This window comes from Mustela erminea, chromosome 10, assembly GCF_009829155.1.
Source record: "Mustela erminea isolate mMusErm1 chromosome 10, mMusErm1.Pri, whole genome shotgun sequence".
Lineage (NCBI taxonomy): Eukaryota > Metazoa > Chordata > Mammalia > Carnivora > Mustelidae > Mustela > Mustela erminea.
In genome coordinates this window covers 35,671,761-35,815,939 of record NC_045623.1, presented here as the reverse complement: position 1 = coordinate 35,815,939, position 144,179 = coordinate 35,671,761, and the positions used below count along the sequence as shown (strand labels likewise).

The window sequence follows — 144,179 nt, the reverse complement described above, 5'->3', positions numbered from 1 at the left end:
TGCAAAATAGTCTGCTTATTTCCTAGAAGTACAATAACAAAAGAGGTATGCAACAGGAGAAAATGTAAGCAAGTTTATGGGCTGCAAAGAAGACGTTCCCCTTCCCCTCAAAAGTAGAATGTACTTAAGGCCAAGGTGACGAGAAATGGATTAAGGTCTCTGAGGGAAAGTGAGGAATCAAGAGTCAAGGATAAATGGGAAAGACTGGCTTAGAACAGAATAGACACCCATCCTATACAAGTGGAGAAAGGGAGATAAATCAGTTGTGGCTAGAGAAAAACCTGCTGAGAAGGCGTAAGATACAACCTCATTGCTTTTAAGACTAAAAAAGGCATGGTCCATTCTGGGTGGTTTCGAGTTTAGAGAGTGGCCATTGTAAAGGGAGGGGGAAATAAAAGGTAGACAAAGTCTTTAGAGGTGAACAAGACAAAAGCATAAGTTTAGAATTTTTGCATGGAGATCACACATGGGCTCATGATGTCACCAAACTTGGGATGGAAATGAGGACTACAAAGACTGTTTCAGTCTCCAGGGACCCAAAACTAGGGAGAAATGAGTTGGTAAAAGGACAGCAATGGTCTAACATCAAGAATTCCAAAAGACTAGTGAGTTTTTTTTTTTTTTTTTTTTTTTTTTTTTTTTAAATGTACCATATTTATTATAGTTTCAATATTTTTCCTGTTACTCCTCAAAAAATGGTGTAAGAATCATTTACGACAGACTTGGTCTACCATACAATTGAAATATTTCATCAAGAAATCAGAAAATTAAAAAAAAAGAAATCAGAAAATACTTTAATTATACTTAGTGTACAGGTTGCTCTTCTGATTTCTTACATTACAGTTTATTTGGGGGTTTTTTTGTTGTTGTTGTTTTTTTTTTTTTTTTTTGGTTTTCATATTTAATTTATTTTTTATTTTTTTATTTCCAGCATAACAGTATTCATTATTTTTGCACCACACCCCGTGCTCCATGCAATCTGTGCCCTCTATAATACCCACCACCTGGTACCCCAACCTCCCACCCCCCGTCCCTTCAAAACCCTCAGATTGTTTTTCAGAGTCCATAGGAACAACGCAAAAGGCAAGGGAAGCAAGGGCAAAAAGACTAGTGAGTTTTAATGGAGAGTAAAGGAATGATGATTTGGAAGTCACATAAAGAATGAGAAAAATGCTGAGGCCACTCCCAGTTTAAACCAGAAGCATCCAGCCTGGATGAAAAAGCATGGCCACATAGTAAAGAGGAAATGGATCTTTAAGGAACACCCAAGTTTCCGCTAACAAAAGAGATGGGGGGAAAAATCTTGCATCTAGGAAGAGGACTTAGCAAAGAAGGTTAATGGGGAGAATGTTTTGGAGATGTTTCTACAAGTGGTTCCTTGAGTCCTTCCATAACTGACCACTTCCTTTCTTTCTGCTCTGGAAGTCTCAGTAACTAATCCAGGTCACTTCCTTCTCACTGTCCCGAACTCAAAGGCCTTCACTAATCTATCTACCTACCTGTCATTCTTTCAGAGCCCAGTTTGAATCCTGCTGCCTTTATGAAACGTTCTCTGATTAGAACAGATTTTCTGGACTTCTCAACACTGTGAACCACTACGCACTTTTTGGATATGTCAATGTGGGGTAAGTCCTTATATGCTGCTTAGGAATCACTGTGTTGGCTTTGTTCCTCTAAGTAGCTTGCAGGTTTTTTGAGTGCATGGTCTGTATGGTGGCTATTTATTGTGTTGTCTGCACTTGAGTATTCCATTTCTATTTGTTTTGAGGAACTGCTTCTTGCCAATTTTAATAATATAGTATGGCCTACTGGGGATCCAAATTGCTACTCTATATGCAAAATATTCCATCCTATCTTCCAATCACAGAAATAGCCATGTGACCAAGGTTGGATCACTTATAATACTACATCCTGGTAGTCATAGTGATTTGTCTATAGAGTAACTAATAGGAATTCTTCTCAAGGATTTTCCCAAAGGAAAGTAAAGGAAAAAATTCTCTTGTCTGTTTGCTATGTAAACCATTAGAGTCAGCCCTCCTAGCTAATGGCAGGTATATTAGGTATATTCTGTGATGGTTAAGTTTACGTGCCAACTTGACTAGGCCACAAGGCACCCAGACACTTAGTCAAACATTATTCTATGTGTTTCTGTAAGGGTGTTTTTTGATGTGATTAATATTTAAATTGATAGACTTGAGTAAAGCAGATTGCCTTCCCTAATGTGGATGGGTCTTGTCCAATCAGTTAAAGATCTGCATAAAGCAGAAAGGTTGACCTTTCTTCAAATAAAGAGAATTCTTCCTTTCTGGCTGCCTTCAAACTGGTACTCTGGCCTTTTTTCCTGCCTTCAGACTCCATCTGAATTCTTGGCTTTTCCTGGGTCTTGAACCTATAGTCCTTTGGATTAGAAATATATGAGCAGCAGTTCTCTTGGTTCTCAGGACATTGGACTCCGACCAGAACGAACATCAGCTCTCCTGAATCTCCACTTTGCCAATTCACTCAGCAGATCTTGGGTTTTGCCAGCTTCCATAATCCTGTGAGCCAATTCCTTGTAATAAATCTGTACATATATATGTATATCCATACATATCTATACATATATCCACATATATTTGCATATCCATCTTATTGGTTCTGTTTCTCTAGAGAACTCCGACTAATACACATTCCCTGGTATGTATAAAAGGAGAAAACTGACATCCAAAAACAAGAGGCAGAAAAAAAGAGAGACATGATTTCAAAGCATCAAGACCCAGGTTTTTATTTCATTTCTGGTGTTCCTGGTTCGTGGCTAGAACACTGTTTCCTTTCATTCTATGAGCCAAGCCAGAATCTTCCAGTAAGTTTCCTTCAGTGCTTTAACTAGCTTGAGTCATGCTTCTCTGACTTGCAACCAGAAGAACCCTGACTAAAACAATCTACATTTTATAGTCTATATCCCTTTTAGCACTCAGGACTGTGCACATGGTTATTTCAATAAAAGCTTGTTGATTGATCAATTGATATTAGAATTACATCACTCTTTGCTTAGTTGGTAACTGCTAAGCTGCTGGTCTTCTCAATATTTCAAGCCCTATAATGAAGAAAATTTATCCAGACTGCTCTTAAGAGATAATCCAACTCTGAGAGAACAGGGCTTCTGGCAATAAATAGCCTAGATTCACAAAGAATAAAACAGATTAGACTAACTAGAAACTTTTTGGCTGAAATCACAAAGATTATATTAGCTAAAGGGAATGTGGTAGATGATTATTTGATCTTGTAGTTTGATAGTGCACATAGCAAAGTGCTGGGTACAGCATCTCATGAAATCTTGATAGCTAAATTAATTTAAATTGGCTGAATATGTAGATCTTAAATATCTGAATACGGCAAACATGGGATGAATATAATATAGGAAGGTGTCAGGTTAGAATGTGCAGACTGGCTAATCAGATAATGGGGGAATCAGTTTAACTCTGTTTTATTGGACCATCATCACTAATAGCATCTGAAGGGGTAAACAGCATGTTAATGAAATCTTCAAAGCAATAGTGAGAACATTAATAAATTAAACAAAGAACTTAAAGAGATATGAGAGATATACTGACAGAATAAAAGTTAGAACATTAGAGAGGAAAATATTCCTCAGATCACTTAGATCCCAAATGCTTAATTAGAAATAAAAAGGAAAGTGACTAAGTAAGATAAAGTTGTCTGATTTTAAAAAGAAGCTAGAGATCAGTGCTAAATACTTTGGAATGCAAGGTGACATGATAGCCCAGAAAGCAAGTGTGGGTAGTGTAGTGTGCATTCAGCCTCATGATGTTATTAATAGGGAAAATACATATCTAATCTTAGGGTTAGAAATGAGTTTTAAAACATGGGATCAAAAGAAGAATCCATAAAGAAGAGATTGGTCAACTTAATGAGTATGTATCGTGAAGCATTTATTGTTAAAAACAACAAACATAACAAGGGGATAATAATGATTACATCTAAAGGTTTTCAAATCCCAAAAGAATAAGATAAATAACCCAATAGGAAATGAAAAAATTCTATGACAAAGAATACTCAAAAGACATAAATAAAATGATCAATGAAATTTTTTATCCTTATTACTGAAAGAAAAGACATGACATTTTTCACCTTGAGAATCAACAGATCTAGAAATAAAAGACTTTTATTTGCTGCTAATAGAAATACTATTAAGCGGTGACACGACTCAGTGCTTAATATCACAGAGCAACTTCTAGGTATGAGAATTTGGAGGGTAGGATAGGAGGTGTATATTAAAATAGAGTAACATAGTCTGTAATAACAAAGAGATCCTAGACTTCTGGTGGTTGATGAAAAGGAAGTTTATTATTATTATTATTATTTTTTTCATATAAGACTCTTGGACAGATGGTTGGGTTGGTAAAGCAGCTTTTATCTGGTCATCCAAGAAACTACTCTTCCCTGTCATCTCTTTTGCTCCACCATCCCGATGTGTCCGGTCATCATCTTCATCCAGTGGAAAGGAAACTGCATGAAGAATGAGTGAAGGGTCTTTGCAGGAATTTCTGAAAGTAGCATGCAGCATTTCTGTTCACATTCCAGTGGAGATATTGCAGTCATCTGACATTGCTGCGCGTAAGGGAGCTTAAGGAAATATGGTTTAACTGTGTGTTCCAAGAAGGAGAGCCGAACTGGGCAGCTGGCTGGTAGTCTCTGCCACAAGAACTGAAGAGTCAAGGTAATGAGCTGAAATGGAATCCATTCGTGTAGCTCAAGGAGTGATCAGCTCCAGAAATAAATGAACAAAGTCACATTTACTAACTCATTGGGAAATCCCTCGTAACACCCCCATTTGGTCCTCATAACGCCTCCTTGAGATAAGCATTAATGTTTCTGTAAGGAAAATACAGGTGTGAAAGTCTTTAAAAATATCTCCAAGTCAGCCAGCCAGTGAATGGCAGAGTTGAACTCCTGTCTGTCTGGTCCACTCACTTTCAAGTCAACATGTAGTAAGAACTTACTATTTCCTGGGCTCCGAACTAGTCAAATTAGTGTGTATTATTCCTCAAGCAATTCAACCACCCATGAGGAAGACACTTCTCTTCCCCACTATGTGTCAACTTGGCACAAGTCACACAGCGAGTGGGCAGCAGATCCAGACTGCAGAAAGTGTAGACTCCTCACTAGTAACACCATGCGGCATCCACTCTCACATACACCCACTTCCCCAGTGAGACTTCACGGAGGCCAACTGTGTACACAGCACTGGGAGACTCTTCGAGAGACAGCCCAATGTACAAAAACCTACTCTCTGCTCCCAAGAACCTTCCAAATTAGTTGGGGGAGACAACTCATATACACTCACCTGCACACACTAACTACACACCAATAAAAAGCAGCATATAAGGTGAAGTGGTGGAAAGGGTACCCACAGTTTGTATTTCACAGAAGAGCAAATTTGAAAGTGTGCTGGAGATAGGTGTGAAAGCTTCTTGGATTGAGAAGGAGATGGAATGGGTGGATTGAAAGAGACAGGGAGGCCCAGGAGGAGGACAGAGATTTCCACCACAGGAGAACAGAGGAGCCTAGGCAGGGAGGCTAGTAACAGAATTGCTTTCAAGTTCCCTGGTATGTGGAAAAAGCCAGAAATGTTGGTTAAACAGGCAAATCAACAAAACACTTTACAAATATGGGTTAACAATGTCTTGGCTCTGTTATTTTTCCCTTCCAGGGTGAATGATCTGAATCCTAACTCAAAGTCTTCTCTGAAGGGCTCCAATTCTTGGTTTGAAATACCTTCCCCTCCCCCTTTTTTATGAATGTGCAAATGTTATAATGCAAAGGTGAACTGAAAGCTCTTTGTCTTCAGAGACTAAAATATATTGCCCTAATATTAGTTGGTGATATTGCTCTTGCAACAGCTCAACAGCTGTTTTCCTATTAATATATGTGCAGTTTACTTTGTTTAGCCAGGCTTAGACCAAGAGATCCAACTGGAAGGGAGAGTAGAGACCTCAGGGAGAAGGGAAGAAGAGAGTTCCCCGGCTCCAAAAGTCTTATTTTAATGTGTGGTCAAACTGTCTCCTGTCCCAGAAATGGCATGAATACATTTTAAAGAAAACTTTGTCAGTCTTTCAGGGGTAGTATATAGGGATATTTTTTCTTTACAAAAGTGATTCTTAAAAACTACTCTTGACTGAAAATAGCATGGCTCTAGGAGGAAATGTCTCATAAAGTATTGGCATTTTAAAATCATAAGACAGCTTAGTTTAAATCAGATGTTTATTAGAGCCTCACTAAGCATAGGAACTATCTTAAGTACTTACTGTCCAACTCAGCTTTGGTTTCAATGATCCCTGTCAAGAATTGGAAGAGACCCCTTCCCCCTGGTAGGATAGAACTGCCCTCTTCTATTCTAACCCCAGACATTCACTCATCTAATAAATATTTATTTCTCTCTAACCATGGGGTAGGCACTTTTCTAGGTATCAGTACTATCATAATAAACCCAAAAGAGCAAAGTAATAAGCAATCTAAAATATGTTACATTCTGAGAAACAGAATAACTCAAGAACAGGAGATAAAAGCATGGAGGGAGTGCTACTTAGAATGGACTGGAGAGGGGAATCCTCCAGGATAAGGTGAAATTTGAGCAGAAGTAACTTGAATGAAGTTAACAGGAAAGTCCTCTGCCTCTCTGGGGTAATGCCATTTTAGGCAGAGCTATGAATAAGTTCAAAGGGCCTGAGAAAGGAAGATGCTTGGAGTGTTTGAAGAACAAGAAGGGAGGCAATGTGGCTAGCAAACAGTATCCAAACAGAAAGACAAAATTGAGTCAGCTAGCAAATGGAGAACCAAATATGTCAATTTTACTCCAGATAATGTTGAACATCTTAGAGTGCTTTGAACAGAGAAGTGATATTATATAACTTGTTTTCCAAATTTTATTTATCTTTTTATTATGTTAGGTTACTGTATGGCAACCAAATAACTTATTTTTCAAAGGTAGTTCTAGTTGCTATTTCGAGAATAGACGGTAAATGTACAAGGGTTGTAGGAGGTAAACTACTCAGGAGGCTCTGCAGTAAGGGAGAGAAAGGGAAAGAAAAGATGATGGCCCGGACCTGAAGGAGGGCGATTAAAGTGGAGAGAAGTGGAGAAAAATTTCATGTTGTAGATATATTTGAACACAGAACTGATAGAGAATGTTTTGGTAGATTGGATTTAGAGTATTAGGGAAAAAATACAAATCAAGGATGAACTCAAGTTTTAGGACCTGAGTAATTAAGAAACGTAGTTGAAATTTGGTGAGCTGAAGAAGGCAGGAAGCTGGAACTCTTTTCTTGTGTTAGGATTGAGAGGTTGACTAGATATACAACTGGAAATGCAGAATAGATGAAATACAGGAAATAAGAGTTCCAGGGATAAGTCAAGTTTGGGATGACAGTTTATTTTGGAATACCTGCCTGTAGAAGCTCACCTAGGGAGTGTCTGCAGAAAAAAGAAAGGGAGAATTCCAAGTAAGGCATGCCATCACTTAGAGGCTGGGAATATAAAATAATAATAATAATAATAATAATAATAATAATAATAATAATGGCAAAAGAGATTGAGAAATGGCATTCAGTGAGATAGGAGGAAAACCAAGAGAGAAAAGTATCCTGGAGACAAGTGGACATATTATTTCTGGGAGAAGGAAGATTCAGAAGCAAGCAAACACTAGTGGTGACTCCAAGAGCAGATATGAAGAGGAAACGTCCCAGATTTGACTGCCCATAATGCAGTTACTTGCTCTGGAGTCTGACTGCCTAACAGGGCTATAACCAAAAACCACTTAATGTTGGAGGCTCATCCTAGCTTCACCCTTGCTCTTACTAAGTGTGGCAATCATCTTGCTGCCATCTTAAGGTTGACACCTTCTAGCTTCTAATTATTTCCCACTCAAGAAGAATATCAAGCACCTATTTAAAAAGAAGGGTGATTATACAAATCCACTTGATCGAGGTTTCCTCCCTACATCATCAGTGCTATTACAGAGTGATAGCTGGTATCTCCACTATCTAATCATTTTTGTAGGGTCCACCTGTACCACTGAGCAAAGACATCTTTACATACACTCTGTATCCACCCTGACCCATCAAATCTGAGCGTTAAATACTTTTGTTTCTATCTTAACACCTGAGAAAACTGAGACACATGGGGGAAATTGCTTGCTTGTAAATGATAGAGCTAGGACCTCAGGCTGTCTAAATTCAGAGTCCATGCTCTTAACTACCACCTCTGCTCCTGTTTTAGTGCACACCAGGTGCCCAGTTTACTCTCAGGAAAAAAAATATTTCAAATACAGAAAAATAAGTACCAGGATCTTACCAAAATTCTGAGGAAATGTATTTGCAAATCTTCCACAAACCTTTATCCCATCCATCTCTCAGAACAATATTCTAATTCTAAAATTTGTAAATGCTCTCTTTAGATGTCAACATACTTTACATGGCATCACCCCCACTCCAAGAATTTCCTTAAGGTATGAGGTTTTTGTTGCTATATTTTTGTTCTGTTTTGTTTTTTGGTGGAGGGTGGGTATATGAGAGGGTGTATCTCTGCTTTTCATTACATAAGTAACATACAGTACTTTATTTATGCTACTTTCCTGCAGTCAGGCCTTCAACTGCTTATGTGTATGGACTTGCTTTTATGCTGAAGTATATTTATTTTGAAAATATATGAAAGGGATAAGTTGATAATTTTCTCATGTTGAATCCCTAAGATGTTAGGGTCCGTCATTTCTATACTGATTAAACTATTGTATTTATAGAATATTTATGCATATTGTGTTCTATTTGGATTTTATCAATCATGTTTCCTTTTTTAAAATCACATTTATAAGGCAAAAACTCTTTATTAGAGTTTTCTACTCATAGGTTTTCTTATAGAGTTTTCATCTCATAGGTTTGAAATTCAAAAGGTTTACCATTTTTGATCGTAGAAAGTAAAAAAGTGAGATTTGTGCTTCTTCTCAACCAATGTGTCTGGGCTAAACTCAATTTACTTCCTTTTAAGATCTCCATTTTACTTCTCAGCTTAATGAAAACCAAAACTGTATTTTAGTAGCCCTAGAAATTGTATCCTACCATTTTTTTTGACTAATGCATGGTTTTTGTTTTAGCTGTTGAATTTTTAACTCATCATAAAACTTTCAGAAATATTCCAATGGTTTCTTCAGAGGCCATCCCTCAAAAACTAACAGGAACATGTTAATAACTCAATAGGGGCTTGAGCTCCACTGAGCTTCCCTTCATTTCCAACAGCTCAACAAACATAAATCCAGAGTTGCCTTCTTAACATTTCCTTTTCAACAACAGCATATACTTTAAAAAGGTAAATTTTTATTTTAAATTTCACAATAACATGACAGCAAATTTCCAGTGCTCTCTACGCCTGCTTTCAACATCACATGCTAAGACACATGGACAGACACAAAATGACACAAACCAGAAAAAGCTCTGTAAACTAAAAATGGAAATTCTGTGAGCTAAAGGCAAAAGTTCAGAACAGAGGCAAGTTCTATTAAGTAATCTAGGGAGATCTCTTTGGCCTTATTTCTCAACCCTCCTTCTTTTTAAATCTGTCATTTTCATTTTTCCCCATCAGAAATGATACTCTGATTCTCCAGCCATATTCACCTCCTTTCAGTTTCTTATTCCTCCTTGCCTTTCAGATCAGCTCCCTCACCAAATCTCCAGACTGTCGTGCCTTCTCATATGCCCAGAGAACATGCAGTCTTGTCAGGAGATTTTCTAGCACACTATAATTCTCCTACCATAATATTTATTGCACTTTAGCATCGTGGCTTCTTTGAATCTCTCCAACATTAGATTTTGGGCAATAAGGGCAAGGATTCACCATTCTATCAAAAACATGCCTAGCAGATGTTATGTACTTCATGAGTTGAAAAAAATGAAGTAATACATTAGAGCAGGTAGATAGATAAGTTATTCTCATGGTGGTATTGTGTGGTTTTTAGGAGCTAGGCTTCCTTGGGCCAAGAGTGTCACATTCAAATCTCAGCTCGGGAACCACCAGCTTAATTTGTTGACCTTGGTTAAACTGCCTGGTCTATTTGAATTTCAGGTCCTTCTCTATTGAAAATGGAGATAAAAATAGATACTTCCTCAGAGTTATAGCAAATATACAATGAAATAGGTAATATAGCACTAGGTACATAAAAGTATTCAAATATATATATATATATGTATATATATATATATATTTCTTGTTGTTACTAAACAATATTATTACTAAATGATAAAAGGTGCTTACAGATCTGGCTACAAATTGTATTTGTAGTAGTGATTATGAATTTCAGTGGCAAATCCAAAAACAATAAATGAAAAAAGTTTACAGGGTAAAAATAGTGATTGGAAAATGATGTGTTGAATCTACAACCACAGATAATTAATGAAGACTAGGATATAGCATGATACTGGCCAACCTGTTAAATTCCCTAGTAGGCATCAAGGACAATGAGTGTCATCCCTTTGTGATTATCTCTGAAAATTAAAGAAATATAAATTGAATTTTATATGTCATAAACTAAAAAGAAACCTTAATAGAATTAAAAATGAAATTTCTGTCTTCTAGATAAGTATAAAAAATAAGTATAGAATCTTAAAAAAATCAAAGTATAGTCTATACACTAAAACATAAAACTAAGGAAACTTAGCAGAGTAAGAAAAATAAAACCAGATAAAAAAAGGAAAATTCTTAAGACACAGCAAAAGCAAGACCAAATCTATCAGTTATGAAAATATACAAAATAAATACATTATGCATCTTCTTAAAAAAAACAAGGCCTCTCAGATTGATATCATTTAAAAAAAAAAAAACTTGACATAATCCTCCAAGGACAAAATAACTTTATAAGTATAAAATGAAAGATTCATTAAGGATAACCAGAAATTCGGTTCTTTTTAATTTCAGGTTTTTTATAGTAAGTAGATGTTACCTCTTTAATTAGGGAAAAATGATTAGTTAATATAGTAATAAGACCTCAGAAGAGTGCCTGGCACAGACTAAGCTCTACTTAAGGGTTTGCTCAGAGCATAAAAGTTACTAGGGCTATGCCAATGCTATCAAAGTGATATATCAAAACCAAAACACAGCGTTAGTATCAGAATCCCACAGAATCCTTAGTTTTAATGTGTAGTTGGTCACATTTATGGAAGGTTCCAAGGTGACATGTCTTGTGGGTTTTAGTTCTTTGTGGTACAGCTTATTCATCATCATCATACCCCTTATTTGTAGACTAATGAGTGTCATATACTGACACTTTCATTATTTGCACAAAAACAGTAATAATGATATTAAATTGGTCTGTAGTGTACAAAGTGGCTTCGTCTCTATTTTCTGAGATAATAGAATTAGCAAAATTTCTTTTAAAAGTCTTTGCTCTCCCTTACAGTGTAAACTCGGCTATTGTATTCACTTATTTCATTCATTTGTCAGTTACTTAGCAGGCATTGTACATTTATAAAGGTGAATTAAAACCCATGGTCACTGACCTTGTAAAGTTTATTGTCTACTAAGAAACAATTATTATCCAACCTGGGTTTTAAAAAAAAAGCAGTTCCATAAGAGCATGTAAGCATATAACCAAGAAGTCTACCTCCTGTTGACAAGGGCAGGTAGGCCAGGGTTTTCAGAGAAGAACCATTACAGCGAAGGGTTTTTCTAACATGTATTCTCTGCCATGTCCATGATTCTTGAATCAAAGGATCCATCTTTTTAACATGCAGAATGCTGATTCACTAGAATAAGGACATTTATATTCAATGATCCTTTGTTCCAATCTCCCAAATTAGCTTTCTAATGTATCAATTTATACCTTGTTTTATTAAACCCTATATGTCTTCTGAAAAATATATGTTTTGCCTTCATTAGTCAGAAAGAAAGACATGTAACTGCTGGGCAGGAAAAAAGAAGAGATACTCCCATATCCAGAGGGATACTATTACATATCCAGAGGGAAACACTTTTACATATCCAGAGGGCTGTTACATATCTAGAGGGAAACACTTTTAGACAGGTTTATATTTGGGAAAGAAGCATATTGTTCCTTGCCCAACATACTGTGATCCAGTTGTAAGTGGCTGGTTTGGCATTAGGTCTGTTGCCTTGTCACGTTCCCAGACACTGGGCCATTTCTGAAGGTTATTAACCTGGGCATGAAGGAGAAAAGCCAAATAGCACAATGGCATATGTCTCTCCCTGCCTGATTCTTTTCAATACCGCTAACAGGTTTATAAAACATTTTTTAAGTTAATCAAACAATAGCATGCATACCTCTTATAAAAATGAAGACACTGCATATAAGATTAAAATCACTTGGGACAACCGGTCCTATATCCCTGCAGCAGATACCATCAACAGAGATAATCACCATCATCAATTTAATATGCTTTCTCCAGGTTTTTTTTTTTTCCTCTGAATTTACAGATATACATGAGGGTACCAATTTTTCTGGTTTTGTTTTGTTTTTTTTTTAACACAAAAATATTTTTCTATAGATATTTTTTGTAACTTGTTTTCCAATGAAGACTATATCTTATAGATTTTACATGAGAATACCAGTAGATCTACCTCATCTACTTTTGTTGTTGTATATTATACCAAAGTGAGGATATAGCAGAATTTACTAATTCCTCTACTGGTGAGCATTAAGGTTGTTCCCATTTTTTTCCCTATTACAAAGAATGCTGCAATGAATGTTCTTGTGATTGTGCTAGTAGGTTTCTGCTAGCTCTCAAAAATCCAAGTAAGCTTGTGAAAACATCTGAAGTGTTGTCTGTCACTTTGTAATTGTACATATTATCATGAATTACATCAAAATGTCAAAAATCAGAATAACACAGACATTGACCAATCAAAAAGAATGCACAAAGGATCCAGGGAGATGCCAACAAGAAGCACTCATTATGCTGTATTTGTTCCTTCTGCCCAAATGCCTACACTAGAATTTGGGTTTTCAGTGTTGCCGTTCAAGAAACATTTTTACCCTCTTATATATTTTCTTGTGATCATATGTGGCTATCCATGCTAGCAGTGGTGCTCACCCATGGCCAAAAAGTATAAGCCAAAGACTGTGTGTGTGTGTGTGCTTGTGTGTGTGTACATGTGTATGTTTGTGTACATGTACTTGCTATGGTTCATTATAGTTGATATGAAAATAAATACTAATTATTCATTTAAAAAGATGTTACATATCCATTGAGTATCTAAGTAAATACAGTAAAGAACATAACTTTAAAGGATGGTTTTTTAAAGGATGTAATACCCAAAAATGGATTGGTATCTTTCTCAGTAAATATTAACTATTTTTTACTCATTCCTGTCCTAATGTTACATAAAAAAGTTTGATCAGGTATTTCTTTCTTAATAATTCACATTTTTAGTTTTGACCTTTTCTAGAATTTTATATGCTTCTAGTGCTTCAGGTCAGTTCCCCACAAAAGCTCCTTTAGCTTTTTAAATTGTAACTATACATTCTTAAGGAACTAATCTTGTGACTGCTCAGCTTTCATATTTGCTTAAAAAATGTCAAAAGTTTCAGTAGTCTTCTTCTAAAGGTGTTTCTTTCATCCTTTCCATGACATAGAATCAAAAAAGAAGGGAAAGAAACACATGGGGTATTCCCTTTGCTGAGATTTCAAAAACTCCTTGTGATTACTTCAAAAGAATCTGAAAGATGTTCTTTTCTGTTTAATTATTAAAGAAGAATGAAGCATAGCTATTCCATAGTTTTTCTTTTAGAATAACAGAAAATGGGAATAGCATGGCATGTTGCAGTCTGTAAAGCATATTCTCATCCCCAAATGGAAGCACCTAGCAAAGTAATACAATACATCTCAGAGTATCATTTCCTTCCCAGTGATGATGCCGACCATTACACATGATCACTTGCCAACGCTTACAGGCTATTAGAAAAAAAAAAAAATTTAAAGTAAGTTATATGAGGATTTTGAAAACTGGTTAACTGATGGCAACCAAGAGAGAGGACTATGGGTCAATCCTATTTTCCATTTCCCTTTCCCCAATCACTCAGAAATATAATTGTTTTGTCCCTTTGTGATCCAAAAGCAAATCAAAGCCATATTTCATTCAAAGTGCTCATGGCAGAGGGATCTTGGGAAGCAATTTCCAACCCTATGATTTTAGAATCTATTAAACCTCTTGTTCTTATAATTATCTTCACATTTTCTCCATTACTTTACATAGATACCAGAATAAAGAAGCTGCAATTTTGATTACAGGATTGTTTTAATCTCATTACTTCTACATATCCACTTTTTCTCTATAATTTCTAATTTGAAACATATTAAAATAATAAAAAAATTTCAATGATTCTAACACTAATTATTTGACAGGTCTAAGATCCTACTCTCAAAACATCTTACTTATTTCAATGAAGCACATACAATTTAAAGCATTAAGGAAAAAAACCTTAATTTTAATTTATTCCATAAATGAAGAACATTACATTTAATTTGATAACATATCTGTCTATTCAAAGTGAATTTGAAGGGGAGAAACAGTATACTGTTGAAAACTTAAATTCAAGATTGTCTTCTTTATGCTGTATGGATCATCCTGATGTTTTCACTCAAAATACCTTTATTATACAAATTGAGAGAGATATGTTCACTGCTCACATACAGCTCTAATCGAGGCACTGTATTAAATTCTTGGACATAATGATAAAGAGGACTCTGGCTTAGGAAGCTCACAATTTGATAAAATATAGCATGTATAGCACTCACAGATATAGGAATTACATGCTGATGGAACATTATTGGTAGCAGTGATTCCTTCCCTTCAAAGAAATCACTGGGAAGGGCTTCACAGGGGTGATGGTTTATTAGAATGAGGAGAAATCAGATTGCACAGATATTGAAATATATTTTAAGTGAACTCAATATCCAGGTGTTTAAAACCGCTCTGAGGATTGTTTTTCCTGGAGAGGTATATCTACTATTCCCTCTACTTAAGTAAATGGCAAGCTGAATTTACAAGAGGTTGCCACAATAGGGAAATGTAAGCCAAGACAGTTTCTACTTTTCTCCTCAATCTTCTCATCAACACCTGCTCCCTTTTCAGCAAGAAAAGCTCTCCTTTTAGATATATAAATGTTTACATGATTGTGATACAAAAAGAAATTGCTTTGTCAATTTATGTTTTATAAATTTAGACTTTTGTGTATATACATATATTTTAAATATCAAGCCCACTGTATAATAGATATTCAGATATACATAGAAAAAAAGTTTAGGTCTCTAAAATAAGAATAGAAGAATCTCTGACAAACACTTTTGTATTATTAACCCAACTTCAGTAAGAGAATTTGCACAGAGTGAAAACAGTAAGGTCAAGTATAAGTAGAGTGCACATCACCCTTCACGCTTACTAAGAGAAAGACTTGCTAAGATGGCAGCATTTCACAGTGGGGAGTTATTCTGTAAAATTTCAGTCTTAGATCAAGCTACTTTTTATTTTTTCATGAATTCTTCAGCATAGCACATTATTTTAAAAACAAATTCCTAGACCTAAGCTAGCCTTTAGAATACATTTTTAAACTTTGAAAACTTCCAGTGCTCAATCATTATTACTTGCCATGAAAATCTTGTTTTTAGCATAAGACAAAAAGAGTAACACAGTTCCTTTGGATCTACCACATACAAATTCTCTTTGGGGCAATGAGGTGCAAGGATAAAGAAGGAGGCAAGATTCCTTTATCCTTTGACTGCAAGATCTTCACATCAAAATATAGAGTGCTCAATGGATTATGTATAATCAAAATTTGATAAAATTGTTTACATAGATTGACATACCAGTTCTTCCCTACTTAATGTCGGATTGACCCTTCCAAATTGAATATTTTCACTATTGCACAGAAACACACACACACACAAACACACACACCTTTATAGCCATGCTCCTAATTTGTCTTGACAAATGAGAGGGACAACAAAGAAATGGTGATAAGGAATTTTCTATACTGAGGAGAAGGAAATAAGTTTAAGAACTGGCTAAAGAAACTCACAGAGGGGAGAACTCTACTTGGTAAAATATTCCCATGCCTTTGGTTTTGTATAGTGAGTTAATTCATTTTATGTGTCAATTTGATTGGACCACAGAGCCCAGATATTTGGTCAGACATTATTCTGACTGTCCTATAAAGGTGGACCTCATCCAGTAAGCTGAAAGCTAAGTAAAACAAAAATCTGACCTCCCCCAAACAAGAGGGAATTTTCCAGCAGACTTCTTCAGATTTCATTTCAAATATTGGCTTTTCCTTATTCTCCTGCAGACTGCCTTTGGACTTGAACTGTAATTCCTTCCCAAGTCTCCAAATGCTGGCCTTCCCATTAGCTTTTGGAATCACCAAATCTCCACAATCACATGACCCAATTCCTTAAAAACAATCTCATTCTATTGGTATACACATCCCATTGATCCTGTTTCTCTGAAGAATCTTGTCTTGGGATAGTTCGTAGAATTTGTCCTGTTTAGATTAAGAATAAGTCAAGTAGATAGATAAACTACTCAGCTTTTGGAAGAAAGGATAAGAAACTTTGGGGGAAGGGTGTGAAAGCAGAAAGAAGGTTATCTTCAATGTAGTGAAGGGATGAAACTGGACGAGAAAACAAATGGAAATTTTCCAGAGTTGCTAATGACCAAGGCTTTTAAGAAGAAAGTCATCTAATTTTCTTTCATAGCTTGGCTGTACCACATTGTGGTTTATCCACCTTCCAATAACTCCCTTATCCCATTTCTCATCCATTAATTCCAAATCCTCTATAAAATCTACCATATACTTAGCCTTCAGTAAGTGGTATTTTTCAAAGTAAAGAGATTACATCAGTGTCCAGCAGTGTGATAGATATGGCATGAAAACTAAACAGTGTATACAGGTGATTACATTGAAAATTAAGAAGCAGCAGCAATATCTAGGGAAATGATAAGCCAAAGATTCTTCAGGGGTATTGAAAGAGGGAGAAACTAAGTGTCCCATTACCAGTGGGACAAGGATAGGGTGCCTTAAAAACTAGGAACTTGCAGACATTCAAAAGTTTGACTAATGCATTCTATTTCTATTATACCATATGGTTCACTAAAGCCACACTTAGAAGGTAACAGAAAGGAAGAAAGAGAAAGAGGACGAGGTGGAAGTTTAAGTAAAGAAAAAAGGAAAATAATGTAAAAAAGAGCTATGTTTCAATCCCTATCATTGACTTATCCCTATCATTGTCTCTGATATTTTGGTAATTTCTCTAAAATCAAAGGCTCAATATATTGTGAAAATTTTCAATTTAAAATGGAACTGGACAATATAAAACAGAAAATTTCACACAAAATTCACAAACTTTTTCCTCAGGAAAATAAAACCTAAGGATTGAGACCGATTTTCCATAAATGCATAATTTACACAAAACTCAGCACCAGCCAAGGTCTGCCCTAACCCTACTGCTTCACCTCCTCTAGATCCAACTCATTCCTTTTCTAACTCTTTGATTTATCTGAACTGTCCTTTTCTAATGCTGAGTCTGTTACCAACTGAGTCTGTTAAAACTCTCCCTTTAAAATTAGGTCTTCTGGGGGTACCTGGATAACATAGTTGTTCAGAATCTGACTCTTGATTTCAGCTCCAGTCCTGATCTCAGGGTCATGAGATTGAGCCCCAAGCTAGGCTCCACACTCAGCTGAAAGTCTGCTTAAGACTCTCTCTCCCTCCCCTCTTCCCCCTTCCCACACATGCCCATGCTCTCTCCAATAAATAAATCTTTTTAAAAACATTAAAAAATAAAATAAAATAAAATCAGGCCTTCTGAAGATCCTGATAAATCATTAATTTCCTATATCCCATTGGTCAAAGCTGAACTTAGTGCTATAGTAAAAGATTTTCCCAAAGTAAATCTTCATAGATTTGCTAAAGAATTCAATATTTTAATTCAAACTTATCAACCTGGCTTCTCTGATCTTTATCAATTAATTTGCTTGCTTGCTGGAGCAGGTCAAGCACAGCATTGGATGAAAACTGTTAATTGGGAAAGCCTTGAGAAAAATCTTTAGAATTCCAAGTAACTCAACCACCAGCTCTTTTTTATGACCAGCTTGTGCTATAGCCAAAAGGCTGCATCTTGCCATCCCAAGGGCTTTCCCTAAATCAGTAGACTAGAACAAAATTCAGGCATGCACCCAAAAGTCTGCCAAATCTGTTCATGATTACTATAGCAGACTCCATGCTGTTTTTAGGGAAAATTCTGGGCTCTCTATAAATGTTGAATTCACCAGAGTGGGCTCTAATTCAGTGTTTATAAATGGTTTAAACAGAGATTGGTCTCTGTTAGTCAAGAGAATCTGCATAGAATGGAGAAGACTATCCACTCCTGGTCTTGGCCATGTAACTATTCAGTTAGCCTGCACTCTATAAGATGAATCCAAAATAAAGGCAACTAAAACTTTAAATCTTCAATTTTAACAGATAGAATCTTTTAAGCAAACTCTCCCCATTGGTCTCTGTCATAATTGTAAAAAAACCTGGCCTTTGGAGAAAGTGTCGCTGCAAATAAAAAGGTCTAGACCATTATAGCTTTCCAAGAGCCAAGTGTCAGACTCATCCCAATTGCAGGGCTCTGAGGAAACACAAGGTCTGTTTCCAATTCTACCATTAAAAAGGCTGAGGGAAACTACTCTCCAGATTAGGAACCAATCCCTTAAAATATTGACACAGGAACCACTCTATCACTCATCAATTCCACTATAATTAAATAATCCCTTCTCAAAGTAATGTATTTATTCAAATATTGAGGGTCACAAATAAACCACAGTGTGGTCATATTTCTAAACCTATATTTGCTTGGGACCTTTGCAAAAAAACAAACAAAACATACAAGCAAAAAAAATATATCCATTTCTCTTTAGTGAATCAGCTCCTATTCACTTACTAGGATAAGAGTTCCTAAAAAAATAAGCTACCATTTTTTTTTTCTCAAAAGAGAATAACTTTTGAGTTTTAATACCGTGAACTTAAATCCCTTGGAATCTAACCACCAGGAAAATCCAAACTCTTTTTCATTCACACGTACTTTACAAACCAGGGAAGATTAAACTTCAGATTCTTTCTCATTATTAGATTTAATGTTACCTACTTTATGGTTAAAATCCTCCCATGACATAGGCAAATTCATTGTGCACCCCACCCCCATTAAGATTCAAATAGATCCCTCAAAACATCTCCCCAGAATTAAATACCCTATAAATTAAAAAGCTTAATAGGACATACAACCTATCATAGAAGACCATACAGTACAGTTATTATCCCTTGCCCCAATCCTTGTAATACTCCTATTTTACCCATAAGAAAAACCTAATGGTTACAGATGGAGACTGTCCAAGATCTTCAAGCAATAAAAAACATTGTTTTTCCTTACTCTCCTATTGTTTCTAGTCCCCATACAGTATGAGCATCTATCCCTACCACACATAAATTTTTCACAGTGATCAATTTAGGTAGTGCATTCAGGTGATACGACTGAACTTGTTAATGTTGATAAATCTTTTTGCTTTTACCTGGGAGGGGGAACAATACACATGGACAGTAATGCCCCAGGGTTTTGCTAAAAGTTCTCACAAATTTCAAAACCTGATCTAGTTGATGTTGGAGACTCCATCTTACTACAATATGTAGATGATTTTCTTCTCTGCTCACCTTCCAAAACCTCCTCATGAGAAGACACTATTTACCTGTTAAAACCCTTAGCCACTAAGGAATACAAGATCTGAAAAGAAAAGTTGCAATTTGTTCAAAGTGAAGCTGCATATTTAGTACAGTTAATCTCAGAACAAGAGTTATACCTAGATCCTGACAAGCCAGATGGCATCTTGAATCTAAATCTTACCTAAATCTAAAACTAAATGTCAATTATGGACTTCTCTTGAGCTATCTGAGTTACTGACACAATTGAATTCCAAACTTCTCAGCAGCACAACCCTTATATGACTTTTTAAAAACCACTGGGTGATGGGCATTAAGGAGGACACTTGATATAATGAGCACTGGGTATTATAGGCAACATATGAATTATTAAATTCTATTTCTGAAACTAATAATACACTATAGGTTAATTTAAGTAAACAAAACAAAACAACACAACAACAACAGCAACAACAACAAAACCAGTAAACCTAGTCCTATTATCTGGGTAAAACCAAGATAACTTGACATTAAAACCTTGAAGGAAGCTTAATAAATTCACATACCCTTGGACATCCAACGTATCAGCTACCTCTTTCCTTTTTGTGTATGAAAAAGGGAAATTACCTCAACCTCTAGGTTATGACAGAGAACAATTAGATCCCATGGACTGAGGATATCCTCCATGCCTTAAGGTTATCCCTGCTATTGCTCTTCTGGTAAAGGCCACTGAAGAAACAGTTATGAGATAATCCTTGACCATCTTTGTACCTCATGCTGTCATACCTCTCTTGAACTCATACCACACCTAATACCTTTCAGGAAGCCATCTTATTTCTTATGAAATTCTCTGTGTGCAGCCCCTCAGATCACTCTCTTTATTGTAAGAATCTCAGCCCTGCTCCTCTTTCATGGATGAAATCCCCATAATTGTTGATTTTGATGAATCACCTATTAACCTCTCATGATGACTTTTGGCCATTTCAGCCCAACAAGCCAATTATATGCTCTTATTCAAGCATAAATTCTCCCTAAGGATAAATCCAAAAACATCTATTTTAATAGTTAATAACTAATAGTTAATCTGTCTTTGAAATAACTCATGATTTTGGGATGTTATGGAAGCAATGAAGTTTCCCTCCTTGCAGTGGAAACAAAATTTAAAATGGTCCATATGTCCAAAGTTTATTAGATGCTATACTCCTCCCATCAACAGTTCTTAAAACTTGTTAAAGTACCTGGACATTCTAAGTCTGACTCTCTGGGAGCCAAAGGAAACCACTCACTGATGTCTCCACAAAAATAAACAAACAAAAAAACAAATAAATAAATAAAATCCTGCTTCTATTGGATCCATAGACAAACCTCTGTTATGGTCCAGAAAACTACTTCCCCTGGTGATGACCTAAGAGAATTATCCAGGAAAATGCAACAATTGGTCCCTGAAAAAAATAAAAAAAGAAAATTGGTAGTCTAAACACTGTTGGTGTCATGTAGATACAAAGCTTTGGTTCTGGCCCAAAAACAAACTGGTCCTACCAGAAAATATAAAATTTCCACTATTAATTACCATTTATAAATTAAATCATTGGTCAACTGATAAAATGATAATGTTTATGAATCAATATTGGTGGAAAACATCCGCAAGGCCGTGAAAGGCACATACCTTAACTAGTTTCACCATCCTAAATTTAACACAAGGAAGATTATACATACTGGCTCTGGGCATTTTAGTTTACCCAAGGGACCATTTGAGGTTTGGCAAATGGATTTCATACAATTTTCTCCATCTCATGGATATAAATACGTTCTAAATAATGGTCTGCCTGTTTTCACATTGGACTGAATTTCCTGTGTAAACAGGGAACTGACTCGTCTGTAGCTAAAATCCTATTAGGAAAGATTATTCTGCCTTAAACTTCACAGTGAATAGGAACTCACTTTACTAGCCAAATACATAGACAAGTCTGTCTTGTCTGACTAGTTTTACAGCACCTGCATGGTGCTTATTATCCTAAGAACTGACCTAATATACAAATGGAATTATTAAGACTCAGTTAGCTAAATTAGTCAAAATATTTCAGATACCTAGACAAAATAATTACTATTGGTTCTTCTAAATCTTAGATCTACTTTCTTTAGAATCTATAAACTTTCACCTTTGGAAATAATTATACAATGGCTGATAACACTTAGTTTCCACTTCTTTTGAACCACAACTAATAAAGGGGGGATAATACTCCAATTTTGCAAAGGCCTATTCAAGTCCACAGAAAATAATTACCATCTCGTAGAACAATATTTATATAGAGCATTCCCTGGAGATAGAGGCATCAAACATCATAACTTACAGCCCAGAGAGTTCTTCTTTTGGAAAAGACATCACCAAAATGACTATTTTTAACATTGGTGGAAAGGCCTTTAATAGGTGTTGTTAATTAACCCCTGTGCAGCTAAACTTCAAGACATAAACTCCTGGATTCATGTGTCACATCTAAAGAAGTCCCCTAAATCTGAATGCACCTATACACCAACTGGTCACCTGAAATTAAAAATTTCTAGGAACTGAAGCAAACAGCATGTGGAGTAAACAGCTTATCCAAGAGATCAGAACCAGGCCTACATAACTTTTTTTTTTTAAATTAATTTATCTTTAGTTAAATTAGGTAATTTAGGCCTTCTTTCTATTTCTAGTTTTCTAGTCTTCCTACTGTTTTTTACTCAATTTTAATACATCCTTTTATTCTCACCTTACAAAACCTCTCATTGTGCTAAACATACTGATTGCCAGATTTGTGTCAGAGCAGATATTACTCACAATGAACCTGAATCGGTGGTCTGGCCATTATCTTTAGAAGGATGACAAAATCTATCTGGTAAAGATATAAGATTTTCCTCTGGTAACTTTGAACATGTCCTTCCTTCTGGAAGATTGGTACCAAATATTATGGCTTTCCTTTGGGAGGAAAGTGGATTCCTTTCCCAGAGGAAAGGAATGGATATCCCTCACTCAGATTTGGAATATTATCCCAAAATCGATATCCCTCACTCAGATTTGGAATATTATCCCAAATTTTTCTTTATGTTTCAAAATCAATGATGGGAATGTCAAAACTCTAGGCTATCTCCCACTCAATATTTGTAACCATACTATCTTATATGACCGAGATGAACACGAATTTACTTCCCATTGAAATCCAGAAGACTATTTCACCTCATCCATTAATACATCTCCACACGGGAGCAATGAAAACCATAATACCGGGAAATGAAAAGCTTGTGTGTTCACACTCCATGGTACCAAAAATATGGTGAATGATGGAAAACTTAATTTTCTTTTTCTCCAGAGATTTTCTAAGCCTCCACCAAAACCTTGCTTATACTAGATCAGCTCACTTGTATGAAAGATCTATAAGTATTTCTTCTCAGAAATTTAAGTGCTCACAAAACCATCTCCACAAGCTAGCAAACTGGGTTATCATGTGCTCTTTATGAAAGATTATATTTCCAATTATGAGATCCCCTCTTTCATTCCAGGAAAAAGAATGTTGTGGGATCATTGTCCTCCCCACTGACAACAAAATTAGAAAAACTCTTCCTTCCATTGTGTATATACCTAATATGTGGCCTTCTTCCTATCAACTTAAAAGGATGTGTTAGAACTGGGAATGTTATAATTTGGGTGGTTGCCTATACATAACCCTATAGTAGATAGAAAGGGTTTGGGGCATGCTTTTGTCAGAGTGTTTTTCCCTTGTTTGGAGTAGTAGACCTTGAAAAAGCAATTCACAATCTTTCTATAGTCATGTCTACCACTTTCAATACTTCTGTCAGAGTTTTTGGATATCAACAAACCCAAAGAGACAGCCTCACAGAAGTAATCCTAGAAAAGCACAGAGCCCTAAACCTCCTCACTATTCTGCAGGGGGAAACCTGCACCTTACTTGGAGAAGAATGTTGTCTTTATGTCAGTAAGTCAGGGAAAATAACAGAAGAACTAAAAATAATGAAGGACAATATCAAGCTGCTAGCAGAAATTGGCCAAGCTCCCGGAACTTGGGACATTTTCTACCCATTTAACATAAGCAATTGGAGAAACTGGTTGAGAGGCGTACTTCAATCAATAGTTATCATTGGGCTTTCATTCTTTATTTTAATCATTTTAATTAAATTTATACTGTTTTGTATTAGTAAACAAATGTCTTCTTCCCAAATGTATGTGCAAATAAAATTATCTTCCTTTCAAAGGCATTTCCTGAAACTCAACTGACCATGGAAACTAAATGGTCCACCTTAAAGGGACATAACAAATTTTTCATTTTCAGTCCTCCTGTGGCCCAAATAAGGTCAATGAAATTCTATTTCCCTCCCTCCCCTCAGACACAAGACTCCTGAGGATGACCTTCTTCTGCTTCATGGAAAAAGACACATGATGATCCTCCTCAACCTCATAGAACACACAACACATTCCACCTATACAGAACTGTATCTTTGACAAAAATTAATGAACAACAACTGAATACCATACTGATCAGCAATGCATTCTGTGGAGGATCTTGATCAATAGGAGGAAATGTGAAAGAATCTCAATCTAAAATGGAACCAGAGGATATAAAATGTAAAATATCACAAACATGATCTCAGGAAAACAAAATTTAAAGACTGAGAAAGTGATTTCCAATAAATGCCTGATATGGAAAACATCACAGTATTAAAATTTTCTTTAATAATAGGAAGATGGTGAAGAAGTTGCCTCATATCAACCCTGAGAAATTTTTGCTTTTGGTTGTTAGAGACATGAATAAGAAATGATCCAGATTGGGCGGGTCTCACAAAATAAACTGAATTGAACTTTGTATGACTGGAATGGTTTTGTCTGCTTGGGGAATTTTCAAAACTAGTCATAATTTTTTCTTAATAGATTCTAACTAAACTCTCTTCTCTTTACATTCCCTGACCATAAATATAGCCTGCCCCAAACCCTTAACAGACTTGTCTGTAGCTTACTACAGTTTATATGCCCTGAATTTCAACTCCTCTGTTCATATCTTCTGCCCATTTTTTGATATGATTGTCTGTTTTGTGTGTGTTGAGTTTGAGTTCTTTATAGATCCTGGATATCAACCTTTTGTCTATACTGTCATTTGCAAATATCTTCTCCCATTCTGTGGGTTGCCTCTTTGTTTTCTTGACTGTTTCCTTTGCTGTGCGGAAGCTTTTGATTTTGATGAAGTCCCAAAAGTTCATTTTCGCTTTTGTTTCCTTTGCCTTTGGAGACATATCTTGAAAGAAGCTGCTGTGGCTCATATCGAAGAGGTTATTGCCTATGTTCTCCTCTAGGATTCTGATGGATTCCTGTCTCACATTGAGATCTTTTATCCATTTTGAGTTTATCTTTGTGTACGGTGTAAGAGAATGGTCAAGTTTCATTCTTCTACATATAGCTGACCAGTTTTCCCAGCACCATTTATTGAAGCAACTGTCTTTTTACCACTGTATATCTTTTCCTGTTTTGTCGAAGATTATTTGACCATAGAGTTGAGGGTCCATATCTAGCTCTCTACTCTGTTCCACTGGTCTATGTGTCTGTTTTTATGCCAGTACCATGCTGTCTTGGTGATCACAGCTTTGTAGTAAAGCTTGAAATCAGGTAACGTGATGCCCCCAGTTTTATTTTTGTTTTTCAACATTTCCTTAGCGATTTGAGATCTCTTCTGATTCCATACAAATTTTTGGATTATTTGCTCCAGCTCTTTGAAGAATACCGGTGGAAGTTTGATTGGAATAGCATTAAAAGTATAGATTGCTCTAGGCAGTATGGACATTTTAACAATGTTTATTCTTCCGATCCAAGAGCATGGAATGGTCTTCCATCTTTTTGTGTCTTCTTCAATTTCTTTCATGAGTGTTCTGTAGTTCCTCGAGTACAGATCCTTTACCTCTTTGGTTAGGTTTATTCCCAGGTATCTTATGGTTCTTGGTGCTATAGTAAATGGAAGCAATTCTCTAATTTCCCTTTCTATATTTTCATTATTAGTGTATAAGAAAGCCACTGATTTCTGTACATTGTATGAGTTCTAGTAGTTTGGGGGTGGAGTCTTTTGGGTTTTCCATATAAAGAATCATGTCATCTGCAAAGAGAGAGAGTTTGACTTCTTCATTACCAATTTGGATACCTTTTATTTCTCTTTGTTGTCTGATTGCTGTTGCTAGGACTTCTAATACTATGTTGAACAAGAGTGGTGAGAGTGGGCATCCTTGTCGTGTTCTTGATCTCAACAGAAAGGCTGCAAGCTTTTTCCCATTGAAGATGATATTTGCTGTGGGTCTTTCATAGATAGATTTGATGAAGTTGAGGAATGTTCCCTCTATCCCTATACTTTGAAGCGTTTTAATCAGGAACGGATGCTGGATTTTGTCAAATGCTTTTTCTGCATCAATTGAGAGGACCATGTGGTTCTTCTCTCTTCTCTTATTAATTTGTTTTATCACATTGATTGATTTGCAAATGTTGAACCATCCTTGTAGCCCAGGGATGAATCCCACCTGGTCATAGTAGATAATCTTTTTAATGTGCTGTTGGATCTTGTTTGCTAGGATCTTGTTGAGAATCTTAGCATCCATATTCATCAGTGATATTGGTCTGAAATTCTCCTTTTTGGTAGGGTCTTTGCTTGGTTTGGGGAACTCCTCTGCTATTTCTGAATAAGCTCATATTTTTGGCAATTTTGAACTTGCCTTAGTTTACCTCTTTATTTAGGTTGACAACATCATCCAACATTATTTTCAAGGTCCATCCCTATCTGACTCACCACATCTCTCTCTAAGTATGTGTTAAAATTCAGGCTATTAGCTGGAGACCACTGGACTAGCAGCGATGGGATCCAATGTGAACCGGGAAGACTCTCACTTCCTGGTGAAGGAGTAAAGCATGGAGAATAGTTTTGGCAGAGTGCCTACAGCTCCAAAGATGGTAGCTGTCAGGTCAGGCATCTATCTCCTCTTTCATGGATTTTTGTCTGGGTTGGAAAAGGGCAAATAGATTGCATAAATCTTCATCTATCCAACTAAGAGGATCTTAATATAATCCTGAGAATAAAATCTATGAATGTGCTTTATTACATATTATTTTAATTATGGTCTGCTTTTCACTGAGTTGAAAAACCAAGGTTCTCTGAGGTTTCTCTTTATTGGTACATTGAAGACTTACATCTACGGGCCTGAATAGGGAATGGTTATAGGTTTAAAAGTAAATGTGTACAGAGGGGAGATATATTGGTCACAACTGAACAAACTCATCCTGCTCCTACCAGTAATGGAAAATTGCAATGATCTAGTCACTAGGATGAAATAATAATTAGGAAAAGTTCAATAAGCAAAAGAAAGAAACAATGTGATTCGGTCTCTGGCCAGACTTAGCCCTTTTCTCCTACCACTCTTTTGTTTTTCACTAGGCTATAAACACATGAGATTTTAACACACAGAGCTTGTTCCCACCTCAGGGCTCTTACACATTGCTTATCCACCTCCCCGAAATGCTCAGATTCTAAAAGTGATTCCTTCTCAATATTTGGTCTCTGCTCTACTGTCACCTTCCCCACAGGCTTTTCCTCACCTCTCCAAAAATAGCATCCAACATACCCCAAAACATACCCAATCACTTTCTATTTTCTGCCTACCACTTGTCATTATGTGACATCCATTCATTTTTATCTATCTAATCATCTAACAATCATCTTTCTCTATATTTATAAAATATCCCAACACTAGAATCTAAATTGCATGAAAGTAAGGATTTTTTGTATCAGTTGTCTGTTCTATTGCTTGAATGTAGAACAGTGTATCCTACACATAGTAGGTGGTCATGAATGAATAATAGTATTTAAAGCGATTTCAGGGAGAGTGTTCATTTATTATTCTTTGTTTCAATATATGTATTAGTAACAAATGATTCTTATCTATTTCTCAAAATTAGGACCTCTAGCTAAGATATTTTTGTTCAGTGTCTAATAAGATTCTGCCTAGAATGTAATAAATTTATACATAATTTAAAAAAATTGCAACCATTTAGGCTTTTTCACTAAATGTGTTCAGCCCTTCCCCAAATTAATATGAGTTATTAAGATTTTAGTAACGTAACATGTGATTTACCAAATATCTCAAGATCCTTTTTCCTTTGTTAAATAAAATCTAAGGGAAATGACTAATTAGTCAATTTGAATGATTTCCAAATAACACCACCAGCCTGTGTTTGTCTATACTACCAAGGTGAATTATTCATTAGCATTTATGAGAAGTGCCTGAAGAACACTAGCAGTGGGAGTAAAACAACCTGGAATGGTTTTTAAATGACCTTCCAAGCAACTTGGATTAACACTGGCATTATTCTCTCTGTACAAATCGAGTTAAAATTTTCCATGTGTCAGGTCTCAGAAGAAGGCAGTGAAGGAGTGCTGTCTTAAAGAGGAAATGACCTTTTGTACCTCCTACAATTAGATTCTGCTGCTTTCTCTGTGTGTAATGTCTGTGTATATCTCTGTGTGTCTGTGGGAGGAGAGAGAAGGAGAGACAACAAGCAGGGAAAGAAGCAGAGAAGAGAAAGGAGAGTCAGAGAGAGAGAGATGAAAGGGAAGGGGAAGAAGACAGGGATGAAGAGAGGAAGAAATAGGAACAAACAAAAGGAGAGATGGGGCATGATGGAAAAAACAGAAAAGGAGAACATGAAATAGAAGAAATAAAATGGAGACAGCAGGAAAGGGGAGGGAGGGAGGAAACTGGTGATGGAAATGACAGATTCTGAGGCAGGCTTTCCCTCGAGTTGGCACACCAGGTTTCCAGGCTCCCAGGAGCTCTCCCAGGTGTGCAAGGTCACCTGACTTAATACTGATTAAAAGTGTAAATTGCAACACAAAAAGAGAAAAAGTAATTGTCATGTTTCTTCTCTCCTGTGAGGTCACACTCCCTGGTTGTAGCTGAGCCTGCTGCTAGGCACACCCCTCTTGTTTAATAAAATTGTATTAACTTTATCCCTGCCCTTGATTTGTGGCTTTCTCACGTTGTGAGGAATAAATAATAAATGATTGTAAAGCACTTGTACATATGAAATGCCACATAAATGCTTAATAATAATCAGCTTAGGCCAGGAAGCCAGGGGGGTTGAATAGAAATCATTGCACACGGCCATTCTTGTTTATGTGGCTAAAATCGTCTTGTGTGCTGTCTCCACGTCAAATCATCCCGCAGATTTAATTTTCACCCATTCAAGAATCCACTTCTCTGCAAACTAAACAACCTTTGTTCCCCCATGCCTACAGTAATGTCATTTACAATCAAAGAAAGTAACTGCAACAACCCATCTTTGCCTTTTCACTTTAGCTTGGTTTCTGCAGCACCCCTTCTCTCCTTGCTAGCCCTTCCCAGTCCCCACAGGCACCATCTTGAGTCCTTCTTTCTCATCCCTTGGAGACACCTGCCCATTCTACTCTGGTTATCTTTGGAGAAATATCTGTTTCCCACCCTTGGATTTCATTGCATTTGGTTTTTGGGAATCTAGCATAGCAAAGTTGGTAGTTCCTTGCTGCCCTTCATTCATCCATTCCTTTTATAGTGTATTCACTCAGCACTCACTGATGTTGTGAGTGTTGTGCTAGGCACTGGGGGTAGAGTGGAACCTAAGACACAGAGAGTGTGCATTCTGCAAGGAGGACAGACAGGGCAATTCCAGCCTAGTCTGGAAGATGCTATGATTAGAGTAAGCACAGGCAGCTGAGGGAAGTCAGCATGTAAGCAGCACGAAGTAGGAAATTCTGGTAGGGTCAAGATGTTTTGTTTTGTTTTGTTTTTTTCCTTTTATTTCCAAATGTCTTTAAAAGCCTTCTATGCACCATTTAACATAGCTGAAACTCCCTTGGTGTGACCTGGCTGTGAATAGAAAGGAGTTGTTCAGTCCCAGGAAAAAAGCCCAGGCTGGCCTCTCCTGGTCATCTGGAAGGAGGAAGGGCATTCTCCATCACCTCTGTCTGTCTCAGTTTCTGATACGTGGGACCCAACCTTTGGGAGTTGGCGAGAGTTGGTCCTCTGCTAATACAACTGTTTTTGACCTGGAGTCTATATTTTCAAAAGAAGATATTGTCTAAATTTGTATCTGTACATTTAATGACAAAAAAGTATATGCTTATTGCAGAAAATGAAATGAAAATAAAGATAAGCAAAAATAAATTAACTGCAATCACAGTAGCCACTGGAGACCATTGTTATCATTTAGTGCATATCCTACCAGACTTTTTCCATGTTTATATTACATCAAAATGTGCCTTAAGGCACATATTCCTCAGTTCCATAGTATTACATTTCTCATCAATGTGTATTATACTATACTCTGTATACATACATACTGGTTTATTGCTTTTTTTACACAAAACATCAAAACCATAGTTTCATATCAAAATGTATTTCATCATGATTTCTAATGACTCTTCCATATTCTATTATGCATATGAATTATTTTAAAGTTTTAGATATATGCATTGCTGCAATTGGAATTACTGGGTAGAAGTATGCTTGCGTTAAAGTTTTTGTTACTCTGCCAAAATGCCCTCGAGAGAGACTGAACTGGTTTACGCTCTCATCTCCCATATATCAGACCCCTGCCCATACCACTTATCCTCCCTTATCCCCCCATACACCCCTTAGCCAAAATGAAGTAGTCTCAAGGAGGATATGTTTGAAGCTCCACAATTTTAATTTTTCCTCTACTTTCCCATCCATTCCCTTGTGGCATGAGAATTAGTGGGCCTTGGGTTTTCAAACAGGTGGAGAAGGCTGTAGGGTGTATAATTGCTTTTGGTGAAACCATCAACGTCCACGTTTAGTTCTTCCTGCTCCACTTCCTCCAATTCAATTAGGCTGTTCTTACCAGGGGGAGAGTTTTCAAAGCATCAGATGAAGTGTTACCTCATGATTAATAATTCATGACAAGAAATGAAGATTGGGAAAGGTAATAATGCCCTCCAAGCTGTTTTTCTCCACCACTCCCTTGTTCTCATTCACATAAAATGCTGTGTCTCAATCGTTAAAGAAAACATACAAAGTTTCACTGCCCCATAAACCAAAGATCCAAAGCAGGAATTCATAAGCTTTTGAAGTCCTACACCCCTTTGAGAATCTTGTGAAAGCCACAGACTCTCTCCTAACGGAAAAAAAAAAAATGTACAGGATAGCATGCACAGAAACTGCGCTTCTAATTCCCCTGGGTCAGGCACCACTAGAAGATCACCCAAGGACTCTCTAGGTAATAATCTCTGGACAAATAAACGGACCAAAAAACCAGGACAAAGCCAAAGGGAATCAAAGTAGAATGGACAAAAAGTTTCATATGCATTGCCTCAACTTTCTGTGTCTACATTTGCAATGAAACAAAGAAATGTCTTCCAGCATGATTTATTCATTTATTTTAGGTATTTTGTGAGGGGACTAGGGAGTTAGCTGACAATTAGAAGACTGGATTTTGGCAAATGCATATGTTACAGGGCAAATCAAATATAGGTGAGGGCATGGTTAATGTTGAGATCTATTTGCAAGACTACTATAGAGGCTGCAGGATTTTTCTTGCCAAATGCTATCAGCCATAAAATGTCCAAGGCAGTGGGTCACACCCACTGCTTCATGCTCTGCTACTTGGCATTCCTCTAAGTTCTTCCTCAATTGTCATATCTCCACAGGCCATAACAAGGGACAACAGTCAGCAGCAATTCAATTTCGACCTCCATCTGCTGGCAATAACAACATAAGGGGGAAATTAATGTACACTCACACACTTGTCATTATAATAGCCCAAATTTGTTTTTATAGAATGACTTTCTTCCAAGGAAGTCAAAAAACAATTTGTATTCGAATTCCCAAATAGCAACTCACCTGGTAGGTAGATAGCTAAAATCGTCTCCATTTTTGAAGGTACAGAGATGCTAAAAATTTCATCAAAACCACCTAGCATTTCCACTGTGAAGTATGGTTATCAGAAAAGCTCTCTGGAAACAATTTTGGTGTTCCTTAAAAGTCTGATATCTAATATGCAAGCCAGAGAGCAGGTTATATTAACAGCTAATTGGATTATATGAACATACAGCAAAATATTTGTGTTTTGCCAGCTAACATACTATTTCTTCACCAATTTTTCTCCCTTTAATTTTTTCTCCTTCCCTTAACCCAAGACCCATAATTTTCCATTTACCAGTTCTGTGATTTTGGACAAGTTACTTAATCTCCCTCTACCTCCACTTCTTCCACTGTAAAATGTAAGTAATAATAGAAGCCAACCATAGATTTGTTATGAGGATTACATGAAAAAAAAGAAGATTCCTCAACATACGCAGGGTATCCATAAAAACTGGAAACACAATTACCACAAAATGTCCAATAAGGTGAAGGAAATAGTCATAGCCATAGTTGAAACCAGTCCAAACTGGCCAACTTGCCAAGTGTCCAAGGTATTGGCGATGCCTTAAATTGTTCAAAGATTTCCAAAGCACATGTCTTTTAACTGTACAAAATGTAAGTTCTACAAAGCTTATCTAAGGATGATGACCATGTGATGAGAGACAATACACTGAATATATCAGAAAGCCCATTGAACAAATCATACATTGTAATATTAGTAACTGTTTATTGTGCATTTTTGTCTATATTTCCAAGCTTTTGGTCACCTATAGTAAGTGCTTATTAAATGTTTGTTTTATTATTATTACTACTGCTACTATTACTTATGACCTAAGGAAAAATTTTAAAAAGATGTTTCATAATCCACTATGTTATCATTTTTTATATGATCGCCTTTTGGCACCAGCAAGTAAGGGCAGAGGAAACACCGGCTAGAATTAATGAATTTCTTCTATTCAGATATGGTCCCTTATTGCTCTCTTTTTGTTATTAGCTTACCAACATGCCTCAAATCTTTAAGAAAATATAAGCAGTGAAATGAGACTGCATGTGGTTCCTGGTCCTTCTTCCAAAGAATCTACATATTTTTTCTCTACACCCTGCTGTCAAGAGTCCTCACATAGAGATGTTAGTCTTCTTCTTCTTCTTTTTTTTTTTTTAAGACAAGCTTCCCCCCCAAACCAGATTTTATTTATTTGTCAGAGACAGAGAGAGAGAGCACAAGCAGGGGGAATGGCAGCCAGAGCAGGCAGAAGGATAAGGCTCCCTGCTGAGCAACGAGCGGGATGCAGGACTCAATCCCAGGACCCTGGGATCATGACCTGTGCAGAAGGCAGCTGCTTAACCAACTGGACACCCAGGCATTCCAAAGGGACACTAGTCTTAAAGCTGATTTTGATTCATGAGAATATTTTATTCAGAAACTGAAATAATTATACAAATAAGAAAAATAACTTTGTACACACACAAAATTCATTTCTGATCACTTGTGTTGCACTTTCTGGAGAAGATTTAATTACAGATTTCTGATAAGAAATTCTATAAGAGAAATTATGAGCAAATTATATATGGAGAAATTTTGAAAAACCTGTCTTTGCTTATACTCATCACCAGTAAAGATTAGAGAACTTCCCAAATAGAAGATACTCATGTATTATATAATTCAAATACCATATAGCATACTGTCATGTCAAATGGACCTGTTTCATCAGGCACCTCAAACCGATCTAAATTCTCTAGCTTAGGGTACTCAGTGTGATATAGTCTGGCCAAATGGTAAAATTCAAGAAACATCTGTTGTTAAAATGCTGAAGAACCTCCATGTCAGTAGGTGTGATTCAAGTATAAAGAGGCAAATGTCACAAGAACATCAACAGTGTCATAGAGCAAAAGCCTCCTATAGGATTCCTCAAAGGAAAGCCAAGTTTGAAAAAACGAAATACTTCATTAGACTGCCATTTGTCAAGTATATCTGAATTTCTGTCTGTACCTGTCTGAAACTGAAGATCAGAGACTGGATAGAGAATAGATATGCATAATCACTGAATTAGTGTGCTTCTTATGCATATGAGATTTTGGAGGAATAACAAGGCATGGAAATCAAAGAGTGGTCAAAATGAAGGCATGAGGACAAGAGGCTTTTTTTTTTTTAAGATTTTTATTTATTTATTTGATAGACAGATCACAATTAGGCAGAGAGAGGAGGAAGCAGGCTCCCCACTGAGCAGAGAGCCCGATGCAAGGTTCGATCCCAGGACCCTGGGATCATGACCTGAGCTGAAGGCAGAGACTTAACCCAATGAGCAGGACCCCAGACCAGAGGCTTTTAAAATAGATTAGTGACTGGTTGAATAACAACAAAGAATGTTATAAATGGATTGAACCAATCAGGAAGGATCATTCTAGTAACTGTCCTCAGATACTATTCTTTGCCCTAAATGCTTTATAACTTTATTAACAACTTGATTAAAGAAATAGAAGGTATCATTTTTTAAATTTAAAACAGCACAAAACCAACAGAGAAAGACAGTATTTTGAAGACAGAAGTTCAATATAAAGAAATGACAGGCTGAAGTTTTGATCTAAAAAAAGAAGAGTAGGGGCGCCTGGGTGGCTCAGTGGGTTAAGGCCTCTGCCTTCGGCTCAGGTCATGATTCCGGGGTCCTGAGATCAAGCCTCACATCAGGCTCTCTGCTCAGCAGGGAGCCTGCTTCCCCCTCTCTCTCTGCCTGACTCTCTGCCCACTTGTGATCTCTGTCTGTCAAACAAATAAATAAAATCTTTTAAAAAATTAATAATAAATAAAAAAATTAAAAAAGAAGAGTAGAAAGATTTTCAGTATGAGACTTCCAGCCTGAAAGGGAAGGCAAATGAAAATGAATATAATTTATGGGAGTTTAAAAAGGAGAATTATTTACAAAAGTATGGATACAGATTAAGGAAACTACAAAGGATTTTTAATAACCCCCCCCCCAATAGTAAGTTTTCAAATACTCTCCCTACAACCTGAAGATGTGAAGAGAGGGCTGATTATGAAGCCACTGAAGCACAGAAGGATAGATGAAGAGAGCCATCTAACTGAGAGGAACCTGGAGGAAAGAAACAAGCACAAGAAACACTTTGACCTCACTTTTCTCCCTCTCTCCTAAGAGTCTCCCAGCAGCGTTCCCCATCTACCAAACTCAACTGAAAATCAGAGAAAAAGTAACTGGTTGATGTTATGATACCTAAGGTAGAGCCCAGAAATCTGTACTTATTCATAATGATTTGACTACATCCCAAGAACATCCAATGAAAACAACTTCAAAAATCAGAAAACTTTTTATGTGAAGGGATACTAAGCATTTTAGGCTTTCAGGGACATACAGTCTATACAACTACTCAATTTTGCCTTTGTAGTATTAAAGCAGCTTAAGCAAATGGGTTTGGCTAAACTTGGCCTTCAGCAGGCTGGATTTGGCCAACACACTGTAGTTTGTTCATTCTTGATCTACTCTGTGAGAGCCAAATAACCCATGGGGTATTATGCTCTTTAAAGCCCTTGCTTAAAAGAAGAGAATTCCTGAATACCCTCTGATGTTTGAAGGTTTAAATATATACTTCTTCTAAAACTTAAATTAAAAATTTTAAATTATACTGGTAATTATATTTATTATCAGTATTCATGACCAATAGAACTTATAAGCCTTGATAAATTGTTTTACACCCTTAATCACACTAGAAATAAAATTTTTATAAAAGTCTCCAAAAATAGCTCAAATCCCAGGAAGATAAATTATTGAGGTAAAATAGGGTATATCAGAAATTTTATTTATATTTATTTTTCATTACATTTGTTTTAAATTTCTACTTTCAAGTAATTTATGATGTACTTAAAAAATCAGTACTGTAGTACATGTAAATATTTATAATTTAAATAAATTATTCAGTTTTTAGAAAGCAGCATTGGCAAAGTAAAGACCTCCAAAAATCCACTTTTCCATAAAAGCAATGAAAACACTGGTAAATAATAGTCAAGTCACCATTTTAAGAGCTCCTGAAATTAACCAAAGGATTGGTTATTCAAGAGAGTTTATTCAAATAGTTGAATTGGTTGAGAATATTAACCTTTGTGGCATTTTAAGTTGCCCTACTCCCATCTCATTCCTTCCATCTCTATAGTAGCCTTAAAAAGCAGCCACTTTGGAATGACAGTAACTGAAACAGAAGTTCAACAGCCACAGGAATGGATAGAGTGGGTTTGGAGCTCCTCTAAAAATATTGTCATTATCTGATCCATCTTGGAACTCCATGGAAAAATCCCACGCTCATGGTTTATCATGATTTCAACTGACTCAGAGCTCATTGGTCAAGGAAAGCAGAATCTATAGGGCATTTGCCAAAAAAAAAGTCAGAGGCAGTGGCTTAACATCATAGCTATTGAAGGCATCAGTGCCAGTTGGGGTAATTAAGTGGCAAACAAAGAAAAAATAAAGACAGATAAGGGTAATTAGCTCTCCATAGGTGGTTTTGAAAAGATCTAATACATTTCTGAGAATCTAGAAGTCCAACTGCATGTGTAGTGCTGTGCTTATACTACAAAAAGACTTGAAAAGGCTCTAATCTTTATCCATAGCTGACCATGAGTCTCTGTGCAAGCAAGAAATAAAGACTAAAGCATAATTGTAAACTAGTAAAGCATTGAAAGCCTACTCCAACCCACATATTACATCCTTCAGCACAGAATGAGAGACTTACTAGTTCAAGGCCTTTAAGGAAATCTTTGTCCCATCATTATCTGACCACTAAGATAATTAAGCAGAGAGAAGACTTTAGTGGCTGCACAAAATGTAGAATACAACTATTATGGAATTTTTCCAGGAAAATAACTAAACACATAAACAGCAACAACAATAACAAAGTCTGGGGAAAGAAGCAGAGATATATTCTCAGAGTTACCATGCTATGTTATTTAAAACGTCCAAGTTTCAACAAAAAAATTATAAGACACAAGAAGGAGGGGTGCCTGGGTGGCTCAGACAGTTGGGTGTCTGCCTTTGGCTCAGGTCATGATCTCCAGGTCCTGGGATCAAGACCCATGACAGGTTCCAAGCTCACTGGGGAGTCTGCTTCTCCCTCTCCCCCTATTTGTGCTCTCTCTATCTCAAATGAATGAATAAAGTCTTAAAAAAAAAAACAAGAAGAAACAGAAATGTACTGAATACATAAGAAAGTAAACAGCCAATAGAAACCATTCCTGAGGAGCCCAGATATTGTACTTATAAGACAAAAATTTTAAATTCACTATCATACATAAGTTCAAATAATGAAATAAAATTACATTCGAAAAACTAAAAAGGAAGTATGATGATGTCACACCAAATAGAAAATATGAACATAAAGGATTAAAATATAAAATGAAACCAAAAACTGGAGATGGAAAATATGATAATTAAAATGAAACATTCACTAAAGGTGAATAACAGGGCACCTGGGTGGGTCAGTCAATTAAGCATCTGCCTTCAGTTCAGCACATGATTTCAGGGTCCTGGGGTTGAGCCCTGCATTGGGCTCCCTGCTCAGAGGGGAGTCTGCTTCTCCCTCTCCTTCTACCTCTTCCCACTCTTGTGCTCATTCTCTCTCACAAATATATAAATCCTTAAAGGGGAATAACATAATTACTGACCAAAGAAAAATAAGTGACTTGAAGAAAGATAGGTTGAAATTATCCAGTCTGAGGAACAAAGGAAAAAAATTAAGAAAAATTACCAGAGATTCCGAGACACTGGGATACCAATGAGTATATCAACATATGTATAATTGGAGTCCCAGAAGAGGAAAAAGAGAAAAAGGCAGAATCATATTTGAAGAATGGCTGAAAATTCCCAAATTTGAAGAAAAACATTAATCTACATGTCCAAGAATCTCAAAATAGGATAAACTAAAAGAGATCCACACCTGGACACATCACAGTCAAACTGTCAAAAGACTAAGGAGACTATTGGAAGCAGTAAAAGAAAGAGAAACAAATAAACAAACCATCATGTATGAAAAGTCTTTAATAAGAAGTACAACTGGCTTATCAGAAAGCAAGAGGGCAGAAGGCTGTGGGAAAATATACTCAAAGTGCTGAAAGAAAAAGACTATAAATCAAGAATTCTATATCCAGCAAAAAGATCATTCAAAAAGGGCAATTCTAGAGTTGAAAATATCTGATTTATAAATATGATATAAATATATACAATGTATTGTACGAGTTTAACAGGAGAATGAAGAAGACGGAAAATATTCAGTAAATGAAGAGAGATTGAAAGTAATTATCCAACTTATGGAAAAGAATATTTAAAAGTAAAACAATAGAGCTTTATTGGTTTATGGAATGATATCAAAAGATCTATTTATTTGTGTAATTGGGAGTCTCTGAAGAAAAGAAAAAGAATACAACAAAATGTATTTAGAATAAATAATGGCTGGATTTCTTTTTTTGAAATTTTGTGAAAGACATAAATTTAAATATTTAAGAACCTTAGCAATTTCCAAGCAGGAAACAAATAAGAAGAGAACCATACCTAGATAGGGCACAAAACCAAAGGGAAAAAGAAAAATTTCAAAAGAAATCAAAGAAAAAGGAGATATTACATAAAGAGAGAAAAATCACTATATCATTTATTTTTCAGAAAATATGAATTCCAGAAGACAAGGGAAAAAAATACTAAGGGTTCAAAAGAAAAGTATCAAATAAAAACTGTTGACTGAGAATTTTATATCCAGCGATAATATCCTTCTAGAATTTAGGGAACATACATTTTCAGACAGATAGAGTATTAGAGAATTTGTTGTCAGCTGGCATAAATTAAAAGAAATGCCAAAGGAAGTTCTGAGGCTGAAGAAAATTATTCCAATTGGAAATTCAAGAAATACAAAGTAAAGATAAATGACTATTCTCTTTTCCTTTAAATGTATTTAAATTTCATATGACCATTGATGGTAAAATTTATAGAGGCACCTGGATGGCTCAGTTGGATAAGTGTCTGACTCTTGGTTTTTTCTTAGGTCATGGTTTCATGGGTCATAAGGCTGAGCCCCGTGTTGGGCTCTGTGCATAGAGGAAAGTCTGACTGAAGATTCTCTCCCTCTGCCCCTCCTTCCACTTTCAGGCATTCCCTCCCTCTGTCTCTCTCTGAAATAAACAAATACATCTTGAAAAAAATTAAAGTAAAAATTATATGGGGTTTATAAGGACTATAGAAATAAAACATGTCCATGACAGCATAAAATAATGGACATTTTATAGATTAACACAGTTGCAAGATTCTGCATTTTATGGAAAATGGCACAACGTTAACTCTAAGTTCACTATGAAAAGTTAAACATATATGTTTTAATCCCTAGAGCAACTACTTAAAAAATACAAAGAGGTATACTTTTAAAAAAAGTAGATAAATTAAAGTAGAATTTGGAAAATATTCAAGAACCAAAAAGAGGACAGAAATGTAGAAACAGTAGAACAAAACACAGAGGAGATAAATTGAAAACACATTAAAATAGGAAAACTAAAACCAACCCTACCAATAATTATTTTAAATACAATAAAGAGACCAAACTCTTTTAAAAGTCAGAGATTATCAAAATGAATACAAAAATCAAGACCCAGCTATTTGTTATCTTCAAGAAATTCACTTTAAATATAAAGATACAGATAGGTTGAAAGTAAATAAATGGAAAAGATACAGCATATAAACGGTAAGCATAATAGGACTGGAGTAGTTAAACTAACATTAGATGAAATAATTTCAAGATAAAAAGTACTACCAAAAATAAATAAACTTGCATAATGATAAAAAGATCAAGCTATCCTGAAGAAATAACAATCATTAATATGTGCAATCCCAGTAATAGGACTTTAAAGTACATGACCCAGAAATAAACACATTTAAGGGGAGAAATAAGCAATTCCAAAAACAATGTGGGAGATCTCTTAGTAATTGATAGAATAATCAGAAAAAAGTTCAGCAAAGTTAGAGATAATCTAAACAATGTGTTCAACCTCTTGGTCTAGTGAATAGGCATAGAACATCAAATCTAACAAGAGAATAAACATTTTTTTCAAGCACAAATTAAACATTCAATACGGTAGATTGTATAATGCATCATGAAACAGGCCACAAAATATACATAACATGATAGAAATTGTACAAAGGATGTTCTTAGATCACAATAAAATTCAATTAGAAAGCCATAAAAATAAAATACTAAGGGAAAAAAACACAAATAGTTGAAATTTAAACAATAAACTTTTAAACAATCCATGAATCAAAGAAGAAAGAAGAGGGGAAATAAGGCAATATGTCAAGTGAATAATGATGAAAATTCAACACATGAACATGTGTGATATAGCTAAAGCAACACTTAAGGGAAAACATATAGCTTTAAATGCTTGTATTAGAAAAGAAAGAGGTCTCCTGGGCACCTGAATTGAGTGGCTGCGTGTCTGCCTTCAGCTCAGGTCACGATCCCAGGGTCCTGGGATCCAGCCCCGCATGAGGCTCCCTGCTCAGCAGGAAGTCTGCTTCTCCCTTTCCCTCTGCTGCTCCCCTTGCTTGTGCTCTCTCTCTCTGTCAAATAAATGAATAAATAAAATCTTAAAAAAGTAAAAATAAAACGGTCTAAAGTCTAGCATAAAAGTCCTACTTAAGAAGCTAGGGGAAAAAGGGGGAAAAAAGCAAAGTAAGTAAAATGAAGGAAATAATCAAGATAACAGAGATATGAAATTAAAAAATAGAGAAGTTAATAAAGCCAAAAGTTGTTTTTTGAGAAGCTCAACAAAATAATAAGCTTCTAACTAGACTGATCAAGAAAAAATATAAAGAACACAAATTACTAATAAGAAGAATGAAAGCATTATTATCACTACAGATCATAGAGACATTAAAAAGGATTATAAAACAATATTATGATCAACTCTATGCCAATATAATTATTGATGACATAAATGAAATAGATAAGTCCTGGTGGGGAGAGAAGGACAGTTTAACAAAACTGGTATTAAATGAAGTTGAAAATATGTAATAGCCTGTGTTTAATTAATAATTAAATCAACCATCAAAAGCTTTTCCAAAAAAAACCCCAAAACAAATAAACAAACAAACAAACAAACAAACAAAAAACATAAAACAAAATAAAACTGCAGGCCTAGGGGAGAAACTGACTGAGAAGTCCATGAAAGAACTTTGTGGTGATAGTGCTGCATATCCTGACAGAGGCTTGAGTTATACAACATTTTTCAAAATCCACTGAATATACACCTAAATTTGTACATTTCATGTAAGTTTCACACTAATAACTGCAAAAATATCAAATCCTAGTTAACGTTATGAATGCTAAAGTATTTAGGGAAAAAGGGAAATATGTCATTTTTAAAAAGTAAGAGGAGTTGATGAGTAGTTCAAGGGATGACAAATGACTAAATATGTGATAAAGCAATAGTAAAATGTTAATTTCAAGCACAGGAAAGTTCATTGTTTACTATAAAAGTCTTTCAATCTTACTTTATATTTGTCATTTTTTCATAATAAAGTGATGGAAAATATTTTGGAGTTCCAAACTAATAGACTATGGGATATTTCTCATGTAAAGATTTGAAGAACAATAAGCAATAAAATCTTAATATAATTATGAAACTACTAGAAAAATTATATTCATAATTCCACTATGAAATGAGAAACCAGTAATCTGGTTCTGGAAGAAATGTTTTAAAACTTCCTTTCTAATGGGTTAGGACTAAGAACTGATTCCTAGTCAGAGCCTTCTCTATTTTTCTCACTTAACCAGCTTCCTCCCTTAGACCATTTTCTCACTTAGACTGAGCCACAAATCCAGGGTGTGCCTTCTGTGCCAGCATCATAAAATTCCTCAAGCAAATGTCCATTTTTAGTGTTTTGTTTTATTTTAGAGAAAGAGAGTGTCAGCAGGGGAGGGACAGAGGGAGAGGGAGAGACTCTCAAGCAGATTCCACACTCAGGGGGTGTCCAAAACAGGGCTCTCTTTCAGACTCTGAGATCATGACCTAAGGTGAAATCAAGTCAGATGTTTAACCAACTGAGCCATTCAGGCACCCAACAAATGTCCATTTTTAAAGATAAACACACAAACAAAATGTTCTGCCTCAGTTTCTCCCAGTTCCCAATGTTCCAGAAGCTTCAAAGTTCCACAAGCAACTTAATAACTGTTTAGCAACTCTTTCTCTTGTACTTCAAATTGGATCCCACTACCAAAATTGGTTGGATGAACAAATACACAACCAAAAGAAATGGACAAATGAATAAATAGATACAATTTAGCCCAAACCAGCAACTCATCCCTTTACAAACTCAGCTGCCCTCCAGTGTCAATGAGCAGTCAGTTGGCTTGCCTGGATCTCAGTCTATTATGAACTGAGTCTAATCCTTATAACCTGGCTATCCTCAAACCCATAGACTAAACAGAAATCTTTTTGTTCAAAGTAATGTAAATATACAATGTCAATAGGTAACCCAAGGAAAAGGAAATATGCAGTATAGAAGTGTAAATTCTTCCCATGACTAGATTTAGACCATCACAGAAAAGGAAAATTGCTTTATTTATTTATTTGTTTGTTTGTTTATTTATTTATTTATTTTTGCTTTCTATTGTCACTGTAAGAGCATACTGCTCTGAGTATTTTCATTTTAGCGTTCTCTTGCAGCTGGCACAAAATAAATTTAAATATCTTTTGAATGTATAAATGGATGGATGGATGGATGGATGAATAAATGAAATTCTCTTATTTATAAAGATGAATTTAAGATTATATAAGAATGAATATTAACAAATTAAATCACCATTTGAATCTGGAAGTCACTAATTGATACTGCAGAAAATAAAATAAATAACTCAAAGGACATCCTTAAAAACTATTTGTAACATAAAGAAAAAGTGAACTGAAATTTAAAATTAGAGAGAAAATATAATGGATTATAATTTCTAGAGTTTATAAAAGACATTAGAGTTAAAATGAAAAGTGGAATTAAAGGTAGATCAATGAGAAGATACGTATGTTTAGGAATATCCTGGTAAGATATTTAATAAGTGAATCCTCAGCATTTATATTACATTATGTTATATATATTTATATATATATATATATATTTTTTTCCCTTTTTAGAAGGTAAACTCCAAGAAACTGGAGTTTTTAAATGTTTTATCCACTGCTATATCCCCCACCACCCAAAATTTTGTTTGATAGATAGTAATATACAATATTTGTTTGTGGAATGAATTATCTAATTTTTAGTTAATATTTGGAAAAACATCCAACCTAGGATTGAGAGATAATAGTGGTAGTGTGTAGATCAGGAGAGAGTGAAGTATATACTCAACAAAGCAATTAAAACCAAGTTGATCTCAGTTTCTCCTCTGCAACAATACTATCATTTTTCTTTAAAAAGCAATATAGCTAATGATGATGAACATTTTTTCATGTGTCTGATAGCCATTTGTATGTCTTGATTAAAACCTCATTGAGATATCACCTTACACCAGTTAGAATGGCCACAATTAACAAAACAGAAAACAACATGTGTTGGAGAGGATGTGGAGAAAGGGGAACCCTCTTCCACTGTTGGTGGGAATGCAAGTTGGTGCAGCCTCTTTGGAGAACAGTGTGGAGATTCCTCAAGAAATTAAAAATAGAGCTTCCCTATGACCCTGCAATTGCACTCCTGGGTATTTACCCCAAGGATACAGATGTTGTGAAAAGAAGGGCCATCTGTACCCCAATGTTTATAGCAGCAATGGCCACAGTAGCCAAACTATGGAAAGAACCAAGATGCCCTTCAACGGACGAATGGATAAGAAAGATGTGGTCCATATACACTATGGAGTATTATGCCTCCATCAGAAAGGATGAATACCCAACTTTTGTAGCAACATGGACCGGACTGGAAGAGATTATGCTGAGTGAAATAAGTCAAGCAGAGAGAGTCAATTATCATATGGTTTCACTTATTTGTGGAGCATAACAAATATCATGGAGGACAAGGGGTGTTAGAGAGAAGGGAGTTGGGGTAAATTGGAAGGGGATCATGAGAGACTATGGACTCTGAAAAACAATCTGAGGGGTTTGAAGTGGCGGGGGGGTGGGAGGTTGGGGTACAAGGTGGTGGGTATTATAGAGGGCACGGATTGCATGGAGCACTGGGTGTGGTGAAAAAATAATGAATACTGTTTTTCTGAAAATAAATAAATTGAAAAAAATAAATAAATAAATAAATAAATAAAAGCAATATAGCTTAAAAAATGTTTAATGATCCTAAGATTGCACTAATAAGATACCTTTTATACACAAAAGTAACAAATAAATCTCAAGTTTTTGCAAAGTCTAAGAAATTACAGCTCATAAAAATTGTTTAAAGGAGTGCTTTTGATAACTTAAACATTTTCTCAAATTTAAAGTTCAGGAAAGAAAACAAGGCAGTTTAAAAAAAAGAAACAGTAATTTAAAAATCAACTAAACTCACAGAATTACATGAATCAAAGGACAACTACCATGGAGAAAAAGAAGTAAGACTAAAGCAAAATAGCCCTTACTACTAGGTGAAATATTAAATGTGAAAGTAGCCTAGAATAAGGAATATACATACATATATGCATGTATACACTATAATAGGTGCTATATATAGTTACATATATATGTTTATAGATATAGTTATTGCTTTTAGTTACAGAACACTAAGGACTTTTATAGGTGGAGAAGGAGTAGTAAGGAAGCAGAAGGAAGAAAATAAGTTTTCTGAAGCCTATTAGCAGCTGTCTTGCTTGTAATATGAAAGGTGTCAGGCAACCTGGAAAGGTTCTGTCAGGTCCCATTTTTCTATCCTATTCCAAATCTACCAGTGCTTTTTGTTTTATATTTAATGTCTAATTAGGCATTTCTTTGTTGCCAAGATTCCTCAAAACGGTGCTTACCTAGCTATTGATTACAAATTACGCAGTAACTTATCTTGGGTTGCCTTGGAAAGCCAAATCTGAAATAATGAGTTCTGTGTACATAGTTTATTTATGAGGTAATCTCAGAGAGTAGGAATGAGAGATGAGGGAGGAAAAAAAAAAAAGAATAAAAGAGTGCATGTTTGTTCCTGCCCACCTTCCCACCCCACCACTACCCTCCAGCCCATGAAGGACAGATGGAGCTCAGTTCTGAACAGAACTTTCAGAGGAACACAGAAAATAACTCACAATAGTATTATGGAGGATAGACCAAAATTATCTATTTATCAGCCCTGTTTCCCACTAATCAGGAGATGCCCTTAGCATTAACTCTTTGACATCTCTTGGTTTCATAGGCTGGTTGCTCCTACGAGCTTCTGTAAAATGAGAGAAGCCCAAGCAGAAAGTGAAAGACATGGAGATGCCACATCTTTATCTGAGCAAGTCACTGTCAGCATGAAGTGGGTGGACGGCTCAAGGAACTGTCTGTCACAACCATGGCTGCAATCAGAGGTAGGTAAGACCGAGGGGATGTTACTCAGGACATGGAAGAACCTGCTATTCCTTTGATAGATCTTCTAAGATCTACAAGCTTTGCAGCCCATGATTAATGCCCTTCCATCCTCCTACCTAGCCCCAGTGACTAGGACCTCCTTTGGAAATAGTGATTTATGTTTCTGCTTATGTGGAAGGACAGTTTAGACAAAGCAAAGCAATTATTGATGAGGGCAATAAGGGTATTAAGGATAAATAAATTTGTGTGTGTGTGTGTGTGTGTGTGTGTGTGTGTGATTTGCATCTTTTGTACACCACAGGCAAAATTCTTTTAAAAGATACCAATTCTTTTTAAAAATATATAGGAATTCACATGCTAAAGCTCAAAACAATCCCATTATTTAAAAAAAAAAGAAATTATAGGAAGAAACCTTATTATAATACAAGAAAAGTAGAAATTTTCATATAGTTCAAAGTGTCACTTCTCTTTTATATTTGAATTTCCATATTATTGAGTTCATTATTGATTCAATATATGCTGGTATATACTACAATGCCAATCCTTTGCCTATCTGCCCACAGCCCCTCTTCCCACCCTTCTGAGCTTTTCTGTGTATTAAAGAAGGCTAGAAGTCCACAAGCTATATTTCTCAGTCTAATGCCAGCTGTCTTCCTGATGAGTTCTACTAATAAGAGATACTAGTAGGAGATAAGACAGCAGGAAAGCCAAGTTTACTTCTTTGGCTCCAAACTGGCAGTTGTTGCCAACTGCAGTCAGTAGCTACAGTAACAGCAGGGATGGGTCATTCTAGACTCAAGCAGACTGAGCACAGGTAGCCTCTTTTCCTTGGTTTCAGCCTTGGTTCAGGTAGCACTCTTCTGGCAGCCCTTTTTAGGCCAAGTGCAACAGCAGCTCCAACAGGCAGCGGGAGGGACAGGCTTGTTGATTCCAGCTACCAATCTCTCATTCTCATCCCTTTTATATCTTTGTTCCTCTAACCCTCTTTCCTTCTCCTGTTTGCTATTCCAGACCTTCTAATACTCATCAACAGCTTTTTTTAAATATAATATTCTCTTTGTTTTATGTATCTATAGTGAATTTTTGTTTTCCTAAGTGGATCCTGAATAATACATAGATCTTTGACTAACGCTTAGTTCAAATGTGGTTGTTTGTTTGTTTGTTTTTGCTGTAGAACACTGTAGATATTATTCTAGAATATTTTGCAATTTTGTTTTATGGAAACAGAAACCCAAGAATGGCATGACTTTCACTACAGTGCATATATGCTGCTTGTTTTGTTTGCTTTTCTGCAGCATGCAGCCTAAGACTTCTCCTGTTTACTCCCCTTGTGTTCCTCCTCTCCTTTCACTGGTGTCAGGCCTGCTTCTCAGTCTGAAGGCTCTCACTGCCTTCTCCAGCACCCTCCACTTCATCTTTACTGGCACACAGGAAACACCCCGAATAATTCTCTTGCACTTGTAATTCTATTTTCCGTTGCTTATCTAAGGACCTTAACACATGCAGCAGGAAATGCAGTTCAGTCAATCCAGTGGCTGATAGAAAACTGAATTTTCCAATTCAGTTGGAAGTCAGTGACTCCAGTCACATTGGAGTTAGGGAGACCAACAAAAAGCCTTTTCTTAAAAATGTGTTCTAAATAGTCATTTATCAAATTTAGAAATTGTTGGTGAGGCTTTTATTTTCAGAATTCTAAAAGTAAATTTCTTAAAAAAAAATAGGGATATGGACAAAACAAGTGCATGTTCAGAATAGAGCAATCAGGATAATGAAGACAGGAAAGCACATTATGAGCAAGTGAATCGAATGAAGAAAATATATTGAGAAGGACCCGAGTAAAGAACGGGTGCACAAAATGGGGACTTGGCTTCATTGTAGTAAGATCGATCAATATTAAGCTACAAGGAGATAATTTTCAACTTGTTAAAAGATAAGCTTTTACAATATATTTACAGAACAAATTGCCCTTTTGTGACATATTTGAACAAGGACTTGACCACCTGGCAAGGATGTGGTAGAAGCCCTTGGTGGATGGCTAGAGTCTAAAACTTTTGAGATTGCTCTAATGAATCTATGCCAACTTCAGTTAAACAGAATAATGCACTCTTACATCTCCAACGTTTTAATTTTCTTTTCCAAAGATCATTCTAACATGCATGGTGCTGTCAACAGGACATGCCTGCAAGAAAGCACACTCAATGAATATGCCTGTTTACTGTGTCTCTGTTGAGGGTATAAATCCACACCTCAGTGGAGAAGAACATATGGAGCCCAAAGAAAGGAAGAAAATATATTGTTTTAAAAACAACTAATTAAAACTGGTGACTGGACCAGAAATATCTTCCAACTTTTACACTAAAACATTTCAAATTAGTTTCTAATTGATATAAAGTAGAAAACTTTAAAATAGTTTTATTTCTCTAGGAGCTGCTTTTGGTGTTGTCACTATGAAAGTGATGGGGTAGGCAAAAGTGGCACAGAACATATTGGCATAAATTTTATCAACGCATCTTTAAAGTTCAGTGCACATGTCCCGTGCCTGATTTATAGGTCTCCTCTTCTATTTCTCAAAACTATTTGAAGCTACAAGTAAAGACCTATTAATTCATACTCAGATTCCTTTAAAGAAGACATAAATGCAACCTAATTAGTCAATGAGTTATTTATTAAAAGCCCAGTGTGTGATGACATTGTGGATAAGCATTTGATTGCTTATCTCTAGCTATGGCATCACCTTCTTAGTTACCTAACCTAGAAAACTCAGTTATATTTAACTCTTTTCTCTTCTTTTCACCATAATTAATCTGACTCTAGCATGTTAATTCTATTCCTAAATAGATTCCAAAATTCATCTGCTCTCCAGCCCCACATTCACTTCCCCAATTCAGGGTTTATTATTTCCTCCCTGCATTATTAAAGTACCCTTCTATCTGTATATCCTGTCCCTCAACTATTACCTTGCCAGTCAACTATCCACATTATTACCAAAATTATCTAATTATCTCAGTATTACATTTGAAAGCCTTCAATGGCTTCCCAGTATCTCACAATGAAAGTAAATTTGCACAAAGCCCACTTGCAAAATGAGGGTTTAGACTATATTATTTCTCAGTCCCTTCCAGCTCTGATAAGCTATGAATTTATGCTTTTCAGTAAATGCTGACTAAATGATGAGCAATTCCTAGACATTATACTTAAATAAACATGTCTATAGCCATGTGGTAATTTTCCTAAATTACTGAACTGCTTTTGATATCTGTGCCTGTTATCTATTTATGTATATACTACCTATACAAAGAAAAAATAGCAGATGACTTAAAAAGAATGTTCAACATCACTGAAATTATATTAGAAATGATTATTTTTAATAATTGCTTCTAATTTTAAAATCCTCATGCTTCATTTTAGAAGCTTCAAAAAGAATAGTGATATTAAAATTACCAATAATACCATGATTCAGAGATAATCAATGCTGATATTTTTTCCATCTCCATTTTTTAATACACAAATAAATTCTTTAAAAATAAAAATTCTATGGCATATAAAGTTTGTCACTTACATAGTATGAGTATTCTCCTATGTCATGAAACATTTTTTTTTGAAAATGTACTCTTAGGAGATACACAATTTATTTAGCCATTACCTTATTGTTGTTCATTTTAAATATTAATTAATTTTAACTACATCCCTAATTCTTTCAAGTAGTGGTGAATTCCTCCACATATTGTACTAACCATGTAAGGAAATGTTTATCACACCAACATCTTGCCACCACTGTGCATTATTTTTTAAAGAGATTTTTTCTAAGAGATTATCTTTGCCATTTTGTACTTAGGTTTAATTTTCATTACTTGGGTAATTGGACACATTTTTTCTTATGGATACTTGTCATTTGCTTTGCTTCTATTATAAATTGTCTATTCACGTACTTGGCCCATTTTTCCATAGGGGTATGAAATATTTGCCAGCAGGTTTCAACACACATGGGGAAAAAGATATATTCATGGAATGTGCCTTTGAACCTGCATTCAAAAGAACTCAGACAGAGGTTAGTGGTGAATAAAGCAATTGCTTTTGCTTAATGACACAGGTGGAGAAAGAGTTTGTAGAACATGTTTTTCTTGAAAATAAGATATCTGTGGCTCACAATATACGTGTACATAAAAATCAGCTTCAAAAGTGCTTTCATAGAGGAGCTGCTGGAAACGTAGTATAAATATCTGCCTTTTGTATCACAACATTTCTTTAGAAGGGCATACATAATAGTTCTTTCAGACCTAAATTTAGGAGCTGATAAGTAAAATATCAGAGAAGGTAGAAACTTCAGAGTCATCCTTGACATGTCCCCTATCTAATTGCTAACCAATTCCTGTTCATTTTTCCTGAGTGTCAATCCAGTAGAGTCTGCTGAATCCATCCTCTTTGCCACTGTCTTACTTTACTCAAGTCTTGTCATATCTTACCAGGACTGTTGCAGCACCTTCTAAGTGTCTAAAGTCTGTCTAAACTTGCTCTCAATTAATACCTAGTCTTAGAATTCTATCAAAGTTAAATAAATAGTTAAGTACCATTTTTTTCCTCTTAAAGTAGTAAAAACATCAGAAAAATATATATATGATAAAAGAATGAAAAAAGGAAATAATACTATCTTTTGTCCTATCTAACCCTCAGAGATAAAAACTAAAATTTCTGACTTCCAGGGGAGATGGTAGAGTAAGAGGACCCTAAGCTCACTATCTCCCACAGATACAACTAGATAACACCTACACTAGTGTAAATAACCCAGAAAATGACTGATGACTGGCAGGACAGATTCTTCATAGCTAAATGTAGAGAAGTGGCCACATCGAAGAGGGTAGGAAAAGCAGAGACACAGTCAGGAACTAAATGGACCCTTGTGACTGTCCATGGGAGGGAGGGATTTTGCAGGCTTAAAGAGATGAAAAAACAGACCCTCATATCAAGCACTCCAGGAACAGAGTAATGGAAAGCAATAAAGCTGAACACCAGAAAAAAATAATAATAAAAAATGATTATAAACACAGGGAACTCAATGATATCATCAAACATAATAACATTTGCATTATAAGGATTCCAGATGGAAAAGAGACAGAAAAGTGGGCAGAAAAACTTATTTGAATAAATAATCGCTGAAAACTTCATGAATCTAGGGGAAAGAAAAAGAGATAACAAATATAAAGGAAGCAAATGATAGTAATGCAATAATAGTTGTAAAACCCCACTTGTATCCAAACAGAAAATCAACAAGGAAACAGTGGCTTTGAAGGACACATTGGACAAGCTGAATCTAACAGATATAGTTAGAACATTCCATCCTAAAACAGGAGAATACACATTCTTTTAAAGTGCACATGGAACATTCTCCAGGAAAGAGATCACATGTCAGGCCACAAAACAAGTCTCAACAAATTAAAAGAACTGAAGTCATACCATGCATCTTTACTGACCACAACATTCTGAAGCTAGAAATCAACCACAGAGAAATCTGGAAAGAACACAAATACACAGAAGTTAAGTAACGTGCTACTAAATAAAGAATGGTTCAAACAGGCAATAAAAAAATATATATGGGTACAAATGAAAATGAAAATGCAAAAGTCTAAAACCTTTGGGATGCAACAAAAGCTGTTCTAAAGGGACATTTATAGTAATACAGGCCTCCCTCAAGAAGCAAGAAAAATCTCAATCTAACCCTACAACTAAAGGAGTTAGAAAAAGAATAAAAAACAAAACCTAAAACCAGTACAAGGAAGGAAATAGTAAATATTACAACAGAAATAAACAAAATAGAAACTAAGAAAACAATAGAACAGATCAAGGAAACCAGGAGCTGATTCTTTGAAAAGATCAACAAAATTGATAAACATTAGGCAGACTCTGGCTAAAGAGAGAGCCAGAGAGTGTGCAAACAAACAAAAAGAGAAATGAAAGAGTAAAAGTAACAACCAACAACATAGAAATTCAAAATATTATAAGAGAATATTATGAAAAATTACATGCCAACAAATTGAATGACCTAGAAGAAATGGATAAATTCCTAGAAACACAACCTACTAAAACTGAAGCAGAGAGAAATAGAAGATTTGAACAGACTGATTATTAGTAATGAAATTGAAACAGTAATAAAAAAACCTCCTGAGAAACAGAAGTACGGGACCAGATGGCTTCACAGGTAAATTCTATCAAACATTCAAAGAAGAGTTAATACCTACCCTTCTCAAATCATTCCAAAAAACAAAAGAGGAAGAAAAAGTATTCAAATTCATTCTGAGGCCAGCAATATCCTAACAACAGATAAAGATACCACCAAAAGAAAAGTACAGGCCAATATCTCTGATGAACATAGAGGATAAAATCTTCAACAAAATATTAGCAAACTGCACACAACAACACATTAAAAAAATCATTCACTACAATCAAGTGAGATTTATTCCTGGGATGCAATGGTGGTTCAATATTCACAAATCGATCATCATGATACGTCACATCAATAAGAGAAAGGATAAAAACCATGATCATTTTGGTAGATGCAGAAAAAGTATTTGACAAAATACAATATCCATTCACAATAAAAAACCCTAAACAAAGTAGGTTTAGAGGGAACATACCTCAACATAATAATGATCATATATAAAAAACCCATAGCTAACATATTAAATGGGGGGAACCAAGAGTTTTTCCCCTAAGGTCAGGAGCAAGATAAGGAGGTTCACTTTCAGCATTTTTATTCAATGTAGTACTGGAAGTCCTAGCCACAACAATCAGACAAGAAAAAGAAATAAAAGACATCCAAATTGTAAAGAAGCAAAACTCTCACTATTTGCAGATGACACGACACTATATATAGAAAATCCTAAAGACTCTACCAAAAAACTACCAATACTGATAAATGAATTAAGTAAGGTCGCATGATACAAAATATGTATACAGAAATCCACTGCATTTCTATACACTAATAATAAAATAGCAGAAAGAGAAATTGCAAAAATAATCCCATTTGCAATCACACCAAAAATAATAAAATACCTAGTAATAAACTTAACCAAAGAGGTGAAGGATGTATACTCTGCAAAGTATAAAACACTAATGAAAGAAACTGAACATGACACAAATGGAAAGACAGTCCATGCAATCTACACACTGAATGCAATCTCTATCAAAATACCAACAGTGTTTTTTTTCACAGAGCTAGAACAAATAATCCTGAAAATTGTATGGAACCACAAAAGACCCAACTAGCCAAGGCAATCTTAGAAAAGAAGAACAAAACTGGAGGTATCACAGTCTCAGGTTTTTAAATACCCTATAAAGCTGCAGTAATCAAAACAGTATGATACTGGCAGAAAAACAGACCTGCAGGTCAATGGAACAGAATGGACTGCCCAGTAGTAAATCCACAATTATACAGTCAGTTAATCTACAACAAAGGAGGCAAGAAAATACAATGGGAAAAAGACAGTCTCTTCAGCAAATGGCATTGGGGAAAATGGAAAACAACATGCAAAAGAATGAAACTGGATCACTTTCTTACACCATACACAAATATAAACTCAAACTTGATTAAGGCCCTCTCTGTGAAACCTAAAGCACAGGCAGTAATTTCTCTGACATTGGCCATAGCAACCTTTTTCTAGATAAAGCTCTTGAAGCAATGGAAATAAAAGTACAGGTAAACCATTGAGACTATGCTAAAACAATAAGCTTCTGCACTGCAAAGGAAACAATCAATAAAACCAAAAAAGACAGCCTACTGAATGGGAGGAGATATTTGCAAATACATATTCAATAGAGGGTTAATATCTAATATATATAAAGAACTTATACAAATCAACCCAAAAATACCCCTCAAGTAATCCAGTTTAAAATGGGAAGAGGACCTGTACGTCTTATTTCTTCAAATAAGACATACAGATGGCCAACAGACACATATAAAGATGCTCATGATCACTAATCATCAGGGAAATGAAATGAAAATCAAAACCACAATGAGCTATCACCCCATACTTGTCCGAATGGGTAAAATCAAAAATACAAGAAAACAACAAGTGCTGGTGCAGATGTAGAGAGGAAAGAACCCTCACGACTGTAGGTAGGAATGCATACTGGTGCAGCCACAGTGGAAAACAGTATGAAGGTTCTCAACAATTTAAAAATAGAATTATTGTATGATCCAGCAATTGCATTAGTGGGTATTTACCCAAAGAATATGAGAACACTAATTCAAAAAGCATATACACCCCTATGTTTACTGTGACATTATTTTATAATAACTAAATTATGGAAGCAGCCCAAGTGTCCACTGATAGATGAATGAACAAAGAATTTGTGGGAAACACACACACACACACATACACACACACACACACAGGATTATTACTTAGCCATTAAAAAGAATGAAATCTTGCCGTTTGGAACAACGTGGATGGATCTAGAGAGTATAATGTTAAATAAAATAATTCAGTCAGAGAAAGACAAATACCATATGACTTCACACATAGTTTGGAATTTAACAAAACAAATGAACAAAGAAAAAAAAAGTCAAATCAAAAATACCAGACTCTTTTTTTTTTTTTTTTTAAAGATTTTATTTATTTATTTGACAGAGAGAAATCACAAGTAGATGGAGAGGCAGACAGAGAGAGAGAGAGAGAAGCAGGCTCCCTGCTGAGCAGAGAGCCCGATGCGGGCTTCGATCCCAGGACCCTGAGATCATGACCTGAGCCGAAGGCAGCGGCTTAACCCACTGAGCCACCCAGGCGCCCAAAAATACCAGACTCTTAACTCTACAGAACAAACTGATGGTTACCAGGAGGGGGGCGGGGTGAAGGAATGGATTCAATAATGGGGATTAAGGAGTGACTTTGTCATGATGAGCACCGAGTGATGTATGGAATTGTTGAATCATTATATTGTACACCTGAAACTAATATAACACTATATATCACTTATGTCAGAATTTTAAAAACCTAAAATTTTTGCATATATTCTTTCAGTCTTTCCACTTAAACAAAAATAGAATCACTGTGTACATGTGTATGGTCTATTTTATTCATGGAGCCATTTTTTTTATTGTAAATACCTCTTTATGTTCTTAAACATTTTTCTGCAAAATAATTTTTAAGTGGCTGCATGGTGTGCCATTATATGGACATTCAGGTCACTTTCAATATTTTATTATTATAAGCAACACCACAGTAAACATCGTTGTAATTTATTCTTTTCTTTTAATACTTAAAAACATCACTTTACTGTTTTCTTCAATGCAATGTTGCTGTGGAGAAATTTGATATAGATTTCATTCTTCTTTCCTTTTAGGTGAACTGCTGTTACTTTCTGGAAGGTAACAGAAATTTCCTTTTTGTTTTTGGTATTCCCTGTATGGGGTTTTCCTTATTCCTCTTGGTTTTTTCTCTATAAGCCCTTCCCATTCTAAAGTCTTTCATTTTTCAAAAATCCCGAGACATTTTCTCCATTATTTCTTCAAATATTTCATCCTCGTTTTCTTTTTCTCTTCTAAGATATTTTGTACCCAGACAATGGCACTTCTAGCTCTACCCCATATAATTCTTAGTTTTCTATGTGCTAACCCTTCATTCTTTTCTGTGGCCTTCCAGAAGAGTTTCTTAATCTTATCTTTTAACTCATTCTTGATTCTATTTCTCAATTACATAATCATTTTTAATCATACTTATTTCAAATTATTAATCCATATATTCTAAAAATTTACTTTCAGAAGATATATGTTGGTCTTTGTCCTAAGAAGCTGAACAATACAGTAGCCTATATCGTTGTCATTTAGTCATTTGTATCATTTAAAGGTTCATATAAAAATATTTATTCATATTCATACCAACTCCCTTCAGATAAGTCCCTAGAAATAGGAATGAACGCTGTGGTATAGCATACCTAAAAATTTAAGACCTTGATATGCTTGCCAAACTGCCCAGAGTTACAAACAGAGAAACATACAGTTTTGTTAATTTACATCCAGGCTTGTTTGAACAACCTTTTTTTTCTCACAAATAGGCTGTTATGAACATGTGTCTATCATATCCAGCCACATGGGATAGCTTGTCACATGATGAACCCAACTCTTCCCTGTATCTGCATCTGTTTCTTAGAATGAAGTTGCTTTTATTCTTTGCTAACTCCAACTCAAATATCACCTCTTGTGCAGATCCCTCCCCAAAATCCCAAGGCTTAGTCCCCCCTTTTTTTTAATTTATAGTTCTATTATAGCAGAGTGCATTTTAATTATTGACTTTTGTGCCTGTATGTACCTCTAAATTGTAAAATTCTTTCGGATAGACATTCTACTTTAATTATATCTTTACCGCCAGAGGCTTCTGAATGGCACCATGTTAGGTAATCAGTCAATATTTGCAGGACCAATGAATGAGTCTTCAAATTACCAGAACCTGAACTAGTTGTGCAAAATACTTTAAGTACATTCTTCCAGTATTCAAAACTATTTGTATTATCATCTCCAATTTATAGATAAGAAAACTACAGCTATAAGAGTGTGAGTAGCTGGTCCAAGAGAGAGCAGGGATCTGAATCCCTTCCTAATTCCAGAGTTGAGGATCAAAGTACCATAGCAAGGGCAAACAGGTCCCTACTCATTAGGTTAGGCTGAGACTTAATCACTAGGATATTATGGTTCCTGTGAATTCTGTTTTGATGAACGTGCATGGAGAAAATCAGAAAGATTATTCAATAAAGAGGCTCATTTGTTTCTTTAAAAAGTCACTATTTCTAACCTAATGTAATCTCATATTTGAGAGGCATCACATTCACCATTCGGTTATTTCAAAATAAACCTGAAACTAGAAGGATTAAATTATGTCAACTGTGAGAAATAACCCAAATAGCTTCCTTTTCTAATAGCCTTGCTGAGACACTGCTAAAAGAACAGCCACGGGAGTGCCTAGGTGACTCAAGTCAGTTAAGCTGCTGACTTCAGCTTAGGTCATGATCTCAGGGTCCTGGGATTGAGACCAGCTTTAGGCTCCACACTCAGTGGGAACTCTGCTTGAGATTCTCTCTCTCCTTTTGCTTTTGTTCATGTTCTTGGTCTCTCTCTCAAAATAAATAAACAGAATCTTTAAAAGAAGTAAAAAATCAAAGAACAGCCATGAAACATGGCATAACCCATACCTTTGTAAAATACTTCCATCTCAGAAGTTCCTAAACTTGTATTAGCTTTTAACAGTACTTCCTGATAATGGAATGGTATAGGGAGAGAGCAGGAAGGTAGTGCCAAAAGAGGTAAGCAAACACACAAATGTGACTTGAAATAATGGGCTAAGGTATGAATACATGCCATTTAATTGCTAAACTTATCTTAAGAAATTTAAAGCATATAATTAATGACATATACAATGAAAAGCTTACTGATTCTCCTATCTTTATGAAAAACTCGACAGGTGCAGCCTAGGAACCCATGTTGAATTATATAATTTTATGCCTCTGGGAGATACACATAGTTGAAGAATGACTATATGATGCCAAGTAGTCCTGAGAGGTCAAGTTTTCAACTGTCTTCATCATTGACTACCTGGCAGTCAACCAGGCTTATGAAGTAGAATGGATCACCCATGCCCCAGTCTGCTTTGACATGCTCTGGTTATTTGGGCACAGAGACATGGTCCAAGGTAAATGTCACTGATATGTATTCCCCTAAAGCTGAATAAAAACAAAGGCAGAGCTTATTGATTTTTAAAAATTAATTTCTTTCTGCCAGACTTCATTTAGGCCCATTGCCTACTTTCTTTGAGAACACCTGGGCAAGCAGAAATTTCCACTGCTGATTTAGAACATGAGAAAACTAAACTATAAAGAGCCAATTTTTTCTTGTCATTCAAGACAGGGGGGAAAGGATCTTTAAGAGGGGAATAGTGAGGACACAAATTGCTAAGAGGAGTAAGGAACATATCCAGAAAAATACCCCAGAGGTGCAAGAACTTTGACCACATTCTGATGCCATCCCTTCTGAAATTAGAGATTCTTAATGTTTGCAGATGATTTGCTAATAAATTTCCATATCCACTGCTACACTGTATTGGCCATTTTATTAAATATGTTTTTCATGGCACTTTAGCAAAGGTACGTTTCAGGATTCCTAAATATGAAAGGTGAGAATCCCATGTCAAAATGGGATGGGTGGAAATTCCTTGCCAAAAAGAGAGTAATTTTAAGATGAAGCCCCGAAGGAATTTGCCCCAACATACTCTCTTACCATCGAAAGACTTCTGTAAGAATAAAATACTTAGGATTTTATGAAAATATTTAGTCAGAGGTGTTCAAACTAGGAAACAAAATGTTTGACAGATCTTGCATGATCTAGATACCAAGTATGTCTCAACATGAAAGGCACATGTGAAGGGTCACTTAACAAAGTAGTTGCAATTGAGGAAACACGGTCACGTTTCTTTCTTCAGTAAGCACTGTAAAATCAACCTTCTGAGCCCTCTCTCTTCCTGACACTGAAAGGAGCATCTCCTTATTAGAAGCAATGAAAATGAAATGTAACAAGTGCATATCATGTCACTTTTGAATATGGGAAGATGTGATTTAGGTTTGCTCGTGAACAAATGACCTTGGAGATAGTAGAGTCTTCTAACTCTTGGGTCATGACCTCGAGAGTGGAAAATAAACTGAATTATATGCAACTGGATAGACTAAGCCTGATGACTTATGCCGCACATATTATAAGACTGAGCACGTAACTTAAGTCAGAGCATTTTATTTTACTAAATTGCTGGACTCTTCCTTCTCTCTCTCACATTCACACATACATGCACCACGTGCACACACACACACACACACACCAACACACCCTGCTTTCAACAACTGATGGGCAAATTCAAAATTCAAGCCTATTTCACAATCCCCTAAAAATGACCCAGGGCTGGTTGCTATGCAGACATCCCTATTGCCATACAAACGTATGGTAGACGGGTATTGTTTTGTGCTGGGGAACAGATAAATGACATGGATTGAAATTATGGTAAATTTAAATTGATGGCCTAATTAGTATTATCTCTTTTTGTATTCATTGTAAGAAAAATTATCCAGGAGGAACTCATTTTGCATTAATGTTGATATAAAGTGTAATTCTCCAGGATTTTCATTGTAATTTGGCATTAATTAATGCATCATTATTTTAAAGTGTTAATTAAATTGTTACAGAAAGGGACATCTGCAGTGGCACAGAAAGGAAATCACATGAACAATTAGTTTTGTATAGGTCTGTGGTGCAGAATCCGAGATCATATGCATGGCAGCAGCAAGAAGGCCAACGTAGAGATGGCAGACAGAATTCCTCTCTGCCCTGCTTGCTGCATTGTTGACAGTATGTGACCACCTCTCTTACCTTTTCCATTGTGTTCTGGTGAAGAATAAGCAGTCTTTGGAACACTGGGCATTCGTTCTGTATCCATAGGACAGAAGGCATGTCAGCAGGGCTATGGCTCTTTCTTTTTCTGGGAGCTTGGCAGATGTCACTGGCCATTCCTATATTAGTAAAAAAATAACAGACCCTTTTTGGGTAATATTGTCTAAAGATCTCAGAAATAGGCTGCTGTAGAAGGCGAGGTTAATATTTCTACTGGTAATAAACTCCATACAAAACTGTGTCAAATCAAAGGGGAGATAATCTGTGGTAATTCCTTACGCAGTGGACCATCATTGTTAATGCATCTGGAAATCATTGAGTGCTATCATGGCTTAAGATATATAATTCCAAGGAAATTCCACCATGATTTCATATATCAGGGAATCGTGGCAATCAGATAGCAATGTGGGTTGGCAAGTCAAAGGAGCTTGAGATTTGGAGGAAATATATAAAGTGGGCTTTAACCCCTCTGTCGTCATGGTCTCAGAAGACACAGATATTTGGAGAATCTTGTTCTCTCAGCAACATTATCTTATATTTAGCCCTGAGGGGGCTCTACTGAGCATTCTTTGTCAAGAGTTGTAAACCAAGATCCCCATAAGAAGAGTATAAAAGGATACTACAGCATCATAACATATAAAACTATTAAGTCGTTTAACTGGTTATATATATATATATATATATACACATATATATATATATATTTTTTTTTCTGGATACCAGCTTAATATTAAGGTTACAAACTTTCCTTTAGCAGCCACAGTGGGAGTCCTAATTTCCAAGGTTCTGCGAACTTTTCCTGTTTTACGGACATAGAAGTCAAAGCCCAAATTCCTCTAATCAAATTGGAGTCAAATCTTCCCTCCTTGCATCAAATGATACATTAGACAAAAAAGACCAGAATCACTTCATAGTGTTTTGACAGGTCTCCTTAGACAAACAGTCATTTGCTTGTATCTCCTCATGAAGATGCAAACTCCCTACTGAGGAAAGTATCTCTCTGGCCATTTGTCCAGCTGGTAGACAGGTGCCAGGATCACTCAGTGAATAGTTAATTAATTGATTGATTCACGTAATTGCTTTCCTAAAAAGAGGTGACCACAACGCTTTTTAAGTTCAATAGGTTCTATCTGAGGGCAACCAATTTTACAAGACCAGTATTCTCAAACCCATGGTCTCAAACATTTTCATTACCTATACCACTCATCGCTAGAAAAGGCTATGAGATGAAGCAGACTGAAAATCAAATCCAATGACAACTAAAAAGGAAGATTTAGTCATTGAAAAAAAAAAAAAATCTCTCCTGGCAGAGAAATAAATGTTTTTTGGGGAAAAAAAGTAATAATAATAGAAGGTGGTGGAGGAAAGAATAAAGCCAGACAGACTACCACTGAAGTGCTAGAATTTACTCATCCGGCTGGAAAGTGCTACATGAACTTAGGCTGGGGTTCACCCTGTCGCAGGGATGAAATTATCCTAATGTAATCCCTCATCTCTCGGTGAGGATTCCTCCCAGTCTCTCCAGAGATTCCTGAAGATAGGGTGTCAGTAAAATACTTTTACTTCCCTCTGCCTCTGCACTCCTGCTTTGACCACATTATTTCAGTTTACTGATTATCACCATGTGCTTTTATGAAACAGCTTTCTTCAGTTTGGACACACCACTTCTTCAAACACTGACTCAGGAACAGGTACTTGGCTGATATTATAACACAGCAACATTTTCTAACCTGAATACGACACATGCCTGCACTCAGAGATTATTTCCCAGCCTCACCAGCATACTGAATTTCTTCAAATTCCTTTCTCCCCCTTGTGTTCACCCCCTTTCTCTTCCTGCTGCCCAAACTTTTTCCCTCTCCCTTCTACAGTGAACTTCAGCCTGAAATTACTGCTCACTTCTTTTGCAGAACAGTTTAGCTACCTCTTTGTTTTACTGTCTACTTTCATACTATGCCCTGAGGCCCTACTCTCTGAACCAAAGGGTCTGTCATTTTGCCAAACAAAGGATTTTTTCGTTTTTCTTAGGAAACAGAAGTTGCGTTCAGTTGTGGTTTGAAACAACTTTTGTTTTGCTTTGGTTTGTTTTGTTGTTTGTCATCTTATAGTTTCAATAGTTACCTTGGGCTCTTTAGAAAATTCTGGTTTTTTTGTTAACACTGCCTCGGCCCCTCACATCAGACGCCAATTCCTTCCAGGCAAGTAACATGTGTCTAGTTTCCTTTGTAGGTGTTTACAAATGCCAAGTAGACTCTTCTGCCCACTCTAAATAAATGCTGCTGAGGAGCAAGAGCTGACAGAAATTCAAAATGATGAGAAGGAAAGCGTCTCTAGGCCCAACATCTGGATGTGGGAAAGAAAATGTGCAAAGGAGCTTTGCTACCTTCCCAGTAATAAGGAAACTTCAGGAAGGACACAGAACTAGCTTTAATTTTTAAGCCTAAGATGCTCCACATTTCTTACTCTAAATTTAGTGCTGTGGCATTCAGTTAAAACCACCTTGTGTCCAATAATATACTTCCTGGTCTGCCCTGAGGTCTTCAGGAAGCATTTTATCTTTCATATAATTGCCAGGGTGAATCCCTAGTTATAACATACTCTACAGCACATAAAATAATTGTTGCAACTGAACCCATCACATAAATATTAGTGATTGAAGAGATTGGTTGGGATAAATCAATGTGGGTGACATATTTAATAAACTTTGTATAAACATTGTTTGCAACAGCTATAAATAAGATTGTCTTTAGGAATTTTACATACTGCACATCCCTCTATTCATGGAGAGGCCCAGGCAATGATTTCTAGCTGCACTCAATGACAAGCAGTGCCTTTTCAGACGTGCCCAGATCAGACCAGGCCAGCAGAGTCAGGGAGCGTGTGCCCATACCAGGCCTGGCGTGGGCCACAGCTTGCTCCATGGTCCAAGCTCGCCACACCACTCACTCATCAGCAGCCACAAGGTACAGTCTGAGGAGAACGTCAAGCCAACGTGCTTCTTCTTTCTTTTTTTCCCCCAAAGAAAAAGCCACACCATAAATAAAGCATGATCGAGATGGCATTTTACATTCACACAGATTTGGGCATAAATAAATAAAAGGGATTTTGTTCAAATTCTATCATCCTTACATGCCATTTTCAAATTCTCTTTCCCTCCCAGTTCGGCATATTGAACTAACCGGTGAGAGTCATATTGGCTCCCTCCAGTGGCTGGCTTAGCTCTGAGGAAACCACAGGGGTACATCTCAAGGCCCTGCAGCCTGGTGGTTCAATGAGGAATCAACTCCTTCTGACAAAAAAAGAGCTCAAATCCCTTTGGGAATTCTGCCTCACTCTCAACATGTATTATCCTGCCCAGAAAGGTTTAAAGTAGATGTTGGTTTTAATTAATCTACCTCATAATCTTCCATCCAAATTGGTCTGTTCTACTGTTCCCATTTTATGGATGAAAAATAACCCACTGGAAGGCAGTGGAGTGATTAAGGAATACTGGGAGGGCAGGGCAATGCCTCACATCTGAGCACAGGAGCAAGAAGGGCTTTCTCTTGGCTTAGAAGAGACCCTTCCACATTCTCTGCCTTATTATTGTTAGATTCCAAAGGATGACAAATTGTGGAAATATTTAGGTTCCTTTTTTTTTTTTTTTTTTAAAGAGGTCAGACATAATACAGTGAGTCTTCAGCTTTAAGCTTAATGAAATGTCACTTACACATTTGGAAATTCAGGTATGAACTATGAGTCTTACATTGTTTGAAATTTACAACTTTCACATTTATTTTTATTAGTAATATTTTAGTTGCTCAATATATTTCCCTGGCATTAATGGAAAAAACATGGTGTCTTCAAGCAGCCAAAATAATCCCTCTAAATTCCCACTGAGTTTAAACAAAGGCCACACAATTTAATGGCTAAAGTTACTGCTATATATTTCCAGTGTGCTGGGTTCAAATCCCATCAAATAAGGCTCTAATTAAAATTCACCTGAACTATTTTTTTCACTGTATAATTATTTTTTAATTTTTAATGACCCGTATTGACCTCCTTTTACTTAAGGGGAACAAAAAAGGGAGAAACTTAAAAAAAAAAAAAAAAAGGAAAGCAAGGCAGGAAAAAGAGCAGATGAACTAGACGATGTTATGATGCCTTTTTAAAACACAGCCTGAGAATTGGGTGTGCAGTACAGAGATCAAGAGGAGACTTAATTAGGGCTCAACTGCTCAGTTCATAGTTCTTCGGTCTTTATAAAAGCTAAGAGCAAAGCTAAATCATGTGTAATTTGCCATTATTTTCCCAGATAGCTCTTCCAGAAATGTTATTTTTCACCTGCCTTTTCTTTTTTTTTTTTTTTTTTTTATCTTGAAAGCATGGTATCAGACCTTGTATATACAGCACGCCACTTGCCTGCCGTCAGACAGAGAAGTGACAACACTTGTCACTACCAATCTCTTCATGTCTGGTCTCATCTGAGCAATACATACAGCCTGATTTCCAGGTGTTTGTTGAAACTCCAAGTTATGTAACATGTCTTTGCTGTGTTCAGAAGTGAAAAAGCAGAATCACAGGGGGAATAAATCCTTAACTTTCTAAGAACTCTGAGGGAGCACAATACTGATTTTAGCCCAATTCCACATTATTGAAGGGATCACTTTGCGACAGAGAGGGGGAAGCATCACAAGCTCAAGAGGAAACTAATGGATTGAGTAGTGGTCAAGGAGCAATGATGGGAAACTTTTACAAACTTTTTAAAAATCAAAGCAATATGACTATAACATTCATAGGGAATTTAACCACTACTAAAAACACTATGTATTAAAAATATATATGTAAGTCTCTCTGTTCACTTCCCCACTTACATACCATCCAAGGACAACTACTTTGTCAATGCTTTGAACTATGTCTACTGCTATGCAGCTATGTTGTGATTTATCAATTTAAAACATAATCTTTTGGCCACTTATAATAGTAGGTGAAGATTTCAGCTCTTTTACACACACACACACACACACACACACACACACACACACACACCCTCTTTCTCCCTTCGCCTGATCCTTGTAATAGAGTTTTACCAATTTGGAGTTAAAGCTCTATCTATAATTTTTACTGTTGTTATTATGTATTTGTATTTCTTCTGTGGGCCAAGTGGTGGATTCTGCTTAATTTATTTTGTTGTATGACTTCTCATTTTCTAAAATTAATAATTTCATCATTTCTTCTTTTGCTCAGCTTTTTTTATTTAATTATGTTATGTTAGTCACCATACAGTACATCATTAGTTTTTGATGTAGTCTTCCATGATTCATTGTTTGCTTACAATGCTTGGCTTCTTTTTAATCTAATTATGCACCGGCCCCCAAAGTGCACCTCCTAATACAGTTTCTCACCCAGTCAAATATAAAAATAATATATCTGTTTTCTCATCAAACCTCCTAAAGTTCTATATCTTCTGGTTTCAGTCTGGACTGGCAACTTGCCAGCCTGCTACAAAGTGGTCACTTCCTGTACTTCCTATCAAGTCATTCTAAGAATTACTTTATCCTTTCTCTGCAGTTAGGTCTGGGTTTTTACAACAATGTCTTAGGACACCACATCCTCTAGTAGCTACCAGAGAAAAGGTGAATTTACACTCTTTCTCCCCTCAGAACTCTAAAGCTATTGCTCTATTCTTCTGTCTTGAAATATTGCAGTCCAGAAGTTCAATGCCATCTTTTTGTGGCTCGAATTCCAAAATTTCATTACAGTTCACTTTGGCACAGTCTTTTGTTTAATCAGTTTGCTACTTACGCAGAGGGCCTTTTCATTTTGAAATAATCTTCAATTTTTTGACATTTTCTTGCATTCTTTAAAAAAATAACTTTTTTGCCATTATATTCTCTGTTCTCTCCTTCTAGAATGCCTATTAATTATATGTGAGACCCCATTTCTGGTCCATGAAGTGTTCCAAAACATCTATCTGTTCATCTCTTACTATTTTTGTTCTTTCTGGGGTATTTTTTTGCCTGCATCTTCTAATACTTCGATTAAATTTTTGGCTGTCATATATTAATTTTAAAAACACTTTATTTTTTTCAGATTGTTTCATTTTTTCATAGCATTCTGTTGTTGATTTATTGGTGAAATATCTTCTCTATCTCTCTAAAGATATTCATTCTTTCCACAGTTCAGATTTCCTGTCAGGTCTGTCCTTTGTTTCTCTATATTAAAGCGCCTAATAATTCTTAGCTCACTGTTCATAGTTAGGCGTTAAAGAGCTCATAGATAACCATATATTAGTGCATCTGTGAACTAATGAACACCTTCATAGCACAGAAGAAGCTTTTTCACTGGGCCATCCAACTATTGTTATCCATAGGTCTGCACTGGTTTGATTTTGCTCAAGAAGGATCCCCCAACCTCCTTCCCCCTCTATTGCCAACATTTTGGAGTTGGGCATGGGCGGAGAGCAGGTATAGGGATGATCTCAATATTCATTATGAGATTTCCCTTAATCCCCAAATTGGCAGTTCCTACCACATCCCAATTTATTTTGTGCCTAGCATCCCCAAATCTTCTCAATGGGTATTTTTTGTTTGGGTGGTTTTGATTAAAACAGAGAGAGAGAGAGAGAGAGAGAATTCTGTTATCATTGTAGCTGTGTTTCATGTCAGAAATAGCTGCCAGCAGCAGAGCTAGTATAAAGGAAATTCTCATTCCTTTATTCTTCATTTAACACATAGTGCATGCCACATCACTTTCTCTAGGCAGCTACAGATTTATCTGTTTGCTCTCTATTCCTTTCCTAACCAACTTGAGTTAGCATGTGATATTGAATACAGGAAGCTTTTGAATTTTGTTTTTATATTCTAGGCAATATGATATAATTACAAACAGGGGATTTGGGACCAGAAAGACCTGTGCTTGAACTATATTTGCTACCCACATGATGCTAGACAACCTTTCTGGATTCCCAAGTCCTCATCATTAAAGTAAGCCAACTTCTTTGAGACTCTTTTTATTGTAACTGTGACATGGGTGTATAATACCTTCTCCAGGTCTAAGAATTACAGGAATTATTATATGTCATTTGCCTAGCACATAAACTTGCCTTAATTCTCTCTTTCCTTAGAATCCTAATAGGTCAGTATATCAGATAGGATTAAGCTTAGCTGTATATTAAGAAAAACCTATCACCACTTTGGCTTAAGGGAGATGTAGGTGGCCAGTCCTATGTATGGTAGGAACTTAAGCTCTTATTATTTTTCTGTTTCAACACTTAAAAAATAGGAATGGTAATAACACTGCCATCATATGGATATTAGAAGAATGAAATATGTATGAAGTGCTTAGCACAGTACTTGTATAAAAATGCACAATAACTTTAAAAAGAGAGAAAATTCAATCAGGTTAGTTGCAACAAATTACGTGACAAAGAATCTAGACATATACGGTGTATCACAAAACATGAACAGTGCGGCCACCAGAAATCTGACAGTAAATTCTGACTCACCTACAACTGTTTAGAGTGAAAACCAACAAATAGGCAATTCAAATCATACCTCTAGTAACAAATCTGCTGCTATTCCATTTTAGGGCATGCAATACCACTCTCCTAGGTTAATCTTCCCCCTCATGGCACATATTCTCTATTAGTAGGACAATGATTGTGACTGTAACCACCACCACCATCACCATCGTCATCATCATCTTTCCACATAATCTACCTAGGGTCATCTGTTCAGACAATCCCATTCATCTTGTCACATTAATATCAGTTACATTAGCTTTGCTCCATTCTTAAAAGACAGTTTCTGTTAAGTTGGTAATAACCTCAGTAAATTCTAGATCTAACTTTTATTAGCATTCCATTGTTCTTTCAGTATCCTCCCTCTAGGGCCTGGCAGAAATATTAAATTCCTTCTAAGACAAAATTATTATAGCTTGATGAATAAAAATGTTTTACCTTCCCCACTAAGTCTTCTCTAATAATGATCTGGAATGCTATAATTATTGTCTTCTAAATAGTAAGAGAAAGAATTTTCTTAAAAAAAAAAAACAAAAAAAAACAAAACTCAGACTATTTTTTACTTTCGCTTATTGTTCTGGAAATTTTTATTTTTATGAATATTTCCAGAACCAGTGGAAGGCAAATAATTTATTAATTGTGCACCAATTCTTCTTTGTACTTCATGTAAATTGCAAAAAGCAAGAATTTCTACCCAAATCATTAATTGTGTTGATAAACAAAAACAGCATATCTCTTTCTCGTGAGAGAAAGGGCTTGTTCCTTCCCAGCCTCAACCAAAGACAGCAGATCCAAACAACCTGAGAAGTCCAAGTGGATTTCCACCATGGAGCAGTCTCAGTTGCTGATGGTTCTGTACTCTCTTTACTGAATGATGGACAGGTAGTGAAAAGTGTTACACAGAAGATGGTGGCTACTTCAGGGTTGGGCTTCCTCTGAAATTATGCCAAAATGAATCATGGGGTAAGTCCATTTTGTTATCCTAAAATTTCCTTTGTGCACTAGTGGTCATGAAAATGTTTTATTGCCAAATCTAGATCACTTCACCCCCAATGAAACTGTGATTCTTAAAACACAAAATCTAAGAAAGATGCACACTGGGCAGCACCAGCAAGGTCAGCTAATTCATCAAGAGCATAAAAGTCCACATGTTTCACTTTGCCAGGAAGCTTGTCTGCTTCATCCAGTGCCAACAACTCAATCCTCCGAACAGATGATGTATGGAATAAAGGAATCTTTTCAAATTCATGGAGTACTTCAGGTCTCATCTTTCCAATGTATCATTTGCTACAAGGATTCATTCTATCATTGGAGCGTCAGCACATGGATTATGGTGCCAAGTCAATATTCTTGGAGGTGCTGAAGTAAAAAATGCATTCTCCTCTTATATATCCCATGAGGACAATGGTAATTTTTTGGAACCAATTCACTGTGTATCCTGGGGTTTCTAGGAGTTCTCTTACAAGACACTGAGTACCATATTCTCCAATGAGGTTTTAACTTTCCATTCTTTGTCAACAATTGCTAATAAGATTGACACTAGATTTGTAATTGGGCAGAAGGAAAATAACTCAATTTAAGCAGTTCATCTGGGAAATTCAATTCTGTATTCACCAGAAATTTGGCTAGGAAGCCCCACAACAGAATCCACTCCTCTTGGTTTATTACTCAATAGGAATCTATGGGACTACAATAACAATCACATTCCATATTGGGAGTTTGTTTTTCCATAGGCCTAAATTCGCCAGTGAGCTATTTGTGGAGGCCACTCAACCTTTACCAAATGTTTTGAGTTTATTATTCTCTCCTCTGCTCTGGATTGAGATGATCACAAGTTCCTAAAGGTCATCACAGTCTGGGGGACACTTGTTCTTTGGCCTTTGCACAAGCAGAGAGTAACTGAAAAGTGGTCCATAAGGAAGGTGTGGTGACCAGGCCATAGTCAAAGGTGACAGATATGTGAAATATACAATTTGCATATACCATTTGCATGAGTTGCATGGTTGTTGTTGTTTTTCTGATATATAGATGTGACCCAACATGGTGAGCACCTGAGGAACAGGCCAAAAACAAATTGAAGAGGAGAGACCAAGCTCTACATGAGTAAGAGCATGTAGGTGGGCAGTGTGAGGTCCCTACGTGAAAGGTATTGAAGACTGAAGGGATCAGGAAAGGGACTGATATGCTGATGCTGTTTGATATGTCACTATTAAGTGCAAGGCCCTTCTCATGTGTTCAGAGAACGATGATGCCACTTCTCTGAAAGGTCTTTTCACAGGAGAATGCACCAGATGATCTCTGCAGCCTGCCTTCCCCATTAAGTGTATATTCTGTATGCTCAGTAATGGTTTGCTGCTCTAAGACCTTATGTGTGAAAACGGCAAAGCTGTGTGATGGGTTCTCAGCTCACAGGGAGCTTATGACCTGATAGGATAAGAGTTTAGACAGGAAATACCTCACGAACAATATATGTCACTATGACTAAGGACCCAAATATATGGCACAGAGATGTGCGTCTGTTTGGTTCAGCATTGTACCAGACAAGTCCCGGTATGCTGTAGGCGGCCTACAAAGATTTCTGTATAAACAAATCAGTGAATCATTTCACACAAAGTGGACTCCAGTCCAGACTGGACGTTTCAAAACCAAACAGGTTTACTCTCAAAATGTTAACACACCATATGCTTTAATTTGTAGAACATTCTTGAAGTGACAGAATCAGAGCAGAAAACACATTAGCGATGGCCAGGGGTTGGTAAGAATAGGCAGGGAGGTGGCTGTGACCCTGTAAGGGTAGTACAAGGGATCCTGACAGAGCTATCCCATATCTCAATTGTGCTGATAATCCCACAAATCTGCGCATGGGATACAACTGCATAGAATTCAGCACACATATACAAAGGGGTGCACAGAAAACCGTTAAGATCTCAATGAGGTTGGTGGAGTGCATCAAGATCAATATCCTGTTTGTGATATTATGCTGTGGTGATGTAAAATGTTACAACTGAGGAAAACTGGGTCTGTCTGCATTTTATTTCTTAAAGTGATATGTGAAACTATCATTATCACAAAATGAAACGTTTAGAAAAAATATCCAAAAACCCGAATAGGCTCATTGGAGAAGGGTTCAAAGAGAAGGAGGGCCAGGGTAGGTTCTGGATAGGAAAAGAGGAGAGTGAGTGCATGGATGACAGGGCGAATGGGCTGAAAAGTAGGCTTGTGAGAATCTCCAAGAGAACGGGGGTCATGGTCAAACAGAAGAAACTTAGCAGCATGGGTTGGCAACTTGGTGGCATGGCTTTCAGTAGAGCAAGTATGAATTCTGGAGTCGGCCCTCCCTCATTCTGCAGGCCAGTTTCCACCCTCGTTTGTATAAGGGCAGCAAGCCCCCTAATCTCTGAATGCAAAGCTCCTCATCTGCATCACAGAAGGCATGATACCTTCTTTGTAGTGATAATGAGCCAAATGAGCCCACATATGTGGAGGGCCTAGCTCAGATTTGGGCACACTGTAGATATTTGGCAAATACAAATTCCTTTCCCGTGCCCTTGGACTCCACATATACCAGGGGTTCCCGAGTCAAGTTCAAGGTTGGTTACTGCACATTCTTAGCCATGGTCCATATTGGGGAAGCTGAGGAAGAAGGCAGTGCCAGCAGCAGAGACCCGTCACCTCTCAACCCTTAGCTACAGTGTAAGAAGAGTTGGAGGAGAAAAAGGGAGCAGGAGGCGGGAGGCGTCCTGAGTGCCCTGAAAGGCACTGCCTTGTCTAGAGAGAGGAGGGATGAAGTTTTTGGAGCAGCCTGTCACAGCCCACAGCCCAAACCACCATGGCCTCCTGGCTTTGCTGCCTCTGCTTACTCTAGGACAAAGCAAGGAGACAAAGAGAGGATGCCTTCCAGGCAGGGGTCATGCTGAGCCCAGGCAGAGCTTCAGCCAGAATCCCAGCTGCCAGGGAAGCCAGGGACCTCCTGGGGCCAACCCCCCACAGCAACAACTGTGGCAGCCGCAGGAACAAAACAGAAAACTTTTTTTAAATAAAATGTTTGCTCACATACCACCAATTTTCTTAAATCTACATTGAAAATTAGTACCAATTTGCAGACACATGAAGGATCTACAATAACTTTCCAAGGAGTGTTTCTCCCTCATTTCCTCTAATTTCAAAATTCAAAATGATTACAATTTTGAAATCTTGGTTTGTGTGTGTGTGCATTTGAGAGTGTGCGTCTGCGTGTGTTTTGTCTACAGTGGGTATTAGAACATTTTCTGCTATTTTCCTCCAAAGAAGAAAAACAGATTGGAGAAACGAAATCCTCGGCTGACAATATACAGTTTTGTAAATACAGCATGTAATGATACGAGCATTTACCAACAGGCATTAGCTGGAACAATATGAATTCCACGGCTGAGCAGTAGAAAACGTATTTAGAGCCCCTGCTGTACAGTATGCTACTGATGTCGAAGGATTGTGTTTATTGAGATGTACAGTGAAACCCAAGAAGCTGATCACACGCAAGAAAGGAATCTAAATTGACTTCTCCAAATTTCTGCTGCTTTCAGGTCATAAAAACCTAACACTCTGGACTCTAAACAAAATCTCTGTCAAAACGGACAGTTAGTTGGAGACGCCATCAGAAATGTCAGGCTGGAAAAAGAAGCCAACGTTTTGTTGTTGTTGTTGGTACAGTGGTTGCGTTCTTGTTTTGTGGGGGTTTTGTGTGGGATGTGTGTGTGTGTGTGTGTGTGTGTGTGTGTGTAGTTCTGTTTGTTTTCTGTTTTCGCTGCTACTGATACATACGGCATCCAATCATGAAAAACAATGTCCATGTCACTAAAATGGCCTCCAGGCATCCAGTATATCTACATTGGGGTTAAACATCTGTGTGAAGATGTGACAGCACACCCTATAAAAGGTATTATTGAGTAATATAGACTTTCTGTAATAACCAAACAGTAAAGAATATAGCTTTTTAAAGGTCTCCCCATGGCTGATCTCATGACTCAAAGATAAGACACTGTGCTGCAAGCGAAGTAATAAAATCTGGTGGATACTCTGGGCTCGCTTGTGACAAATCATATCAAAGTATTATTAAAGAAAGAAGTTGAGACCCAAGACTATTATTGATTCTTGACAGAATTTCTTATAAATAAAGTGTTGCAATCAGGTCCTGGACTTGCCAAGGTCCTGGTAGAATTCTTCCTATTATAGGGGAAGCTGCAAAACAGTAACGCTCCATTAGCGAGAGCCGGGAGCCTCTGTGTACAGCACCACGAGGATGGGTCATGGTCCAAAGAGAGCCAGGGAGAACATAATTTCCAAAGGCCTTTTAAGGCACTCTTTGCTGATCCCTTTTTGAAATGGGTAAAGCTGCCTCCAAGTTTCCACAGGAAGCAGCTTGTGCCCTGACTGTGTTAGCAGGATGAGTCTGTGACCCTTCAGAGCACTAAGGACACACCTCCATTAGTGTCCATATTCTTACAGGGAAGAGGCTGATACAGTCAACTGAAATGACAGGGTGATAAATATAAAACCACTATCATCAATAAGACTGGAATGTAAAAGCACTTAGTTTCAGCCTAAGTAACTCGCAGAAAGTTTGGTTTCAAGAACCAATGCGTCATCCATCACTACTCTACCTTCTGTTGACAAAGTAATTGTAAGATATCTAGAATGGAGGCTCAACACGAGCTGACATTTTTGAAAGGAGGAATTGTGTGCCGTACTTACTCATTAAATGTATTTTTCCTGCACTAAAGATGTTTCCTTTTTTAGTTTATGTATGAATAACTTTAACTAAAGTTCCCCTGACACCCTGACTTTGCTCTGAATAGCACCTATGTTCATTAACATAAAACCTGAAAGAAAATAATTTTAATGTAGTTTTTTTAACACTTCAAAAGCCTCTAACAAATTGATCGAGCACAATTATGCATTCTAAAGGGAATTATAAAGAGATCACGGAAGGTTGAAAAGTTCTAGTTTAAAAAAAAAAGAAAAAACTTAGGGGTGAAAAAAGAAAAACAGGCAGTAAGTGTGAAACTTTGATGCACATTGAATAAAAGTAAACTTGGGCTTCTTAGGCATATTTTAATATTTTCCTCTAAATGCAGTGTCTACAGAGAAGAAAAAATAAGAGCCACAGCAAAAGGCTCAGATAATATGACAGAATGAGGTATATTTCATAATATGTATAGATTGGGTGGGTTTGTTTGAAAGTCGGCTCCACTGCTGAAAACCTGCATGATGAACTTCCTTTTTGCTAAGACTCAGTTTCCCCAACTGTAGCTGATGTGAGGATCAAACAATCCATTTTTAAACGCATTCAACAGGGGTGCCTGGGTGGCTCAGTGGGTTAAAGCCTCTGCCTTCAGCTCAGGTCATGATCCCAGGGTACTGAGGTCAAGCCCCACATTGAGCTCTCTGCTCAGCGGGGAGCCTGCTTCCTCCTCTCTCTCTGCCTGCCTCTCTGCCTACTTGTGATCTCTGTCTGTCAAATAAATAAATAAAGTCTTTAAAAAAAAAAAAAAAAAGAAAGAGAAAAATCATTAAAAAAGAAAAAAAAGCATTCAACATTGTTTTACACAGAGAGCATTTAAGAATTCTCCCAGTCCCCATTAGTTCTCCCAATCCCCATTCCAAACAAATCATGAGATGCTCGGTTCTCCCTTTCTGAAATCCTACAGAACTTTTCCAGAAGATCTCACTAACCTCCTTTAAGTTCCAGAGGACAAAATTTCTCTTAAGATGAGTGCTTCATCCCAGGTTGAAATTTCTATCCTTATTCATCTGTAAAGGAACATTCCCAGAATTTCTTTGTTCCATGTATTCCTCTCAATCCTATTGTTTTTTGCAAAGTTCAGTTACATCCTGCTTTCTCCAAAAAGCTATTCCAGATTCTTCCAGGAAGATATCATTCCTCTAGTGGCATATTGTTTAACTTAATCTGCACTACACTATGGGTTCCTGGAGGGTAGCAACTATGTCCTGCTTGCTTTTGTACCCCACAGTACCTAGTTCTGATGGTGAACTCTTAAGCAATGTACATTGAATGTCTAATGGTTTGCTGTCTTAAAACACAGGCTAAGGAGGTAAGTCCCAGAACCTGGAATAAAATCCTTAACTAGCTGAACCACAGCACTAGCCCTTTTACATTTTGCAAATGTAATCACTGTGATCACCATGCAGAGTTGCTGAAATGCAGGCAGTCAATCAAAACCACTTACTGAGCCCCAAAGCATTGTGAATGAAGGCTACGCAAGAGAAATAAAAAAGCTGTACACAAACCTTTGAGAAACTTACTATCTCACTAAGAAAATATCCATGAGGGGGATGTTAAAAACACACCACCACCATATGTAGGTTATAAATCTTAGACTGCCAGGCAATAAACCTCAGCGGATATGTTCCCGGTTGCCCCAAGCCATTGTATATAAGTTATAGTGCAGAGAGCATATCAGTAAAACTGTATTGGACCTGTTGCTCTGCATGAGGCTAGATTTATATTTAGCTAGAAAGTCCAGGCAACCAGGACAAATGTCCTCTCTTTGTTTCAAGAGACAGCGCTCCCTAGTGGCTAAGTCCACAAGCTCTAGAGATGGTTGGCCTTGAGCAGTGGGCCAGTGTGTCTCTTGTCACCCTCGACATGTCACTCAATCTCTTTGGGTCTCAATTTCCTCATCTGTAAAATGAGAGTAAAATGGAATCTTTCTCACAACATTTGGGGAGGCAGAGGAAATTAGTAAATTCAAGATAAGCACTTGGAATAGTACCTGGCCCAAAGTGAGCACTCAATAAGCACCACTGATCATTAATCATTTCCTGGAAAGCAGCATGTTTTGGCAAGAACACCATTCACGAAGGCTCTCTCGACTCCTTGGCAAAATTCATCCCCAAATTTATGAGCTCACCTTACATCTTACCGCTGGTTGGATTTTCCTTGTGCTCTAAATTACACTGGCCTCATGGATCACAGTTGCAAGGACATAAAGGAGAACAAGGCAGCAAGGGCAAAAAGTGGTATCTAAAGCAGTCTTACATAGAAATGTGGTAAGAATTCTGAGAAGGGGATGGTGAAGGGGTGAGATTGTAGACGATGTCAATCATGGGACTGAGAGGGTGGGGCCGGGAACCACACACCTTCCCTGTGTGTTCATCTCGTAACAGTAACAGTTACCCAGATTTTACACACACATCTATATACTCCCAAAACCTCTCCACTGCAAGTTTTATTATCCCAGTTTTAGAGTTTCAAAAACCAAGGCTCTGGGATGTTAAGTGACTTATCCAGGAACAGCAGACAGCACGTGTTGAATTCAGATTGGGAACCCAACTCTGTTTCCAAACTCATCAGTCTTTCAAAGGCACCCTTCTCCCCATGAGCCAGTTCTCAAAGCAGAAAAACTACTTCACCAGGAATCAGATTTAGGGCCCACCTTCCACACTGCACACAGGTTAGAGCCACTAGTAAATTTTCTCCAAATTCTAAAGAGCAACTGGCTTTAACCAGAGTCCAGCCCATGCGTCATGTGCACCGAGGAGAGAACCTCCAATTCTTCACCTTGATACTTTCTCTGTCCCACTGCAAAATTTAAAAGACAAAAATCAAATACACTTTTGTGTTCAGATGTTCTGTTTCTGCCTTCTGCAGCAGCACTTGGGTCCCTGAAGCACCTGAACCCATTTATTTTCCATCTGTTTCTTGCCTTCTTAAAGCAGCTTTATTGCACCCCAGAAGGCTTTCTCTCAATTAGAGAGGGGAGAGGCACTCAAAGACATACAGGTTGCACCAGAGATTTTGCAGGTAGGCAATGAGGATAAACAGACTCAAGAGTCCAGAAATGTAGGTATCTGATTCTGGAGCACTTGGACACACACTGGACTGGCTGACTCTTGTCTGCAGGATTACAATTCATGAAGACCTGTGTCTACAAGTCCATTTTTGTGGGGGGGAAAGCTGACTTTGCTATATGGGGGGTGGACCTTGGTGTTACTAAGAAATAGGAAAGGTACACAGATTGGTAGGGGGATAGATTTTCATGCACATTGTTAAGACATGAAGAAGAATTTGGAATGCTATGGGGCTGAGTAGTCAGGAGACTTGATGAATCAATGTTCTCCCTGAGGATGGCCTCAGGCTTATCCCTCTGAAGGAAAAACATCTAAAGCCCAACATTTTGCACCACTGACTGGCTGTTCCTGGGGAAAGATTCCCCAGTGAAACCCTGGAAGGTGCTTCCCCTCAGCCATGCCATGTTTAATGGCTCCTGTTTGGATCCAATTAGGACTGGCTTGGGAAACTGGGAGAAACCGGAATCAGGAGGGGTGGGGAGAAGCAATAGAGGGCAGAGGGGACTTGTTCATAGCTTTTCAGAGGGCAAAGGGGACTCATTCATAGCTTTTTGGGTATCTGGAAACAGTGCTCACTCAGGACTTCTCATACTCCAAATTGTTATGAGAGCCAATTATTCCACCTATTAAGGTTTTAAAGTGGCACCAATAAGTCAAAACCAGTTTAACAACTAAGAATTATAGTTGGTATAAAATGTTTGAATTTGGGCTAATAACATATACTAAGTTATTAGACAGATGAGATTTAAAATGACTAAGGTAAGAAATTGGGTTCATAATGGACACATTAATAGACCACTAAACTGACTTTAAAGGCTCTGGCAGGCATAGTCAAGACACCAAATATATAACAACTCCATCCATCTTGAGCTTCCTCATCATGTCACCTAATAGAATTTCAAATACTATTAGCACACTGATAAATGCTTATTATATATTATCCATGCATGCTATCCTTTGAATTAAAAGACAAGAATGGACACCTCATACTTTTTTTTTCCATTTTATTTTATTTCTTTTCAGTGTTCCAGAATTCACTGTTTATTTACCACACTCAGTGCTCCATGCAATACATGCCCTCCATAAACCCACCACTAGCTCACCCAACCCCCACCCCCTCCCCTCCAAAACCCTCAGTTTGTTTTTCAGAGTCCAGAGTCCACAGTCTCTCAAGGCTTATCTTCCCCTCCCATCTCCCCCAACTCACTTCTCCTCTCCATGTCCCAATGTCTTCTGTGTTATTCCTTATGCTCCACAAGTAAGTGAAACCATATGATAAAACTCACTCTCTCTGCTTGACTTACTTCACTAAGCATAATCTCTTCCAGTCTCGTCCATATTGATGAGTTGGGTATTCATCCCTTCTGATGGAGGCATAATACTCCATTGTATATATGAACTATATCTCCTTTATCCATTCACCCGCTGAAGGGCATCTTGGTTCTTTCCACAGTTTAATGACTGTGGCCATTGTGGCTATGAACATTGGGGTACAGATGGCCCTTCTTTTTACTACATCTGTATCTTTGGGGTAAATACCCAGTAACGCAATTGCAGGGTCATAAGGTAGCTCTATTTTTAATTTCTTAAGGAATCTCCACAGTTTTCCAAAGTGGTTGCACCATCTTGCATTCCCACCAACAGTATAAGAGGGTTCCCCTTTCTCCATATCCTCTCCAACACTTGTTGCTTACTGTCTTGTTAATTTTAGCCATTCTAACTGGTGTAAGGTGGTATCTCAATGTGGTTTTGATTTGAATCTCCCTGATGGCTAATGATGATGAAAATTTTTTTCATGTGTCTGTTAGCTATTTGTATGTCTTCTTTGGAGAAGTGTCTGTTTATGTCTTCTGCCCCTTTTTTGATGTGATTATTTGTTTTGTGTGTGTTAGTTTGAGGAGTGCTTTATAGATCTTGGATATCAGCCCTTTGTCTGATTTAAGTGTTATTTGCCAGTATTTTCTCCCATTCCGTGGGTTGCCTCTTTGTTTTGTTAACTGTTTCCTTTGCTGTGCAGAAACTTATGATCTTGATAAAGTCCCAAAAGTTCATTTTCCCTTTTGATTCCTTTGTCTTTGGAGACATATGTTGGAAGAAGCTGCTGTGGCTGATGTCAAAGAGGTTACTGTTCATGTTCTCCTCTATGGACACCTCATACTTTGTTGAATGGGTTCATTCTTCTTTATCTTGATGCTGAAATGCTGAGTTTATTTCTCCACATTGCCTTAGAAGGCATGAACTTCCTACTAATTTCAAAAAGACCCTTTTGTGACCAGAGTGACCACAGCTCTGACTGGATAAATACCCAGGACAACTTAAGAAAAAACACCAGGGCAGCGCCTGTGAGACTGAGCTGGCCAATATCTTAGAAAACAGACCTAATTTGCCACTGCCATCTCTGCCAGGCCAAAGATCATCATTGTTCATTTACCCACCAAATTTTTTGAGCAACTGCTTCAAGCTGTTCACTGCTCTAGTTATTGAGAATATGATAACAAACAAAATGTATATGATCTGTCCCATTATGGGGCTTAAAGTTTCATGGAAGAGATACTCATTAAACAAATAACAGCAAAAAAAAAAAAAAAAGAGCTAATTATAAATATACTGACCATGGAAGAGGGAGAGAGTCTAATAATACTTCTCTGAGGAATGACAGTTAATCAGAAATCTTAACACAGATAAGATTTATTTAGGCATAAGTACATAATAAATAAAAGAAAAAAAAGGATACAAAGGTCCTAAAGCAGAAAAGAGCTCTTCTACTCACCAAAAGGAAAGGGGTATGTTTAACAGAGACCAGTTAATGGAGAATATGATAAAAATTGAGATTTGTGTTCTAAGAGCAATGGGAGCTATTTAAGACATTTAAGCAGAGGAGTCAAGTGGTTAAATTTGAGTTTTTAAAAACACTTCTATTACTGCTATCTGGAATGGATTGAAGGGATCAACGAAGACAGCTAGGAGTATAATTAGGAAGCAATTTCAGTGATCCATGTGTGAGATGATCAAGGTCTAAATCAGGATCAGAAGGCTGACAGTGGAAATAAAGAGCACTAGAAGGAATCAAGACCCATTTTGAAAGTAGGATCAATAAGACCTGTGATGTATAGGAGATACGGATGGAGGCAGAGGCAGGTGTCCATAATAACTCCCAGATTTCTGGCATGAAGAACTGGATAGATAGAGATGCTATTTAACCACCTGAGCTTATGGTAGAAGCATAAATTCATATGGAAATTCCACTAGAAGTACATCAATCCCTTGTCTATTGCAATAGTTTAATTTTCTGGAAGCCTCATTGATAAAGAACTTAGTTAAATAAGAGAGAACACTTATATGGAAGTCAAAATAGATATCATAAAATCTATGAGATAAGACTGGGACTTTAATATAGAAAACCCCCTCAAATTCCCAATCAAAACCACCTTTTACTTTTCCTTTAAACAAAGTATATTAGACTTATTTATATAGCACTTAGGTGGCCATAGAAATAATGACACAAAGCAATATACAGAAACAAGTGAATGACTCCATAAAGTAAGCAGCAATAACCATAAGAATATGGAAACAAAATAGGAGCAGTACATAATTCACAATGTGAAAACACACGTATGGGAAATATACAGTTTTAATTGTTTTGATCACATTTGCCCAGGAAAGATAACTCTTTCTCTCAGTTGTCTTTATATGCCTTGACTCTTTAAAATAATCTCACTGCTTTTCTTTCTTTCTTTTCTTTTTGTCCCTTTTTTTTCTTCTTCCCCTCTCCCTGTTTTTCTTAACTTCACTTTGCACTTCCTCTCTTGGAAATTACAAAAGTAGACTCAATAATTATAATTAGATACACAAGCAAAAACATACTGAAGGTGGGGAAAGTTTCTTAAAAGTCAGCAAATACACAAACGAAGGCTGTGAGAACCTCTCTGAATATCCACTGAAGAATAACTAGCCTATGATCTTAAAAAGATACATTTGTTTATCTTTCAATCACCAGATTTTAGCATAATACCTAGAAAAACTGATTTTAAAAATCTTAATGAAATATATGATTATCTAAGCAGATAAAACAGAATCATTAGAAAGGGTGGTGGGGTCATACAGCAAGGACAGCTGTAAAAGCTGTGAATGGGAAGGAGGTTTTAGATTAGATATTAGAAGGATTTTTTAACTATCAGAGTAAAATATTTTCTCATATTAGATCACCCAGAAGGATCTTAGTATCTCTTTCCTTTAGCACTTAATTGGATATTTTTATTATCACACAAATATTACTACAACAAATTGAAATAAAAAGAAAACATGAACTTAAGTGTCTTAAAGTTAAACAAATGAAATTAAACTGTCATTTATATATTTTTCCTAGTCCCTGTCTACATGCACACATACAAATACACAAGCTGAGTAACAGTTGAGAGGTAATAATGATTGTATACATACAATTAGGCATTTTGATTATTTTATGTAATAGATCATAAACATTGTACTTGATGTTCACAATATGAGTTTAATGATTCATTAAAAATTCCATCAATTTGAAAATGATAATCTGCCTACCCACAATTCAAAGTATTCATTAAAATAACAATGAAAATATATCAAAAGGAATATATCAAAACCCATCACTATATTTGTTCATTCATTCATTCAACAGATATTTATTGATGCCAGTTATATGCCAGATACTTTTGTAGACTTGTACTACATAGTGGGAAATAAGTATGGATCTCTGACTTCATGTACTGATTATAATCTATTGAGGTGGATGATGTTCTTCCCAGACAATCTCAGAAAGATTCAATCCTGGAGTTGGCAGGCATGAAGAGCAGAAATTCACTTTGGTGCATGGTTCAGGACAATTAAATGAAGGAATGTCTATAAAACAGCTGAGAGTATCCTATGAGCCCACCACCTCCCACAAGGGTACAGAGTAGCACTTGCCTTTATCTTAATTAAGTTCTTGGCAACTGATTTCCAAGCAATGTGTTAGATTAACCTCAGAGGCTCCTTATTTGGGGATTTGGGTTAAAGAAACAGACCAGAGCTGGAGTTAACTCTAGAGCCATACAACAGTCCAAAGCATGGGCAGATTTGAGGCATGGGAAGGAAAAACTGGCACAGAACTGAAGTAGAGAAATCACTTCAGTGATTCTGCCTCACCCTTCCAGTAGCGTTAGGAGTACTAAACCTACCTGCCTATTTCCTGTTTACACACTCCACAGGGAAACCTGACTGTAAGAAGCACATCCCCTCCTTACCAGAAGGAGGAGAAGTCCTTTGGTATAAATCAAATAAAGGAATGATAACAAAAACTTTGCCGTCAATTTATGCTAGTTATGTGGTCCTCATTTAGCCATGTTAATAGCTACCTATACAATTGCATAAAAGTTATCAAAAGTAAACAAATAGAACAAATGACACTAAGGTATTAGAGCTAGTCTAAGTAACAGAAGAGAACCTTAAAAAAAATCTAATTGGTATCTTGGGATATATTCCAGAAGATATTACATCCCAGAAAACAATTTGACTACTCTACAGTAAGACCTGTACCCCTGGGGATAAATATATATGTTTATAAAAAATAAAAAATTAATTAAAAAAATAAAAAAATAAAAAATAAAGACAAATACAAACTGTCAAAAAAAAAAGAGTAATCAGGAAATTAGACAGATTTTTCAGGAACTCAATAAAATTTCTGAAATTAAAAAAAAAAATCATTGAAGAATTCAATAATAAATGAACATGGCTACAAATGAATTTGGGTGATTTGGAAGATAAAGTTGAGAAAAATCTCCCAGAACTAAATCTTAAGAGAATGGAAACCATGAGACAATGTAAAAGATAGGAAAAGTCAACCCAGAATAGACTAAAGTAACTAATTAAAATTTCTGATAAAAATATTGTGTTCTTTCCCAAAGGTGGGAGACAAAATCAACTAAATTACAGGAGGAAGTTTATTTGAGCTAAAAACATAATGCATTAAGAAAATTGAAACAAAGACTTTTCATGAAATTTCATAAAACTTTAACCCTGAGTGAAAGCTAGCAAACGATGATCAGTTTTATTGGAGAGCTCACACAAACTTGAGGATGTGCTCCAGCAAAACGAAACAGGAAACCTAAAAAGTAGAAGACAAGGAATTGAAGCACAATAGTACCAATACAGGGCCACGCAAAAAGAAGAAAGGTATGCAGATAGCCTCTGAGTAATGATTTAAATTACTGAGCAATCAATAAAATTAGTGAGACTGCTACATAAAGATTGCTTTTAACAAGCAAGCCAATTCTATAACAAATCACATGTGTTAGAAATTGATAAGATAGAATCACTTCTTTTTCTCTTGGTAAAGAAAGTCCATTCACCTGTTATAGGATAAAACAGATGCAGTGAAATTCATAGTCCAAATAACAAACACATATAAGGAAGCCCAGCTAGAAAATAAAAATCCATTTGCTCTTGATGCTTAGACTAGCTATTCTCCTTCAAGAGTCAGAAATTAAATGGCGTAGGTTAACATATCCTTCTTAATCATTTCACTTAGAACTGTGAAGAACTATATTTATATTAAAATTATATTACGTAAGCATTTATTTAATTTCAATTCATGGAATTAACCTGTAGATAAAGCGGGGCAGATAGGTATAGACTATATATAAAAGCAATAGTACAGCTAATAGGAGTTAGGATGTGGAAGAGGAAGGAGAGGAAAATAGATGGAAAAGAGTAGGTTCGCTAATTGTTTTCCTTATCAAATGAGGGGTCAATAGATAATCTCTAAATTATTGGGTAAATAATAAATAGAGGCCATAATATATAATTTAGTTATAAATGAAACTATTAAAAATACTTATAACTAATAAAACTGAGAGATAAGAATTGCATCATAATATTAATGCATAACAGTTTGGCATATATAGATACAATCTACAGTTGATAAATCAAGGAATTATATTTAAGTATATTATTTACACATAGCAATTCATGGTGGCTGAACCTTGACTATCATTATAGCCTCATTATACCATTCATTCTTATGACTCAGAAAAATAACTCTCAGTAATATGTGATTAAATGGGGGCTCATAACTATGATTCAATTTTTTGTCTAATTTCCCAATGAGAAGATTGCCCATGGTTTTGTGTGTTAGCCTGATTTTAATTCCCTTAGGAAGCAGAAACTGACAAAATGCCCAGCTCGGAGGCAATGAAGACCAAAGAGAACCATCTTAAGAAGAAGAAATAACTGGTATAAATTTTCAAATGGAAAATTAACTACCATAAGGAGTGGAAAAAGCATTATGAAGACCATCAGTCAAGGGTCCTCATTCTTGGTAATGTGTTCTGGGTATGGCAAAGAAGGAAGAGTCTTCCTTTGAAAGAAGGATCTTTCAAAGTTCAGGGATCCTTTTCATATTCCAGGACTTGACTTTTGCTAGTTAGACCCCCCTTTTTTTTTTTTACCCAAATACATTTAACAAACTTTGAAAAAAGATTTCATTTGAGATAATTAATGATATTCATCAATCAAATGCAATGTTGGTCCACTTTGGGCAATTCAAATGCCACTACAAAAAAAAAAAAATCTGTTATTGGGGACCTCTCTCTTAAGAATATTTGACAAAGAAAGGCTTAAAAAGAGACTGTGCTCAAGGCCTTGTATATTAGGCACACATCACCAAGCCCTGCAAATGTCTAGGGCTGTGATCTCTCTTATTACTATGTATGGCATGTGTGAAGCCAGACAAACCAGAGGACTGGTCATCCTTCCCTCACAAACTCTGTGAGCTTTGGAAATTATAAAACACTTGGAGAGGTCTCATGTTCCTCATCTGCAAATTGGATATATTGAATATAATTAGACATAAACTACCTACCCCACTGATATGTTTTGGTAATTAAATAAAATCATTTGTTTAAAAGTTCTCTGTAAATTTTAATGTGCTCTATTTATTATTACTACTATGATTACCATTCACTCCACTGTGGGATAGACTTTAGCAAAACTCTTCTGTTTGGCCTGTTCTCTCTCTTGCTCTTGTCCAGCACTAAGTATTTTGATAGTATAGGATTTTAAAAGGTTATGCCAACTCATTGGCTTTCCTGCTCCCAGATCAAAGAAGCTCTTCAAATTGACCACACCAAATAGCTGAAATTAAAGTTTCCTTGCTAACCCATACCATCAGAGTTCCAATTCAGAATCTTTGAGGCTTCCATAATTAGACACATTTGATGGTTCCTTTTCCCATCCTTCATTCCCGAGTCCTTCAGCTTGTATTATTTCTAAACATGCCTCCTCAGTCAAAGGCTTGAAAATGTCTATTTCTCTTTGACTTACTGGTCTCTCTGGCTCTTTGTCTCTTACCTGTCCTCCTGTATCATCAGTAAACTATCACTAGATCCTTAATAAATTACCAGAATCCTTTCTACGCAAAGCAATTACTGATTGGTACATCCAGGGAAAATAAACTTTGATTAAAATGGGTTTATGATTAAAGATAGGAAATGTACCTTTTGTGATAGGCAGATCTCCAAGTCAGATAGAGAGTTAATGTGTCTCAAGGCATTTGCTCATCTCATTAGCCATTCAGAGCTATGAATTTTTAAATAATTTTCTATGTATTTTTCTGGTAAATAAATGAAGTAAAATGAGAATTAGTGATGTATTACTTTTATTAGGTTGTAACACTGCATCAAGCACTGTGGAGAGCATTAAAGAATGTGAAGTATTTCAGAAGGTAATTAAAGAAGAACTGAAGTATCCTGATCCCCCCATTACTGATTCATTTTATGTAATGTAACTTGTGAGAATAATATGTGGAACAAAGAAAGTTTTGCAGGGTAGGTGTGTGCATGTGTGTGTGCTTTTCAAAGAAGAATGTGGAAATTTTAATACACTATGACAATGTATTGATTGCATAATATATTACTGTGGGATGCCATATATTTAATAAACAAATAATTACAAGAGTGTCTAGGACTAGCAATTCTTTGGTTTCTCTATACCCACTCCCTGAACGATCTTATCTCTTCTTGTGGTTATGAATACTAATTCTATATTCCTGATATTTATTTATATTTATACTTATATTTATTGCCCCAACCAGTCCACAACAGGTATGTCCAAATATCTACTCAACTTTACACATGGGCTTTTAATAGTCATGTCAACTTAACCTTTATAAACAGACTAAACTCCCACTTTCCCCCTCCAACCACTATTCTCACAAGGCTCCTCATTTCAACATGACACTAACAAACATTCATCCAGAGACTCAAAAGAAAACCTTGAATTTATCCTTGACTCGTCTCTCTTACTCCTCACATGAAATTCATTTAACATACCTGTGAGATATGCACTTAACACATTTCCTAAACTTCTCATCACATCCATACATTTTATCCTCAATCTGAACACGATCACCTTCCATCTGACAAAAGCAATGGCTTCCTTGACAGGTTTGCCTCCCTCCACTCTTATTCTATACAGTCTGTCCTCCACACAGCAATAGGTGACCTTTAATCAAGTCAATGTCTTCCAAAGGCTTCTTAGATTATGTAAAGTAGATCCTGAAATCTTTGCCATAGCCTACAAGGCTCTCTATGAATAATGTCTACTGTGCTCTATGTAGGCTGGTTTTATTCCTTATTTTGTACTTGCTGCTCCCTATGCCTAGGGTGACTAGATGTTCTGGCTTTCCCTGGGACCTGATTAATGTCAGCATATCTGAGTTTTTTAGAGTATTATGAATCCTTGACTGCAGTTTCCTTAAAATAAGCCAGATTAGGTTTGGTAGGCCTCTACTTTATAATAATGACAGTTTTTGGCATGGTCTTGTCCAGCAGTGTGTGAGCACTGTGTACAGTGAACCAAGTTTTCACTTTAACACAGGGCAGGATATGAAACATGACCAAGAACATTCTGTCATTCTCCTTTCCAAAAGCAGTGTAGCAAAGGCCTTCATTTTAAAGGGGTCTGCTGGCACACAGCCAGGGACAGCTCACTTCTAGTCTCAGGTGATGGTGGTGGGGAAAGCATATAAGGCCCCTTCCTTGGCCAACAGCTTGATATATAGGAGCTGCAGCCCCAGTCCCAGACTGTGAGATGAGAAAATTCACCAGGTGACCAGCAAAAGGTCAATGAAAAATGAGAGAAATGATGGTGCAAGTATATACAAAATAAATGCAGAAAAGGAGACAGAGCAGTTCTTCTACAGAGTACAGAATGTATACGCTGAATGCCCCTGGTACAGAGGCTTGATCATTTTTTTGGTATTGACATATTTAGTTAATTTTTGATAAAAATTTTTTCTATTTTTAGGGGTGCCTGGGTGGCTCAGTAGGTTAAAGCCTCTGCCTTTGGTTCAGGTCATGATCCCAGGGTCCTGAGATAGAGTCCCACATCGGATTCTCTGCTCAGTGGAGAGCCTGCTTCCTCTTCTCGCTCTCTACCTGCATCTCTGACTACTTGAAATCTGTCTGTTGAATAAATAAATAAAATCTTTTTGAAAAATTAAAAAAAAATCATTTGGGGTACCTGGGTGGCTCAGTGGGTTAAAGCCTCTGCCTTCGGCTCAGGTCATGAGGCTTGGAATTGAGCCCCACATTGGGCTCTCTGCTCGGCAGGGAACCTGCTTCCTCCTCTCTCTCTGCCTGCCTCTCTGCCTACTTCTGATCTCTGTCAAATAAATAAATTAAATCTTTAAAAACGATTTTTCTTTTATGTTTGAAATACTATATTTCCATAAGGTCAAAAATGTATGTTTAATAAAAATGAAAGTGCTGATTTTTCATTTCTCATGTTGACTTCAGTACTTAACTTGTCCATAAGGCTCATCAATGTTTGCAACTTAATCTGGAGGCCATAAATTGTATCACTGACATGGGAAAATTAGAAGATATAAATCTGCTGAGAAAGCATCGGTATCTATTTGAAAGTTGTTATTTTAAGGCCTGAGCCCCCCAAACAGAATTTAACTGATACAGCTGCAGAATGTATGTTTACAAATCACTCCAAGAACCATGACTTTTCATTTAGATCAAAGGATTATAGTTTTAAGCTAATCATGCTTATTTTCCTTTTCTTTTCTTTCTTTCTTTTTAATAAATGGAAAGTTGACAGTAGCTGCTACCATGTTGGCTTCATTCACAGAGTTTCACAGAGTTGAAGCCAGTTTCCTATCAGTGTGATCAAGTGCTTCAGTTAAAGATAAAACCTTTGAAATTATTGAATGCTACTGTAAAATAAATTTAAAATTAAAACATAGAAGCTACATTATTTCTTTTGATAATAAAAATATAAATTTAGTGTAACATATTATCATGCTAAAAACACAGTTCTCACTAGATTAAGAAACCTATAAATCAGATATATACTAGGAATGGATTTTGATGTACATATAATTCATAATTGTATCCAAGTTGATACTCCACCAAGAAAAATAGAAGTTTTAATTGTTCACACATACATGTATACACACAGTAGCTGAACAATAAAATGAGACAATACAGCTACTGAATACAAAAATAAAACACAAAACTTCAATATGGCAATATAAGCTTTGTTTCTTTGCTATAATGAAATGGGTTTAGAAATATTTGCACCAGGGGCGCCTGGGTGGCTCAGTGGGTTAAGCCGCTGCCTTCGGCTCAGGTCATGATCTCAGGGTCCTGGGATCAAGCCCTACATCGGACTCTCTGCTCAGCAGGGAGCCTGCTTCCTCCTCTCTCTCTGCCTGCCTCTCTGCCTGCTTGTGATCTCTGTCAAATAAATAAATAAAATCTTAAAAAAAAAAAAAAGAAATATTTGCACCTTGGAAAACTTTTTTTTTTAAATCAACCTTCTTATCCCATAAAGTTGCTATAATTTTTTAAAAGGATCTCAAATTTTGAATGTATTTTGTGCAAGATCAGTTGAAAATATTTAATCAAGTTTTTAAACAAGTGGAGTGCCAAGAGACTTCAAGCTTTTCATCTTTTAGCCAATTGCAGTTATGAATGCAGAGTGTGGAAATAAGATGATAAAATTTACTCCTACAACAGCAAGGGAGAAACTGAACAAACAAAATAATAGGAGCTCAAACACTGTGAGAATTAAGATGCTGAAATTTTATAGTTGTGCTTGGGAATAGTTAAATTCCTATTTATAACTTATAATTATACTTCCTATTTTTCATTGGATAGAGCTGTATTATATACTCGAATTGGATAAATTGAGAAGGTTTATAATTTTACAGCATATATATCTGGCAAAAGACTCAAAAAACCATAGAGACCATGTATTTGAAGAGTTTGTCTTATAAAAAATATTCATCAAAGAACAGGAGAAAATACAGTTTCTGTGAAAATACCTGGTCTGAAATATTTAAGTATTTCAATTAAAAAAACAGATTTTAGAGTATTCTCCATTTTGCAGAATATGTTCTGAGGTTAGCTGGTATCTCAACATTTATAGAAAAAATGTTTTTCTCATTTCAAAATATTGTGGTGTAGACAGAAAAATAAATTAAGCATGTCAAAGATTTTAAATGTATTAATTTTAAAACAAAAATTGGCAGGAGACTGTGGGAAATTTATGGAACAAATAAAAATTAAGAGGCTATATTGAAAAAAAATTCTTCTAAAAACAGTCTTAGGGGCGCCTGGGTGGCCCAGTCAGTTAAGCATCTGCCTTTGGCTCAGGTCATGATCCCAGGGTCCTGGAATAGAACCCCACATAGGGCTCCCTGCTCAGCAGGGAGTCTGCTTCTCCCTCTCCCTCTGCCTGTTGCTCTGCCTACTTGTGCTATCTTTCTGTCAAATAAATAAATAAAATCTTTAAAAAAACACAAACTTGTATTAGAATTCTCGACAGAACCAATACAATGAATAGGCTATCTATATCTATCCATCCATATACATGAGATAGATCTCCATATATCTACAGGAAAAAAAAAAAAAACTTCTTGTAAGGAATTGACTCATGCAATTGTGGAGGCTGAGAAGCCCCAACATTTGTCATCTGCAAGACAGAGAGCCACAAGAGCCAGTGTACAGTTCTAGTCCAAAGGAAGGAGAATATTGATGTCCCAATCTAAAAGTCAGGCAGAGAGATGGAATCTTAGGCCTTCAACAGATTGGATGAAGTCCACCCACATGAAGGAAGGCCATCATTTATTCCATTTACCAGTTTAAATATTGCCCTCAACCAGAATACCCTTATAGACATACCCAGAATGAGATTTAATATCTGGGTTGCTCCTAGTCAAGTTAAGAAACTGATTAAAACATATGACTATAAATTCAGAATAAGTACTCTGATGATGTAATTTTTAAATGTTCAGAAAGTTAATATATCTTTATTTTGCTTATTTTACATGTTTGAGTAATCAGTATCAATATTTTTTTTCTCTTGACTTTGTAGATACTAAACCAAATGAACTTTTTTTTTTAATGCAGCATTTTGAACTTTTTTTTTTGTTTGCCTTTGTTAGTAACAGTTTGATTGGATTCTCTGCCACTTGCAAGCCAATGAATCTTGACACCACACTTACTAGGACTCTTCAAAAGAAGTAGGGAGATAATGTTTGTGAAGCATAGCATCATGTGTACCACATCATAAATTCTCCAAAATGGTAGCTATTCCTATAAATTTGGCAAAATCAGTTTCAATAGAAATATGTATGAAATGCCAAGGTAGTGTCAGGCCCCTGACAATATCTTCAATACAATTAGGATAATGCTGATTATGGTTTTCCCTCATTCAACTTTTTCCCTCGTTTGCTACTTTCTCTGAGTACTCTGCCTTCAGTTCTAGCAGTAATCAGTACTCAAGTTAAAGAGTATGAAATGGCTGGAAGAGTAGGCTGAGAAGTTAATAATCTTTGTAGCATAATTTAAGACTCACCTAGAATACCTACTATTCAGATATATTTTCTGAATCATATGTGAATTTATGAGAATCTAAATAATATGTGAATTTCTGCTTTCTTAACTATTGCTTCTTCTCATCTTTCTTAGACTTAAATTCAAAGGTTTGTGAAAAGGGAAACATCGTATGAAATTAGATAATTACTCTTTCATTCAACAAAGATTTACTGAGTACTTACTATATGCCAGGTACTGTTCTAGTTACCTGCTCTGTATCAGCCTAAAAAATAAAATTCCAACCTTCCTGGAACTTATATTCTGTTAGGGATTAACAGAAAATAAACAATAATATTAAATAGTAAATAAATAGTATGTTAGAAGAAAGTAAATGTGATGGGGGAAAAAAGATATACATACACACACACATATGTGTGTGTGTGTGTGTGTGTGTGTATAAATACATATATATATAAAATCATTTCAGAATTAAATAAGCTGGTGAGGAGAGGTCTCTGGGAGAAGGTCAGATTTTTTTTTTTTAATTTATTTCCAGCATAACAGTATTCATTATTTTTGCACCACACCCCGTGCTCCATGCAATCCGTGCCCTCTATAATACCCACCACCTGGTACCCCAACCTCCCACCCCCCGTCCCTTCAAAACCCTCAGATTTAAACAAAGACTTAAAGTGGAAATCTGGGAAGAGTGTCCCCAGTAGAGAAAACAGTTGGAATAAAGGCCATAAAATGGGAGTGAGCCTGTCATGTTTGAGAAATAACAAGGAGCCCAGTGTGGCTGGCTTGAATGATCAAGAGACAAAATAGAGGTGATGATGTCACAAGACCTTTCACTTTAACTCTGAATGGAATGAATTAATTTACAAATTTCTCTTCTTCCTGCCAAGAAAGATGCTCGACACTTAGAAGGGAATCAGAAACCTTACCATCCTATGTTTAAAAGGCGAGAGCACATATTTAATGGTAATAGATAAAATAAAAACTCATTGTTTTCCCTGGGAATGTGACTGCAAGAAGAATACATTTAAGAAAAACAAACTGAGGAGGGTGGGGTTATGGACATTGGGGAGGGTATGTGCTGTGGTGAGTGCTGTGAAGTGTGTAAACCTGGTGATTCACAGACCTGTACCCCTGGGGATAAAAATATATGTTTATAAAAAATAAAAAATTATTAACAATGAAAAAAAAAAAAGAAAGACAAACAAACTGAAATGAAACAAAGGGATTCCAGCTGGAGGAAGAGAAGTGGCAGTTCTTAACAGGCAAGCGACAGACATCAAAGCCTTGGATGGTGTTATTTGACTGAATGAGTCTTAGACCATTTCCATGGTAGCCTTTGCAAAAAGTGATCGATTCTCATCACCTTAAACTGGTGTACTTTCCACACTGCCAGAGGCTAACAGAAAGGAAGACTAGACATAGTGCTTCCTAATATATAGTCCATGAACTGCCAGCATAGTATCACCTGGGACCCCCCGTGAAAATGCAGATTTCCTGCACCTTCCCCAGGCATACTGGATCATACTCTCCAGGTACTTTTTATGCATTCAAAGTTTCAGAAAACTCAACAGAAAAGACAACTTCTTAACTTCTTAAGGGTCTCTCTGACTCTAGATTTCAATTCACAGTGTCACCCATGCCAGGTCCCAAAAATGTTTGGTCCTGGAGTGATTTGTTCATGTAGATTAGGGCCACTAATCTTGGATCAGATGAAGAATAGAAAAATGCCTCAAGATACTGCCCCAGAAAAAAGGAGATGATTTAAATAATTTTGAAAACATTGTTCATTCCTATAGCTGTACAATTATTTAAAAAAAGACAACATTGTGTACAGTTAGTGGGTGAAGGTCACCTTTTCATAGTGATATTTAGATTCGAGGGGGTATTAACTCTTCTGAGTGTGCCATTGTTGATTCTGATGATTTGAGCCAATGAGAAGTAATGATGGCTAAATACCTGAGATCTATTGCCTTGTTAGCTATGTTAACAGCCAATGACAACATAATCTAAAGAGATTTACTGTTTGGCTTTAGAAGAAGTACCAAGCTAAAAGTATAATTAAAACGTTTATTAACCTGCCAAGTTGAAAAGGATAGGTTAAGACTTATGGTGTCTGAGTGGTAGCAATGACTTGTTTTCCATTTTGTCTTCTGCCCATCTTGCCCCATGGAATATCCCCACCTACTCTACAGAAACTGAGGAAATGGGCTCACTAATTTTCCTTAATTTCTATTTGAGGTCCAAAAAAGACTTGAAAAAAATCCTTTATTGCAAAGCCAGCAATTATTGAAATTCTCTAATTACCCTGTCTGAGACCTTTCTTCATACCAGGGTGATGCAGACAGTCTCTCGATTTTTTTAAAGGTCAAATTACCTTGTTTCAGTATCTTCTGGTGATGGGCCAAATGGGACTAGCTTAATTTAATATGTCTCTGCTGCTTTTCTTTCAATCCAAAGGGGCATCCATCATGGGCTTCTCATTCTGACTGATATTGATCAGGTAATTGCCCTCAGCTTGTCAAACTATCATGATTTTTATAAGAATGAGTCTTTTCTAGAAGAAAGTAGACCCAGAGAGAGATACAAGGATTTCGATTAGAAGTTTGCCCAAAAGCAAGTCAGAGTAAAAGTCAAGAATGTAAAAGAGAGACAAATGGAGCTGGGGCAAGGAAAAGGGAAAGGAGAGAAAGTAGAGATAGAGTTATATCCTTCTAGCATGCAGTAAATGTGAATTAAAATTATCCACTTGGTGCAATTCAGGGAAAAAAAAAAAATCCAGCCCAGCACATAACACAATTCAGCACAAGCCAGTTTTGACAGTAGCTAACTGTGTGGTTACTCAGAGTAAGTGTTTTTTAAAAATTGCCAGCCTCGTTTAATATTCTGTCTCAGGATCAAATGGATAGTGTTCTTGTGACTCAGAATCATCATTTTATTTTTCTTTGCTAGTCTGATGTATAAACATTAGCTAACTCTTCAAATTATCCTAGATTATTAGGATGAAGATGAAACCCAAAATAAAAGGAAAAGCTCCTGCCAGGCAAGGAGTTCCTCCAGAATATTGTCTAATGCTGATTTGGGGAATGTCTTCTTAATGTGCTGCCATGCCAAGCCCAGGGACATCCTGAGAGAAAGATATTGTCTTCAGGACATGCTGAGCAGTATATGAGATGAATTCAGCTGCATGACTTTCTGTGAAATAGAGCAAGGTTACAAAAGCTCATGTGAAGAGTCTAGAAAGTCAAAGTGAGCCCACATGTAGGGTATCATTATAGTTAACAACCAGGTAGTGCTGGGTGTCCAAGGGCTGTATCCAGGCGGCAGGGAGAGCCATCCTGCTACAAGGGTTTCATATAATCATTCACCATCCCTGCAGATATTCAAGACTACCTTGATGCCCTTCAATTTAAGAATAAAGAATGCAGCTTTGTCACCTTCAGAGAATTCTAGAAATCATCCCTTAAAACACCAGGACTTTCAATGAAGCTGCTTTAAAACAGTTGACTCTTTGTCCAGGTTTTTTTTGTTTGTTTGTTTTGTTTTTTGTTTTTTGATTTTTTTTTTACATCCCCATTAGTCCAAGACTCTCTTACTTTTGGAGGCCTTGCCCCCCACCCCAACATGTCAACACTTATTAAAAATATATCCATGACCCACACTAAACCCAATATTGCTGTAATTATTTTTCAAAAAAATATTTGTAAACTTGCTTTTGAAATTATTTGGCTACAAGTAACTGACTGGACTCACAATGTCTAATGAACTCTCAGCAACCATTATACCTAGCTGAAAATTTTACAAAGTGAGAAAATTTAAACCTACAAATTGTTTTCAAATGCAGTGAAGTTTTAATGAATGCTAAATTTTGATTAATTAAGTTGGTACAATATCGTATCATGTAGATATTTAATAGAACATTTATTAAAGTAAAGAAAATTCTGAGATTTTCTTTTTGGTAGTTTGGACCCAATGTTTTGAGCAAAATCCTCAACCTGCTCACATTTTGAATGAATATGTATTCCAATATTGGGTCCTTCCAAGGGTAGTAACTGAAGTATAGCGAAAAATACTGTTCATTGGATCCCTATAGTAGATTTGCTGCGGAATTTTTTTTAAAGCTTCCCCTTGCAAAGTCAATCTCATATTGAAATTCACCCCCTGCTGGAGGCCAGAAATATCCCAAACAACTGGCCAACTGTCACAATAGTTACACGGTACTGAACATTACTTACCCTAGGAGAGTATAACCCAAGGACAAGTACAATTCTGGGCTTCACCTGAAACGACTTATCTGTTTGCCAGAGAGCAAGCATCATAAGCTGAAGTTACTGAGAAAGAAAAAAACAATGCAGGGCAATAAAGAAAATGGAAAGTGGTTTTTTTTTTTTTTGTTTTGGTTTGGTTTTTTTCAGTTTTCAATTCTGGGTTTCAAGATTTCCCTTTCTATTTTAATTTCTTTCTTACACACTCTCCTTTCTCTTACCCGTGTCTCAAGAGAATTGCCAGTGGCATACTGGGCTCACACAGGAAACTCACACAGATGTGGCAGATCAAAGACCTGTACTGCTGTGTTCCTTCACTCTCTCAGTTTGCCTTCCCCCAGGAAAACACCAATTACTGACTCTGCTGAGCGGTGTGTGTGTGTGTGCACGTCTCCAAGTACACTGGGTGTGTATGCATGTACATTCACAAGTGGGTGCTTTAAGGGTTTTCCTGTGGGATTCCCCCCTCTCTGGATGGCAGGCGAGGCTATAAACTTGCATCAAGCTTACCACAGGACCTCCCCATGTCTCACCCTCTCTTTTCCCAGCTCCAGCTCTCTGGGGTTATTCAAGCAAATGTAGTACCTTCAGTAGTGGTGTCATCTTAGTTAGGGAATGCTTCCTGTGACTCCAGACAAACACCAGTACTCAGGGTGAATGCTGTTTATTACGTTTATATTTCTTGCACTTACATGACATCAAAATACTTTCTTCAATGTCCAATGGTAATATGTGTATGGGCATGTGTGTGAGAGACAGAGACAGACAGCAATTGCCTGGCCAATTTAGCACATCTATTTTTTCATGTTCTCGGTATTAGCCACATTGTGAAAACGATAAACCCTCTATTAAGCTCTTTTTCTTTCTTAAATTGTGTGGGGAATGTGCCTTTTGGTTCTTCCCAAATAATGTGCAAAATAATCAAAGGACCATCATGACCTGCCAGCTCAGGGCTTTGATGAACAGGGCTTTACGTGTGATTATCATGTGACAGTTCCAAACTAAATTATATTTATGGATCATATTGGGTATTATTGCATTATCATCCCTCAGTGTGGAGTTTGTACATTTTGCAAGAAGTGGAAGAGAACAAGGGGTCAGGAATTAGATGTCTTTATTTTTGAACATGAAAAAAAAAATTAAAAAGTCATACATGGAACATTCCCTGACTGCTCATCTGATGTTCCTGAACTTTCAAAGGGAATCTTATTCCTTAGATTCTACTACTTCATATACTTAGTGTGTTCAGAAATCCTTAGAAATGAGCTAATCTCTTTACAGAGAGCAGCTCTGTAAGCAGAGCTAAAAACCCAATTCAGAGCCCCCAATCCCTTAAACACTTTTCCACCTAACCTCACATCTTGTTTAGACAATGATACACATAGACAAGATGTGGTCAAGCCATCAAGGTGAAAACACTTAGCCTTCAAAGCAAAGCAAATAAAGATATTCTAAATATGGAATACCAGTTCCAAAAAGAGTTACTGATACACTTTGTCAGCCATTTGGAAAACATTCTCATTCAAGTCAGAGGATATTATTTTCTTGGTTAAATTCAAAATAATTATTCCCTTTGAATATGATGTTACTCAATGATTTCTTAGGCACAATAAGAGAAAGATACATATTGTCAGATACTGTATTTCTTAAATTACTGCCCTCAGGAAAAAGTAGTATGAGTCACTCAAGATCTCCTTTGTATTTTCTTCCAGTGGTCAAAGTATATTCAGCCGTGTCTGGCAGCTTTAGCCCTGTTCTACTTGCTCCTGAGAGTGGCATAGGGAATTCAACATCTCCTTGGGGAATGGACAGACTCCTGGTCAGTTACGTACACTGAATTTTGTATATTACATCACATTTTCTTTCAAGGTTACACTCTAGTTGGATATTCCTTGTGGACCATTCTTCTGTAAAAAGAATGCTATCCAATCAACTCTACATTTTATAACACTAATATTCAACAGGTAGGGCCACTACAAAATGTAGCAATAACACTTAGGTAAAATTGTTGCTTTCTAACAAGAAAAACTAAAAAGAAAATCACTTATAAACCTGTGAATAACAAGAAAAAACTATTACACAGATGTAGAGCTGCTCTCCTATGATGCAGGATGCGAGAGTATCCTTTACCCAAACTCACTCCAAATAAATGTATAGTTCATCTGATCCCACAGCAGACCTACATGGAATTGTTTGCAAACTCGAAGTAAGATAATTAGACCCCAAATAAATTAAAATATACGATAGGCCCAATAAGGAGAACTGCCTTAAATAGGACAGAGTCTTTTACGAAAGTATTTTTTAAAGTCCCTTCTGTTATCAAGCTGAAATTCTTGGCAAATCGCTGGGATATTTCTTTAGTTCCTTCGTTGTGGGCTAATATTCCAAGGAGCAAGGTGATCAGAAGACAAAATACTAATAAAAGTGCTATAACTTCTCTCCTTGATCTTTTATAAATACTGCCATTGACATTTCTGAATTCTTGGAGCTCTCCTTCTTACTCCGATTCAGTTATACCTCTTTACTATAAATGGCATAATCACTAACCCAGAAATCCATTGTAAAAACATACAAACTTACATGATCCCATGTAATAAAACAGGCACCGTGACAACTTGAAGAAGTGAAGACACACAAAAAACCTGATTACCTCATCTTTTTCCCTTTTATATACGTCTACATATGCGAAACAGCCAGTCATGATAGGTGTTTGTTCAGTTCACTGGTTTTGAAGTAACCAAATATGGTTAAATGATGGGCCTCCAATCTTATGAGATTTACCATTAATATCTCAGATTGTTTTGTTAAACAGTTAAGCTAAATGATTTAGATTTTATCCACATCATTTACATAGCAATAACTATAACTCACCAGATGCTGAATTTCACCTGACTCAGTTCATTCAGAGATATTCATTCAGAGAAACTCTCTCTTTGTAATTAATTATTTTCAAAGAATCAAAAATCATTTAGGGGACAGAACCAGAGCTTTCTTCCAGTGATCTTTTAAACAAAACCGAATGTTTCCAACATGGGACAGGAGCAAGCGAAAATCCCCTTATGGTCACAATCATGTGCAGATGCAAACATCTCTCTCACTCTAAATGAAATAATGATACCCTATTTTCTGCAGTTTCATTGACAAATAATAAGAAAGATGTCTAAATGGGTGTGGTAGGGTGAGGGTTAAATCTGATTGTAATTAGATTGCAGTATGCATGGTCATGTGGTTAATAGTAAATTTTCCTTGATTAACTGGTCCTGTTTGTTAAGAGCTCCTATTAACATTAGTGCTCTCCGTGTTGGCTGTAGAGACACACCATGGACCAGTGCAAAATTAATGAAGGCAGGTACGCATGCTGATTAGAATGTGGCAGTTTAATAAACTCTTCCAACATTAAATTATTTAATGCATTCATGCTCATGCAGGCTATTCGATGGTCAGCTTGACCACCTATGTGTTAATATTGGGAATTGAAATGCAGAGAATGGAAGAGATATAGTGGTGTATGAGGTAATTAGCTCTCATGTCTGATAAATGGGGCAATACCTATGTGTGCGCATGTTTTAGCACACCACAAATGGTGCTTTCATTAGCTGGAATCTTCTGCAGAAATTTTTATAAATGGTTAGTTTGATTTTTGTACCATAAACAGTGGGTCTGATAGCTGTAGTCACTGTCAGTTGAATATTTGACACAAATTTCAAGTCAGCTATAAAGTAAGCTGTCTTGTTAAAATAAATAGGTCACAAAAATTAGATAGGAAGCTTATCAATAAACATCTCCAATCTGGACATAATCCTTATCTATCATATAGAAAATACTTTATATAAATATAAATGATTTCAATATATAAATGCAAATATCTATTAGGTGTTGAGCAAAATAATAAGCTCTTATATTTGTACAATGCTTTATAGTTCATACAATGTTGGCACATATGTTATTTTATTTAATCCTAATCAGGGCCATTTTAGGTGGAATAGTTTTTGCTAATAAGTAGACGATTAGAGTCTTAAAATTTCAGTTCTTGTAACTCAAAGTCCAGAGCTTTTAGCACAATTGTACAGCTGCCTAAAAAACTAGTATTTGTAAGAATAAAGTATTATTTATAAAACAAGTTAATTTTTAGCAGTACATGAGCATTCTAGGAACTTTAGCTCTGTGGGAACAGGATACTACTTAGATTTGGTAGAAACACAAAAGAGGAAATGTCTATATTTTAACACAATCTAAATATACACAAGTATTTTAAATGACTTACATTTTCCTAGATCCCAGGATACTTTCTGGCTGTATTTTAGGCCTTCACAAAAACTTTCCTAGCTCTTGCATGGAAATAAGTATGCTAACACAGAGCCATCCAGACTCCGGACCTTGAAGACAGTGTGGAAAGCATGAACTATACCTTTGGGAGGGTACCAACAAGTCTCAGTTTACTGAATCATAAGACCACCCACTGTGTAAGTAAGCCCTGGGAGAGTGGTTGAATGAATTTACCAGTCTGGGGAATACTATGATTTTGCCATTCCTGTCTTCAGCAACTCTCCCATTCCTGGGTTGCCAACAAAAATGAAAAGCAGAAAATGATTCTTGCCCTAACAAAGTCAAAGCAGAACAGCGAGAAAGCCTGGAAAGACTAAAGTGGAGAATCCAGCCTAGAAGATCTGTCTTCTAGTCCTGGACATTCTCAGGAACCGGCAATTTGACTTTGAGCAATTAGTTAACTTGTCTGGACCACAATCTTTTCTGAGGTAATTGAGGGGATCGGAGAAAGTGAACTCTCAAGTTCCTCAGATCTCTAGCAGGACCTTCTAAATGTTTCTTAATGGGAGAAAGCATGCCAATGATCTTTTTGGCACCCATTTCCAAGAATAAAAAAGAACCACAAAATTCTGTGATATACAGAAATCACCACCTTTGAACAGTGTACTCCAATTCCTTTATCCTGGGGGCCTAAATGGGTAATTCAGGCATTGGCTTGCCTCTGATTTTTCTATGGGCCTTAGCCAGCCTGGATGGCCTGACTGAATTCCTGCTTTGTGTTTTCTGTTTTCCTGATTGTGTTTTTTTTTTTTTGGGGGGGGGGGGGGGTTTCTGGCTAGCTTCAAAGGATTCCCCGGTCATGAATTAATATGGTCCTCTTGGTTAGTTATTACAATGTTGGTTGCAGCATCATTGGTGCTTGTCCTTACTGCTTCCCTTTGACAATGTGGACAGTTATTGATGTCTGGCACTTGTTATAGGTGGTTGGCAGCTATGTGAATATTATAACTTATGATAGGCTTTCTACAACATTGCCATGGTGTCCATGAATTCTGACAGTTATACGAAGGATATAAGTGCTGCCAGTCATGGTGTGTGCTGACAAAATGGGTCTCATTTCCTCTGAACCTAGCGAAAAATTTGTACAATCAGGAGAGTAAACAATTTCCATTTGTTTGTATATTTCAATGAACATAATGAAAACTCACTGCATTCTATCCACCTCAGTTATTTATCCTAAGGAAAAACTATCTCAAACCAGGCTAAGTCTTTACTTCTTACTTTCAAACCTTTTTGGCTTCTTAGGAAACCATGTGTGAGAAAGCATTTTATCTTAATACCTGAAGTAGGAGAAGGTTACTCCCAAAAGAAGACAAGTTCACACCTGACATGCAGAATGAACTCAAAACAGCAATAAGAATTAAGCACTGAGAATAGCATGATTGGATGGTTGGGATGACAACATGTTAAGCATGGAAATATGACTCTGATATCACGCATTTCTTCAAAATCCCTTATAGGTTCAGGTAATTTTCTCAGCACTATCATTCCTTTTGCATTGTCTAGAGAAGTATATTTACTATACACCAGGTATTTTGAATTCATTTAACTCTTTTTTTAAAAAAGATTTTATTTATTTATTTGACACAGAGAGAGAGATCACAAGTAGGCAGAAAGGCAGGCAGAGAGAGTGGGAAGCAGGCTCCCTCCCTGCTGAGCAGAAAGCCCAATGTGGGGTTTGATCCCATCATGACCTGAGCTGAAGGCAGAGGCTTAACCCACAATATTAACCCACTGAGCCACCCAGGTCCCCCGAATTCATTTAACTCTTATAACAAACCAATGAGATAAAAATAATTTTTGCCTGATTTACGTAGTAGGAGACTAAGTCTCAGAAATGCTAATTAACTTGCCTGTGGTCATAGACAGACTGAGACAGGCAAGAGTCAGATAGTTTTAGACTATCTGACCCCTACAAATGGTACATCTAAATCTGCTTAGACCAACATGACAGCCACTAACTACATGTACCTATTGAACAGTTTTAGAGAAAGTATTGGGAAGAAACTACTAGAGAAACTATTATGAAAAAAATAAAGCATCTCACCAGTAGTTTTATTATATGGATTATATGTTGAAATGATAATGTTTTGAATATTTGGAGTTAGAATATTAAAATTAATTTCAGTATCTTTTTATCTTCTAATGTGCCTACTAGAAACATTTACATATTTATATAAGTATTATATGTAAAGTATTTCTATTGATTGACACAGATTATTTTTTTAATTAACATATAATGGATTATTAACCCCAGGGGTACAGGTCTGTGAATCACCAGGTTTACACTTCACAGCACTCACCAGAGCACATACCTTCCCCAATGTCTATAACTCTCCCTACTCCCCTCCCCCTGGTAACCCTGTTTGTTTTGTGAGATTAAGAGTCTCTAATGGTTTGTCTCCCTCCTGATCCCATCCTGTTTCATTTATTCCTTTCCTACCGACCAAACCCCCAACATTGCATCTCAACTTCCTCATATCAAGGAGATCATATGATAATTGTCTTTCTCTGATTGACTTATTTCATTAAGCACAATACCCTCTAGTTCCATCCACATCTTGCAAATGGCAAGATTTCATTTCTTTTGATGGCTGTACAGTATTCCATTGTATGTATATACCACACCTTCTTTATCCATTCATCTGTTGATGGACATCTAAGTTCTTTCCATAGTTTGGCTATTGTGGACATTGCTACTGTAAACATTTGGGTGCACGTGCCCCTTCGGATCACTACATTTGTATCTTTAGGGTAAATACCCAGTAGTGCGATTGCCGGAATTGACACAAATTCTTAAGGAAGTGGCTCCAATTTTGTTTTTCATATCTTCCATCATGAGAATATTTCATTTGTACTAAGAATCCCCTTAGGAGGGGGAAAAAAGGTGGAAAACCTTACTCAGACCAAAAACCACAGTGTTTCCAGCATTGGCCACCCTCATGGTGTTCTTCATGTTCATTACCTGAGGGGGGATTTAGAATAGTAGCTCATCAACAGTAACCATAAACCAAAGTTAGCTCTTTACTCTGTTTGTCATGGAATACTTATGATTTATAACTAACCATACTGGAGAATCTTTCTAATGCTGAGAATTCCTGGCCATCTGTTGGCCAAATATCAGCATCTACCATGTGCAATTATTTCACTATGTTGAAGTCTTCATTTTGTATAAGAGCCCAGTAAAAGGGTCTTTAGACAATTGAGTGATAGAGACTCTAGCCTGACAGCCCCAGTGAAATTATATCTATCAGGGAGGGGGTAAAAAAAGAAATCCCCTCAATTTTAAGAAAACAGCTCATTTTATTCACAGTTGTACAGATATCTGAGACCCAATATTATCAACCAAAACACAGAGGCTGCTTTTCACATGGAAGTTTCCCTATGAGGAAAAAAAAAAATAGTCAAAATTAAGTTTTCTGTAAGTATTTGTTGCTGACTGACCAAATTTATCTTCTAAATTAGATTAGTAAGTCAGCAAGGGTCATGAAGTACATGCACTAGATAGAAAACTCTTAAAAACCACATGAGAGGCAACCTCAAAAGCAAAACCCATGAATTATACACTTAAGTATTTATACCCTCATGATGAAGAGATAACACATTTGAAAAGCCACAAGGTAAAGGCTTGTACATGCTAATGAACATGGGTAGGAATTAGTCAAATATATTGGACTTAAGTACAGCATATGTCAACCCATTAAAGAAGACTGGTGGCTAGAAGAAGAGAGGTGCTATGATTGGGAGGGAGACAAACCATAAGTGACTTTTAATCTCACAAAACAAACTGAGGGTTGCTGGGGGGAGGGGGTTTGGGAGAAGGGGGTGGGATTATGGACATTGGGGAGGGTATGTGCTTTGGTGAGTGCTGTGAAGTGTGTAAACCTGGTGATTCACAGACCTGTACCCCTGGGGATAGAGTATTATGCCTCCATCAGAAAGGATGAATACCCAACTTTTGTAGCAACATGGACGGGACTGGAAGAGATTATGCTGAGTGAAATAAGTCAAGCAGAGAGAGTCAATTATCATATGGTTTCACTTATTTGTGGAGCATAACAAATAGCATGGAGGACATGGGGACTTAGAGTGGAGAAGGGAGTTGGGGGAAATTGGAAGGGGAGGTGAACCATGAGAGACTATGGACTCTGAAAAACAATCTGAGGGTTTTGAAGGGACGGGGGGTGGGAGGTTGGGGTACCAGGTGGTGGGTATTATAGAGGGCACGGATTGCATGGAGCACGGGGTGTGGTGCATAAATAATGAATACTGTTATGCTGGAAATAAAAAAAATAATAATAAAAAAAAAAAAAAAAAGAGAGGTGCTAAACTTCCACTTACTGAGTTTCAATTTGATTTGAGAGGCAATTGCATGCTATTTTCAAAATAACTGACCAAATAGAAAAATCCAAGTTTCCACTTTTTTTGGAGACAGTTAAATCAACCACAACAAAAATCTTTAATGTTTTCCCCCTCTCACCTCTAGCTAAAAACCTGCTAAATTTTTAAAATTAAATTTGGCAGGCACTTGACGGCATCCCTTCAGCATGCTGTTTTAAACACTAAACTATGGAGCAATCTTTGAACATTAGTGGAGGTCACGTGGTAAACTCCACTCATACAATAGAATCATCTTGTCCATCTCTCTGAATGTGTCTCCGGCTTTAAGCTAGAAGAATACAAAGTGATATTCTTATCTTTCTCCTCTTCTTGGAGCCCTAAGAACACCCTTTAAATGCTTCTGTAGCTCATCTAATTCCTCCCTAATACATTTTGCTGGCTTAGGTGTTCAATTTAATTTAAATCAGCAGAATGCTCCAAGTGAATCTAGGTTGCTGTAATGTTACATTAAGAAGATCTGATCCATTTGCAGCTAAGGTACACCCAAATTCATTAACATTTACTCAATAGGCTTCCAGCAGGTGACTTTATGAGAGGAAACAGATGCATCTGAATGTCACCTTACCACACATGTGAGTATTAATAGATTTCTGTTCTGTCCACATACTATTACTGTAGCCCATTCTAAAGGACTATAGATAATGGCATTAGTTTATTTTTAAATACCCAGAATCATACAGAAATGTTCTCTGAAAGTCTTTTACAATTAAATGAGTTCAGATTTTACACAGGCGCAATGAGGATTGACCTCAATGGCTTTCTAAGTGCTAATTACTAAACTCAAATGCTGCATGGCTCAGAGGGCTAAACCACAGAAAGGGCGAACAGAGGTTGTGGGTTCTAATCCCCAAGTTGGTACTATGACCCAAGGCAAGATTTCCTCCAACAGAAAAGTAGGAATGAGCCATGCAACTGTCTAGCTTCTGCACCTGACAAACTGGTTGGAGACCTATAGGTTCACACACATGCTCTGTGTATCTTGGGGAAAGTCAACCCCTTGTCAAAAGGAGCTTTTATACTCAAGCTAGAGAGGCTAAAGGAACCTGAAACAACTAATACACAAATAAAGGAAAACTACTGAGTGCTGACAAAAATGCAGGAGGAATTCTAGAAACCCAGAGAATGGAGAGATCCTGTGGGCCCGCTAGGCCTTTAGAAACATTCAGGGAGATAAATGCAAGCAGGACTCACAGGACCTTATCAGTGCTGGTGCCAGCCCATCTCTGAGTCATGTTCTTCTTCCCGCATAAAATGAGAATGATAGCTCCTGACCAGTAAATGTGCAAAATTATTGTGAGGAAAACAATTGAGACCAGGAGAACAGAATCATTTTCAACACTAGAAAGATCTGAAGTCTATGTAAAGTGTTATGTATTATTGGGTTGCTAGACTGAAGTGAAGATAAAACTTTCTCAAACATAGTCATTAAAAAAAAGCTTTGAAACAGCACATTCACCCTAATATTCACATTGTTCAGGGAGCAGCAGGGCAAGGCTGGTGGTGGTGAGATGTGCCAGACACAAGCCTCTGTGGAGACAGACACAAGACACTGAGGGGACAATGCTGCTGATATTTATACCTATAGAGCATCCCTGATCAGAAGGAAAATGGTACCATGTTTAATCCTTCCCCATATGTAAATAAAATAAATAACGTGTTAAAGTGAAAGGAGAAGAAAGGACAAAGTGGGGCAGGGGGTGTGGGGAAGAGACTGGGAAAAAGAAAGGAAAGAAAAAGCATGTAAACCTTTTGCTGAAGTCTCTCCATGACTACGGAGAGTGAACAGCACTGCCTGGAGCTTGGAGCTCAGCAATCTCTCTCTGTTCACAGGTGCTGAGGCTCCTATCCGTCTTCCTCTACTCCCTGCCCCTTCCTGCCCTCTTCCTCCTCTCTCCTGCCCTCAGCTCCCCAAACCCCTAAATATGGCCTCGGATCCCTCTTCTCCTACTCTTTTCTTCCCATTTTCCAAACAAATTCTGTCCTCTGCATTGCTGCCTGTCCCTCCTCACACATGGCGGGTTGCTTTCTTGGATCCTTCCCATTCTTTGCTTGCCCATTTAGCCTAAATAGCAAAATAAGGGCCTAAGCCCTAAGGAGACAAAATAAGATCTTTTATAAATATAGGAGGTTGCTATATAGAGATCTATGGGATTGTAATATGCCTACCATATGCTAGGTATCCTGCTTTAATTCCCTCAACGACCCTATGAAACAGTGACTGTTATTATCACCAGTTTATAAAGGGGGGCAATGAAATCCAGAGAGGATAACTAATGTGCCCAAAGTCACAAAACTTTAAGTCTGATGAAGGAGCCTGCACTCAGCCACTAGAATAGATGGGCGTCTGGTTAGGAAAATGAATCAATGTTCAAAGTACTGAAGTGGGTTTTGTAGGGCTGGGAGTTGGGGTTGGGGATGGAGTGGGGCAGGAAGTGAAATTGCATGGGTAGAGAGGGTATGCCTGCTGAAGGGGTCATAGCCAATCCCAAGAGGGCTTATCATAAGCTCAAGACAAGGTGTAATACTGTCTAAGGTCAACTCCTCTCTAGGCAATGCTTTCTCAAAGGCTGGATTTGTAGGGTGAGGTATTTTTGAGAAATTAAATTTGTATTGGCTAATAATTTTATTAAATTCAGGGAACAGGAAAGTCAAATGGAACAGAATGAGAACCAAAGTAAACTCAATGAAGGCCCATATACTAAATTTAGTCTAGATCTCCCTGCCAAATTATTAGACCTGGGAAGAGCCTGCTAATCAGGATTCCAGAGCTTGCATATGGAAATGGTGTGGCTTTTTTATAGGCATTGTGTGAAGGTTGATGCGTCATCTATTTTGGCTTTTGCAACGTTTTCCTACCAAATCTGTATATGTTTGATAAGATGTGAAAGCAATATGAATTTATTCCATAAGTTCAAATAATCTTTTTTTTTTTTTTTTACAATTGTGATTCTTTTTTCTTTTTTTTTTTTAAATAATATTCAGATCTTTTCTCTTTGGTTCCATGAAGGCTCATACTATGCCTGATATTGAATGTGATTAAAAGAGATTGTTTTCTGGGCGCCTGGGTGGCTCAGGGGTTAGGCCTCTGCCTTCTGCTCAGGTCATGATCTTGGGGTCCTGGGATCAAGCCCCACATGGGGCCCTCTGCTTGGCGGGGAGCCTCTCTGCCTACTTGTGATCTCTCTCCTTCAAATAAATAAATAAAATCTTAAAAAAAAAAAAAAAAAAGATTATTTTCATGTATTTAGGCTTTAGGTGGAATTCTTCAGGTACATTCCAGAGGCTAGTAACTGACCGTTATTAGTATTAATAAGAATTACACAACTAAATCCCACTGCCATGCCCTGAAAATTTACCCCTTAGGATCAAGCCTCAGTAATAATTTCAATGTGTTGAGATGTAATTTTCGGTTCACAGACCTCTCAAAGGCAAAACAGATATGGGAGGTAATAGAAAGGAAATTTCTTTAGTTTGTGCTGCTTGTAATTAGAGATGTAAAATAAGTAATCATGTTAGTGTAAAATGCAGGAATCCACTTGCTATAATGCATAGGACTGGGCTGATACACAGGACAAGCAATCACTTCTATGAGGGACTCTTAATAGTGAATCCTTTCTAGGCATTTCTTCAAATGAAGGGTACCTCTGGCTGTATTTCTTTTTGTGAAAGCTGTTTTCTTTGCCTTCACAGCTCTGTAATACATATTATTTGAATATCTGGAAAATGTATTATTGCCTTGTAAGTGTGTTGTGAAAACTACCAGCCCACAGAAATTGTATCAATAGGTCTCATGTGAGGGTTTACTCTGATAAAAAAATAAAAGATATTGGCCTTCTTCCCTTTTCACCTGATATAATTTGTTACTTACCTTAGAAATAAAAAATTTTAACTCTGCTAATAAATAACTACTGGTATATATTTTAAAACATGGGTAAATTCCGAGATTAAAGTAACCTAGGTTTTCCCAATTCTGCCTATTTAGGGAAGAAACAGGCTAAGGCTTCTTTGTGTTTATTCTCTTTCCACAACAATGCCATGAAGAAACCCATCCCAAGTATTTCCACCTCTCTATGTTAGAATCTTCCACATTTTTAAACTTGATTCAACAACCATTCCACACCAGAGGATATATCATTACTTGTGAAATGCTCAGTGCCTTTCAATAAAAACAGATGAAATAATTTTACATAAGCAAGTTTAAAATGTCAAGAGAACAGAAATGGATCTATTTGAAATCGTTTCTGAAACAAAATTTGATTGTTGTCAATAGTGCATAAAAAAACAATGAAATAGCCAAGAAAAAAATTTTTGTATAATACAGTCCTTTTCACAAAAGGTCAGTCCTGGACTTTAAAACTTGGTATCCTAAAACATTACCAATATGCTTAGTTCAAAAGATAGAATAGTTTTCTGTAAGTTTGCTTTCACTAAAACTGAAAGTGGGATGAATTGCAATAAAATATATTAATAAACTACAGCATGCGCTATTTTACTAATTTGCTTAATAGAGGGAGGGAGATGTTATTTTATAATTGTCACTTTTTAAAATTTCTGCATAAGAGGTCTCAGCCATATTTCCATTGTGAAACATAAAGACATCCAAATTTCAATCACCCAATCTTTAATCAAATCTAGGTGAAGATAGGGATTTCCTCTATTTAAAACCTGGAAGTGATTTTACTAATGCATCCTTATAATCAGAAGCTAGATCAAAATATCTTGAATATGGCACATTTCACATGTTTTCTGAGAAACCCAAAAGTGGTACCTATCATCAAGGGGCCTACAGGAAGGAACAAAATATATACAAAGCTAACTTTAGGTAGAGAATAATTTTTTCTTTAATGTGCTTGTCCTCGTCTGGAAAAATTGGAAAAATTGCTCTATTTTCATACAACATCAGATTTTTGAGTGTTTTTTCCGGGGCTGTGAGTGGATTTATGAAGGCTTTTTTCCTTTAAGAATTTAGAGAAACAATAATTTTCATTCTATAAAAGGAGAACCCATTTATAATTGTGGTGATTTGTATTTACAGAGTAATATTACCTAAAAGACCAGAATGTTCTACCCCTGGTAAAGTAACTCTTGTTTCAAGAATCTCCAGAGAACTTATCCCTGAACTTCCCATTGCGTGGGTTTTAATATATTGACATTTCCAAGAATAACATGGTCCGTAAAGAGCCCAGGAGTGAAGTAGAAGCACTTGTATCAATGATACTTTGGAAAATGAAATATGTTTCCCAGGTTCCTTAACAGAGAAATCAGTAGTGGGGGAAGTTGATTGCTCCACCTGCTTCTAACGAGATGGAGGAGGTGACCCTGTAACCAAGGAACTAAGGACACCAGGGTACAGTACTAAAACCATCTTCTCTTGTGACATGAATGGAAACTCACATTCTAACAGTTGCAGTTTTTCAAAAGGTAATGGTAATTTAGCTTGATCAGACTTCTCTCATCTCCTTATTGATATTCACTGGTATTCCCATATTTCTTTCCATTTTACAGCACTCTTAAAACATTTCTGTTTGTGTGTTGTGTGTATGGAGCACAGATAAAGCACAGACTTCAAAGTAGTCTCCCCTGGCCACAGCTTAGACCTTGGTGTCCCCATACCTTTGCAAAGAGAGTCCCTGGGCTGAGAATGCTCTCCCTCCAGATCACAATCCTCCCTTCCTCCTGGCTCTAATTCGAAGACCTCTGCAGTTGGATTTCATCTTTTCTCTCTTGACACATTTCACATTTGGCATGTGCTTGCTATGTGATGGATATATTTCTGAATAAATGCATATCACTGGTTACTTTGCCACTCGTGTGTCATTGCATTTAAATGCTGGGTCTTTCCAACTAGATTGTAAGTTCCTATAAGAATAGAAGACATCTTTCACTTCGGGACATCTTCAGTGTGTATGACAAAGATCTATTTATATAATAAGTCAATAACTGCTTTTTGAGTGAAAGGCAGGGCAGAGATAGTATTAATAGAAAATGTGAAAGTTTTTTATTGAGATATAATTAACAAATATTACATTAGCTTAAGTGTACAATGTAATGATCACCATAACGATGACCACGTAATGATCACCAGGATAAACCTACATCTATCACCTTACATAGCTACAAACCTTTCTTCTTGTGATAAGAACTTTTAAAATCTATTCTCTTGGCAAGTTTCAAATCTAAAATACAGTATTATTAACTATAGTCACCATGAAGACTCTCAACCATAAAAATCTCCTCACATTTTAAAGTATATTTACACTTGGAAAACAGCACTGTAAGACTAAAGAAATCTCAACTAAGGAAGGATCTCAAAGATTTTACTAAAGTAGACATTTAAAATTGAATCATATTAAATTAAACCACTAAATTCAATAAGCAGCAATCTAAACCTTTCAGAAAAGGAAATCTTTGAAGTGTACTAACAAATGACACACAAATAAAGAAAAGGAAAAGTGATGTTTCAAAGGTCAATAATGTATGATTTTTTGATTCAAAATGCAAGCTGCCCACCTCCCTTTGCGGGGGGGGGGGGTGACATGAAAAAAACATTAGTCATGGATATTAAAAAGAATTCCTTTAATTCCAGAGTCTCTCACATAGGAAGCTTAAAATATGTTTAAAGTCTTATCTGGTAGTTAGATCATCTGCTAAGATTGTGTTGAAGCTAGGGGCAGGGAAACCAGAAGGTATAGTCACAGAGAGTGTCAGTAATCTGACCAAGAAAACGATGCATGTCTTCCAAAACCCTGATTAATTCTTTGGCCATGGGGTTGCATTTTCCATACTCCTCATGTCGGGAAAAATAGTGAGAGACATAATTTTTAAAGAGCTACCAGTGACCACCAAATTTAAAATTTTCTAGAAACCACTTCTCCAGTCTATTCCCACTGACCTGCACTAACTTAAACCTTTTCAATTGATAAGTAGATTACTGCCACAGTCCAATAGGACTCCCCAATCCCAGTCTCTCCCCTTACTAAAAGTTCCTCTTATTTTACTATAACACAAGTCTCCCCAAATCATGCAGCTCCAGGAGAGTACTGTTCCTAACCTCATGTCCTTGGTTCTTACAGTCTTATAAAATCTGATCACACCTGAACAAGCCAACCTTGTTTTCCTTCCATTGAACAATTTAATATGTAAAACAGATTTCTAGTTGGATCTCGTAAATTAATCTTGACTTTTCAGATGTATTGTAATGGTCTGTAGTTTCACTGCAATGCCAGGCACCAAATGGAAGCTCCATATATGTGTAAGTTAATTGCTTAACAATCGAGGAGATTTTTTAAAGTGCTTGTGAAGTACAGGTAGACTGATGCACGTCCTGTAAGCTGCTTTGTAATGTTACTATCTAATCTCCATGGAAATATTAATAGGTTCAACAGTTCTGGGGGAAAAAGTCAACTTCCCTTTCCCATCAAAACTACTGTGGTCTAAAACATTTCCCTAACAAGATTTGCCTGGTTTTATCATCATTCTTAGAATCCTAAAGATGCTTCCATATTTAGAGATGCTCAACACCAAAACCCTAAAAGCAGAGCTTATCTACACTTTTATAAGTACTTCAGTAAGTTAGACCCAATAGTTATTATCAATGTAAGCTTCACATTTGGATCCCTCATACCTGCCGAATAGATGCAGAGTTTTCTACTTCAGGTACTTGAAGACAATGCATACGAAAAAGGATGCAAAGCCAGTGAATCCTACATACCACAGAATAAAATCTCAGTTTTCCACAACTGAGAGGAATTGTAAATATTCACATAATAGCTCCTATCCCAATTACTTGGAAGATGCATCCACCTTGAGTATTTGGCTGCAGGCCAGGTATTTATATATTTCTACTTCCCTGATTTAATTTCGATCTCAGGTGGGCAAACAAAGATGCATTTCACAATGGGGCCCTTCTTGTCAACCCTTCAGATGATTAGTTCCTTTCCAGTTTGGTGGTGGTTAAACTCAATGAATGCTACTACAGTTGGAACAGTCATGGGTCACTTCCATGTGGATGTGATTCCCTGACCTGCTCTATCTGCATCCAGAAGGAGACAGCATTTTTGGTCGATTATTATCAGACTTCTTAGACAAAGAACAAGAGAAAATGCACAATTCCCAGTAAACTCATTATTAGTAAGGCATACTCCTGGTCACCTATTGCCGTTGAATGACCGAAAGTCATAATGGCACAAGTAGACAACTGACATTTTGCCTGAGCACACATCCCTGGCCAGCGATAATTAACCTGAAGGTAAAGAACCAGTCATTTTCTTAATTCAACAAGGCACCTCTTTCAAAGTTGGGGCTCTTCCTGTTTTAATAATCAAAAGGAAAAGACCTTTGGTACTTAATATTTAAACAAAATGTTTAATATTTACACAGTAAAGTTCTTCTTCTGATATTAAACCAGCATTAAAGCAGAGATGGAAATTGGTTTATAATCTCTGACACTAGGCCCGGAGCCTTGTAGTGTAGTAAACAATGTCACTCTTCAGATGGGCACCACCTGCAATGGGTTCAGAAATGTCAACTGTAATTAAACATTTTATTTCAAGGATAATTCATAGGTTATGTACATGAAGGACTGCTTTCTGCCATGAGAAATTTCAAAGTACTGGGCTGTGTAAATAAGAAGCAGATCTCTCACTCTCTCTCTCTCTCTCTCTCTTTTTTTTAATTATTGTTTTTTCTTTTAAAGCACAAGCAAACTGCCTGAGACCTAATTAATATTATTCTTAAACATATGCTTCCTATTTTGCAAAGATATTTAAAGTCAATTTCATGAAGCTTGACTAGTAATGCTACATTTCTACCTGACCAATTATTTCTTCTAGCTACAAGTAAGGATACTGCAAGGGGGGAAAAAAGAGATGATTTGCCACAAGAGAACATAGTATAGTAATGGCAACATCGGGATTGGCTCTTGCCAATGCTAGATTTCTCTTTTGAGGGTTTAGTTTCAACTTATGGTTTCAGGGAAAACCTGAAGACAGTGTTATTATTTTTAAAAAAAGATGTTATTAGAAGGTGTAGGGGTCACACTTCCCATAATGCTTCTAATCCAGACGAGAATTTAGGAATAAAATTATTCAATTAAGGTGTGTGTGTGTGTGTGTGTGTGTGTGTGTGTGTGTGCGCGCGCGCGCGCGCACGCACATGTGGGAGAAAGAGAGAGAGAGAAAACAATACTCAATTTCTTCTATATCAATAAACACTCACAGTTCTTTGGTAGCAATTTTTACAACTAACACAATGAATCGGAGATTTAAAATACACCTTCCTTGGTCCTCTACCCTAACATCCTACATCATCCCCCCACCCCAAAAGGGGAAAGGCTTAAGGGGAAAGACTTTAAGCAAAAATGTTATTATATTCATGAAAAAAAAAATCTGGGTAAAAGTGGCACCTTTTTGTGCATGAACAGAATTCATTTTCTTTCTTTTTTATTTTTTTAGAAGATTTTATTTATTTATTTATTTGAAGTGGGGGAGCACAATCAGGGGGAACAGCAGGCAGAGAGAGAGAGGGAGAAGCAGTTTCCAGGCTGAGCAGAGAGCTGGAGATGGGACTCGATTCCAGGACCCTGGGATCATGACCCAAGACGAAAGCAGACGTTTAACCATTGGAGCCACCCTGGTGCCCCAACACAGTTCATTTTAAGAGAATTCTTTTCTCTAATTAAGTACGGCAACTAGGGAAAGGGATGTTCTGCTTGTCTCCCACTTGCTCTCCCTGCTTTTTCTAAATTTACTTCATAACCATGTATTTCATGACACATGCTGTCTACCAAAGAGAAGGAAGCTGGTACACGAACAAGCTCAAACACAAGGTAAAGTGGCATTGGCTAGAGAATGCAGAGCCACACCTCTCCCAGGTGGGTGTCCTATGGAAAGGCCCAGCATCGAACAACAAAGACACAACCATGGTGGCACTGTTTCTGAGATAAAGTGTCAGTCCCTTCCCACCGGTGAAAATTTGTTTATAATACCAAAAGGCAATAGACATAAACTCTTCCAAATTCCTATTCCCAAATGAGTGTAATATGGATTATTTTTTAAAGGAATTCTGATGGTGCTTCCTTTAATTGTCTTTTCTTTTCAAAATATGGTAACTATAAGAGCTATGTGAAATATAGGGAAAGGAGATAACACATGAAGAGAAAAATGTTATAAATCCTATATATACTAGTTAAAATTACAGAATTTAAAAGCTGATATATAAGAGGAAACACTTGAAGGAAATAGGATAACAGAGTGTCAGGATAGTGGGAGCGTGAGTAATTTTCTTCCCATCTCCCAGATTTCTGTAATGTGATCACACGTGTTCAACTATTAAATGTCCATGTCAAGTAAGAAGATGATCATCTTGAGAAGTTAAGAAGTTCACAGTGCATCCATTCAATGAACCACAGCAACTGAGAGGTAGAGAAGAAATTTGGCAAAAGCTTGGACGTTTGGTCCAATTTGAACTTCTTTGTCCCTACGTCTCGCACTCAACAGAGAGAGTCTAGGCAAAAAGAGGGTTGGCAGAATAGGATGACAGGAGACGGGAAGAGAACATGGTTTCAGAATGGTTTGTTGGTCTGAAACTGGAGCTTCTGTTCAACTAATTTCAGATTGTAAGTACTACAGGTTTGCTTTGTCTTTCTGTTAAAACGGGGTAATGCCGGCTGCAAGATACAAGAAAGACAAAGCTTTCTCAGTCCGGCTATACTCAATCCTGGTTAGAAGAGAAGTAAAGCCTGTGGCAATAACCAAATGGGACCACAGCACAGGCGACCTATTTCTGCTGCAGAAGACCCTGCTGAATCGGACCAGACATAGATATGAAACTCTGAGGCCACAAAACTAGTAAATGACACAACTGGTAAGATGGCACAAACCGTCGACTTGATTGCTCCACACATTTCTTTACTCAAGCCACACCCATATATTCACATGGCACTAGCCTCAAGCTCTCAGTCAACATTTGGTGAGTATTTGTCTCATGACTTGGCAAGGTGTCTCATTTTCTCCTTCCACCTAACGTGATTCCCTGCTGAACCTCCCAACCGAGATTTCTTCTCTGATTGCAATGAATCCCCATACAGCGGCAACGCCAAAAGCCCTCCATGTGATAAACCCTGCTAAGGAGGCTTGCAGTCTTTTGGGGTGAAGAGGTCTGGGGTTACGGCTTGGGACCTTTCACATAAAGAATCAGGCGAAGTGCATGGCAGCCACGGAAGAGTAATTGGAATAAAGACTCTTCCCCTAGAGCCTTCTCTTTTGCCTATGGAAAAGGCTCAGGAAGAAGAATCCTAAAGCACTACACCTGATCAAATAATAAGAATTCATTTAGAACAAATACAATATTAAAAGCTAATTTTTTCACCACAAAATTAATTAACTTTTCCCTCTACAAATATATTACTAAAACTTTCTCACTGCACAAACTCTCCAAACAAAATTAATGGTTTTGTTTTGAAAATTAATTTAGATATTAAAAAATTATATTTTCCACCAAGATCTCAGTTACTCAGATTAAATATTAACCAAAAGCTGTCTTCTGCTTAAATAGAATTTAGCCTTTGAAGTGTTTTTATTAATCTCTTCTGATGTAGGTGCTTGAAATTCTATGAAAGTGCTGCTGCTACCCGTTCTGTGCATCACTTACTGTAATTTATTTTCAGAACATAATTCTATTTATAAATGAAAATCCTATTAAAAGAAGACAAGAAAAATTAGTCCTAGACTTTGCATTGGTAGAGTAGAAACAAAATGAGCGGCCTAACCTGAAGTGACATTTACAAATTACCTGTTAATTTAAACCGGGTTGAGGGATGACAGAATTTAGTCAGACTGACAGGAAGTACCGAAGGAATGACAGTTGGGTCTGGAGCGGCCATAAAGCTCTTACTGCTAGCACATTTATCTGTGCTCCTCTGCCACCCCACCACCTCCCCAGAAGCTCCCAGCCTAGTAAATAATATATTTATAAAAATATTTACATTTTTGGCAGATCAGTGAGCAAAGGTTATTATATAGCTGGAAGCTAGCCTCCTTTGTTTAAAGGGAGGAAATCATTTATTTAAAAAAAGCTTCCGGCTTTAGTCATTGAGTGACCACCCCCTCCATACCATCCCTACCATTTAGGCCCAAATACCAGTTTTTTTCTTCATGAGCGTCTTTGACTAAGCATGAGGGCCCAACGAGGCTACAAATAACCAAATACCTGTATATTGGCATAAAGATACATACATCCCTCCCTCTCATTCCACCTCAACATTTCTGAGAACAAGCCATCAGAAACAGCTTCTGCTCCTTTTCCTCTTGCTACCCAAGTTTTGAAATGTAAAAACAAACCTAACCTGCAAATAACATTGTAAAATAATAATCTTTCGAGAGGAAGCCAAAGGAGGGAAAAGAATTGTTACAGAGTTGAATATTTTTTTGTTATAGACTTGAATATTTTTAGTTCAATTTAAATGACTACTGACTAGATTAAGTATCTGCAGATACTGCATATCTCTAAGTAGATTTTAGTATATAGCAATTAAAACTTATTTTTATAAAATCTCTATTCCACATTCAACTTACAAAGAGGTATATTTTTTTTGTCTGGTGGGCATATCCTCAGTAGCACTAATAAGGCTATACACACATGCACAGAGTGGAAACACACAGGCACACAACCCCGCGCACAATATACATATAGCATACAATACGGATGTGATATATACCCAGTCGTCTGGTTTCTCATGAGCAAGAAGACCTCTTCGTATCTTAAGAAAACAAAACTGGTGTTAATTCTTTTTTTTAGATTTTTTTTAAAAAGATTTATTTATTTATTTGAGAGAAAGAGAACACATAAGCAGGGGGAGAGGCAGAGGGAGAAGGAGAAAGAAGAGAGAATCTCCAAAACTGTCATTTATTGAGTAGAAGATCATCTTCATAGTCATAAATTAATGACATTAAGTACCTTTCTGTAAACAATGTAGAAATAAAAAACCCAAATACGCTGAACTAAAAAAATGGCATTGAACCAAAATGTAATGAACTAAAATTAAATGAAAATGATAAAATAAAAATAGGAGACTCTGCATTCTTAAATTAATGGTGTTCCATCTGCCTGTATCGTGGTTAAGGCTCCTGCTGCTTTTGCCACCTTTAAATGCATTTGCCATTTGAGAATTCCAGAAATTTCAAGGAATTGTTGCACTCTTTCTTCTTGTTTACCCATCCTGGAATTCTATGGACAGTGCAGGGATAATTCTGTAGCCAAAAGTAATTGCTATGAATTATTCACATCCTGAAATCTTCACACAACTTTCAGTTAACTGCTCTGAGCTGGAAAATTATTGGGTGCAGCCTACTTCTCTAAACAAATGTCTCTATATTTGTGGTGAGGGTGTCTACCAGAGACTATGGACCATGAATGTACTGTTTTAGAAGAGCAATTTTACCAAGTGATGAAGAATTTTATCTTGAAATTTTGAGCCAGTGATCCTGCTTTTCTATCATCTGCTTTCTAGCGATAAGAACAATTCAGTCCCTTGATCTGCAGCTAATCAGAACAGTCACATGAATTACAGGCATTTCTAAATTAAAAAAAAAAAAAACTAGTTGTGAAGAGGTTAAAACATTAAGAGCAAAAAAGTTGGAAATCTGAGACAATGATGAAGAGTCTCAGCTGGAAAAAGGGATCCTTTTCCTTACAGTTTCTCAGCATAGCTGGATGAAGGCCAGTCCCATTTAAAGCCCTCTCCACAATATGCCAGGACTCTGATTATCAAGTCATTTAAAGCTAACACCAAATTTAAAATAAGGTTCAAAAAGGATGGCCAAGAGAAATTATTCCACTCTTCCTCCATCCCTCTACCCCAAAAGTGCCACAGAAGCCTTTCCCCTAACATGACCTACTATTTAAAAAAAAAGTCTCTCTCTTGTCCTCTTTGGCATATAAAGAAATACTTTTTATACTAAATCCTAGTTTTGAGTCTTTCTTCAATCTGAGTTTAGAGATAAATTATAAATTATCTGTGTCTTAGACTCCTCTGTCACATTGCTGTCAAGAAGCATATGCCTGTTTGGAGAATCCTGGTTATTTCTATAAGATTTATGAAATGTTACTTTGCTCCAAGATTGATATCCATGTCCTTATTCAGTATATCAAGGGCATATGATAATGATAGCGATCAATGTTATTTTAACACTGCACAAAGGCCAGGGTGTCAAGGCCATTACTTCATTAGACAACAGAACTATTGATTATCAACTAGAGACTAGCTAAAATCGAAATACCTGCACAATCTCCCCATGCCAAAAAATTATCAGTAGGTGGGCAAGCAGATTACATAATCTGTCAACCACTATGAAACTTTCTCAAAACTAAACAGACAGTCTGAGGAGCATTTCAAAGGGTGTTTCACAGTGAGCAAGCTCTCCTTTATATCCCCTGATGCTCTGCCATTCCCCCCTCTCCTAAAGCTGAAGTAATTTTGGCCTCCCAACACTGTTTGCGTTCTGCACTTACGCTGTAAATGCTCATTAAAAATTGAGGGGAAAGGGGATTCGAAGGTTTGGGTGGGAGTGGAGGGGACAGAGAGCAAGCAAAAGATTTCAGGTGTGAAGGGAGGTAATTAAGGACTATTTATACCCTTACTCTAATGCCCCATTTTTGCCTTTTTTCATTTTTGCCTTTTTTAAAAATAGTAAATGTTTTCTAAATATCACAGGGCTAGTGGAAACCACATAGTTTCTCCTCCCTGACAAGAGATATATTATTATTTAGCTGGCTCCCATTACCTTTTACATGCAAATTGATCAGATGCCCATTCTCTTTGCCCTGAGCTACAAGCTATGAAATCTGTACTCTTATTGCAGGTGCTAAAGAGGCCTCTCTATCCTGGAGTCATACGTTTGGACTCTTAGGCAATTTCCCCATCACGTGGACTTTAATTGGACCATGCTTCCTAATCAGCATCATTTCCCCCTTGACCAGCCCTCTATGTGCATACACTTAGAATAAAGGAAGTGGGTTAAAAGTAGGGCACTGGAAAAGAAAAAAAAAAAAATCAGCCTGCTCAAAACAGCAGTCTGAACACTTCCTAATGGAGCTCTAAGAACTCATCCTAAGTAAAGCAAATGGCATGAGGCATGTGGAAAACTGATTAGTGAGGACCAATGCAGACATTTATTGCCCAGAGGTAGAAAGTCCACTAATCTTCCTGTTAAACCTCTATTTTCATTTCCTTCTCAACTAACCTCACTCTGGACCAAATTCATCACTTGTCTTAAGCCTCCAATTGCTCCTGAAATTAAAGAAGTCAAGAGAACAGTAACCGGAACCCTTATGGGAACGTATTTCCCCCATTCCTGCCTGCATTCCCAAAGAGCCTGCTGAAGAACTGAAATGTCGGGGCTTTGGCCCTTTACAACCTTCACTACACTTCTGCTTTTCAAAAGCAGCTGTAGGAATCCTGCACCCTGGTTCCAAAATCATCACCGGTGGTCTCCAGGAAGAGAGATGGGATTGTCATTGGTACATTGAGCACACAGAGAAGGAAATCTGGAACTGATGGCCACATGATTATCACGGGGAACCTCTGACGGCATGAGACTAAGTCCCAAGCCAAGCATTTTTGATGGTGTTGGGCTCATATGGCAGAGCTCCCTTGATAGGGGAGACACTCTAAAAATGCAAAACTTAAAAAAGACCATTGGAGCTGGAATAATTTGAGTAAATAACAGTATTGGATTATAGCCCAAGGTATAAAAAAAATATATGAGCCCATACTACTATAAATTAAGGAGCAAATAAATGAGAAAAAGATAAAAATCTTCCTCACAGAAGAATTTTGAATAATTTATGTCAATCCTCTCCCCTCCAGAAGGTGGTTCTGCGTGCTCTCTTCCAACTGTCCCATCCATCTTCCCCGCCCTTGAACTGAACTGGAGTTAGTAACTTGCTCCTAAAGAATTGAGTACGTCACAGAGGAGTGAGGGGTAAGTTAACAGTGGAGAAATTTGCCAATTATTACCTGGGCCAGGTGATCAAGATTAATATCACCAGTGATAAGTCATGTAGATAACATGCACCCCGATAGGATGTGGACAAGGGGGGCACTCCACCTCTGTGGTATTCTTCCCAAAAACATATAGCTCCAATCTAATCAGAAGGAAAACATCACATAAACCCACATTAAAAGACATTCTACAAAATAAATGGTCAGTCATCTGCAAAACTCCCAGGGTCATGAAAAAAAAGAAAAGACTGTGAAACCGTCACAGACAAGAGACTAAGATGTGACATTTAAATGTGATGTGGTGCTTAAATGTGATGCTCTATCCTGAATTTGATCCTGGAATGGAGCAAGGACATTAGTGCAAAACCTAGTGAAATCTGAATAAAGTCTATAGTTTAATACTAACACACCAATGCTGGTTTCTTAACTTTGACAATGTATGTAGAACGTAAAAATTAGGGAAAGCTGTGTGAGGGATATGCAGAAACTCTGTATACTCCTTGCAACTTCTCTGCAAATCTAAAATTATTCTAAAGTAAAAAGTTTATCCCCAAAATCCAAAAACACCCCTATAATGACCAGTCTAGAATTTTTTCACTGTGGAAAGAAAAAGGAATAAAAGTGTAAAGGATAGCACTTTTGCCAAGATAAAGAACAAAATGAGAAAGGATAATCTATTTGTACAAAACAAATATATATATAGTCTCACCTATATACACATCCATAGATGTATATATAAGATACACCTATAGGTAGATCATAAATATACAGAAACATAGATAGAGCAATACTATAACTGTTATTCTACTATTTACTCATTCATTCATTATTTTATTCACTTAATCATCTATTATTTTGAAATAGTAACTGCTACACATGGAACACCTTGCTATGGGCTGGGAATCCAACCATGGAAAAGATGAAGCTTTAAAAGTTTTGGAACACAAAAGAATGAGCCTTATATAAGAGCTCCCTGGGAGGAATCTTCAAGAATTTCATGTTACCTTCAGAACTATTAGTTTAGTTTAGGCTTTATTTGTTTTGTTTTGAGTAAATTTCTTAGGTCATACCACTTGTTCAATAAGTCGTTGTAAGCAAGACTCTTAACGACTATCTGTGTCTCAGTCTTCTGGCCTGGGAAATGTGGACCACAGTAACTACTTCTCCAGAAAGCTGTTGTAAAGATAAGATAAATCTCACATATGTTATAAAATGCTATGGAAATGTTACCTATAACTCAAAGCATAGTCATTGTGCTATCGAGCAGGGCCCAGTGGGAATAGGTATCATAGAAGAATGAGGAAACAGAAAGGAGGATGGAGTTCTGACTTTGGACATGGGAAGGTACCAGGAAAAAACCTTCTCTACTTCATAATCTTGCCTGGAGTCAGCCTTGAAAGTGGATATGTAAGTATATGGGAGAAAAGTACAAAACAAGCTTGTGACGTGAGTACTAGTCACACATTACTATCCCCATAAATGGATGTGGCACCTGAGGCCCAAAGATATTGAATAACTCATTTGAAATTCCATACTGAGCCAGTAACACATGAAAATTAAGAATTTAATCCCCTTGGCATTGAGACTGTACCACAGAGGTTTGCCATTTAGCATACCCTTTGTATTTATGCCCATGTTACCAGAACTAAAACAGCTCCTTGGATTTATCAATGGTCACGATTGGGAGGATCTACATATGATCGTTTTGCCAGATGGGAGGCCAAGGCCCTTACACTGCTGTTTTGGTGCAATCCCAGTTAATGCCATAAAGTCTCTCCCTGCCTGCTCATGCACTGCTTATCATGTCTAACCCCATACCACTGGCTATCTGTGAGAAGGTTCTGCTACAAGCAATATGCCAGTCCTCATCTCCTTTCCCTTGCATTGTATGATACAATTAAATTATGATGTATACTTGTATTTTAATGTTATATTTATAACTGTACATATGCCCAAAGGCTTTAGCAGGAGTTACATTTTTATATCTTGAAAAAAAATACATATTCAAAACATCAGTTTTTGAAAAGCAAGAAAATTTCTTTAGTAGTTTTCCTCTTTTTGAAAGAGAAAAGTTTAAGTTTTCCCTCAGCTACTTTATGAAGCAAGCATTAGAGCACTTTGTAAAGCTTATTTTTTTTTTTATTTTTATTGAAAATATTCTAGAGGTTCTTTTGGCTGTTTCATTTTGTTTTGTTTTGCATATGTGGCATAGAGGTGACAATCTGTTTCAACTCAGTATTCCAAGTCCATGACCATTTACTGGGTTCTAAGTTCTTGAGATTAAAACAAAACAAAACAAAAACAAAAACAAAAAAACCAGAATTCCTCAAGGAATTTACTAACTAGTGAATGTGGAAAACAAAACAGAAAATAGTATTAACAACTTTGTATTAGGCTTCTGCATAAGGTTGCAATTGAAGTTTAATTGCAGTTGTTACACAGTCATGAGGAAAAAAGGAGAGCCAAAGAAATGTTTGAACTGAATCTCCAAGACTATATATGGGCCTAACAGAGCAAGTATATATCTAAGCAAAGAGAATCACATGAGCTGAGACACAGAAATATCAAATACAGGAGATTCACTTTATTAGTGATTCACTGACAAGATCAGAGATGATGAGACAATACAGTGGGGAGAAGCTCTTGAAGGCCCTTTTATTCCAAATTAAAGAGATGAGAATTTTTAACTTACATGTTATGTAGATCCATCACTGAGTTTTATAGAGGACTGGGGTTGGTGATGGAGGGGTGCAAGAGGTCATGACCAAGAACAGAATATTCAAGAAAAGACTAATGGAAAAAAGAAGATGACTAATAAAATCACCCAGCCTAGTTAAATAGCATTCTTGGAAGACAGTCGTCAATTCACTAAACAAACAATTCAATTTTACCATTGTGAACGGACTAATGATGTGTATCAACCAGAATTCAGTCAGAAAAACAGAAACCACTCTAGGTATGTCATGCAGAAATGGACCCAGCAGAAGGAACTGGAGACAGAAGATCTACTGGAAAGGCTAAGAGAGAAAAGGTTGTTGAGCAGCCACCACTAGCATCGAGGAGATCAAGAAATGCCTAAATTCAGAACATAAAGGCAATCATGATCTCAGCATCTCCAGCAGCTGAGTGGTAGAGAACTGCAGAACACCCAGAAACCTCTAGCAAAACCTATTTGCCTTCTACCATAGACCAAACATCTTCCCAATGCTGCCCAGAGACAATAGTGATTCTGATTCCCTTTTACCTTGTCTTCTCTTTTAAAACTGCCTTTCCCTCGTGGAATAAACAAACAAACAAACAAACAAAAAAGAAAGAAAGAAAACAGAATTCCACTGACAGAGATTTCAAGAAATTTGTTCTGATGCTTCAAAATCCCCATACCACTGATTGTGCAGAGAAGATGGGAAATGATATCAAGTTGCCAATAGGCAGTCTAACATACTATGTAAGGAAAGTCAAGATCTAGGGCAAATATTACTTGAATGGTGTTAATAGTAAAATGTAATAATCAGATACATTGGAAAAACAAAATAAACAAAAAATGAGAGGACTAGTTCCCAAGAATTCTTGGACTCTGCTCTTTTCTAATCTAATTCCCCAAAATTTTTCCCAATTCAGTTGTACCAAAAATCAGTGAGTCAAGCCCTGCCCACTCACTGGGTCTTCTGAATTCAGTTCCAACTAACTCAGTCTTAAAAAATTACTCATGATGATTTGCAAAACTTTTGAAGATTTGAGAGACACAGAAAATTTTTGGTTTTGACATACTAAAATGGTATTAGGTACTTAAGAATAAAATCTCATTTGAGAATGATTACAGATTCCCATGGAATTTTCTACGACATTCTCAAACACATAGAAAAGATCCACGAAGTTCTGTGATTCTGACCCTCTACAAAAACACATACAAACACACACTAAGGCCCTTCTATGTTTTAACTATCTTGCCTTGCTCTTAGGACAAGGTCCAGACTTGTCAATAAGGTCTACCAAGCACTGGTAGTTATGATTCTTCGCTACCTCTCTAGGTCCATCTCACATCCCTCTTTCAGTTCTTCCCTACACTAGCCCTTCTTCATCTGCCAGGAATGTGCTTTCCCCTACTTCTTCCCCCTCCTCCCATTCATCTCTCAAGGGTCAGTTTACATGGCATTTACCTTGGAGGCCTTCTCTGCTCATCAGTCTAAGGTCTCCATTACTCTCCCCCATCCTGTCATATTCTATGCTTTTTCTACACAGAATTTACCTAGTGTAATCACATAACTATGTGCATAATTTATTGTTAATTATTTATTGCATTTCTCTCTCTTCCAGTAAATTTTGCAAAGACTATGACCTCCATTTGCCTTGTTTATAATTGTGTCTTCAGGGTCCAACACAGAGTCTGTCTTAGAGACACTCAATATCTATTTGTGAGGGGAAGGAAAGAAGGAAGTAAGGAAAGGAAAGAAGGGACGGAGACAGGGAAGGAGGGAAAGAAAGAGGGGAGGGAGGGAGGAAGGAAGAAGGGAGAAAAGAAGGATGAAAGAAGAGAGAGAGAGAGGAAGATCAGCACCTCTGGTCCCTCTCGCCATTCTGTACAATAGCCACTTTCTTACAAACAAATTCTTTGAGGTCATTTCTCTGCTTATTCCCTTAAAGTTCGAGAACACTAGAAACTGATGCATTCCTTCACTTCAACTTTCTTAATGTATACATGTAAATGAGGACACTTTAATTCTTTCTTAGGCTAAATGAAGTCTCACAATCTTTGAAGACATGAACAATGGACCACTGCCTTGGGAATGGATATTGCATGTAAGAGAATAACAAGTGTCAACAAAGAGAATAAGAAGAAGCCACATCCATGGGCCCTGGATCAGATTCTTGCCATTGGACAAGCACTAGGCGTTCTGGGTATCTAGTCCAGGAACAAGAAAGCTTTTTCAGCAGCCACAACACCCACCCTCTTTTCTTGAAACTTTTGATCTGTGGCAGCTGCATCTTCAGAGTGGCAGTTACCCAAAAATGAGTGAAATTAGCAGGAAAAACACTTATTTGCATGTTATCATCTAAAATAGGCCATGAGATGGGGAAAGGGAAGAACATTTTGATTCGAAATTACTGTAGACTGTAGCCAGAAGAAGTTGGCTGTTTCTTTCCAAATGTGTTATCAATAGGTGACTGTCAGATGACTCACGCTTTTACACGTAAGCTATAGAAGAGATCCAAATGCAAAACCCAGCACTCAGGGACACTGTTTGGATTTTTAATGCTCCCTTGGGAACCTAGAGCCCTCAAAGCAATGAACAGATTACAATGAAGGATAAATACAGTATTTTCATTTCTGACAGTCTTATTCTAAAATGGCCTGTTATTTAAAGGAAAATGATATCCATTTTTAGTAGCCCAACACTGAAATCTAAAGAGTTAAGAAACCCTCCACTTGGATAAACTCATAAACATATGAAAATTAATTTTGCATTATTCTTTGAGACTTCGCACTTATGAGACAAGTGGCAAAACTGGCACTGTCTTTCTGTTATTCTGTCGACGTAAAAGGAAAGAACACAAATAGGGATGTGGCAATTTTCCACTCCTTTTTCTGCCCCTCGGCAGCTGAATGGCATCACTGTGCAGAAGCAACTGAAACAGCAGAGATGTTGATGATCAATGTATTGAACAATCTCACAAGAGCAGGGTCGACAGCCAAGTTTAGGAATCTGTTGATGGGAGAAGTCATACACAGCATCTAGCTAAGAAACTCTTCAGAAACTGCCTGGGTGGAAGAAAAGCACAGAAGTGAACCGCGTGGGCTCTCATGTCAGTCTGCCTACATTTGCCTCCCTGGCCCTGCTACTTTCCAACAGCGGAACTCTAAGCAGGTCATTTACCCCTCTGTACCTCACTTGTCTTATCTGTAAAACAGGAGTAATAATATTATATCTTGAATGATTGTTGTGAGGCTTAAATGAGCTAGTCAATGTGAGGTGGTTAGGAAAGTCACCTGAAGCATAGGAAAGCAGAGATAAATGGTACTATTACGATGACGACACTTTCTGAAGAAAGTATTCCAAAGCTTGGACTCTTCCTCCAAAGTAAACATATTCATGAGTACCTTTGGGTATCTTCATTCATTATAGGTGCCATATACTTTCATAAATACACCCAGAATGAAAATAACTCTGTGTTTATGACACTGAGCCACACATAAATGTTCATCTAAGGCAGTTTCTGTAAAGAGCCAGAGAGTAAATATCTTGGGCTTTGCAAATGCTCAACTATGTTGTTGTAGCTTTAAAGCAGCTACAGACAATATTAATGAGTTAATGAGCATGGCTGTGTTTCAATAAAACTTTATTTACAAAAACAAAAGGTGGACTAAATTTGGTCCCCAGGGTATAGTTTACATACTCCTGATTCAATAGATTCTTCAACTCAGAAATTTTGCACAAGTAATTTCTTAAATGAAAGAATTTTAAAAAGTAGGTTTCAAATCTCCTTTCATATTTAGTCCAAGGCTTCGCAAGGCATTCTGAGCATGTGAGTGAAGTCCTTCCTGACATCACACTTAAATCCACTTTAGGCACTGCAAAAGCCTTAGTTCCCTTCCAACTTGCAAATAAAACCTCAAACTAATACCAGTTTCCTTTTAATAACTGTAGTCTACCATTTAATAAATATTTACTCTGCAGCAGCCAATGTTCCAAAGGAATTAAGGGCCATCTCACTTAATACATTATGACGATGGCAAATTCCAATAGCACTATTTTTGGAATGTACCCACATTCTGCTCACTTCTCCCACCACCACCGATTCCATCGTGATCCCGGGCACCTTCACTCTCATCTGGTTTATAGCTAAAATCCGTCTTCAACTTAGTCCATCCTCAACTTAGCAGCCAAAGTGTTCCTCACAAAACGTGCCAGGTCATGACACTCTTCTGCCTGACACCTTGCAGGGGCTCTCCGTCTCACTCAGAGCATAAGCCCCGCTCATAACAGCGGCTGGTCGGATGCTCTGAGTTGGTTCTTATCTTCTTTCTGGCCTCCTCTCTTACTAATGTTGCCCTCTACTTACTGTGAGTTTCCTGCCACATGGGCTTGTGTTGACTCACTGTTTCCTTGACCACATGGCTTGATCATCCCCACCTTTAGGTCTTTGCTCAAATACCATCTTCCATGTAAGCCTATTCAGACCCTCCCATTTCAAATTGCACCTCTGCCAGTCACCCTCCTTATTATCCTTCTCTACTTCTTTTTTCTCCATAGCCTTATTACATACTTACTGTTTTTCTTTTGTTTTTTTTGGGGGGGGGTATTATTTGTTTATTGTCTGCTCCTACCCACTAGAGCAAGAGTTAAAAAGGGTAGGGACTTTTGTTCAGATCTGTGTCTAAAGCACTAAAATAATGCTTGCCACATGGTAGGTACCTCACAAATATTTGTTGGGTGAATGACCCTATTAGATCCTTTCCCATGCACTAAGTATATTTGTAAGTGCTTTAAAGTTATTATCTGCTTTAATCCTCACAAGCTTGTGAGCAGATGCTACTATAATCCACATTCTCAAATGAAGAAACCAAATCCTTGAAAGGTTAAATGAATTGCCCACATCCCATGGCAAGTAGTGGAGACATGCCCTTGAACATAGGCCATCCAGACCCAGCCTCTGTGATTCCAACCACTACACTACACTCCTTTTATTTAATCTTCCCTTCTTCAGTGAAGGACTGTGATTTTCCTGGTTTTTCACATCAGGAAAGTAAAATTTAGTGACATTAAGAAACTTGCCCAAAGAAGGTATTTGCAAATGACATATCAGATAAAGGACTAGTATCCAAAAATTATAAAGAACTTGTCAAACTCAACACCCAAAGAACAAATAATCCAACCAAGAAATGGGCAGAAGACGCGAACAGACATTTCTGCAAAGAAGACATCCAAATGACCAACAGATACTTGAAAAAGTGCTCAACACCACTTGGCATCACAGAAATACACATCAAAACCACAATGAGATACCACCTCACACCAGTCAGAATGGCTAAAATTACCAAGTCAGGAAACGACAGATGTTGGTGAGGATGTGGGAAAAGGGGAACCCTCCTACACTGTTGGTGGGAATGCAAGCTGGAGCAGCCACCCTGGAAAATAGTTTGGATTTTCCCCAAGAAGTTGAAAATAAAGTTACTCTATGATCCAGCAACTGCACAACTGGGTATTTACCCCAAAGATACAAATGTAGTGATCTGAAGGGGCACATGCACCCCAATGTTTATAGCAGTAATGTCCACAATACCCAAATTATGGAAAGAGTCTAGGTGTTCATCAACAGATGAATGGATGAAGAGGAGGTGGTATATGTATATGTATATATATATACACACATATATATACATATATATACATATATATATATACATATACCACCTCCTCTTCATCCATTCATCTGTTGATGAACACCTAGGAATGGAATATTATGGAATATTATGGAATATTCACACAATGGAATATTATGTAATCAAAAAAATAAAATCTTGCCATTTGCAGTGACATGGGTAGAACTAGGGGGTATTATGCTAAGTGAAATAAGTCTAACAGAGAAAGACAATTATCATATGACCTCACTGATACTAAGAATTTGAGAAACAAGACAGAGGATCGTAGGAGAAGGGAGGGGAAAATGAAACAAGACAAAACCAGAGAGGGAGACAAACTATAAGAGACTCTTAATCTCAGGAAACAAACTGAGGGTTGCTGGAGGGGAAGAGATGGGAGGGACAGGATGACTGGGTGATGGACACTGGGAAGGGTATGTGGTATGGTGAGCGCTGTGAACTGTGTAAGACTGATGAATCACACAACTATACCCCTGAAACAAATAGTACACTATGTGTTAATAAATAATAATAATAAAAAAAAATAAATGTACTCTCCCAAAATTGCCAAAGGTCACAAAGCCTGTAAACTGAGCAGTTATAATTTCAATTTCCATTTGCCTATCTCAAAAAAAAAAATCACAAAAAATCATCACATTTTTTAATGTTATGAGATTTGATGGGCTTTGACAAAAAAAAGACCAAAAAATTTTACAAACACACAACCCTTTGCAAATTGATGCACTTAAGGCAACCATCCAGAAATCCCTTGTCCAACATCTCACCAAATGGGTCAGTTATCTGTAGGTCCTTCAGAACTAAGGGAGTTGCCATACAATATCAACAAGCCTGGGGAAAAAAAACATTGTCATCATCCCCATTACATTAAGGAGAAAGTAGAAAGAATGACAAACACCCTTGTATAAGGTGATAGACCTGCCTGTAATAAAGGAGAGAATAAATCCAAGGACTTTACATTTCAAATTTGATCATTTAGCTGATTCTGATGCTCCTAAATTAAATTCTAACCACCTAAAGTTCAGATACGTAAAAGTTGGGATTCAAGAAGAACAATGTACACAGAGAAATTAATTACTCTACCTGGAACACAAATGAAATCAGTGTCAACCACTGAGCCCCTGTTGAGCCAGAACCTCTTGTAAATGAAGGGAAATGACTGAACAAAGATCGGGATCAGCAACAATGGCTGAATTAGACCCCTCATCGGTAAGAAGGAAGGGCTGAGCAAATCCAAACAAAGGTGGCAAACACATGCAGGAACTGTTGTTTTGATTCCAGAAAACCATGAAAAAGAAGGGACCATCTGGAAATTCTAATTTTTAAAAGGACATGGATAAAAACAAATGCTTTATTTTATATTTTATAAAAAATGGTAGGTACATAAGGAGGCTATAAATACTAAGGAGGTGCTCTTGCTTGCAGTTTAAAGTGGTTAAAATTGCAACAATGCATCAAGAGTATCACAAAAGACCTGGAATTTTAATAATTTGGAGAGGGCCACTGATGCACAAAGGCAAGGGGAGGGATTAGATTCTTGATATCCAGTTCTCATCACACCAGGAATCTCATATTAATGTTTGTTAGGAAAAGGAATCCACCATAATTCCTGCAGCCTTAATGTTGAACAGAAATGTCAATATGTTTTATTCAACCTTTTATTTTTCTTCATAAGGTAAAATCTGGCTCATATATCTAAGTGCATAATAATGCTCCAAAATTCTAAAGAAAGACAAAAATATGTGCCTATATTTTATAATTATTTAATAATTACTAAGTTTCTATCATTATCCAGAGTGCACATCTACAATTATAGAAATATTTTATGTATATATGTGTGTCTATGGGTGTGTGTGTATATATGCATATATACACACAAAATCTTTTAACATATTTTTCAAAAGGTTAAGGAAATAAAATATTATAAGAAAAAATCTAATATGATTTTAAATGTTACATGTGAAAGAACATTTTAAGCAGGTTCCACTGTGTCTGGACATATATACATCTGCACACAATCAGGATACGTATAATAAAAGGCAATCACAAAATCTCAGAAACTCGACAATGATGAATAGAAATAATTTGATTAGAGAATGTAACCTTTGAGGCCAAAGAAAGCTACATAAAATCCTCAAAGCTGAACTCAATACTTGGGGGAGGGAGGGGAGGAGAAGAAATGAGATTTTAAAAATATTTTACTGAAGTTTCAATTCAGAATGCTGCTCTGGAACTGTTCAGAAAATATGGGCCATATCTTTACTATTATCTACGGCCACAGCCATGGTGCATGCGTGCATGCGTACACACACACACACACACACACACAAACACACCCCTAAATGGAATTTGTCACTATAGGATATTTAAAAGCCAGACTTGCTGCATTTAAAATGTATGGAATTTATTTTTAAACCAGCCATATCTGAATTCAATGCCTTATATTTTGAGTTTTAATTCCAATCATGCTAATTTTAAGTCACAAACATATATCTGCCGGTAATGAAGGTTGTTTAATTAGGTCCAGATAAAATAGCTCCAATTCTGTTTCTGATCCACCTGTCAAAGCAAATCAGTCTTTTACATGGCTAAAAAAAAAACAAATTAGACTAGCTGATGACTTTTTGAATATTCAAGTAGACACACCGAGGATAAATCCAAACAGAACTTGTGACTGAACAAAAGCCTGAAACGTGACCTCAGAGATGAAGATATCTTACTCTGCTGAAAGAGGTTTGCAAGAGGGGTCCTCCCAGGGTTTTTGAACTCAAGGGCAGGGTGCTAAGAAGTAATGAGAAGGATAACGAAAAGAGGACCAGCACTGCAAGAAACCATATCTGCCACAGCTTAGGGCAATGTACCAGCTCAACACAGTGCAAGACAAATACAAACAATGGGGAAAACCGGGCCAGAATCAGGTGAACATTTTGACCGTCAGGGTAACTGCAGAACCAGAGACATCCTGACTCAAGGAGTATGCATTATCCAGAATTACAGAGAGATTATTGTCAAGTCTCCTAAAGATAGAAAATTTGTCTCCCTTACAGTCTAGTATGAATACTCTTAGAACATGCTGCTCTTACAGATCTAGTTTGTGTATAAAGCACCATAGATTTGGGGATCGAGCCACAGAAACAGAGGGTTTTGGAATTGGTAAGGTGGCCATATGAATAGGAAGCTTTAGATGGGAGGATACAGAAGGGAGGAGTAAAAGAATAACCAGAAATCCAAATCCTTCCATTCTGACAAGTACTTGCTTCTAGAGAAGACCCGCAAAATATCCCATCTTAACGTGGTTGACTTCTGAGCAGGTATGTTAAATGGAGTCAGTGGTCAAGGTTCCAAAATAAGACTATCTTTTAATTCCACACTATTGCATTCAGAAAAGAGGCTCATGGGCAGCTGTCTCATTTCCAAGTTGCTTTAAGCAAAGGACACAAAAATAATAATGATCCATGGTGTAAACATTTCATATATATATATGTGAGTGTGTATATATATAAAAATATCCTATCATATATAATCATTTATTATATATTATATATTATGTATTATATATTAGACATATAATCATATCATATATATTATATGAACACTATTATATGATTATATTATACACATTATTGCTTGTATATATCATATATATGATCTACATGGATAATTCAATGGAAAAAAGATTTTAAAAAACTACAAAACAACTGGATATACATTTGGAATAAAATGAATCTCCATCTTTACCTCATGCACAAAACTAACTCAAAATGGATAGTACATCTAAACATAAAAAATAAAACTAAAAATTTTTAGACAAGTCTCGGATAAAATCTTCCTTGGGATAGTAAAGATTTCTTAGATTAGGACAGAAAACACAAGACTCATAGGAGAAGAAACTGATACACTGGACTTTAAAAGTATTTGCGCTTCTAAACATGACATTAAGAAAATAAAATACAAGGTTCAGACTAAAAGAAAAGTCACTATACCTATCTGACAAATAGTAAGATATTTTAAAAACAGGCAAAAGATTGGAACCAACACTTCAGAAAAAGTGATGTGCAAAGGGCTAGTATGCACAACAGAAGAGGGTTGCTATCATCAAGTCATCAGGGAAATCCAAATAAAACCCCACTGAGAGGGGCGCCTGGGTGGCTCAGTGGGTTAAAGCCTCTGCCTTTGGCTCGGGTCACAATCCCAGGGTCCTGGGATCGAGCCCCGCATTGGGCTCTCTGCTCAGCAAGGAGCCTGCTTCCCTTCCCCTCTCTCTGCCTGCCTCTCTGCCTACTGTGATCTCTGTCAAATAAATAAATAAAAAATAAAAATCTTTAAAAAAAACAAAACCCCCACTGAGATATCTTCGTACACACATTAAAAGGGTTAAAATTAAAAAGACTGATAATAACAAGTCTTGGCAAGGATATGAAGCAACTGGAATTTTCATATTTTGTTGTTTTATAAATTGGCACAAACTCTTGAAAAACAGTTTGGTGGCTTAGGTTAAAAATACCCTTGGCTAAAGGACATAGAAAATTGATCTGTATCCATTTCAGCTCTGACTTCAGCCATGCCTGCAAGTTACTTGATCCAGAATCTAGAAAATACCAAAGTACCTATCAACAGAATATTTCCGGGGTAAGGAGTACAAGGTAACGTTTTGCAGGGATGGAAATGTTTTCCATATTTTGAGTGTGCTGCTAGTTACAAGTGTGTTAAATTTGTCAAATACTCCTTGAAATACATTTTAAAATGGGTATCCCTTATTATATGTAAATTATACCTCAATAAAATTTATTTTAATAATACTAAAGTTTGGAAAACACCTATTGAATCCATTTATATTATAGATGAAAATGAAGACCAAGGAACTTTGTCCAGCTCAGATAGTTAGAAGGGCTAACGCAGGTAAGCCAAAAATCCTATGTCTTCATCCCAACCTAGCACTCTCTCGTGCACCTGCTGTATTTTCACTGAACTACAGAATTCACTTAAATATATTTAGCCAAAAATGGCCTGGAGATCAGGAATTTTAACTCCTTGAAAATTAAGAGATTTTGTAGAGATGATGATTTTGTCTCCACAAATTCCATTCTTTCTTTTCTAAGAAATCAGTCTCAATTTCCATTCAGTTGTTCCCCACTCTAAACCCATGTAATCTGGGGACTGAGCTCCAACTGCTACTCTAAGGCTGTGATCCAGGTGTCAGACTGACATTATCCAGTACAGCTGCCACTAGTACATGTGGCTACTTGAAGTGTGGCTGGCTGAAGTTGAAATGTGCTATAAATGTAAAATACAGTCTTCTATACTTTTTGTAAAAAAAAAAAAAAAAGCTATTAATAAGTTTTATATTGATTTATGCAAAAAATAATATTTAAGATATATGGTGGAATAAAAAATATATTCAAATTAATTCCACCTTTCTTTTTTATAACATCTCTACAAAAAATACTGAATTACATTGGAGTCAATTTTGATAAACATTGTATTTCCATTAGTGCCAGTTTAGACAGTTAGTATATCCATAATCTTCATCAACCCTGCTATTAAATACTGGGTATTTACCCCAAAGATACAAAAGTAGTGAAAAGAAGGGCCATCTGTACCCCAATGTTCATAGCAGCAATGGCCACAGTCACCAAAGTGTGGAAAGAACCAAGATGCCCTTCAACAGACAAATGGATAAAGAAGATATGGTCCATATATACAATGGAGTATTAAGCCTCCATCAGAAAGGTTGAATACCCAACTTTTGTATCAATATGGATGGGACTGGAAGAGATTATGCTGAGTGAAATAAGTCAAGCAGAGAGAGTCAATTATCATATGGTTTCACTTAATTATAGAACCTAAGGAATAACACAGAGGACATTGGGAGATGGGGAGGAGAAGTGAGTTGGGGGAAATCGGAGGGGGAGATGAACCATGAGAGACTGCGGGCTCTGATAAACAAACTGAGAGTTTTGGAGGGGTGAGGGGTGGGGAGTTGAATGAGCCTGATGGTGGGTATTAAGGAGGGCACATATTGCATGGAGCACTGGGTGTGGTGTATAAACAATGAAACACTGAAAAAATATAAAATAAATTAAAATAAAACAAAAATCTTCATCACATAGATTTGCTTTTAGAAATGCCTATGTCAGGTTATAGCAGAACTGGCTGTACATAATCCAGTGCATATCAGATGTCAGCCAGTTGTGTTGGGCTGTCAGTTACACTTGAAAGGGTCCTACCTATTATGGTTCCCAAACTGATATAAACCAAAATATTGAACTACCTTATATATATTGTCATAAAATTCTCATGCACCTTCACATTCATAATCTTCTTTTGTTTAATAAGGTAGTTATTATAATTATAAGGAAACTGGGATTCAAACAGAATAAGTGAGCTGACCAAGGTCAAGCTAAGAAATGAACAGAGTAGAGATGCTAAACACAGGTCTTTGAATTCCAGATCCCATTTCTTCCTCCTTTGGCATCACACTTTGCTGACCCACCTAGAATGTTACTTTTTGAATTTGAAGGTAACAGAATCAATGTAAATGGAGGTGAGCTGGCATTTGTGGGTCCCCATCCAGGAATTAACTCACTTAAAAGATGATTTACGACATGCTGCTAAGATTAATATACATTCCAAACATTATCAGGCCATATAAAGTGCATGGGACTACTTACAGTACTATCAGAGAAACAGTATCCTATAACTTGAGGGATAGAAATAGAAATTACTGATGAAAATGACCAAGTTTTTTTTTTTTTTTTTTAAGTCCCTGCTAACACTATAAAAAGGGGCAAGGTTGGATAATAAAGAGTTTATAACTCTTTGGGGCTGTCCAATGGAGAGTTAGACTCTATACATTGGGCCCAAGAATGCAAGCCACCAGGAAGATACGTATGTATTTTTTTAAGTAGGCTCCACATGTGGAGCCCAACATGGGGCTCAGACTTATGACTGTGAGATCAAGACCTGAGCGGAGATCAAGAGAGTCAGACACTTAACTGACTGAACCACCGAGGAGCCCCAGGAAGATATTTTCTATAGATTAAAAGTTCTGTGGCTTCAACAGTAATCTTGGTGGACACCTCATTCCATGGTCTTCAAGGTTCTCAGATTGCTTCTTTGGTTTCCTAGATGCCCTGACTCAGACATAAAAAGCATTTCATAGAGCTACAACTCTAAAAGTATATTTTTGAGTGAAAATAAATAAATTTTATATTTTGGATTTTGTACTAGTTTAAACAAATTCCCTGGAGCATGACTGTCCCATAAAAAATACTGATTTTTTGAATATGTAATACAGAGTACAAGGCCCCAATTCTCTACCAAAATGCACACACTTTATAACTAAGCCTAAAAATGACAGCAGACTACTCCCCGACCTTCGTCTTTTTTTAAAAAAAGAAAGCACAAGAATTAGGGTGATACATGTCTTGGGTTTGCCAGAATGGCTCTGATTTCAAAATCCTCTATCATTGTCCCCATTAGAAAACAGCTTATGCCCTGATTAAAACATCCGCCCTGGATTTTAGTTATCAAAACCTGAGCTAAATTTTATAGACCTAACCTCAAATCGTTGTCTTCACAGAGCCTGGAGTTTAGTTGACGAACTGAGGAAAGTACACGCATCAAAGGAATAGAAGGCACGGAATTTACATTAAGTGCCAAAAGACAGGGCATAATCTCCTGAGCACACACCAACCATTAACCAAGTTTTCCTCTCTTCTGCAGTCTGGAACCCAAGGGTCCCAGATAGGAACATTTCTCAGCAAGTTCTAGGCAAGTGGCGATAGTTGTTTTACCTCTCTGTGCCTAAATCACTTCATCTATAAAAAAAAAAAAACGCACGATAACACCTATTTCACAAGGATGTTGTGGACATTATACATGTGCCCTAAGCACTTAAAACAATGCCACACACACCATAAAGCAAACTGCCAAGGGCAGCCAACAACAGCATTAAAAAAATCAACTCTCATTACCATTTTTTCTGAAGTGGATTAGTTTAACGTCACACCATAAGAAAATACTTGTGTGTTGCTCCTTCAAACAAATAAACAAACAAATCACTTGGTTTTCCTGTGGAATTTGTAAGTCCAGGAATGTCCAGCTACTGAAATTCTCTGAGGTGAAGGACCTTAGCTTTGCAGCCAGCCCCCCACCTCCAGCATGGCAGAGGGGCAGCAGCAAGTTTAAAAGTTATGAGCCAGTAATTTTACCCCAAGTATGTCTTTAAAGCTTCCTTTCTAACTCCGTTTCCTCCAATGAAAGTTGCTGTATAAGCAAAAAATATTATTAGTATTAATAAAAATATTTCAGCCATGCTGCTTCTTGCATCATATGAAATTCATTAGCGGCAGCTCGTAGGCGAGGCAAAATTTTCTTGTCAAATAATGTTTTATGGGTCTTTAGAACATTATACTCACTGGGTGTCCCCACATCGTGATGAGACCTCCTTAGGAGGGAAGACAGACAGCAAAGGCTTTTCGAAGCCCTTTCTTGCTCAGATCTGCTTTTTGTTCAGCAGCTGCCAGGCAGTGCCAGGGAGTCTAGATGCTTCTCAAAAGGGCACATGTGTGTTGTGTTGCTCCTGGAAATAGGATTAACAATGGTGCTAGCTCAAAACAAGAAATTAAATATAAAAAGGTTAATGAAAGGTTTCAGTCATGATCACAGTGACCGTGATCAATCAAAGACCAGAGAAATGGCCATCTTACAATGAAAATACCCCAATGCACGGTTATTTATCCCCATTGCCCTATGGTCGCGGGCCACGATTAATCATATAAATCACCTGGTGAAGTAAATGCTGAGATTCCCTTCTTGTCATATAAGTTGGTTGGCTGGGTGTTTGTTAAAACTTATGAAAAGATATTTTTTCTGATATTCTGATATAAAATACCCCAGTTAAATAGATCTCTTAGGTTGGGATTATAGGAAAAACTTGAGGCAGGAAACTTCAGTGGTTTTTTTAAAAGCTCATTTGATTTTAAAGGTGGATAAACACCTCCCATTCAAATGCATAGCAGTGTTTTCAAAAAGGTTTATCAAAAGGTAAATTAGTGGGTCTTATGCTTGGTAGTTAATCATTCACTCCCACATTAACCAGTAGTTTTTGAGGGTCTAGCATCTGTCAGACAGTCAGGTAGGCCCAGAGCCCCCAGCCAAAGTCCTGACCTCACCTCACAATCTAGTGGGAAAGAAGGCCATTGCACTACTAATCACAAATGGAAAAAGGGTATGAAAGACAGAATAGTGAAGACCCTAGAAACTTATGGGAATTTGGGTTGGGAGGGTGAAGGAGCATCTCAACTAAGACCTGAACAATAAGGAAGAGTTGGGTACATCGTGGGGAAATATTTAGGCAGAGAAAATGACTTGTATAATCGATCACTGATGTGTTGCCAGGACCTGGCACACTGTAGATATATGATAAATATTTATGGAACAGATTAATGCCTATCATTCCATTTCCAGAGGTATTTGGCTTCTTAGACTCAGAGCCATGCCTAGAGGCCCAGAGACTGATGAGCCCGAGGACAGTCTCCTCTTTTTCTTACCCATAGTTCTGTACAGATGAAACCTAAGATGAAAATGCCGGATTGGAGGTAAAAAGGGAAGAAAAAGAATAAAGAAAAATGTCATTAATAGGTACCAGAAAATCCATGGTGGGGTAGGGAACAGATGGAGAGGAAAGCACATGGCAGACACTCCATAGGCCTCCCTGATGCCGGCATTTGGGTGCCGAATATATGTTTACGGGAGCTTGGGGGTCTTGTTTTCCCATGAGGAGAAATTGCCCCCAGCCTCTCTGTGATGCCTGATTCTTTGGCAGACAACACTTTTTTTTTTTTCCCCCCTTCAACCCTTCTCCAAAGGTCTGATCCCTCCAGGCTGATCACTCCACTGGGCCCCAAGGCAGAATGAGATCTGTTTATGCTCCACCCTTTGTTCAGTGGTAATAACCCCTGCCCCAGACCCTTATATTCAGGGTTGCCATGTGCCCCCATGCAGTTTGTAGCCTGCATAAAGGCACCACCAGGGCAGTAAGTGGCAGCTGAAACAAGTCCAGAATCTATTCTCCAAGCTCGATGCCCTGGCAGGGGCTGTGTTAGCTCAGAGAAGTGGCATCTTTTCCTCATTTGTTTACCCACAGAGAATTTTTTTTTTTTTTAATTCCCACAAGTCACCCTATAAGCCAGCTGCCTTCCGAATGTTCCTTTGTACTCCTCTTCCCCTTGGACGATAGGATACTTGACTATTAGTTTCATATTAGGCATGAATGTTTATACACACACACACAAAATCTAACCTAATGACTATAGAGCAAAATAAAAAAGTGGGGCAGAGCTATTCTGGGGCTGGGGATGATGAGATCAAAATGGAGGCCTTTGTGGTCCTGGGGGCAAGGGTATAATTTGTCCTAAAGTGCCTCTGTGTAAACTAGGAGACATTATTGTAACGCCATTGCCTCCATGACAAAGCACCAGAAGCCCTAGAAAACTCTAACTTCATAAGCCTAATCCATAAAGACCACAGCAAGGGCACAGTTCGTGCCAATGATGTATATTCCTCAAGCCAACCAACCTCTGAGCAACCAAGTTCAGACACTTCAAACTAAGACACTCTCCATCTGAGGGTTTCAAAGAAGCAGGAGATTCTAACCCCCGCCTGTAGAGAATTCATAGATAACAAATATGGGAATGTAGCTTTTCTCTGGCATGAAAATATGGATTAAAAAAGTTTCAACTGCACAAATATAAGCTGGAAAGTAAAAATGTTTCTTAGTGTACATGAACAGAAGATCGGGAAAATAGGTGTCAAGACTGAGAGAGGTCACATGCCACATTTTGCCCCTGTTCTACAGGTTTAAGAAGGCATTTACATATATGATTCCGACTGAACTTCATGATAGTCTTGTGAGGTTAGGCAGGCTAAACACTTCCACATTCATTTCATACCCAAATGAGAAACAGTCTCTGGGAGAAGTTAGTGACTTGACCAAAGTCACATGGAACTCAAACCAGAATCAGGCAGCCTGTCCCCAAGCTTTCTTCACCAAACTCGCAGTCTGGAAAACACACCTATAGGGTCACTTGTATGTGTGAGTTTCTGAGACCATGGGATTGCGGTGATAATCCCTGGCAGGACAATTTTTGCTATAAATGATTACAAGTATCCGACCCAAGAAAACCTGGTAGGTGAGAAGTACTGACAACACGCGGTAGTTAACTGAACATATAATCAGGGGCTGCACCACCGAGGCGGCTCTGGATTATATCAACAGGCATAATGATGTTGCTAAAATTACACACCCACAATTATCCCTCAAAGGTAGGTGATAAATGAATTAACTAAGTACTAGAAGCACAAACCTTCAAATACGTTGTAACTGCTGCGAAGTGTAAGGGACAGCATCATACCAACGGCCAGGCATTCTAAGTGATTTGTAAGCTCTTTACTCACCAGGATACTTTCATAAGACACTGACAAGACATTTCATAAGACACGTCCCACATGGTTGAAATATTAAAAAAAAAAAAAATTCACAAACACACACACACACACACACACACACACACATAAATGAAGCATGTATTTACAGGATGGCTCCAGCAAAAGGGGCAAAACATACAGAGAATTCAAAAAGCCTCAAAATGAAGCAGAGATGATTTTCCAGGCCCTAGGGTATGGATGATTGTAAGTTAGCGAAGAGGGCTCATTTCATGATATTTCACTATCAGTAACTTGTAGACCAGGGTTAACCAACCTGTAAAAGATGTCGAATCAAGCTGGGAAGAGTGAAGGGAATGAGGGCCAAGAGGACAGCGAGCAAGCAGGCACTGCAGCACCGCAGGGGATGATTTCCAACACCTCCCATGCTGCGAAGAGGAGTGGGAGTGCCAGCTCCAGAGGCAGAGGAGAAGAGGGGCGGTGTTGGACACACCCAGCAGGCAGTCCTCACCAGGCTATCACTAGCACTGCATGCAAGGGGAGGAACTCATCTCTAGCAAGCCTCGGTTTCTTCATCTGCCACACAGGGATAACAACCATACCAACCCCTTTGATTTCTTGTGAAGATTAAACAAATAAATGTGACTGCTTAGTCCAGTACTTAGCGTGGAGTGAGTGCTCAATGAATAGACACGATCATTATCATTTTTGAGTCTCAGGCCACTGCCACGTCCACATGCTACAGATGATTAGGAATGCCTTACTTTTCTAATGGCACAGTGTCACTAACCAGTGAGTTCACACATCTGCCTCCATCAGTATCTATAGTCCTTCGTGTTTTATGGAGAAACACATGGTCATCAGGCATTGGGCTTCCTTTGTTGTTTATAGCATCTTGACTAGAGAGTTATCAGATAAAATAAATGAGAAAGAGACCAAGATTAGCCATTGCAATAGTTCTGGTTCAGTATCTGATAGCGATAGAGGTTTAAAATTAATCACGTAAATGAGGATAGAGAACCACCTCTGTATCGTGCTCCCCTGTATTGGCCAGTTCTCCATTACCATAGAAAATTGAGAACTGGCTGTATTTATTCCCAAAGACTTCTTTAAAATGGAAAGATCTCTGTGGCATCTATAAGATTCAATTAGAGGACCTTTATAAGCACACATCTAGTTGAACCAAATGAGAGATAAATTAACCTATAAACAGCATGCTCTTTCTTGTGGAATCCTCTAATGGCCTGATTTAGGATATCAGCAGATGGGAGGTCAGTGCCCAGTGCTTTCAGAGTTCAACCCATTCATTACAATCAGGTTCATGATGCCACGAAGAGGTTCTAATGAAATACACTCCAGTAAACCTCAGAGGGGGACAGCTCATGCGTGCACAAGGCATGAGTTTAAGGCAGCAGACAGACTGTGATTTTGTATTTCTAGACAGGTAGGGGGTCCAAACAGAGCCACTGCACATTTATTAAGTTGTGTTCTTTCAGGGGAGAAACTCTTGCCGCGACATCTTACCTGTAAGCTCCTTTAAGCTTTTAGCCGAAATGCTCTAGTTCACATACAAAGAAAATTGCAGTGTTTGTCACTAGTCAATGTCTTCTAACATCAGGGCTTTAGTGGGAAAAGAGACACATTAAAAAGGTACCTGATCTATCCTGTATCTCTCCTAATACCAGCTGAAAGTTCTTTCTTCAAGTCTTTTCTTCTCAAGTTTGAGGGGGAGAGGGTAAAAACTTATGCATCTTCAATCCTATCAAACTATAGCTCCCAACAGTACGAAATATGTGCCTTCAGGTCTTTTTTAACAAAATACTCCAGAGACCTGAAAAAAGTCTGCTTTTTTTGGCCATGTCCACTAACAAATAGCTTTATAAATTGTCTGTAAACCAAATTAAGAACATCACAGCAAGAAAACATCCACTTTTAGCATACATGTTTAACATCACAGGGCACAGGGTTAGCAATGCCTGGTTTTATGTGGTGCTGGCAGATGAAGGATAAAGCTGCCTTTTACATGTGCAATACAGATGATCCGAGGGTACAATAAGATGGGCATGTAAATGAATTGGAAATAACACATTGGAGTCTTGATCTAATGCTTCCCCTGAGGACCCACGCTGAGAGGCACTCTTAGAGATGAGAAGGCTTCTTCTGAGTTGGCAATAAGTACTTCACTAAATGAATCCCCTCAGATAGAAGTTTCTAGTGGCTCCATTTTATTCTGAATTCCAGTGTATAATGAATAGTTTGACAGAGTAGTTTAAAAAATATTTTCTTCCCATTTTGTTATTGTTTGTTTTATTCCCTATAAGCACATTTATACCCCTACTCTTTTTTTATCTCGCTTCTCAGCTAATCACAATCATTACTGAGTGCTGGACATTCTTTCACTGGGTCTGCAGTTTACAGAGGTAGATCACCTGATCAGAGCTCATAATATCCCAGTTAAAAATTAAAACCCAAAATTGTGGCCCTCCATAACCTGCATTTGAGAATGACTAAATAGTCTACTTCGCCCAAAAATGTTTGTTCATGCATATAAATTCTCCCCTTCTAATAACAAAGTAGTAACTATGGTACCAAGCTTTTCTCTTGGTAATAATGGGTATAAATAACCAGGCTAAGAGATTTTTCTCTTCATAATAATTAATATCTGTTACTCTGCCATGTCTTCACTACCATCCTTTTGACTCCTATTGACCTCATTCCAGGAAAAGAAACCCAATTGTATATGGGTGCTATACGTAGTATAGCTTCTTCCCTATAATGTTGTAACATGGTGCTTAGTAATGCTTTTCCTTCAAAAGCATTCTATGGCTCAAAGTTCTCCAGAAATCTCAAATGTTTCCTTATGCAATTCACTTAATTAGGTATGTGCTCCCCTTCCTTCAACTCGAACTTACTCATTTGATATGTTACATGCATTTTTTCAATAAATATGTCTTTGACAAGCATTATATGCCAACCACTATGCTAAGGACTGGAAATACAGGAGGGAATAAGATAAACCAATGCCCTGAGCCTCACAAAGCTTAGCGTGCCAGAAAATGCAGATGAGTAAACAGGTAATTAGGACACAGTGTGGGGAAATGGCAAACAAACAACATCAGAGGGACACCTAATCCAGATTTGGGGAAGGCAGCTTCTGGGAGAGGGGGATATCTCAGTTTGACCTACTAGAAGTGGCCAAGAAGAAGAGAGAAGCCTGGAAATCAAGTCAAATAATCTAGGCCAAAAAATAGTGTAGGTGAAGATCAAGGAACAGGAGAGAGAACACTGCATGTCAAAGCACCTGCAAGAGCAAGAGAAGTTGCCAAGGGCAGGGCCAGAAAAAGGCCTTGACACTCAAGCTAATGCCGCCTCACAACCCACCACCGTGTTGTCCTCCATGACATTAGCTTGTCTTTCTTTTAATAGCTCTTGTCAGTACAATAGAAGTTCGTTACTCAATAATATTTGGTATCTGTATTTGATCAGTGGATTAAAAATGCTATCTAAGTCAAGAAACATAAGACATGGTATCAAAAACCCTAGACATTTTATTTTTACCTCATACCATAAATACATGTTCATTTACCAGTCATGCGACAGAGGGAATGAATCCTCTCGTTTCTCTGTTGTAGAAATCATACCTGTAATACATCATGAGCAATTTCTAGTTTAGATTTGCTTGAGATAGAGACAAAACTTAAAAACAATTCTGACGTAATCTAAAGGCAGATAGATAGGATTTTTAGTGTTTTCCCCCAAATTTTTTGTGTGTCATATCTACACCTGACTTGACAACTAACCTTGAGCAATTTTTGACTTTTCAAGGTTTTCAAATTCTTTTTTACAGACACAACTCTTGCTGAAATTATGTTAATCTTTTGTTTATTTATTGTTTCAATTCCTCAAAGCAAGAGGCCTCAAATTTAGGGGCCCATGATTATATGTAGCACTTAAGAGTATTTCCTGGTGTCCATTAGATGTCAATAAATATTCACAGAAAAGAAAAAAATAAAAACATGATGTTAGGGAAGCTAATTCTGAAAGACCTAGCAAGGCAGGGTAAGGAGCTTGAGTATTATTCTAAGAATGATAGGTAGACATAAAAAGCTTCTGAAAGAAGATCATAGCACAATAGACACGATACAACTTTATTTTTAACAAATCCTTCTGGCTGGGGTAGGAGAGGATGTGGGAGTCTGAAGCTGGGAGACCAGCTAGGAACAAAAAATGAACCATGGTATGAGCAGTAATGATGAATGTGAATTGTGAGTAGATGTTAAGTGGATGTTATTAAGAAGTATTTGGGAGAATTCACAATGGTGCTGGTTGTATTTATCTCTCCCTCCTCTGTAACATTAATAATCTACCCCCTGCCTTAACTCTAGAAGGACAGAAGCTAGAAACTCCTCTTGCTCACACTGGTGTCACTCCCATGACAACCACTAGAATTTTTGTGTATAATGTATGTTCTGTAAATGTTCCAGGCTCCAATAACTGTTTAAACACTGAGTTTGTTTTGACTCATACAGGAAACTTGAGCTGAATCTCAGAGAATCATATGAGCTCTTACCGATGTTCTCAGGACCTAAAATAAACAAAAGTGAGTCCAAGGAAGTCAAGCAGAAAAGACATTCAGAAATCAAGCTGTTTATAATCTGTGCCTTTTCTCCCCCATGAGATTCTGCAAAAGTGAAGATCTGAGGATCTGTCTTAGAGGCAGAGAAGAGAGAAGCTCCGCAGTGCCCTTGACTGGTATTTCGTGCAGGGCAAAGGCAAATGCAACCGGCAGCAATGTTTCCTGAAGCCAGCAGTGAATTAGGTTCTCGAGCATCAGTCCTCCTGAGGAGGCTTCCAGAAAGAACTTTCAGGAGGACTTGGAGGAAAGCAAGGACTAAGATCAGTAGAAAAGAGGGGAAAGTACTTAAAGCACAGAAATAGGAACATACAGGAGAGCTAGAGGAAGACTTTTTTAACTTTTCACTAGATTGTAGGCTTCCTGAAGGCAAAGACTTTGACTAATTTTTATTTTATCTACACTGCCTGTTATAAAATCTGACATAAAATAAATAATTTGAATAAATGAATGTTGGTAGAAGCCTTAAATGTCAGGGAAAGTGTCTCCATACTTCAGCAGGGAATAGTATTTGAGGGGGTAGTGATGTAAACAAGTTAAGTAAAGAGTAGCATTTTGAGACAATTCATACAGTATCTGTGAGCAGGAGGAGTAGGAAGAGAAGGGTGTGCACCTGATGAATGGCGCCAACCTGAAGCTCAGTGGTAGCAGTGGGATCAGAAAAGAAGTGACAGAGGTAACAGATATAATAAAGAATTGCTGGGGGCATCCAAGTAGCTCATTCAGTGAAGCGTCCAACTCTTACTTTCAGCTCAGGTCATGAGCTGAAAGGGTTGTGGGACTGAGTCTGCTTAAGATTCTCTCTCTCGGGACGCCTGGGTGGCTCAGTTGGTTAAGCGGCTGCCTTCGGCTCAGGTCATGATCCCAGCGTCCTGGGATCGAGTCCCACATCGGGCTCCTTGCTTGGCAGGGAGCCTGCTTCTACCCTCTGCCTCTGCCTGCCACTCTGTCTGCCTGTGCTTGCTCTCGCTTCTCTCTCTATGACAAATAAATAAAATAAAAAATCTTTAAAAAAAAAAAAATAAGATTCTCTCTCTCCATCTCCCTCTGCTCCTCCCCTTGTCTGTGCTCTACAAATATAAATAAATTTTTTTTTTTTTTTTAAGAAAACTGAACTTCAAGAGAAATTGATGTGGGAAGAAAGAAAAGGTAAGGAGTCCAAGGTAAATGTTGAATTTAGGTGGGATAACCAGAGAGCAGTGTAAACCCACCAAGTTGGGATTAAAAGGGCTAATAAAAAGGATGAAACAGGTTCAGTCAACAGAAAGTAAACTCAATTCTGGGCTCTCAAAAATCAGGAAGAAACCCAAGGTAAAGTCAGAGTGAAAGAGGAGGTGGAATTCAGGCGCATAATGACAGGAAAAGCTAGTACTGAGAGTCACTATGGGCCAGCACCAATGCTAACTTGTCTTTTAACACTAACGGTTTGATTTCTATTTCACAGATGAGAAAATCAAGGCAAAGAAAGGTTAAACTACCTGTCCAGGTCACACAGGCAGTGTAATCCCAGACCTTGTGTTCATAACCCCCCATCCATGCTGCTGTGTGAATAGATCCATCAGAACCATTCACATCTGGAAAGCAGGTCCCCAGCAGAAAGAGGAACGCCTATGGTCAGTAAACATCCTCAAGGGACTCTTCCTCTATTCGAGCCTGACTCCCTGGCTACCTCTGCAGGATTAACCACCCCATTCCAGACCTACCCTAACAGTAATGGAGATAGAACATTTTCAAGACAGAACAGATTTTAAGTCCCTATGAATTTTTTAAACTATGAAGGTTACTGCTAAAAAACACTGAACACATGGAATCTACTAACAAGGACTCTCAAATACTACATAATTTAATTAAGCTATAATTTATATCTTTCTTAAATTGCTTATCAATTTTCTAAGTTTTTAACATCTCACAATTGAACTGCTTTCTAGTATTCCACTA

At 37.1% G+C, this 144,179-nt stretch overlaps 1 long non-coding RNA gene across 1 annotated transcript; it reads right to left on the bottom strand.

Annotated features, from left to right (window-relative positions):
* Positions 1 to 31,165: 31,165 nt before the first annotated feature.
* LOC116567510 lies at positions 31,166 to 142,518 on the bottom strand. Its single transcript, XR_004276237.1, has 3 exons — positions 141,195 to 142,518; positions 58,561 to 58,700; positions 31,166 to 31,503 (listed from the first exon to the last, which is right to left on the bottom strand). It is a non-coding gene; the product is annotated as an uncharacterized LOC116567510 (long non-coding RNA).
* Between the last annotated feature and the right edge of the window lie 1,661 nt (positions 142,519 to 144,179).